Raw genomic sequence first — 144,179 nt, 5'->3', positions numbered from 1 at the left:
GAATTTTGTTTGGAGATGCAATACACCCGAGTTATCGGCACTCCTGGCTCGCGTGCTGGTGCCAGAAGATCTCCCATCTTCTTGCCACAGGATAGCATATACCATGCCTAGACAAGCAATGACGAAGATTGGGGTCGTGATGGGAAAATGTGACATGGTCAGCTCTTTCCAATCATCACTATACCAATGTTATAGCTGATATATTGTCCTGTGACCTGTAAAAGTGAATATGAACAAGCTGTTCAGTAGCAGCTAGTAATGGTACTGGAAAAGGATAAGAAAACTAGCATGGAGTGGTACAAACAAATATTCGATAACCGGGATTTTAGTGGAGCCCATGCCCGCGAATTTTGAGGACTCCTTGTTACTTTTTGACTTCGTATAAACGATGAATGTAGGGCCCGTTTGGTTTACAGCCTAAGGTTGCCACGCCTAACCTTAGTCATGCCACAACATCTTAGGCATGTGTTTGGTTTGTTGCCACACTTTTCTAGCAACATGGTCCACATGTCATAGGCTCAATTTTTTGCCAAATCTTGCCACACTTGTGGTGGCCATTTTGTTAGCCACACTTTGCCTAAGCTTAGTTGTGGCAAAGTTAGTCATGAACCAAACAGGCCTGTAATAATCTTGACCTGTTGAGCTGTTCATGAAGCTTGTGCAGTAAGTGCATGTTCCATCAAAATAGATAATCACCAGGTACGAGTAGTATTGATGTTTCGAAGCCATAGGGGCTTTGAAGAAACCACGAGGATTTTGGTCTGAGGCTTAAATCCCTCCATCCCAAAATAAGTGTCTCAACTTTGTACTAACTCTAGTACAAAGTTGTAGTAAAGTTGAGACACTTATTTTGGGACGGAGGGAGTATTAGACAGTCTCGGACCAAATGTTATTTTAGCTCGTGCGCTAGTTATTTGCTATATTATTGCATGGTATGCTGTATTTAACATTTTCACTACTAGTATATTCTCTCATACTTTATTTGCACGTAGGCAAGCTAAAGATGTAGTCAAGTCTATCAAGAAGCGGATTGGACACAAGAACTCAAAGATCCAGCTCCTTGCACTAACAGTAAGCATCATTTTGTGCACCCGTATCTTTATCTCCATGATAATGCAAAGTTCTGTACATCTTTCAGTATTACTTGCATATGAAGTGATTAGTGACTATATATTTGGTGCGTCATGTTATGGCTTGGTGGTAATTTCGGAATGATAAGTTGGCTAGAAGCTAAACTAGGATGAAACTAGCGTGATAAGCTACTGATTGCTTGTTCGAAAGTTGATGGTAGCCATAATAATGTGAAGCGGAGAATCTCATGTAATGATCAATGATTGACAGTTAGCCAGAGCCAAAAAGACATTGAAGAGGCTCCAGTCAGCACTTCAACATCATTGTATGGTAAATGATTCATGGTTGAATAGCATCTTAAAGATGGGTTGATGGTGAATACAAGTTTGTTTGGATTGCGAATATTAGGAGTGGTGTGACAGATTCACAAGAATTTATGAGGGAGAACATAATAGGCTATGTAACGTAGCCTTGTCACTTGTTAGTTTCCTTAACCTATGCTGAGCAGTATCTTGTATCTCTGTATCTGCTGTGCATAGTGCTAGTTGGAAGTCATACTTTGTGGTTTATTTGTTCTGTAATCTAATTTCAAGTAAGCTAAGCAAGCCTGTACTGAAGTACTTCATTTTATTTCCCCCTTTTTAGCTGCTGGAGACGCTGATTAAAAATTGTGGAGATTTTGTTCACATGCATGTTGCTGAGAGAGATATACTCCATGAAATGGTGAAGATTGTTAAGAAAAAGGTCTGCCTGCAAATTAGTGTTCTGTCTCACAATATAATATTAAGAACAAGATTTCAGTTTTGATTTCCCTTTTGTTTTGTAGCCTGATTATCATGTAAAAGAGAAGATACTCATTTTGATTGACACCTGGCAAGAAGCTTTTGGAGGTGCTCGTGCAAGATATCCACAATATTATGCGGCATATCAAGAACTGCTGGTATTATTCACTTTAAGTATGCTGACATTTGGTTCATCTTCCTTTACTAGATCAGATTAAATCAGTTGTACAATTTTTTTGAGCATTTCTTAAGCCAACATTCAGTGCTCTAGTGTACATCATACATTTGCTCTTTGATATATGAAACTTCCTTCAACTTATCATAATGTCGCACTCTGATATACCAGCGTGCTGGAGCCGTATTTCCTCAAAGGTCAGAGAGTTCTGTGCCAATCTATACTCCACCACAAACTCAACCTCTACAGAACTACCCTCCTCCTGCTTTACGTAATACTGATTATCGGCAAGAGGCACCCGAATCATCTTCAGTGCCAGAAGTATCTACACTAAGGTACATTATCTTCAAGAACCTAGTGACCATGCAGGCACGGATAAATGATGCTCAGAAACTAATGTGAACTATGTCCATTATCTTGTGCGCATTTAATTATGACAGAATTGATTGCTGACATACTGCTAATCCCTTGCCCATTAATATACTATGCAATTTGCCTCCAAAATTTATGTAATTGATATGATGACAGTATGTGTACATTATTATTTCCGATAAGATCATTTTCTAGAGAAGTGTTAAGGCATAACCTAACCAGAACCCTAAGATATTACTATGTATGTATTAATTTAAGATGAGGCACAAATATATGAGACCTTAAATACTGAAACGCTTCCTCTTTCCAGAGCTTGAATGTGTGCCTTTTACTGTACAGTAATTTTCTAGTTATATCCGCTATTTGGATCTGTAATTGCTTTTAGTTTCCTTTCCAATTCTGTAACCACAGTGTCATCATCACTATGGTTAGCAGTGTACTACTTTGAAGCCTTCAAGTTCCCTTTTATAATAATGTTTCAAATTTGCAAAACTTTTTCTCCAGTGTGACAGAAATTCAGAATGCAAGTGGCATCATGGATGTTCTCTCAGAGATGTTAAATGCTATCGATCCTGGTAACAGAGAGGTATTTCACTGCTCATTGCCTACTCACATGCTGTAACAATATGTGGTTCATAAAATGATCCAACGACCAGTTTTGTTGCGGAAAGTTAATGCAGGAAAAAATAACACCATCCTACATGGCTGTGTTGAATTTTCTTAAAGTTGGATATGTATACTGCCATGTTTCAGAGTCTAAAAATTCTTAACACCGGACTCTATAAACCATAGTATTTCTAGTTATATGATTTAGATGTCAGGTCAGTATATTGCTTAACTGTAAATCTGTAATGAACATGCAGGGTCTAAGGCAGGAGGTCATTGTGGACCTTGTGGACCAATGTCGTTCTTACAAGCAGAGAGTGGTTCAGCTCGTTAACACGACCTCGTAAGTTTCTTCTGTGGTGTCCGGCTATTTAAGCAGCATATGAATGGAATCGGGTAGTGGAAATGTAGGATATGCATTTTTCTGACCTAATTAATAGTTGTGATAACCCACTAACTGCCTCTGCTACCAAATTCATTTTGATGTCCTCTTGATAAAACTGAGGGAAAGAAGGACGCACAATGCTGTGAATACCTATGCCAAATGCTATCCAATTATACACCTTTGAAGTTTCTTGACAAAATTTCTGGAATCTCTCGAGTTCTCTATTCTTCTTTGCTACATAGAAGTTAGAACACCATGTACAAGGACCTTTGGCCAACTACTACTAACACACGCAGCTCAATATACAACACCACCACCCCTCAAGATGGGACTTCAAGGTTGTTCCCTCATAAATCCGCTCTTTGGTGAGAAAATATATATCACCGTCCAGTCATGAACTGGATTATTTGCAATATTCATCGTTGTTGTTGCCACACAAAAGCTTCAACTGCCATTTGGCCACCAGCCTGAACTCTGGTAGAAGACCCCTCATCCATAATATCTTGAAACACACTGGCATGACTCCATATTCTGCTCTGGAGGTAGATCAGGACACCACCAAGATAGTGAGTAACCTCGAACAAAGACACACAATACTGATGTTGATCTCCTATCTGGCCCAATCAGCATCAAAATAGCAAGCGATGTCCAGGTGATAATTTCTTCCTTCCCCTTTGAGTGATCCAAGCCCCACATACTCTTCTTCTCAAGGACTGCCAACTCTTCCAACATAGCCTGATACAACTAGGAATCTGCTTTGCTGTTCTCCAATCAGTTGGGACTACTATAGACTTAGTAAAGCGATGAAAGCTTTGTACTCTGGTGACAGTGATTCATATGACACATAGTCGGCTACATCATTCTCAAAGCCATATCTGGAACCCTAGCCACTGTCCTTGTACTGTGGCTCATCACTCTCGCCACACTGACCACTGCAAGCTCACTTCCCCAGGAACTCTTGCCAGCTGCTTATCCATGTGCAGCTGGCGTCAGCAGACAAATCACTGCCTGGAGTTTGGTTGACAAGGCTGCTGCATTCAACTGGAGTCACCGCTTTCCTATTGGACTCTCTTGGTCCTAACTTGTACCGTGGCGGCGAGACACATGCCTCCTCGGTTGGTTCAAGTGCCGCTGGCACAGTGAGCTCTGATACTCTTCTCCGCTACTACTAACACACAGTGCTCAATATACGCCAGTTTTGATGCAATAATTTAAATAAGCTTGCATTCACTCCCTAAGTACTCCTAAAACTGCTATTTATTCTAATTAATTCCTGAATATGTTATTGGTGTGTTCAGATCAGTAATATATAGAGAAATTGTGGTGGTAGTACCACCAATCCACCATTTGTCTAATTAAACAGAAATACACAACAGAAAGAAAATGTATTAGCTAGTTCAGCCCTGTAGGTAGTCATATTACTAGTTTACTATATACATCTTTTATGCGGGGATACTATATGCATACTTCAGTTATGTTCTAGTCCAAAATTTATGTCTGATACTGTATTACTGTGTTATGTTTGAGATACATCCATTTATGTACATGACTGTATTATTTGCTGAAAATTGGGCGACTGAACTCATGTTTGCTGGTTGCTTTTTCTGTAATTAGATTTCACAATGTGGCTTTGTATTACTGATTGAATTTCTGTAGAGTCTGTTGTGTTCGTATGAGTACGTATTATGATATGGTTCTCTTAACTATTTCCATGCATTAAATTGTCACAGCGATGAAGAGCTGCTAAGCCAGGGCCTTTCATTGAATGATGATTTGCAGCGTGTTCTAGCAAAACATGATGCAATTGCTGCAGGCATAGCTGTTCGGGTAGAAAAGCCAAAACCACCACAGGCCCCTGCGAATAGTTCCCCACCAGCAAAGCCAGAGGGGCCAAAAGAGCCAACTCAAAGGTTGTGTTATCTTATACCAAGCATCCTGTTTTAATCAACTCATGTTACTCTCTTGAAATGATGCATGCGTAATGCGGGTTCAGAACTCTCGAAACAGTATTGGAATAATTAAAATAGTAGAGTACTGCATTATGCTCTGACTGACTTCTTCATTATATATCATCTGAACTTGTCAGGTCTTCTGAAGCTGCCGGTAAGGTTTCTCCATTTGAGCAATTAGCACTTCCTGCTCCTCCATCATCCAGCACCTCAAAGCCCCCTGGAGAAGCATCTGTTGGCCCTAGTATTGACCTACTCAGTGGAGATGATTATTTCAAGCCAGAACCTGTGAATTCCCAAGCCCTTGTTCCTGTTGGCAATTCCCCTGCAGCTTCTGCTTCAGGCCACAATACCTTAGATCTTGTAGACATGTTTTCGCAAAGCGATGCTAGCAATAACAATCACAACCCTGTTATATCGTCCCCAATATTGAACTCAAATCCTAATCTCTCGGCACCACAAGCATATCCTGCTCCACAGCATCCTGTTCCACCACAGCTGTCTTCATTTTCCAATGGGTTGACTTCCAATACAATCCCAACTTATGGTCAAGGTTCTGACCTGAACTCAGCAAGTTCGTGGAATGGGCAGCTTGCTCAAGGAATGAATCAACCACAGCAGGCACCAAATTATGGTAAATAACACTATCTTCTATAGTTACAATATGACCTTCTAATATGTTATTTAGTACTCCCTCTGTCCCACAATATGTTATTACAACCAGTACGCGAGTATATCGGTTGTAATAACATCTTATATTATGGGATGGAGGGAGCAGTATATATGTTTGGTATCTACTCCATCCGTATCAAAATATAAGACATTTTTGACACCATGGCTGTAAAAAAACGTCTTATATTTTGATACAGAGGGAGTAGTTCTTACTAGATTTGTTTTGTAAATGCTATTTATGCACTACAAGATTTTTGAGAGAGTAGTGTAGACTCTTGTTTTTGTTTGTCCGCCGAATATTTCTGTAGCTTTGCCTCTGTTTACGGCATGTACAAGGTTGTCCTCAGCTGTAGGCACTTTGTGATTGACAGGTCAAGATGATCAAAGCAGCGACCTCCCACCACCACCCTGGGAAACTCAGCCTGCAGAAAGCGATCAGTTCCAAGGTGGTCAACCTGACAGGTTGGCAATGCCACCAGGACAATTTGGAGGCGTTCCACCCCAATCTGTTCAAGTTGGTCAGCCTGGGCAAGTTTCACTGTCGCAACCATTGCTGACTGGGCAACCAGGCGGGATGCAGTTTCCACCAGGATATGTGGAGCAGCCTGGGGCTCAACATCCGCAATCAATGCCAAACACGCAATATGGGGGCATGTATCCTTCAATGCAAGGCAACCAAGCAGGCGGCATGTATCCCCAACAGATGGCAGGAGATATCTACCAACAACAGATGTATGGTGGGCAGATGGCGGCCGGCTATGGCTACGGTCAGCAGCCTGGAGGCTACTATGTCCCAAATGCTGGTTATGGGTATCCCAGTGCGAACGAGCTTTCTCAGAGAATGAACGGACTTGCCATGCAAAACAACGGCTTGTATGGCACACCCGCGTCTTCTTCCCTTCAGCAAGCTAATAGGCCAGCAAGACCCGAAGATTCACTCTTTGGTGATCTGGTCAGCATTGCCAAAACAAAGCCCAGCAAAACTGCAGCTAATAAGGCTGGTGGCTTGTAAAGACGAATGGAATCCTTGTTAGTACCATTTCTGTCACAGCGATAGCTTCTGCTCATAGTACATAAGTTCTTTGGAAAGTCCCCCTATTGGGGAGTAGTAGGCGAGTTATAGATTTTGAAATTCATAGCAAGTGTGGTTCGGTATAGTTCTATTTTGTTTACTCGGAAGCAATTATATTTTGTTCACTTGTTGCAAGCGCAGAGTTCGGAAGCAATTATATTTTGTTCACTTGTTGCAAAAACGCAGAGTTCTCCTGAATCATCAGAAGTTCTTTTGTACATACAGTCGGCTTCTTTTGTGTACCTTCTTTTGGTCTTTGGCAGCATTTGTGGAGTAATTATTGTGTTTGTGATGCAAGATGAGTAGCTTACAGTTGTGGAATTATGCTAGCTGTGGGTACTTGGTAAGCTGGCCAAAAGGCCTTCAACTGTTAGTAGTTCAGTCTTCAGTACTAGTGCTCATTCTCTGACGATTGAGTTGCCCAGCCTAAAAAAAGGGCAACCTGGTGCATGTAGCTCCCTCTTGCGCAGGGTTCAGGGAAGGGTCCGACCACTTTGGGTCTATAGTACGCAGCCTTTTCCTACATTTCTGTAAGAGGCTGTTTCCAGGACTTGAACCCATGACCTCATGGTCACAAGGCTACCACTGCGCCAAGGCTCCCCTTCTTGAGTTGCCCAGCCTAGACATATATTAATGGGCTCATCCAATTTTGTATTACGTAACCGATTACAACAGAGGTTTGGCATTGGAGGAAAGCCCCAGAGAGCATTGGTTTATCATGGCTGGAACTTTACAAATTTGAGTGTAGATGTTCCTATGTTAAGTTTGGAGCCTTCGGCTTACGACATTTAAGTTATGATTTTTATTACAAAAACATGTGTTGACATTAGTTTCCCAGTCTCACATGTTTCGACACTCTGTTGTTCCTTGGGTTTACCAGTTAGCTCTGTTGAGCTGCCTTTTCCCTAAAAGAAGTTGCCACCAAACTTCCAAGTATTAAGCATTATGGTTGACTTTGCATTGAGGAAATTTGATGATGAAGCCACTTTATGCAGCAAGGTTCCATGAGTTAGGCATAAACTCAATATCATCAATTCTGTACACATGGGCTCAACTAGGGTAAATGCTTGGCTGCTCTAGGCGGAAGTACACGCAGGACAAGAATTTCTCAGGTTCAGGTCATCGCGGTGGGGTGGAGGATGCCCAAATTTGCTTTATTTATTCTTTTGTTCAGAAGCCGCAAATCAGATGATAACATTTGAAACAAGTGATCTCTAGTGGTGAAAGAAACCTTAGCAATGGTTGTCCCAGGCAGTGATCTGGGAAGGTGTATGATCACCACGTACTAACTGTAGCCATCTTATGACATTCATTAAATTTACTTGTCTAAGGTATATTTTCATTTCCGTCGCGAGAGCTGCGACTTGGTTGTGCGACCCTTGTTTGTATCAGGTTGTTAAACTGTACTCGTTTCAGAGCTGTTATATATATAAGTTGTAGTTTCTATCTTAGAGTTACGTTGTATTACCTGTTGTTCCACACACACACACACGTATGTTGCATGTATGGATGTAACATGCACGTTGTGTGCAGGGGCTTAAAATCTTTGTTGTGTTACCTGTTGTTCCACACACACATATGTATGTTACATGTAGGGATATAACATGCACGTGGTGTATAGAGGCTTCAAATCTTTGTTGTATTACCTGTTGTTCCACACACACGCGCGCGCACACACACATGTTGCATGTATGGATATAACATGCACCTTGTGTGTAGGGGCTTAAAATCTTTCTTGTGTTACCTGTTGTTCCACACACACTACATGTATGAATATAACATGCACGTTGTGTGTAGGGGCTTAAAATCTTTGATATGCATTGTTAGTGGAACGCCAGATTTGCATATCTCTAATCCCGAGCCCTGGCAAAGGGAGTGTTGGCTTCCTCCAGAGTGGGGTTGGGTCAATGCAACACAGATGGCACCGACTCGAAGACTAGAGGATGTGGTGTATGCGGGGCAGATCATCATGGCAGGTTCTAGGTTGGGACATGTTGATTTTTCCCGAACACCACAGACCTGGAACATGCATAGACAGTGCCACGGTGCTTAGCAAGCTCATTAACAAGTAAAGATACTTTATCCATCTTCAGACAATTAGTTGAGGAAGTTAAATGACTTCTTCAATTCTAAGATGGATTTTCTTCACTACTGGAGTATTAAACAAGCGAGTTCCGATGGCGTACATTACTCCAATGACGTTGTATCAATTAAAGCAGCATAATTAGCATTCCACAAAATAAACATGGTATCAATCAATCGAATCACCAATTAGCATTCCAAATAATAAACATGGTATCAACAATCAAATCACCGTAATTAGCATTCCAAAAAATAAACACCATATCAATCAATCAAAGCACTGTAATTAAAATGTTCTTGATCTGTAGGCTTTACTTCTAAAATTTCGAGGCAAGTATAAAAAGATATCTCAATTATGCATCATTGTTTTTCTCCCCTTCATTTTTAATACTTTTTTCTATATTGTGCACAACGCTAGCATCATGCACTTACCGATTTATATACCTTTGCGAGTAATACATTTTTGTTGTTTTCAGCTCATTTCTTAGTGACTCATGGCATTTGAATTTTGCATTTTTATGTTGTAGGAAACTTATGCATAAATCCGAACAATGATCAAGAGGAACATAAAGGGGATAGCTGAATAAATGAAGTGTTGATATGTTGATATTCACCGCCACTATTCACTACTACATTGCACGTACATAATTGGTAGTAGGGTTAAATAGGTGAGTTGAACAATGTTTGGCTAAGAAGAAGGGGTATATGGGACCGATCTTTCTAAAAGTCCCCCACCCCCCAAAAAACACCCACATCCATACACATTGCTGATTGTATTTCGAAAGCTGTAAGCTCCGAGTTAGCCCATGAACTTGAATAAAGATGCATAAAACTCAACTCATTTTTATTATTTCTGGTGTTCGTTGTACTGCCATGATTGAGAATGAATAGACTGGGAGTCTTCTCGCAAAAAAAAAAAGATACACAAAATTCAAGTCATTTTTGAAGAAAAAAAATCCAAGTTCTTGGATCAATTAAATTTTCATTGGTTCTCGGTTGGCTGTGGTTTCGTGTTAGTATTCATGCAGGGGAGCTTGCCGGAATATGTTCCGTTGAGATTCTTTTTACGCTACACTCGCGTTCTTTCTCTGAGTTGTGAATTCCTTTTATTTTTTCGAATATGCAGAAGTGTGCATATATCATACGGAGTAGTATAGTATTATAAGGAAGCGGGGAAGACACCCGTCAACCACCGAGTTGTGAATCCTCATGGACTCCCTGTCCGAGTAGTACACTGCGTTTAATCAACAATCTAGTCTGTTCTCTTAGTAATATTCTTCTGTAAATATACGACAGAAGAAAAACCATTTTCTTTACAATGGCAGATTAAAACCATTCAGCTGTGCATAAGGGCGAGCGCTTGCGATGTCCACGTCGGCAAGCTGTCCTGTTCAGTCGCGCGCACGCGTATTGGCCTCGTTCTCGGATACGGCCGCCCCCTCTCTGTCTCCTCACCTTTCATCTTCCTCTCCTCGCACACGCAACCTTTGCCTCCTCTCCTCTCCCTTTCCTCTTCCCCTTCTTCTCCTCGACACGAAAGCAAGCTTGGCGATTGGGATTCAAGCGCCAGCGCTCCAAATCCGGCGGAGGGGTGGCGCGCGCCGGCGGCGGCGATTTCGATTTGTGGTAGTCCTCACCGCTGGAGGCGGCTGCCCGATCCAGCCACCGGTGAACAAACTCCCGACCATCCCTCCTTGCCCGCGTCTCTAGCCCGTACTCGTTTTCGCCACCATCCTCGACGCGTCTGGCGTAGGAGGCTGGGGGTGGTCGTGGTGGCGGCACAGATCCGAGGAAGGAGCGAGTGGGAGGAGAAGGCAGCGGTGGAGGTTTTGATCTATCGACATGGGAGGCGGAGCGATCTGGACGAGATGACTGGTGCAGGTTTCCTCACCATGCTGCGACCAGCACCTACGCAGGTGATTGGTGTTGTTGTCCTTTTCGACAGCGGCAGCGGACGGCGCTGGGCGGCAAGCCCATCAGTGCCCGTGTGCCCCGACCGGTGCGGACTGCTTGCGTAGGGCCACAACAGCTGCTTGCTCAAGCCTGCGTGTGGACTGCCCGGTAAGCTCTATGAATCCACTCTGAATCTGTTTGTTCTTGCAATCTTGCTCCATCCAGTTTGGGGCTCGCTATGCAGGGTCGCGTCCAACCCACTGCCAGTGAAATTTATTCTTCTGAATTGATGTGTTGCAGTGATCGGCTGCCCCGCTGCCTAAAATATACGTGCCCTTAAGGCTTGGTGTCCATGGGGATAGAAAACTGAGTTGATTTCAAGTGGTACCTGAACGTCTACACAAGATTTGACTAAAACTTCCTCCTACTAGATTTCACAAGAGAGCCTTCTATTCTCCTTTTTAGAACTGAATATATTTGATGTGCCGTTCAATAGCAATGTAGATACACTGACTCTGCTTTTTCACTATCAAACAGTCCCAACAATAGGACTCTCTGCAAAATCAATTCTGGTGTCTTGTACTCTTGTTTAATTGTTTTATTTGATGCGAGGTAATATTTTATTTTAGTGTTTAGCATGTTTTGCCTTTTCATTTTTGTTTGACGAAAGATGTTTTTCTTTCTGAAGAAAATATTATTTCGTAAATAGAACAATAGTCACCATACAAGATCTTCCACCAAAACGAAATTTTTGTGTGTGCAGCTAAGATTGATTTCCAGCTCATCTCCATGGGTTCCCCGAGGTGAGGGCGATGCTGAGGAGAGATGGCGTCGAGGACGACATCCGAGGGCATCATCACGCTCATGGCTTCGCCGCCATCGTCATCGAGTTTTTTGGTACGCACGTGCTACCGTCTGATCACCCTTCCCCTCCACCACTCTCTTGTGTTTGATCGAGTGATTCGGTGGCAGGTTTCACAGCAAACAGGTGTGCGATGGGCCGGCAACCAGTGGCGCCATCTCTATCCCCGACACTAGATAATAGCGTGGCTAATGGCCTGCACGTGGTGCGCCTGTCTGTGCCCGTGCGCTCAGGCCGGTGCGGACTGCGACTACGCGTAGGGCCGCCGCAGCTGCTTGCTCAAGGCGGCGTGCGGACTGCCTGGTAAGCTCCATCAATCCACTCCGAATCTCCTTGTTTTGCAGTCTTGCTCTATCTAGGTTGGGGCCTTGTACAACACTGCTTCAAATATATGTGCCCTTAAGGCATAGTGTTCATGGGGATAAAAAAACTATGTTGGGTTTCAAGTGGTACCTGAACGTCTATACCTTGAATAAAGTTTCCCTTAAGATTCCACAAGAGAGTCTTCTATTCTCATTTTAGAACAGAATATATTTGATATATTGTTCAATACCAATGTGGACACATGGACAATGCTTTTTCACTATCAAACTATGGTGTAATCTTTATTTTGTTTCGTCCCACATGAATGAAACGGCTCGCTACTTATTTCCTTTGTTTATTACCACATGCATGTCACACCAACCATTCACCAAAAAAAAGCACACCAACCATTAGACATGTATTTCCATTACTAATAGTAAGATCCAAAAGAATAATATCTGCACTCAGTTATTCAGTGAATTGCTCTGCGATTAAATTGTGCCTCACCAACATTTCTATGAGTATACTATTTATACGCTCATACACAGAGTAATTGCTATTTATTTTTTAATTTATTACCACATTCCTGCTAACGAGTACCAACTTTCAAAAGCACAAATACATGAACTATTTGATTTCATTGTCGCTGAGTTGGAAAGATTTGTTGAGACGGAAGGAGATGATGTCCACTTGCCTGTGGGCAGGCATAGGGAACTGGGTTTCACCTTTCCTTTCGTACTACACCAAACCTTGATATCGTTAGGCACCCTCGTTAAGTGGAAAAAGGGATTTTGCATCAATGGAATGGTAAAAATCAAATGATCGCAGTACATACTTGGCTGACAGAATGATATACTAATAACAGTAAATTTAGGATTCTTTTAGTATCCAAAAAATGGTGGTTCTTATCCTTTCTTGTCACTTCACGTGTCATTGATTTATTCTCCCATTGTCCAGAGAAACACTGACTTTGTTATCCAATACCAGTGGTTATGCTCTTGGGTCAATATTCAGGATAATCACCATTTATTTAGCAACTACACCTACAATAATGTCATCCGGTGGAATCACGTGTTGTTGCTAATCAGGTCTTCTCCTTGCTTTCTTTTGCGGAAACTCTGTATTGACAACACTGCCTTACATTTGGCAGTCTGTGATTAGTGCCTATGTTAATCCATGAGCAATTTTCTAAGATCAGTCTTGCTGTTTTTTTTATGAAAACCATTGGGGGCATGTGAGATCTCTTGGAGCATTTTTTGTATCATTCTTACTGTGTGAGTATTTAATCTTCTGGTCTGTTGCTTTTTAATAGATGATGGACATTTAAGGCATGCTGAGATAATTTCTCTTTGTATTGTTCTAGCCCGTGAGTGTATCTAACGTTGTAGTTTATTGCTTCTAAGTTTTTGACTGGTTGTTTTGACGATGTCTTCGACCTATGTGTCCAGATTAAATTTCAGCCCCTCACAACGCAGTTAGTATTTGCAGGATCTAAGACGACACATATCACACTTCTGCCCGTCATGCTAATTTGGGTGCTTTTTTGGAGGTGTGGGATTGGGCAGTGGTGAGCTTGGCTCTCATATCATTTTTCTCGTCTACATTTATCTTGATGTATGCAAGAATTTTTTATCTTAGTGATATCAATCTATTACTATGTCCATGCAGTTATAGCTCTGTTATTTTCCTTATCTATGTGGTTTCTTTGTACTATTTCATAGGTGAGTTAACTATCTTGCTGAAAGGGCAGTAAGTCAGTGACAGTTTCTCGCAGTTTCCTTCTCTACATTAGGAGTTTCAGTTCTGCAATCGTTTCTCTCTGTTTTCATAAAGTTGTGTATTTTCTAAATATATGATTGCTGGTTTCAGCAATATATCATGTCTCTACCACAGCCCAGCATGCAAGGGCTTATCTATGTCTTTTATTTGTTGCATCATAAACATCATCTATGTTTAGTTGGCACATATTATGCTGGTACCTTCAACGACGTGGTATATCTCCTACCCCATCAGCTCTTTCCTATAAGGATCCCAAAACATGGATCAGTGGTATGCAGCTGAAGGAGTTACTCCCAGATCAGCTGTTGAAGGAAAACCATACATTATTGTTACGCATTTCACCTGTGTTCATGAATAGAAACTAAAATGTGCATATAATGTAGTCTTATAATTGTTTTCCTGCCATCTAGATTGTACCAAATATAGTAATAACCAAATATGCAATTTTGGGTAAGGTCTAAATGCTATTAGAAAATACTCCCTCTGTAAACTAATATAAGAGCGTTTAGATTACTAAAATAGTGACCTAAACGCTCTTATATTAGTTTACGGAGGGAGTAGAAATGGTATGATGCATACTATTTAAACTTATAAATGAAGTAGCAGATCTGCTTCATTTTCATTTATTTTCCTTCTCCAGTTCTGCCATTGTTCTGCACTTGTAGCCAGAAATTGATGATGTTACATGAAATAACCTTGAAATTTTTAGACTACCTGCTTCAATACAGAACTTCGGGTCAACGCTCGGATAGTTCTTTTATTTATGCAGGGAAAATTACAATGCATGTCAGTTTTTTTGTTGCCTGGAATTGTTTTGTTTTATGATGTGGATTTCTGTGTATTTTATCTCATCCAATATCAAACTCATATTGGTGAACATCTTATCTAAACTCGTCGTACTTCTCTTTCTTGCTTCAGGTTGGGAAGCAGTCAATGGGTGATTATCGAATGTGTCGGAACTTCCAAGCAAATTTCTCTCTGTGGCTAAAATAAATCTTATTTCCCCTCAAGTCACTAAACTGCAATGGGTAGTTGGTCGGTCGCTGTCAATTGAATGTGGGAATTGAAATGTCTTGCCGTTTTACAATTCTTGTTTTGCTTCACAATATTCTCTGTTAAATAGACCTGTTAGTATCTATGAAACTACTACGCTTGCTTTGCTTTATGAATGAACACTTGTCTCCTGCAGTTTTTACCGTGTCTTATATTCGAACCACTACGCTCATCTGGTCTGCCACTTTTTTCTTTTGCTGAATTATACATGTTGTCATGCAAAGACATTAACAAATATGAAAGTTTGATTAGTGCGCACAATTTTGCCTCTCAAGAGGCGCCACCTGGTGGCGCCCCAGCCACTAGTAATTTTGCAAGTAGCGGCGGCTGGACGGACCTCCCAAGCGATCTCCTTGGCCGCATCTTGCAACTCCTTGAGCTCCTCGAAGCTCTCGCTGCCGCAGCCGTTTGCACTTCATGGTGCTCAGCCGCAGCGGCCGCCGGCGTCCCTCGCGGCCTCACGCCGTGGCTCATTAGCTGGAAACCCGGCAACTGCCGGAGCAGCGAGTTTCGGAACCTCATCGGCACCCGCGAGACCCACAAGGTTAGCTTGCCCACCGGGCGGCGCAACCCCGAGTGGTGTGGAGCCTCGCATGGATGGCTCGTCGCATCGGACGAGCTCTCCAAGAGTGAATTGCAGAAAACATTGACACTTCAAACTGGTTTGCAGAAACCACATATACGAAATTATGCCAAAAAACATTAATTTTTTTCATAATTTTTTGCAAAAAACACTAGTTGCTCATTTGGACCGTTTTAAGTGCGTTTATGACAGGGGCCCGCATCCGTCGACACGTCGTTGGCGCACCGGTTCGAGCCGGGCGGGTCAAACACCCCGAAGCGGTGCAGGCCCACCCCCAGCCCTCACTCTCTCCTGCCCTTCTCCCTCTCTTTGCTCCCGCTCGTTCGCCGCCGCGGTCCCCTCCCACATCTCCGACCGCCGCGTCGCCATGGTGTCCTGGTCTGATGACGACAGCAGCAAGAACTCTCACAAGTACGCCGACTCAGCTTCAGACGAGGGCATCATCAAGGTGAGTTGCTAGAGCTCAAGCTAGGGTTAGGACTGCGATTTGGGGATTTTTCTGTTGAGCTTGATCTGAAGTTTTGTTGCCTTTCCTTTGCACCTCCAAATCCCTAAGACCATGGATAACTCCGATTTCGAGGGCACTAAACCTGATGCTTTGTGCAATGAACTCCCTGCCAGCAGAGAGGCGTGTTGCTTTCCAGGGCATCCATACTGGCAGGAGGTTCCTTGCTTGTGCTGTGAAGGTATGTGCCAAATTTATGCTAATTTGGTCACTGTTTAGTGCTGATTTTATAGTTAGCAGATCTGGTGTGCTAGTTGCTCAGTGAGGTCATTGTTTATATGTGAGCATGTGCAGAGTATTGTTAGCAGATCTGGCATGTTAGTTATGTTGCTAATTAGTTATGTATTTTCTGTGATAGTGGTGGGTTTGTGAGGTCATTGTTTATATGCCAGTATGTGCATAGGGTTGGGAGCACCGATTGAGACTTCTTACTTTATAGCATGTGGATTAGTGAGCACTGTAATTGTTTAACTCATTGTGTCATATAGCTAGCTCATACCTGTTTGTTTAACTCATTCTGTTACTTTATACCCGTTTGTTACTTTATAGCATGTGGATTAGTGGGCACTTTACACCATTTGTTACTTTATAGCATTGTGTTACTTTATACCTGTTTAACACTAATATTATAGGAGGGAAGAAACTGTGGGCTAGTTGAATGGGTTGATCCATTTTGGCCAGCTACAATGGAGAATGCATTGACCAAGTTGTGGGATAAGTATGAAGAGTGCAGGAGGAGCAAGATTGAGGACAATCTGGAAAGCTCATTTGCTGTTCACAATCTGACACAACAGAAGATCAAGTTGCAGGCAAGTTATGAGAGGTTGGTTGAAGATGTCAATGGTCTTTTGGATGCACAGGAGCAGAGGGCTCAGATGGAGTGAGGTAAGATGCAAAACAACCTTAAGAGAGCAAGCTGCAGGAGAAGTATGACATGCTCAAGAACCTGACAGTTGTTCAAGCCAATGTCATTAGGAACATGAAGTTGAAGCTTGCTGAAGAGAAGATTAAGTTGCAGGCCCACATTGATGAGCTTGAGAAGGTTGTGGAGCAGACCAAGCTAAAGCTGAATGGGATCAAGGCCATCTTAGATGAATGTGCAGTATAATGCAATATGCTGCTTATTAGTACCACCAGCATGGTTATGGGATGATGAGTACTATAATTATGGTTATGTAATGACTACTATTAGATGAATGATCTAGTAATATCTGAATTATGGTTATGTAATGTACCTATTCAGCATTAAGCAGTATCGTGTAATATGGTACTCATTAGTTATGATTATGTATGAATCTTCCAGTTATGCTGAATCTGATGATGTTGGTTGGTTTTGTCAATGCCGAGAGACCTTAGACTCACTTGCTAGTTTAGTCGACGCTGAGTGACCCTAGACTCACTTGGTTGGTTTTGTCGATGACGAGAGACCCTAGACTCACTTGGTTGGTTTTGTCGATGACGAGAGACCCTAGACTCACTTGCTAGTTTTGTCGACGCCGAGTGACCCTAGACTCACTTGGTTGGTTTTGTCGATGACGAGAGACCCTAGACTCACTTTGGTGGGTTTCTCGACGCCGATAGACCCTAGACTCACTTTGGTGGGTTTTTCGACGCAGAGTGACCCTAGACACACTTTGGTGGGTTTTTCGACACCGAGTGACCCTAGACTCACTTTGGTAGGTTTTTCGACGCCGAGTGACCCTAGACTCACTTTGGTGGTTTTTCGATGCCGAGTGACCCTAGACTCACTTTGGTGGGTTTTTCGACGCCGAGTGACCCTAGACTCACTTTGGTGGGTTTTTCGACGCCGATAGACCCTAGACCCATTTTGGTGGGTTTTTCGACGGCGAGTGACCCTAGACTCACTTTGGTGGGTTTTTCGACGCCGAGTGACCCTAGACCCACTTTGGTGGGTTTTTCCACGCCGAGTGACCCTAAACTCACTTTGGTGGGGTTTTCGACGCCGAGTGACCCTAGACTCACTTTGGTGGGTTTCTCGACGCCGAGTGACCCTAGATTCACTTTGGTGGGTTTTTCGACGCCGAGTGACCCTAGACTCACTTTGGTGGGTTTTTCGATGCCGAGTGACCCTAGACTCACTTTGATGGGTTTTTGACGCCGAGTGACCCTAGACTCACTTTGGTGGGTTTTTCGACGCCGAGTGACCCTAGAATCATAGTAAGCATCATCGTCACCAGAATCACCAGCATCATAGCCAACAAACTCAGCATCTAGTCTATCCAAAGGCAACATATAACATAAACATCCAAGACAACCAACATTGTCAGGTTCTCACATCCATCCAAGCCAACATTTAAGATAAACATCCAAGTTCTCACAACCAACAATGGTTCAAAGCCAACATAGGCATCATATGTTCTGAAAGCCAACAAAGGCATAATCTAGTTGAAAGCCAACAATGACATCGTAGGTTCTGAAAGCCAACAAAGGCATAATCTAGTTCACAGCCAACACAAAGCCATCACATGCCAACAAAGACAAAGGCATCTAGTTCCCAGAAGCATAGAAGTACTCTTTCAACTTGTATGAAGAAGTCCTTTTTCTTCCACTCTGTCTTGGAGCTTGAAAAGTTGACATGTTTCCTGCAGTAGAGGTAGAGGCTGTACCAGCATTGGTAGCTTTCTTCCTGGGAGACCTCCTTGGAGGAGCAGCAGGTGTAGTGGCAGCAGGTGTAGCTTTCTTCCTAGGAGACCTCCTTGGAGGAGCAACAGGTGTAGTGGCAGCAGGTGTAGGAGCAGCAGTTGATGGAGATGGCCTCTTCCTTGGTGGTGCAACAGCTGTAGGTGCAGTAGTAGATGAAGATGGCCTCTTCCTTGGTGGTGCAGCAGCTGTAGATGCATTTGTTGTTGAAGTAGAAGCCTGTGACCTGTTTGGCTGCATTTCAAAAACAGTTAAGGCTTGTGAGTTACAATGGAGACAAAATAAAGAGAATTGAGATGCTACTATAACCAACTTGATGCTGGTTCATTCTCATAGCAAGAGCTGGATTGAGGGGCTTGGAGCAAACATTGTATCTATGCCCTACAAGTTTGCAGTTGCTGCAAGTAATAAATGCCATCCTAGATGTATCTCTTGGTGCTGGCTTCTCAAATTGGGTTTTCCTCCTCTTTGTTTGTTGCTTCCCAACCTTGTCTTTGAATACCGGAGGCTCTATGTCCTGAGTTCTTGTCCTTGGCCACAGGTTTGGACTAGGCACAGGAAATATGATATGTGCAAATGCTTTTTTATACATTTCCTTTTTGAAGAAATCAGCAACAAAGTCCTTTGGCTGCAACTTAGCTTTCACTATTGCAGAAACTGCATGATGGCAAGGCATAGAAGTCATATCCCATTTCCTACATCCACATGTTCTGTCCAGCAAGTTCACTGAGTAGGTGTTTTCTCCACTAGTCACTTGGTAGATGTCAGGACCAGCCATCAAAGTCTGGCACCACCTTGAGTTGTACTTTGTCTCCTCTAACATTTCAGCATAGGTAGGGCAAATCTCCCAATTTGCTGTCTCTGTCTTTGTTCTATTCTTGTTAAATTTGACCATCAATTTTGTCCTAATTCCTTCTATCATGGTCACTATTGGCTTGCCTCTAACATCTAATATCATTTTATTAAACACCTCACTACTGTTGTTCACTACTAGGTCAGTTTTGCAATTAAAATCCATAGCATGCCTAGCCCAAGTATGAACAGGTATTTTGTGAAGCCATGTCCAAGCAGCCTTACACTCTCTTTTCAAAGCATTCATTGCATCAAGGTGTTCATTCTCAGTATAAGAGTAGCTAGCTGCATCCATGTGTTTCTTTAATTCATCACCTCTAAAACCGACAGTTTGGAAATTCTGATAGATATGTTTAAGGCAGAATCTTTGTGGACAATTGGGGAAAACATGGTTTATTGCATTTAAAAACCCCTGTTTGAAACAATGGGAAATAAAGCTAAGCATTGGTCCTATAAACAATGAAATAATGAAGCTATAGCAATGTGCATATGAAACCATGAAACCTAGTGCAATATTGTATGAGAAGAGAAGTTTACCTTCTGCCTATCAGAGATGATGGTATAATAACCAAACTTTCCACTTTCTCCACCAAGTGCATCTTTAAGCTGTGTTAAGAACCAGGTCCAGGTGTCTTTGTCCTCTTTGTCAACAACTCCAAATGCTATAGGGTAGATATTATTGTTCCCATCCCTTCCTGTTGCAGCAAGGATCTGTTGACCTATTGAGAGCTTGATAAAACAACCATCTTGTGACGTCCGGATAATTAGGCTACAGTGAACCTTTGCTAATGATGCCACGTCACCTCGATTACTATTGCTAATCTTGCGTTAGTTCGAAACCGATTCAAATTCAAATTCAAAATAAAGCAAACAATAAAAGTTTCAAACATTTAAAACTAAAGTGTTCAAAAATGTGGCAAATAATTCATAGTCAATATTGGTCGAGGAGCCAACTTTTTGCAAAAGTATTTAAGGGTCCTAAAATAAGTAAAACAATGGTAAAATAATTAATTAAATGCCTTTTTAAGAATTGTAAAAATGTAAACTATTTTGATTGTGTACCAAACACTTTGTGTCAGTAGGGTAAACTAAAGCATTAATTTAGGGACTAGGCTTATGTTTTATAAAACTAAAAATAAAACAGAAAATAAAAAATAAGAAAAGTAAAAGAAAACAAAACACAAAAAAAGGGAAAGAGGAGACCCCCCTGGCCAACTGGGCCGAACGGCCCAGCTGGCCGCCGAACCAACCGGCCCAGGCCGGCCCCCCTCACTCCCTTAACTCCCTGTACCCCGTGACCTAACCGAACCCCTCCCCCACGATCCCCACAATCCCCCCGTCTGGATCGGGATCGCGCCCCGGCACGCCCGGACCCCGCCGCCTCGTCACAGCGTCCTGTCGTCGGCGTCGCCTCCTCGTCTCCTCCCCACGCCAGACCTCCTCGACCTCCTCCCCGACGGCCTCCCCAAGCCACGCTGCGCCCCGTCGCCGCTCGTCGTCTTTGGTGCCACCTCGCCGACGCCGCCCCACCGCCTCTTCCTCGCCGGACCTCCCCGAGCCCCGCTGCCAGTCCCCTACACCGCTGGTGAGGCCATGGCCTCCTCTTCTCCTCCCTCCCCGTTGCACGCCGCCGACCCGCGTTGCCGCCGCTCGCCTCGCCGCCACGCGTACGCGCCCCGGCCGCTACCGTGGTCGCCCGCTGTGGCCAGCTCTTGCTGCTGCCGCGCGCTGGCCTCGCCCCGCTCCGGCGTCGTCCTTGCGCTGCCCCGCACCCGCCGTTCCCGCACGCGCCCTCGTCCACGCGCTGCCCGACCACCGCGCTCCGCAGCCGCTCTCGCGCCCGGCTGCACCACTGCGTGCGCGCGCACACCCGCAGCCGCACGCCACTGCGTAGCCCCCTGCATCCCGCTGCGCGTGCTCGCCCACCCGGCCGCGCCTCCAGCTGCGGCGCTCCCACCGCTGCACCGCCCCTGGCCTTCTCCCCGCTCACCCATGCGCCTCCTTGGCCTTGGCTCGCTGGCGCCGCTCGCCAAGCCCCGCGCCGCGGCTGGCCTGGGCAGGCGCCCGAACGGCCTCTGCCCTGTTAACCCGCGTCGTTAACCCGTTTTGGCCCAGTGCCAATGACACATGGGGCCCAGCCCCAGAACGTTAAAAAAAGGAATTAAAAAGTTAATAATTAATTAATTAACTAAATTAATTAACTTAATTAAACATAATTAGATTAACCTAATCACTAATTAACCTAATTAAATTATAGTTAGCTAAACAGTCCTTGACAGGTGGGACCTACCTGTCAGGTTGACCGGTCAACGGTCAGAGTTGACCGCTGACATCATGCTGACATCATGCTGGCATCATAATTGTATTTCCTAAATTAATTAATTATGTTAGTCCTAAAAATGATTTAAATTTTTAATAATTAATATAAAATAAACCGTAGCTCGGATGGAAAACTTTCTACATGAAAGTTGCTCAAAATGACGAGATGAATCCGGATACGCAGCCCGTTCATCCGCCACGCATCCCTAGCATAGAGAACACGGAACTGTCCCCCTTCGGAGCCTTTGTCCGAAAACGCAAAACACCAGGGATATTTTCCCGGATGTTTCCCCCCTTCACCGGTACCACCTCATATCGCGTTAGGGCACGCCCAACATCACGCTTTGTCATGTCATGCATCGTCATGCATTTGTTTGCATTATATTTATTGTTTCTTCCCCCTCTTCTCTCGCTAGACACCGAGACCGACGCTGCTGCTACCCAGTACGACTACGGTGTTGACGACCCCTCTCTCTTGCCAGAGTAACCAGGCAAGCCCCCCTTGATCACCAGATATCGCATATTCTTCTCTATACTGCTTGCATTAGAGTAGTGTAGCATGTTACTGCTTTCCGTTAATCCTATCCTGATGCATAGCCTGTCCTTGCTACTACTGTTGTTACCATTACCTGCTATCCTACTGCTTAGTATAGGATGCTAGTGTTCCATCAGTGGCCCTACACTCTTGTCCGTCTGACATGCTATACTACTGGGCCGTGATCACTTCGGGAGGTGATCACGGGCATATACTATATACTTTACACTGTTACATTACCTGTGGTACTATTCGGAGTTGGGGGCTGAAGGGGCAGGTGGCTCCATCCCGGTAGAGGTGGGCCTAGGTTCCCGATGGCCCCCGACTGTTACTTTGTGGCGGAGCGACAGGGCAGGTTGAGACCACCTAGGAGAGAGGTGGGCCTGGCCCTGGTCGGCGTTCGCGGATACTTAACACATTTAACAAGAGCTTGGTATTTGATCTGAGTCTGGCCACTGGCTTATGCGCACTAACCATCTATGCGGGGAAAGTTATGGGCACTCGACGTCATGGTATCAGCCGAAGCCTTTGTGACATCGGCGACTGAGCGGCGCGCGCCGGATTGGACTGGAACGCCTGCTAGGCTAGGTCTGCTTCCGGCCGCGTTCGCAACATGCAGGTGTGCAATGGGCGATGGGCCCAGACCCCTGCGCCATAGGATTTAGACCGGCGTGCTGACCTCTCTATTGTGCCTAGGTAGGACTGCGACGTGTTGATCTTCCGAGGTCAGGCATGACCCAGAAAAGTGTGTCCGGCCAAATGGGATCGAGCATATTGGGTTATGTGGTGCACCCCTGCAGGGAAGTTAATCTATTCGAATAGACGTGATCTTTGGTAACAGGACGACTTGGAGTTGTACCTTGACCTTATGACAATAGAACCGGATACTTAATAAAACACACCCTTCCAAGTGCCAGATACAACCGGTGGTCGCTCTCTCACAGGGCGACGAGGGGAGGATCATTGGTTAGGGTTATGCTACACGATGCTACTTGGTGAACTTACCATCTACTCTTTTCTCCTGCTGCAAGATGGAGGTTATCAGAAGCGTAGTCTTCGATAGGACTAGCTATCCCCCTCTTATTCCGGTATTCTGCAGTTCAGTCCACATATGATACCCTTAATCCATTTGATACCAATGCATACATATGTAGTGTAGCTCATTGCTTGCGAGTACTTTGGATGAGTACTCACGGTTGCTTTTCTCCCCCTTTCCCCTTTCCTATATCCGATTGCTGCGACCAGACGTTGGAGTTCAGGAGCCAGACGCCACCGTTGATGATGACTACTACTACTCAGGAGGTGCCTACTATTACGTGCAGCCCGCTGACGACGACCAGGAGTAGTTTAGGAGGATCCCAGGCAGGAGGCCTGCGCCTCTTTCGATCTGTATCCCAGTTTGTGCTAGCCGTCTTAAGGCAAACTTGTTTAACTTATGTCTGTACTCAGATTTTGTTGCTTCCGCTGACTCGTCTATGATCGAGCTCTTGTATTCGAGCCCTCGAGGCCCCTAGCTTGTAATATGATGCTTGTATGACTTATTTTATTTGTAGAGTTGTGTTGTGATATCTTCCCGTGAGTCCCTGATCTTGATCGTACACGTTTGCGTGTATGATTAGTGTACGGTCAAACTGGGGGCGTCACACATCTACCCCTGCAAAGCTGACAATTGTGAGAACATGGTGTATGTAATGTGAGCACATACACAATTCACAACTTAGTAAATGAAATGTACCTATGAATGGTCTGCATCCATTCAAAAACCCTTCTCTGCAAGCACTTAGACAGAAAAAGAGGCCATGAAACCTAGGGTTTTTGCTTGGGTGCTCTGGTACATGCCTAGTAGTAACAATACATCTAGAGCCCGGGTTTGTATCCAACACAGCCTGCAAATAATCTCTTATTCTAGTGTATTGTCCTCTCTAATCTCCTTGGACAACCTTCAATGCTTGCTTCCTAGCCCTGTAGGCCATATGGGTGGACATCTCTATTCCATATTTCTTCTTCAGTGTCTGCATTATTATGGTGACTGGTGTGCCAATATCAACTCTCATCATTGCCTCACACTGGTGTGCAACCCATTTTGCAGTGACCTTGGTGTTCTCTCCTACTGCTGGGCATGTGTGCACAAAATTTGCCTTCCTTATGCAAAAAGTAGTCTCATTTGCAACAACAGAAGCTGCAATAAAGAAAGGGCATTTTGCATTTGTGCACACAATTATGATGTTGTCATTGCAGTTTCTGTGGAACTCATAATTCCTATTCTGAGTTATGTGCAATGTCTGAATTGCTCTCCTAAACTGATACACATTGAGGAAACAAAGTTTTCTGCAAAAATGCTCCTCTGGTTCTCTCTCTCCTCACTGTACCAGATCCTTGGCAAAGATCTAACTGGTCTGCTCTTCCTTCCATTGGGCAGAATAAATTGTACTTCCTCAGCTCCATCATCATATTCCTGCTTCAAAACACCAAGATCTGGCTCCTCATCTGATGATGGTGCCTAAACATCCTCAAATCTCTGTTCCAAACTAGAATGTGACCTCTCTGTTGGCCCTTTTCTAGCTTTCTTCTTCTTTGTAGGCACCTCTTGCTGCTCCACCTGCTCATCTTGCTCCACCTTCTCCTCTTTCTCCACCTCCACATGTTGCCCTTCCTCATCTTCCTCATACACTTCATCCACATCAGTGTCTCCATCAAAATGAATGAGTGGATTCTCTCTTTGCTTCCTCATCTCATTAAGCCTCTGAAGATAGTCCTCATCTGCATCCAGATCTAAATCATCTTCAGTTAGAAGAATTGGTAGCTTCTGCTTAACCTTATTTACATGCTTAGCTGCAATCTTATGTTTCCTAAATTTGGCAATCTTTGTTGTCCTCTTCAACTCCATTAATGTCTCCAGTTCATCCTGATCTGCTGCATTGCATTGGTCCATGGCAGCATTTGTATCCACATCATGGTTTGTGCTATGCTGTGTAGTGTAGAACTGCAATGGCTCTGGCTGACTCTGTATTATACTTTTTGGTGGTGATCTTAAGAGAACACCAGAAGGATTTACTACATACACAGGGTTCTCTCCTATATGGCTCAAAGGAACCTGCTCCTCAACCAGATAGCCTGTGTTCAAATCTATAGGTCTTGGATCAGTGCCCCTAACCACTGTCAAGTTCACTACATGCTGATCATTGTTAGCAATATGGTCAAGCATTTCATCCACCTTATCATAATCACAAATTTCATCCATTCCTGTAATCCCCACACCAGGATCCCTCACAAAATACATGAAATCATTAAGCCCATATCCCTCTATCTCTATTAGGGCAACCAAATTATAATATGTTATGTCTGAAATGCAAACTGATCTCTCCAAGTTGTTTCTGTCATGGAAGTGCATTCTAACTTCCCAAACATCATCGTTAAAACTACACACAAATAAATAAAATAGTTTAATTAACAGAGCACTAAAACAGAGCACTAATGTACTGTTAAAAATGCATAATTCCTAAAACAGAGCACTAAAAACAGAGTAATCAACATTATGATTGCTACAATACAGTACAGTACACTCTGAAAACAACAAACACCTTCTGAAAACCACTGTCAAGTTCTGAAAACCAGTCAACTTCACTGTCAAACCAATGCAAACTGATCTCCAAGTACAGTACCCTGCTAACTACTGTGCTGACTACATCATCAACTAGCTACTCTGTTAACTACTCTGTCAACTAGCTACTCTGTTAACTACAAATCAACCACAACTAAATCACAATTAAGAGAGCACCAATTAACAATGCCAAAAAACCTAACCCTAACCCTAGAATCGATCTACAGGAAAAGGGAAGAGGGAAGAGGAAACTCACTAGATGCCGCCGAATGACGAGGCAATCCGGTGGCTCTCCGTCGGATTCTCCTTCACTGCCCTGGCCCAAGATCTTGCCGCCGCAAATTCGAGACAGTACTGGGGGTTGTGGCTGGGGCTGCTCGTATCCAACGGCCAGCTAGGGTTTGAGCTCCCGCATATATCTCCCATCGATGGACCATCGTCTCCAACACCAGCAGACCCGCCGCAGTCGCCGCCTGCGCCGCCAGCCGTTGCCATGACTGAGAGGAGAGAGTACGGGGGAGGAAAAGAGAGGGAAAGGACCGGGCGGGGAACGGCTCGAAGATTAAGCGGTCCGGCTCGAACCGGTGCGCCAACGGCGTCTAACGCCGTCTAACGGCATTGTCGTGTGAACAGTGCTGCCACATCGACGGATGCGGGCCCCCTGTCATAAACACACTTAAAACGGTCCAAACGAGCAACTAGTGTTTTTTGCAAAAAATTGTGAAAAAATAGTGTTTTTTGGCATAATTTCGTATATGTGTGGTTCCTGCAAACCTAGCATGAAGTGTCGATGTTTTTTGCAATTCACTCAGCTCTCCAACCTCGTGCTCTACCACCCCTTCACCTTCGCGATGATCCCTCTCCCGCCCATGACCGATCTGGAGTGAAGGGGGTCTACGACGCTGACGGAGGCGTCGTGGGCTATCGTTTTGGGAAATACCATCAGCATGAGCCTAGTCAGCCCGGTGCACGAGACCTTGGCACATGGTTCTACCAGAAGGTGGCGCTGTCATGCGATCCATCAGCTCATGGTGGTGACTACACCGCCGTAGCCATCCACTATGATGCCAACTGCTTCTCCTTCACAAGAGCAAGAAAGGGCCGCTGGAGACTCGCCGCGGCTCTCCCCGACGGGGGAGACGACCGGTATGCCGATTGCGTCCACCACGGCGGAAGATTCTACACGGTGACGCTGCGCGAAGTGGTCGAGGCGTGGGATCTTTGCGGTCCGGGCGAACCGAGGGGGGAGGCGATCATCGCCGACGGGGACAGGAGGCGTAGGAGGGTCCTCACCAGGTTCCTGGTCTCCACGCCCTGCGGCCGCCTCCTGCAGATACACGAACCCTTCGACGCACTCAACACCCGAGAGAGATCAAGATGGAGGTGCTCCAGGTCGACGTCGAAGAGCGCAGGCTGGTCGCCCTGAGCTCCTTGACGGCCCTGCGGGGGCACGCGGTGTTCGTCGGGTTGAACCACTCGGCATGCCTGCCCGTCGGGGAGTTTCCGGAGCTCAGGCCCAACTACGTCTACTTCAGCACGCCTCGGCTGAAACACCACGACAATTTCGGTCTTCGTGGCTGGAGTGGTGTGAGGGTTTACGACTTGGAAAGCCAGACCATAGTTGCCATGTTTCCGGTACGGTGGGAACGAGGACCGGGAACGGGGGGCGAGAGTCGGAGGCTGGAAAAAATAGGGTACAACAGGGGTATGCATCTCTAGAACGATTTTTCTAAAGCGGAAACGCGATCCATCAATTCGGGTACGATGAATCCGGTACGGTACCATGGAACGAGGAACGTGAATCTTTACTATAGTTGGGGAGCAACTGGCTGCATCGTCGATCCATGAAGACTAAAATAAATCATCTCCTTCCCAATGGAAAATTTATTAGCAGCCTTGGAGTAATTGGAGAGCAGAACGAGGAGTTATTTAGGGAAGTGGAAAAAACGGGGCAGAGAGTAAAACAAGGAGTTCGTGATTGATATGGCTGATCTTTTGCTTACTCGATCGATTCAAGAACCAAGATTGTCGAGTCGTTGAACCTGAATCGACGATCCGGCTGCAGAAACGCCGAATCCGTATTGAATCTTACTGAATCGACCTTCGTTCCCGAATCAGATTCCGGGTCAATGAATCCGGATCGAGGAACGACCCACTGTTCCCCGTTTCCGGCTACTACGAGCCAGACGTCTGAGCGTGCTTTCCCGGGCTTTGGACCGGACCATGCGGTGTTTTGGCCCTCTGAGCTTTGGTACATTCTGAATCTTTCAAGGATGAGATCACTGGATACGATGGATGGCTTTTGATTGAAACTGGAAGAAGCGGGCTCGCTGATCTGTGACATCAAGTTGAAAGTAGTGGACTTCGGCAAAGGAAGTTGGACTTCAGTTAGCTAGAAAATCAGTACCATCAGCATGTCTGTGCCCTTTTGAGTCTCTATATATACCAAATCTGAAGATTGAATGAAGTTGTCGTATGGCCTTTTCTTTCTCTTGTTTGCTCGAGCTCTTCTGCTCAAATCCACCAAATCTGAATATTATCTGTTGCTTGGTTGCGCTGACATGTACTTGGCTCATAGTTGTTATTAAACTGCTCGCCTCTGTTTTATAATGTAAGACGTTTTCTGACACTTACATTATGAGACAGAGGGAGTATTTGGCTTTGAAAATGTTATAGTTTTCAGTCTTCGGTATGAAATGAACTATGTGGTAATATTTTTTTCTTAAAAAAGGAGAATGACCCACGAGCTCTGCATCTGAGTGATGCATACGGCCACTTTATTAATTATTCTCACAAGACCTTACAAAGTTATACAACAGTAAGATTAAAGTCGCCGTCTAAGCAACAAACTGTCGCTACACCTATCCAGTTGATGAAGAGGGCGCAGATAGCCTGGGCCTAATATCAAACAGACATCGCAACCAAGCCTAACATCTAAGACCTGAGACCCCAACCTAGCCACTTGCCGGGTCTGGGGCACACACTGATTCGGCGTGCTTTCAGAGGCCGTCGCCGCCAGCTGCCACCGCTCTATCTTCAGAACTGTACTGATGCATCAACCTTGCTCGCTCTAGCTATCGTCGACGCCACCATGGCGCCCAACGACACCTCCTCCCTGCGCGCAAACAGCTGAGCACGTCGCGGTCGCCACTGATACACCTCAACGCCATGCTGCCAAGTACCACCAGCCAACACAGCTTGAAGTCTTTGGAAGATCTGTCGTGCGTAGCACCTGCCGACCATGCATGACAAAGCGTAGCACCTGTCGGTCAGGCATGACTTGACATCTCCACCGAAGCTCCGTCAAGACAAAGCCGCTCCACCTCCTGCCTCTGACTTCCAGCGCTGCTCCACAAACGATACCCCCAAGAGAGAAACGACACCGCAGTGCCGCCATCGTCCGATCTGGAAAACCAGATCCTAGGGTTTTCCCCCGAAGCAGCACGAGTGGGTCGACAATAGTTACAGAACGATGCCTTCATCAAGGTAACGGCGCAGAACGCCGCCATCGTCCACCATCGGCTCGATTTTCACCGACAACTATGTCTCCCCGACTCGCAGCCGGGACTAGATTACAAATCTCGAGATCCGATCATTCAGTCTCAGGTCGACCACCTCCGACGTAGGAGATGACCACCACCGCCATAGTCCTCGTGATGCGATGCAGACCCGGAGTGCTTCAGCGAGTCGTCGCCGAATCCGATGAGATGCAGCAGTTTGAGGACGTAACGGTAGCCGCCCGCCTAGACCCGAAGGTCCTAGATCGAGCCTGGGACGCGCCCCGGCCGCTGCTGCCGCCATCTCGTACTACTCCGCCGGCTGCAGCCAAACCCCCCGCCGCGCCCCGGCCGCCGCTGCCCGCCATCCTCGTCGAGAGGAAGATCCAAATCGGGCCGCCGCCGCCTCAGATCTCGGGACAACAGAGGAGGTCTGCCACCGCCGCGCCACGGGGCCTTCGCCCAGCGACGTTGCCGGCGGCGGCGAAGGGAGGAGGGTGCACGAGGAGTCGAGGGGAGGTCGGGATGTGGCCGCCCGGTACGACCCAGCGGCGGCCGCACGGGGTCGGGAGGAGTCGGGAGGAGAAGTCAACTCTTAAAATTGGAGGAGAATTTCACTTCCCCGGCCTCTGCACCGACTAAGGATGCATACGGCCATTTTAGTATGAGTACCAAAATAAACATGGTCCTCAGATTTTTTTTAAAATGAGTATCAAGATATTTTGAGATGAGTGGTTTCACCACATGCCAAACTTGATCCTCAATAAATTAGGAAAAACCCCTGTGCATTATCTGTCAATTCTAGAAATTAAACTCGGGTCGTTAGGCTGCACAACCGCATGCCCAACTACAACCACTGAGCCAAGGCTCTCTTTGCAAAAAATTACCGTAACTGTTTGTTTCTTTCTTGTAACTGTTTTTATATTATTTTATTGATAAAATTACCGTAAAACGACAGGGCTTAAAAAAGAAATGAACTGTGTGGTGAGGCACCATGATGCTCCTTTCTTCCTCCATATGCTCACTTGTTCGGTAAAAAATATATAAAGAAGAGAATCGACATAGCCATCACTGTCGTAGTTGTCATGCCATCCACACACGACCGCCATGAGAAAGATATGCCATGGTTCTTGTTTGGTAATGCTTTCATGTTTTTAGAATCCACTATACCGAATACAAATTGAACAGGCAACACCACTCTCCATCCAATCCGTCCTTAGGTAAGGCATAAGCCTGCTTGTTAATTGGCCTGAGCCATAAGGAATCAGGCAAAGGATGGCCATCTTCAGTTGTCCTATGGTCTCATGTTTTTCCTCTCTAGAATCTTGCAAGGACCCTTGAAAGGGGAGAGATGGTGCTCGGAGCACCCGGCCGGCGATGCGCGGCGGGACACCCGTGACAGAGTTTTTCTAAGTTTGTTTTGGTTTACAAAAAAGAGGTCAATACTCAATACCCCTTTGTCAAATGGACAATGCTCCATCCACAAACGAGGCTATAAAAAGTAACGTAAACTGCCTAACAATATTACTCCCCCCTCCTCCCCCTTGATTTTTAGGGGGTGGGCCCCTCAATCCCCCTATACCCATTCTAAAATGTCCACGTTGCACATTACGTAAGGTACGTAGATTAGTTTATGTAGGTGTAGCGTTGTCCTTGTCAAATATTAAAAAAAATGACTTGGTATTAGGGATACTATAGTTTTTGAAATCATGGTTTCTAAAAAAACCATACTATTCTCAAAGTTGTGAATCCTCATGGATTCCTTGATATCCATCATATATGAAGAGCGGGAGTATGTACTCTCAGAAATATACAACCATTTTCATATATATATATATATATAGGATCGCGCTATTCGTCATCCTGGGTGAGGAATAGTTATTCTTCACCCTCCTCTATTTTACCATCAATGCACCGTAATTTTACGTTCCGTAAGTTTTGTCTTATTTCCGACGCAAAAAGAGACCGTAAGAAAATATATAATCGTCGTAAAAAATATTTTATGTTATGTAAAATTACAAACGTAAAAACATAGTCTAAAATACACATAAACTGCAAAATTTCTTGTCTTATGACATATATTTTTATTTTCTTATGTCAAATTTTATGCAGTGAATCAATAGGAATGTAACTATTTGAATTCGAAACATAATTTAATTATGAAATGATCGTAAGATTACCTCGGGTGAAGAATAACTTATTCTGTACCCTGGGTGATGAATAGTAACACTATATATATATATATATATATATATATATATATATATATATATATATATATATATATATACGCGCTATTCGTCACCCTGGATGAGGAATAGTTATTCTTCATCCCTCTCTAGTTTGACGTCAATGCATTGTATTTTTAGGTTTCGTAAATTTTGTCTTATTTCATACGTAAAAAGAGAACGTAAGAAAATATATACTCCCCGTAAAAATATTTTATGTCACGTAAAATTACGAACATAAAAACATAGTGTAAAACATACATAAAATGCGATATTTCTGGTCTTATAACCTATTTTTTTTGTTTTCTTATACTATATTTTACGTAGTGAATCAATATGAATGTAACTATTTGTATTTCAAACGTAATTTATTTATGAAGCGATCGTAAAATTACTTCAGGTGAAAAATAACTTATTCTGCATCCTGGATGATAAATAGTAACACTATATACATAGTCTTTTCCTATAGTCTCTACTCCTAATATCTCAGTTGGTAGGTCGCGTTCCGGTTTAATTTTCGTCTCACCTCACCCGATCTTTTTTGGTACCTGCTCCCACCTCCCGCTCAGCCGTGATGAACCAAGAAAAACCCTCAGGGCCGAGTCCCACATCCGCCCCCACGCGCCTAACCTCCCTTCGCACCCATCTGACATGAACAAACCGGCGAAAATTAACCAGCGAAAAAAACCCGGCGAAAATTAACCAGCGAAAAAATCGCAAACCAATCCCCCGCACGTACGAGCGAGGTCTCGTGCCCTCGAGCGAGAAACAGATGCCCGAGTCTGTGCCCTCATTCGCCCGCCGCCGCTCTTCTTCCCTTCACCGCCGCTGCTCCATCCCTTCGCCGCCGCTAGTCTCCACTGATCCGGCCTCCACTGATCTGATGCATGTCCAGTTGAGGACCCTCCGCCGAACGCTTCCAGGATCCGGCGCCGATCCCTTTCAGGACCCGTCGCCGAAGACGTCCAGGATCCGGCGCCGATCCCTTTCAGGACCCGTCGCCGAAGACGTCCAGGATCCGGCGCCGATCCCTTTCAGGACCCGTCGCCGAAGACGTCCAGGATCCGGCTATCCCTTTCACCAGCCGCCGCCGGAGGCGTCCAGGATCCCGCGCCAGAGACACTCACGTCCAGGTATCACATTTCAAACAGCCATATCATGAACTGATAAGAAATTAGGTATAATATTACAGCCATCACATTTCATACACCCACCGCCAGTTCCATACTGCAAAGTAATACCAGTTCCATATGCATCACATCACACTGCACCTTCTATGTAGAATATGAAGATCTTGCAAGCTATCAGCCAACCAAAACTGCAAAGTAAAACAGCAGCACGTAAGGTTCAGAATAAGTAAAACAACTAATCTTTTTGCATTTTTCAACCATAACCAAAATAACAGATTGACCAAACATAATAAGTGAAGCAAATGTACAGAGAGAATAGCATGATTTCATGAAGCAATGGTTTAGCTATAGTGTCAACCAGGAAAGCAAATAGATGCACTATGCATTTTGGATCAATGAGACATTTGGAACCATGCGATGGCTGCACCTTCTATGTAGAAGCAATTAGGATAATCTGAAGATCTCGCAAGCTTCCAGCCTAGCAAAACATATCTCTGACAAAACTGCAAACCATAAGGTTCAGCACGTGCTGTTCAGAACAAGTTCACACGGAAACACAATAAACAAGACACTAATCTTTTACATTTTTCAACCATAACCGAATTATCAAACTGAGACAACAAAATAAGTGAAGCAAATGTACAGAGAGAATAGCAGGATTTTGTGAAAAGATGGTTTAGCTATAGTGTCAACCAGGAAAGTTTTTCGCCGAACAATAAGATGCACTATGCATTTTGGATCAATGGTTTATAATAAAGCAATTGCGCTTAGTTCAAGGTAGATCCAAAAAGATACACTAAACCAGAAAAGTAACCTGTTCCATGATAGTTAAAATGAAACCAGAAAAGTAACCTGTTCCATTATAGTTAAAATTAAAATTGGAGTATGCAAATTATATGGCTTTCACAGATCTGAAGAAAAGGTTTAGTTAAAATGAAGGGAGCAAAGGATTACCAGAATTATAATGGAAGATGGATGCATGATAAACATTTAAACAACAGTTTGTAGGCCAAAATAAGTAATAATCCAGTGAGTGCGTGCATTGATGACACATACAAAACATCTAATCTAAGGTTGATTGCGTTAATTACCTATATTTTTATTGGCTGCAAAAGTTACAACTTACTAATCTAAGGTTGTAATGCATGCAGTTTACTGCCTGTGCATTGTCGAAGACACAAACCAAGAACATCGTATGAAAAAGAGAGGACCAAACAAGTGAAACATTGCATTACAGATTTCAGAACTGCAGAAAACAAGATGAATTTGTTTATAATAGTCTCATCATCTTATGTCTGTGGGAGCATAGATGGAGCTATATGCCTTGACCAATTTCCTAATAACACAATTTTCCCGAGTATTATAGCATCACGGTTAACAAAAGTGATCTCTGCACTCGGCTCTAGAACAAACAGATTTCATAATAGGTGTTCTACTGAGCAAGGAAACTGATTTCAGAAACCAGAATTTCCATGTTGACAATATATGTGGTCAGGCATCAAAACAGTTTGAAAGTTAGTGCATTCTTTATCCTTAATCATACATGCCGACCGGTCTATTTTCTTGTTCCTAGATTTCCTAGCTAAATGTGTATAGTTCCTTTCTGTCAGCTAAACGTCAATATGTTGGATGATGTTGTGGAGAGGGCCACCGAGAGGGGGTTTGCATTTCCAAAGTCAAAGGTCGCCATCGCCTTGACCTGCCTGGACCTCCTGACCTTTCACAACGCTCAAACAGGAAACACATGTTGGAGGAGGAGACCACAGGCTAATTGTAAGCATCAACTATTTGTTAGCTATCAATCTTGTCCTTTGAGCATCTATATCTTATTCCCTAAACCATTATGCATGAGCTTTGCAGGATGATTTGGATCAGTGGATCAGAGGATGACATGAACAGGTATTTCCATTCGATCATACCCAAAATGATAACGTATACCCTCACTTAACATGCATGTGCTTGTGTGGAGTGCCTGCAAAATTAATAGCTCAAGTCTCTCAACATGCAGATGTGGAGAGGCTTCTCCTAGCGTCATTGCAACTGTGATGTGCATTTCCTTGCTTTCGGCTCTGATCAAGTTTGTAGCGTCTGGGAATGTGCATATGAAAATCCACACGTAATAGTATTGTAATGCGATTTGCCTGCTATATTTTTTCACATTGGTTTCTAAAGATGTTCAAGTTATCTCATATAATATATCGAATTATAATGGATAAGTTAAGTGTACATACTGATTTGAAGATCCTTTTGCTGTCATACACATATTACTGCAGGACCATAGCAGACCATTGCAATGCGGAAAATCAAATCTCAATACTCGGCACTCTTCTATGTGGATCAGTAAGTTGTTTATCTACTTTCACTTTTAAATTGCTTGTTGAACACACTTGATTCACTTTGTGCCTGTTATTTTAATCTTGCTAAGTGCATACAGAAAAAAATTCTACTTGCCCCTTGTCATGCACAAAATCAAATAAACATTGCAAATTACTTTACGCGAATCTGATCCTGTAGTTAAATATTATTTGGTCTAAGAAATGAGATGAAGTTTGTCCCTAGAATATATAATGGACTGAAAACAAAACCCAAAATGTGGCAATTCAAACACCCAAAATAAATTACTTGCATACCTTATTGAGATGATTTTTTTGAAGTTTATGCGTTTACCAGCTTGGTGAATGGATCACTTGAGCTCATGGTACTTGTCTCACTTCTCACTCCAACTGACTTCTTACTCCTGAAAGCAAACATAATTGAAGGTCAAATAGTATACACAGGAATAAACACATCATTCACCTACTTTATATTTCCTAGATTCAGTGTAGTACAAAGGTATAACCGAAAAAAGTAAATGTGCCGAGTCAAGAAAAAATGCAGATAAAGATAATAGTAAAAGACAGAGCTCGCCTAAGAAGTAAGACTGCTTATGAATGTGAGTTGTGACAGAAGAAAAGCAGGTAGGTATGCAAGGATGATTTATTACAGGTGAATAACCACATGATGAAGAATATATTTTAGTAGAGATGAAGAATGCCTACATCTGTAGTATCAATCCTTTATTTTATCCATTTTAGTAGGAATCTCTACTCCTAATGTCTCAGTTGGTAGTCTCCGCGGTTAATTTTTGTCCCACCTATCATGATTTTTTTTCGTCCCTCATCCCACCTCACTATTAGCCGCGTCAAACCAAAAAAACACGTCTCGATGCCCCCATGCAGTACAGGCCCGCACCTTCCGTCGCACCCATCTACAAGCGAAGGAAAAAGAACCTACGAAAATTAACCAACGAAAAAAAACATACAAAAATTAACCAGCGAAATAACCCTAAACCAATCGCACACACGACTCTCCTGCCCTCCACTCGCACGCCTGACTACGCCCGACTCACTGCCCTCGTTCGCAGCCGCCCTCCATCCCTTCGCTGCCGCCCTCGCACATCAAGATCCGCTTGAGGAGACGTCGCCGATCCGTTTAGAACCCACCGCCGATCACATTCAGGATGGAGGCGGCGATCCCCTTCTGGAGCCGCACGCCGATCCCCTGATCCGCCGCTGAACCCTTTGAGGTCACGTCCATGATCCGGCGACGATCCCCTTCAGGAACCCTGAGCCGGCGCTGATCCCCAGACAGCGAGGTATTATTTGAACACAGCTTACACATATATCATACAGCCATCGTATGTTCAAATATCCACATTATGACAAAGAGACATCTGTTAAGAACCTATATTTAATGCACCAGAATGGAAAGGGCGCACTCTATATATGCACTTTTGTTCGTTGCAAAGATTGTTCCTTGACTACATGTTTCACGTTCCAACAATGTATGTATGTCAATCAGTACCAAGTAGAACCATCGACAGCAAAATCACACCTTCCAGTAATGTGATGCATGTAGGTAGTACAATACCTTGCCAGGTTGGGAGAAGAAAACATCGTCAAATATTTGACCTGAAAGAATGTTTTGAATCAGTGTGATGCTTATCCAGAATCCACGACCACACACAAAAAAAGATACTTCCAAAGAAAGTTTTCACATGCAACGCACATCTTCATTTTCATATGCCTGAGTAAACCATGACAAACATGCACTAAAAGGTGGGCATATGGTTTGTATATTTTATCAGCACTATTTTTTCACTCGCTCTAAAAAGGTCAATATATATAGTAATTTCCTTTTCCCTTTTATTTCTTAAACTGCTAATAAGATCATGACTCATCAAGATTGATGCTTATTCATCTCATTTTCACTTGATCAATAAACGCAAAGCCCTGTTCATATCAGTACACTATCATGTATTTCATTATATGTAACCTCATCACGTGGTATCTCATCTAACTTGATCACATGGTTCCCAAAAAGCAAAGTTTTATTTCAGTTCAAAGTTTGAATTGAAGGAAATATGCCCTAGAGGCAATAATAAAGTTATTATTTATTTCCTTATATCATGATAAATGTTTATTATTCATGCTAGAATTGTATTAACCGGAAACATAATACATGTGTGAATACATAGACAAATAGAGTGTCACTAGTATGCCTCTACTTGACTAGCTCGTTAATCGAAGATGGTTATGTTTCCTAACCATGAACAAAAGAGTTGTTATTTGATTAACGGGATCACATCATTAGAAGAATGATGTGATTGACTTGACCCATTCCGTTAGCTTAGCACTCGATCGTTTAGTATGTTGCTATTGCTTTCTTCATGACTTATACATGTTCTTATGACTATGAGATTATGCAACTCCCGTTTGCTGGAGGAACACTTTGTGTGCTACCAAACGTCATAACATAACTGGGTGATTATAAAGGAGCTCTACAGGTGTCTCCAAAGGTATATGTTGGGTTGGCGTATTTCGAGATTAGGATTTGTCACTTCGATGGTCGGAGAGGTATCTCTGGGCCCTCTCGGTAATGCACATCACATAAGCCTTGCAAGCATTGCAACTGATGAATTAGTTGCGAGATGATGTATTACAGAACGAGTAAAGAGACTTGCCGGTAACGAGATTGAACTAGGTATTAAGATACCGACGATCGAATCTCGGGCAAGTAACATACCGATGACAAAGGGAACAACGTATGTTGTTATGCGGTCTGACCGATAAAGATCTTCGTAGAATATGTGGGAGCCAATATGAGCATCCAGGTTCCGCTATTGGTTATTGACCGGAGACGTGTCTCGGTCATGTCTACATTGTTCTCGAACCCGTAGGGTCCGCACGCTTAAGGTTTCGATGACAGTTATATTATGAGTTTATGAGTTTTGATGTACCGAAGGAGTTCGGAGTCCCGGATGAGATCGGGGACATGACGAGGAGTCTTGAAAATGGTCGAGACGTAAAAATCGATATATTGGACGACTATATTCGGACATCGGAAAGGTTCCGAGTGATTCGGGTATTTTCGGAGGTACCGGGGAGTTACGGGAATACGAGGAAGAAGCAATGGACCTTAATGGGCCTTAGTGGAAAGGACCAGGAGGTGGCGCGCGCCCCTCCCAAGCCCAGTCCGAATTGGACAAGGGGTTTGGGGCGCGCCCCCTCTCTCCCTTCCTTCCCCTCTTCCCCCCTTTCCGCCCTTCTCCTAGTTGGACTAGGAAAGGAGGAAACCTACTCCAACTAGGAGTAGGAATCCTACTCCCTGGCGCGCCCTGTAACACCCCGGATATGACTTTCCCAATATGTATTCCAACTCTTGCCGTTTCCGGCGTTAAGTTATTTTATTTTCTTGGGTTTGGGTCTTTGTATCCGTGTGTTGTTATCGTTGTCATGCATCTCATATCATGTCATCATGTGCATTGCATTTGCATACGTGTTCATCTCATGCATCCGAGCATTTTCCCCGTTGTCCGTTTTGCATTCCGGCGCTCCGTTCTCCTCCGGTGGCAATTCTACCTTTCTTTCGTGTGTGGGGATTAAACATTTCCGGATTGGACCGAGACATGCCAAGCGGCCTTGGTTTACTACCGGTAGACCGCATGTCAAGTTTCGTACCATTTGGACTTCGTTTGATGCTCCAACGGTTAACCGAGGGACCGAAAAGGCCTCGTGTGTGTTGCAGCCCAACACCCCTCCAAGTTGGCCCAAAACCCACCAAAACCCTCTCCATCATCTAGAGCGTTCGATCACGATCGCGTGGTCGAAAACCACACCTCATTTGGACTCTCCTAGCTCCCTCTATGCCTATTTAAAGACACCCCCGAAAAATCTCCTTCTCCTTCCCCCGAAACCCTAAAAATTGCCTCGCGCCGCGCCGGACATGTCCGTATCCGGCCGGACACTTCGCGCCGCCGCCCCGGTCCACTAGCTGCACGCCACGTGTCGCCTCGCCGCCGCCACCCGCCGCGGCCCGGAGAGCCCGCGTCCGGCCCCCGGCCCGTTGCCCTCCGCACCGCCCGCGCCTGCCCTTTCCCGCCCGAGCCGACAGGCTCCTTCGACGCCGGATCGCCGCGCCAGCCTCCCGTCTGATGAGCTCCGCCACCGGAGCCGCACCGCCGCCCTCGCGGAGCTCCACCACTGGAGCCGCACCGTCGCCGCCGCGCCTCCCCAGCCTCGTCGTCGGCCGCGCCCACACCGGCCCTTGCCTCCCCGTCTTGCTCCGGTGAGCTTCCTCCCTGCCGGCGAACAGTACTTTGGCGAGCCGCATCAGGAACCGTGCAGATCTCAGATCTAGATCCAAACTCGGGTTGACTTTCTCCCGAAACCCTAGTTCATATTGCCCTATTCATCATGCTATAACTTTGCATCCATAGCTCCGTTTTCGGCTTATAGCATATCAAATTGTTCATCTCAGAGAGCAAATCATTTCATTCCATTGCATCATTTCCATATGAGTTCATCTTGATGCCCGAAATGCTGTTAGAAGTGTGCTACTTGAGATAATTGTCAGATCTGCTGCTCCATTTAGATATTTGTCATTTTTGCTATGTTTATTGTGTGCATGATATGCCCATGAGCTCTACATGTGTTTTGTTAAGGGTCTTGCCATCTTTCCAGAGGTGCAACCCATGTATTTTTGTGATGTGTGTGGTGACTAGCACAAGCTTGCAAAGTGAGGCACTTGATAATGCTGATTTCAGGGACTTAGCATTTCCACTAAGTCCTTGATCTGTTTTATCTCATGATGCCATATGTTCATGTTGTTTCCTAGTGATCCGTGCCTCTTTTGAGGATGATCAGTAAGGATGTTTTGTTAATCTTGTAGTGCTCTATCCATCCATGTCTTTGTTTGTAATTATGGAGCAACCTAGCTTGAGTCAATCGAGCTCTACTTTTGCTACTTCGTGAATCTGGGCAGATTGTCTACTTGTTAGCAATTTTGCCGAGGATGTTGTAGTTGATCCGTGCATGCTATGCTATTGTTCTTGCCATGTCTAGCTTGAATTTTGTGTATTCTTGATGGGTGTATGCTTAGCTTGTCATGACTTGCTCCGTAGTGAGTGCATCGAGCTCGTAAACATGCCTACTTGATATCTGTTTCAGCATGCTCCAGTTTTCACTAAGTCTGTGATCTGATTATGTTTTTGCCATATTCACATGCTTGCAATTGTATTTTCTGATCCCTTTTGGCTCAAGGTCACTAAGGGACTTTTGTTAAGCTCTTTGAGTAGCTCCATGCCATGCTTTACTTTGCCATGTTCAGGTCCTGTAGCATGTAGTTTTGTTGCTCCGAAGAGTTCTATGTGATCTGAAATTCCAGACAAGTGTTAATTTCACTAAGTCTGAGATCTGTTTATCATATGCATTTTTGCCATGCTTGTTTGAACCTGTTAATGGATGAATTGGCCGTAGCTCAGTGCTAGACTTTTGTTAAGCATCTTGAATGCACCCCTGCCATGTATTTTGTTGCCATGTTTGGGTGTTGTAGCATGTTCATCTCATTGCATTTAATGTCTACTTGCTGTAAATCGCTGACCGGTGTCATATTTGAATCGCTTGCCATTTCCAAACCGTAGCTCCGATTCCGGCGTTCTTTATATCGTTTTCAAGCGATTTTATCTCATCTTTCCAGTGGTACACTTGGATTTTGAAATTGAGGCCAGATTCATGCATTCCTTGTCAAATCTTGCATATGCATCCCGCATCGCATCCCGCATAGCATACCATCCTTGCATCATATTGTTTGAGCTTTGCACGTGGTTGATTGTGTTCCGTTTGCTTGTTTGTCTTGTTTGGGTAGAGCCAGGAGACGAGTTCGCTAACGAGGAGCCCGTTGAGTTTGCTTTCGAGGATCCAGTCAACTCTGACAACTTTGCAGGCAAGATGATCATACCCTCGAAATCACTACTATCTTTGCTTTGCTAGATGCTCGCTCTTTTGCTATGCCAATGCTACGATGCCTACCACTTGCTTTCAAGCCTCCCAAATTGCCATGTCAAACCTCTAACCCACCATGTCCTAGCAAACCGTTGATTGGCTATGTTACCGCTTTGCTCAGCCCCTCTTATAGCGTTGCTAGTTCCAGGTGAAGATTGGAGACCGTTCCTTGTTGGAACATTATTTACTTGTTGGGATATCATTATATTATCTTGTTATCTTAATGCATCTATATACTTGGTAAAGGGTGGAAGGCTCGGCCTCTCGCCTAGTGTTTTGTTCCACTCTTGCCGCCTTAGTTTCCGTCATATCGGTGTTATGTTCCCGGATTTTGCGTTCCTTACGCGGTTGGGTTATAATGGGAACCCCTTGATAGTTCGCCTTGATTAAAGCTTTTCCAACAACGCCCAACCTTGGTTTTACCATTTGCCACCTAGCCTCTTTTCCCTTGGGTTTCCGGAGCCCGAGGGTCATCTTATTTTAAACCCCCCCGGGCCAGTGCTCCTCTGAGTGTTGGTCCACCTGTCAGCTGCCGGTGGCCACCAGGGGCAACTCTGGGCTGGCCTACCCGTACCTAAGACAATCTGAGTGTGCCCTGAGAAAGAGATATGTGCAGCTCCTATCGGGATTTGTCGGCACATTCGGGCGGTGTTGCTGGTCTTGTTTTAACCTGTCGAAGTGTCTTGAAGAACCAAGATACCGAGTCTGATCGGAACGTCTCGGGAGGAGGTCTATTCCTTCGTTGACCATGAGAGCTTGTCATGGGCTAAGTTGGGACTCCCCTGCAGGGATTTGAACTTTTGAAAGCCGTGCCCGCGGTTATGGGCAGATGGGAATTTGTTAATGTCCGATTGTAGATAACTTGAACCTTAACTTAATTAAAATGAATCAACGGTGTGAGTTACCGTGCTGGCCCCTTCTCGGCGGAGTCCGGGAAGTGGACACGTTGTTGGAGTAATGCTTGCCGCAGGATTGCCCTCTAGTTATGCGTTCACGCTTTGCCTTCTCTTCTCGCTCTCTTTTGCGAATAGGATAGCCACCATTCATGCTAGTCGCTTGCTGCAGCTCCACATATTTACCTTGCTTTCCTTTTAAGCTTAAATAGTCTTGATCGCGAGGGTGCGAGATTGCTGAGTCCCTGTGGCTCACAGATTACTATTAAACCAGATGCAGAGCCTGACGATTCCACTCCAGGTGACGCGCTCAAGTGGGAGTTCGACGAGGACTCTCAATGATACTATGTTTCCTTTCCTGATGATCAGTAGTGGTGCCCAGTTGGGGGTGATCGGGACCGTGTCGCATGTTGGGTTGTTCTTTTATTTTGGCGCCGTAGTCGGGCCATGAGTGTTTGGATGATGTAATGTTATTTATGTACTTGATTGACGTGGCGAGTGTAAGCCAACTATGTTATCTCCCCTTTTATTATCTATATTACATGGGATGTTGTGAAGATTGCCTAACTTGCGACATATGCCTTCAATGCGATTATGCCTCTAAGTCGTGCCTCGACACGTGGGAGATATAGTCGCATCGAGGGTGTTACAAGTTGGTAATCAGAGCCTTCCCCGACCTTAGGAGCCCCATTGCTTGATCGTTATTAGCGGCCGAGTTGTGTCTAGAAAAATGTTTTGAGTCATTTAGGAATTATATATCGGAGAGTTTAGGAATTCTTTTTACTTCCCAGTCTCCTCATCGCTCTGGTAAGGCATCCTGACGTAGAGTTTTGACTCTTCTCTTCTCAAATTTCACTAAAAAATTTTAGGATCACGCGGGTATCTTGGAATCGTTCCGATGGTTTTATGATGAGAACATTGTCTTGGTGCCTCCTGTCAGGGGTTTTGTGGAAGTGTCCCGGGGAGTTGAGCTCTGAGGTGTTGTCGTCATAATTTTATCGTTGCAGTTCTGGAATACCTGAGTTTAGTACGCCGACATCGAAAATCTCTTTTATGCAGTTCGTTGGTGAGATAACCTCGACGCCACCCAGTACTGGGGCGGGAGTTCGGGAGTATCGCCATAACTTGTATAACGGATGCTTTTCGAAGGTTGAGGTAGATGGTTTCCGAAGTTTTTCTCGGTTATGTGTTGAAGGATGGATACAGCTGGATGTAGGATTTGCTAGATTTGGGTGAGATATTATGCTTCCCCTGTATCCCCAACACCTGATTGCATAACCGGAAAGGTTCGGGAGTTTCATAGGTGGGAATTCTTGTAGCTCTAGTTCTTCTTCCACGGATATTTGGTTTGAGATTGGGATTTCTTACCGAGTATTCGTTCTTGATCCGTACCTTGTTGATTTATTTCTCTACCTAAATTCTAAGTGGCTTCTCAATTTATGGATATGTGACCATTTCAAGAGGAATGCATTCGTTCATTTTGTTCGGATGTGAAGACTATATGTTGCAATTTTCATTCCGTTGGATTCAGCTTCATTTATCTGTCTATGTGCTAACGGTGGTCAACCTCTTCAGGATGGCTCCCGCTAAGAGCACCAATCAGAATCAGAATCAAGATCCGCCACCACCTCCACCTCCTCCGGAGGCATGGCAAGCTGTGATGGCCGCAACCAATGCAAACACACAGTTGATCATGCAAATTCTTCAAGAGCGCAATCAAGGCAACCAAGGGAACCAAGGCAACAATCAGAATCACTTTGCTACACTCAACCAGTTCCTTGCTAACGGGCCAAAGACTTTCAGCAATTGTGTTGAGGCAACTGATGCTGACGATTGGCTCGTGGATCTGTGCAAGCATTTCGAGTGCAGTAACGTCAGGCCTGAGGACTTTGTCAAGTTCGCTTCCTTCCAACTCAAAGATCAAGCTGCAGAATGGTTCCAGCAGTACAAGGATTCCAGAGGTGGACGTGTGATTACCTGGGATGAATTCCGTCAAGATTTCAGAGCTCACCATATCCCTCAGAGCGTGGTTGAAAGCAAGCGTGAGGAATTCCGCAACCTGAAGCAAGGCTCTTTGTCTGTCTATGACTACAACAAGTTGTTTCAGAAGCTCGCCCGCTTTGCCAAGCAGGACGTCCCTGATGAGAAGAGCATGATATACCAGTTCACGGGTGGTCTCAGAGAAGAAATCCAGCTAGCTCTTGTTCTCTTTGAGCCCTTGAGGTACGATGAGTTCTACAACATGGCACTGAAGCAAGAGGCCGCTCAACTGAGGTGTGATGCTTCCAAGAAGCGAGTCAGAGATGCTACTCCTTCTTCCTCTACTCAAGTGGCCAAGCAGCAGAAGTATTGGCTTCTTCCTCCTCCGTTCCGTCAGCCGTATCAGCAGAAGAGCAAAGGTGGCAGTGGATCTTCCCACCCACCCAACCCAGGCTTTCAGAACAAGACTTCGTCTCAAGCTCCAAGATCGAGTGCTCCGTACCACCGTCCGCTTTTAGAGGTGACGTGCAACAAGTGCCAACAGAAGGGTCACTATGCCAACAAGTGTCTCAATCAGAGGCGCCTCCCTCCTCCTCCTGTGAGATCGGCAAGTACAGCTGTGGTCAAGCATAACCCCAAGCACGCTAAGGTCAACTTGATGAATGCAGCTCAGGTAGAGGACTCGCCAGATGTCATCATGGGTAACCTTCCTGTTAATGATATCCTTGCAAAAGTTCTTTTTGACACGGGTGCATCGCATTGTTTCATATCAAGACCGTTTTCATCTAAGCATGGTTTGGCTTTGCAAATTTTGCCTAGTCCATTAGCAGTTGTATCTCCCGGTAGGCGCATGCATGCTAACTCCATTGCTCCGGATGTTACTATCACCTTGGGTGACTACAAGTTTCTATCTTCTCCTACGGTTCTTGGGGACTCAGATATTGATCTTATTTTCGGGATGGATTGGCTTTCTAAGCACAAGGCTCAGCTTGATTGTGCTGCCAGGCAGATTCAATTGACTCATTCGTCTGAGGATGTAATTGTCTTTGCCGCTCGGGATAATACCATCCGTCTGTTTTCTCTCAATGAGAAGGGTGAACTGGATGCCATCTCGCAAATTCCAGTCGTTTGCGAATATCAAGGCATCTTTCCAGAAGAGCTTCCAGGAATGCCTCCGCACCGGCCAGTTGAATTCGTCATTGATCTTGAGCCCGGCACAGAACCTGTGTGCAAGCGTCCTTACAAGCTCGGACCTGAAGAGTTGAAGGAGCTGAAGAAGCAACTCGATATTCAAGAAAGAATGGGTCTCATCCGGCCTAGTTCTTCTCCTTGGGGTTGTGGTGTTCTTTTTGTGAAGAAGAAGGATGGAACGGACCGGCTTTGTGTTGATTACCGTCCATTGAACAAGAAGACCATCAAGAACAAATACCCACTTCCCAACATCAATGAGCTGTTCGAACAACTCAAAGGTGCTCAAGTATTCTCCAAGCTTGATCTCCGTATGGGTTATCATCAGATTCGAATCCGTGAGCAAGATATTCCCAAGACGGCTTTCAGGACAAGCTATGGTTCATATGAATACACTGTCATGTCTTTTGGCCTCGTCAACGCTCCTCCGACGTTCTCTCGCATGATGAACTTCATCTTCAACGCCTACACCAATGACTTCGTTTTGGTCTATCTCGACGACATTCTGGTTTTCTCGAAGAACAAGGAAGATCATGCCAAGCACTTGCGTTTGGTACTCGATAAGCTCAGGGAACACAAGTTCTACGCCAAGTTCTCCAAGTGCGAATTTTGGCTCGATGAGGTTCTTTATCTTGGTCATATCATCTCTGCCAAGGGCATTGCGGTGAATCCTGAGAAGGTGTCTGCAATTGTGAATTGGGAACCTCCTCAGAACGTGAAGCAACTCCGTAGCTTCCTCGGTCTCGCAAGCTATTGCCGAAGATTCGTTGAAAACTTTTCTAAGATCGCGAAGCCTCTCTCAAATCTTCTTCAGAAGCACGTCAAGTACGTTTGGTCTCCGGAGTGTGACATTGCTTTCAACACTTTGAAAGAGAAATTGATCACTGCTCCAGTTCTGACTCCGCCTGATGAATCCAAGCCGTACGAGGTCTTTTGTGATGCCTCTCTCCAAGGTCTTGGCGCAGTGTTGATGCAAGAGAAGAAAGTTGTTGCTTATACCTCTCGCCAGTTGAAGCCCAATGAGAAGAACTACCCCACTCATGATCTCGAGTTGGCGGCAGTTGTGCATGCTCTTTTGACTTGGAGACATCTCTTATTGGGAAGAAAAGTGGACATTTTCACTGATCACAAGAGTCTCAAGTACATCTTCACTCAGCCTAATCTCAACCTCAGGCAAACTCGATGGGTCGAAATGATTCAAGAGTATAATCCGAGTATCGAGTATACTCCAGGCAAGGCCAATGTGATTGCTGACGCATTGAGCAGAAAGGCTTATTGCAACAGTCTGATTCTCAAGCCTTATCAACCCGAGCTTTGTGAAGCTTTCCGCAAACTTAATCTGCAAGTTGTTCCTCAAGGTTTCCTCGCCAACCTTCAAGTCTCTCCTACCTTGGAAGACCAGATTCGCCAAGCCCAGCTTCTTGATGCTATGGTGAAAAAGGTGAAGATTGGGATTGCCAAGAGTCAACCCAAGTACAAGTGCTACCGCCTTGATGACAAGGACACTCTCTTCTTCGAGGATCGTATTGTTGTGCCCACAGGTGACCTTCGTAAAGTGATCATGAACGAGGCTCACAATTCTCTCCTCTCCATCCACCCTGGGAGTACGAAGATGTATCAGGACCTCAAGCAGGCTTATTGGTGGACTCGAATGAAGCGCGAGATTGCTCAGTTCGTGAATGAGTGTGATGTCTGCAGAAGAGTGAAGGCAGAACACCAAAGGCCAGCTGGTCTCCTCCAACCTCTTGCCATTCCAGAATGGAAGTTTGACCACATTGAGATGGACTTCGTGACTGGGTTTCCAAAGTCCAAGCGTGGCAATGATGCTATATTCGTTGTCATCGACAAACTCACTAAAGTGGCTCATTTTCTGCCTATCAAAGAGTCGATCACTGCAGCTCAATTGGCGGAACTCTATACCTCTCGAATTGTCTCTCTGCACGGTATTCCACAGGTGATCTCTTCAGACCGTGGCAGCATCTTTACCTCCAAGTTTTGGGATTCTTTTCAGAAGGCCATGGGCACCAACATCCGCTTCAGCACAGCTTTCCATCCTCAAACTAGCGGTCAAGTCGAGCGTGTCAACCAGATTCTTGAAGATATGCTCAGGGCTTGTGTGATCTCCTTCGGCATGAAGTGGGAGGATTGTCTTCCTTATGCTGAATTCTCCTACAACAACAGTTTTCAAGCAAGTTCGGGCAAGGCCCCATTTGAAATTCTGTATGGCAGGAAGTGTCGTACCCCTCTCAACTGGTCTGAAACCGGTGAACGTCAGCTTCTCGGAAATGACTTAATCACAGAGGCAGAGGAAATGTGCAAAGTCATTCGAGATAACCTCAAAGCAGCCCAATCCCGCCAGAAGAGCTACTATGATAGTAAGCACCGTGATTTGGCTTTCGAGATCGGAGATCATGTTTACCTCCGCGTCTCTCCTATGAAAGGTACTCGTCGCTTCGGTATCAAAGGGAAGCTTGCCCCTAGATACGTGGGACCTTTCAAGATTGTCAGCAAGAGAGGCGATCTCGCCTATCAACTCGAGCTTCCTTCAAACTTTGCAAATGTTCATGATGTGTTCCATGTCTCTCAGCTTCCGAAAGTGCTTCAAGACTCCTGACCGCACCGTCAACTTCGAGGACATTGAGCTCCAAGAAGATCTCTCTTATCGTGAGCACCCCAGTTGCTATTCTTGAGGAGACTGAACGCAAGACTCGCAACAAGTCAATCAAATTCCTCAAAGCCAAGTGGTTACACCATTCCAACCGTGAAGCTACCTGGGAACGCGAGGATCACCTCCGTTCTGAGTACCCGGCGTTCTTTCAGTCCTAGATCTCGGGACGAGATCCTTTCGTAGTGGTGGAGTGTTGTAACACCCCGGATATGACTTTCCCAATATGTATTCCAACTCTTGCCATTTCCGGCGTTAAGTTATTTTATTTTCTCGGGTTCGGGTCTTTGTCTCCGTGTGTTGTTATCGTTGTCATGCATCTCATATCATGTCATCATGTGCATTGCATTTGCATACGTGTTCATCTCATGCATCCGATCATTTTCCCCGTTGTCCGTTTTGCATTCCGGCGCTCCGTTCTCCTCTGGTGGTCAACTCTACCTTTCTTTCGTGTGTGGGGATTAAACATTTCCGGATTGGACCGAGACTTGCCAAGCGGCCTTGGTTTACTACCGGTAGACCGCATGTCAAGTTTCGTACCATTTGGACTTCGTTTGATGCTCCAACGGTTAACCGAGGGACCGAAAAGGCCTCATGTGTGCTGCAGCCCAACACCCCTCCAAGTTGGTCCAAAACCCACCAAAACCCTCTCCATCATCTAGAGCGTTCGATCACGATCGCGTGGCCGAAAACCACTCCTCATTTGGACTCTCCTAGCTCCCTCTATGCCTATTTAAAGACACCCCCGAAAAATCTCCTTCTCCTTCCCCCGAAACCCTAAAAATTGCCTCGCGCCGCGCCGGACATGTCCGTATCCGGCCGGACACTTCGCGCCACCGCCCCGGTCCACTAGCTGCACGCCACGTGTCGCCTCGCTGCCGCCACCCGCCGCGGCCCGGAGAGCCCGCGTCCGGCCCCCGGGCCCGTTGCCCTCCGCGCCGCCCGCGCCTGCCCTTCCTGCCCGAGCCGGCAGGCTCCTTCGACGCTGGATCGCCGCGCCGCCGCGCCAGCCTCCCGTCCGGTGAGCTCCGCCACCGGAGCTGCACCGCCGCCCTCGCGGAGCTCCGCCACCGGAGCCGCACCGCCGCCACCGCGCCTCCCCAGCCTCGTCGCCGGCCGCGCCCACACCGGCCCCCGCCTCCCCGTCGTGCTCCGGCGAGCTTCCTCCCCGCCGGCGAATAGTACTCCGGCGAGCCGCATCGGGAACCGTGCAGATCTCAGATCTAGATCCAAACTCGGGTTGACTTTCTCCCGAAACCCTAGTTCATGTTGCCCTGTTCATCGTGCTATAACTTTGCATCCGTAGCTCCGTTTTGGACTTATAGCATATCAAATTGTTCGTCTCAGAGAGTACATCATTTCATTCCATTGCATCATTTCCATTTGAGTTCATCTTGATGCCCGAAATGCTGTTAGAAGAGTGCTACTTGAGATAATTATCAGATCTGCTGCTCCAATTAGATATTTGTCATTTTTGCCATGTTTATTGTGTGCATGATATGCCCATAAGCTCTACATGTGTTTTGTTAAGGGTTTTGCCATCTTTCCAGAGGTGCAACCCATGTATTTTTGTGATGTGTGTGGTGACTAGCACAAGCTTGTAAAGTGAGGCACTTGGTAATGCTGATTTCAGGGACTTAGCAATTCCACTAAGTCCTTGATCTGTTTTTCTCATGATGCCATATGTTCATATTGTTTCCTAGTGATCCGGGCCTCTTTTGAGGATGATCAGTAAGGATGTTTTGTTAATATTGTAGTGCTCTATCCATCCATGTCTTTGTTTGTAATTATGGAGCAACCTAGATTGAGTCAATCGAGCTCTACTTTTGCTACTTCGTGAATCTGGGCAGATTGTCTACTTGTTAGCAATTTTGCCGGGGATGTGGAAGTTGATCCGTGCATGCTATGCTATTGTTCTTGACATGTCTAGCTTGAATTTTGTGTATTCTTGATTAGTGTATGCTTAGCTTGTCATGTCTTGCTCCGTGGTGAGTGCATCGAGCTCGTAAACATGCCTACTTGATATCTGTTTCAGCATGCTCTAGTTTTCACTAAGTCTGTGATCTAATTATGTTTTTGCCATATTCACATGCTTGCAATTGTATTTTCTGATCCCTTTTGGCTCAAGGTCACTAAGGGACTTTTGTTAAGCTCTTTGAGTAGCTCCGTGCCATGCTTTACTTTTCCATTTTCAGGTCCTGTAGCTTGTAGTTTTGTTGCTCCGAAGAGTGCTATCTGATCTGAAATTCCAGACAAGTGTTAATTTCACTAAGTCTGAGATCTGTTTATCATATGCATTTTTGCCATGCTTGTTTGAACCTGTTAATGGATGAATTGGCCATAGCTCAGTGCTAGACTTTTGTTAAGCATCTTGAATGCACCCCGGCCATGTATTTTGTTGTCATGTTTGTGTGCTGTAGCATGTTCATCTCATTGCATTTAGATGGTTACTTGCTGTAAATCGCAGATCGGTGTCATATTTGAATCGCTTGCCATTTCCAAACCGTAGCTCCGATTCCGACGTTCTTTATATCATTTTCAAGCGATTTCATCTCATCTTTCCAGTGGAATACTTAGATTTCGATGTTGAGGCCAGATTCATGCATTCCTTGTCAAATCTTGCATATGCATCCCGCATCGCATCCCGCATAGCATACCATCCTTGCATCATATTGTTTGAGCTTTGCACGTGGTTGATTGTGTTCCGTTTGCTTGTTTGTCTTGTTTGGGTAGAGCCGGGAGACGAGTTCGCTAACGAGGAGCCCGTTGAGTTTGCTTTCGAGGATCCAGTCAACTCTGATAACTTTGCAGGCAAGATGATCATACCCTCGAAATCACTACTATCTTTGCTTTGCTAGATGCTCGCTCTTTTGATATGCCAATGCTACGATGCCTACCACTTGCTTTCAAGACTCCCAATTGCCATGTCAAACCTCTAACCCACCATGTCCTAGCAAACCGTTAATTGGCTATGTTACCGCTCTGCTCAGCCCCTCTTATAGCGTTACTAGTTGCAGGTGAAGATTGGAGGCCATTCCTTGTTGGAACATTATTTACTTGTTGGGATATCATTATATTATCTTGTTATCTTAATGCATCTATATACTTGGTAAAGGGTGGAAGGCTCGGCCTCTCGCCTAGTGTTTTGTTCCAGTCTTGCCGCCTTAGTTTCCGTCATATCGGTGTTATGTTCCCGGATTTTGCGTTCCTTACGCGGTTGGGTTATAATGGGAACCCCTTGATAGTTCACCTTGATTAAAGCTTTTCCAGCAATGCCCAACCTTGGTTTTATCATTTGCCACCTAGCCTCTTTTCCCTTGGGTTTCCGGAGCCCGAGGGTCATCTTATTTTAAACCCCCCCCGGGCCAGTGCTCCTCTGAGTGTTGGTCCACCTGTCAGCTGCCGGTGGCCACCAGGGGCAACTCTGGGCTGGCCTACCCGTACCTAAGACAATCTGAGTGTGCCCTGAGAAAGCGATATGTGCAGCTCCTATCGGGATTTGTCGGCACATTCGGGCGGTGTTGCTGGTCTTGTTTTAACCTGTCGAAGTGTCTTGAAGAACCGAGATACCGAGTCTGATCGGAACGTCTCGGGAGGAGGTCTATTCCTTCGTTGACCATGAGAGCTTGTCATGGGCTAAGTTGGGACTCCCCTGCAGGGATTTGAACTTTCGAAAGCCGTGCCCGCGGTTATAGGCAGATGGGAATTTGTTAATGTCCAGTTATAGATAACTTGAACCTTAACTTAATTAAAATGAATCAACGGTGTGAGTTACCGTGATGGCCCCTTCTCGGCGGAGTCCGAGAAGTGAACACGGTGTTGGAGTAATGCTTGCCGCAAGAGTGCCCTCTAGTTATGCGTTCGCGCTTTGCCTTCTCTTCTCGCTTTCTTTTGCGAACAGGATAGCCACCATTCATGCTAGTCGCTTGCTGCAACTCCACATATTTACCTTGCTTTCCTTGTAAGCTTAAATAGTCTTGATCGTGAGGGTGCGAGATTGCTGAGTCCCTGTGGCTCACAGATTACTATTAAACCAGATGCAGGGCCTGACGATTCCGCTCCAGGTGACGCGCTTGAGCTCAAGTGGGAGTTCGACGAGGACTCTCAACGATACTATGTTTCCTTTCCTGATGATCAGTAGTGGTGCCCAGTTGGGGGTGATCGGGACCGTGTCGCATGTTGGGTTGTTCTTTTATTTTGGCGCCGTAGTTGGGCCATGAGCATTTGGATGATGTAATGTTATTTATGTACTTGATTGACGTGGCGAGTGTAAGCCAACTATGTTATCTCCCCTTTTATTATCTATATTACATGGGATGTTGTGAAGATTGCCTAACTTGCGACATATGCCTTCAATGCGATTATGCCTCTAAGTCGTGCCTCGACACGTGGGAGATATAGTCGCATCAAGGGTGTTACACGCCCCTCCTAGGGCCGGCCTCCTCCCCCTTGATCCTTTATATACGAGGGCAGGGGCACCCCATAGACACAGAAGTTGATCCACGTGATCGTTTTCTTAACCGTGTGCGGTGCCCCCTTCCACCATAATCCTTGATAATATTGTAGCGGTGCTTAGGCGAAGCCCTGCGATGGTAGAACATCAAGATCGTCACCACGCCGTCGTGCTGACGAACTCTTCCCCGACACTTTGCTGGATCGGAGTCCAGGGATCGCCATCGAGCTGAACGTGTGCTAGAACTCGGAGGTGTCGTAGTTTCGGTGCTTGATCGGTCGGGCCGTGAAGACATACGACTACATCAACCGCGTTGTGCTAAACGCTTCCGCTATCGGTCTACAAGGGTACGTAGATCACACTCTCCCCTCTCGTTGCTATGCATCACCATGATCTTGCGTGTGCGTAGGAAATTTTTGAAATTACTACGCTCCCCAACATGAATTTTGCAGGAAAGCCAAGCTTCTGGATATAAGAGCATAATGAAAGTAGAAAACATTTACAATTTCTGAACCTTTCACCTCTGATATGTATGAAAGGAAATAAAGCTAGGCAATACCTTTCTAGCTGCGAGTTTACATTGTTGTTCACTTTTTGCTCCAGTGCAAACCTGATAACACAGCAACGGTATACTTTGCATCAGTATGTAATTAGGAGGATAAGACCACTAAGACAATAACTCTCTGGTATAACTATCAAATTCACTTTCCTGTAAAATGTTAACAAAGGCCACTGAATCAGAACATTTTTGCAGGTTTCCATTAAGGTGAATGGAATCAACTGATACCCAAGGAATTTTAATTGAAGTATAGTATCAATCCAATCTCGACAAATCTTTGCTTAACTTTTCAATGGCTGAATAGAGGGACTTTCTACTGATTAAAAAGATTTAATTCTGACATGTAGATAATAAGAAAAATATGTAGTGAACCCCAAACACTTAGTGTCCATGGGGGTTTTGCATTGAATTTCAACACTCAGCTGACTACAACATGAATATCTACTCATATGCGCGTACAGTATCAGCTCCAACATCATTAGATAATCAAACTACAAAAGAACATATTCTGCATCAGATGTACAAGAACTTGGCCTTACCATTTTTCCTGAAGCAGATATCAATGTGGTAGTTTTTGGTTCTCTTATCCGCATGATAACTGTAGCAAACCGTTCTTCAAAATAGAATGTCAGCAAAGCAAAGCATAATATATATGCTTCTGAACAGATTTGCATGCATCAGAACAACAAAAGACAGAGCAAATGTCTAGATTTCACATATGTGCATTTCACATTGACAAGCCCATCTATTTTATGCCTAAAAAGAAGGCCAGGTGATCAATTTAAAAACGGCATTATCAGTTATGCCTACATTGTTCCATTTTCCTCACCTCAGACTGACAGTGAATAGGCACATGATGATCTTGCTTTAGTTACTACATGCATGTGGTTGTCGTTTACACCTGAACTTGATTGCCTAAAACCCAATAGGAAGTTCTGATTTATTGTCTTCTACTCCCCCCGTCACAAAATAAGTGTCTCAACTTTGTACTAACTTTAGTACAAAGTTGTACTAAGCTTGAGACACTTATTTTGGGATAGCGGGAGTATTATTTTAGTCGTTGTTTAGGTGAACTCGGCTTGCATTCTTGTTTACATTAATCTTGAGTTAAAGCCTTCTATTACAGGAGCATTGTATTTTGCTGGAGATTAATGCCCATATAGTCAAATGCCATGCCAGCTTTCAGGGTGTGATTTAAATTGAATCTAAAACAACCTTATCAGGGTTCCTATAGTACTCTGTTTGTTTTTAGAGGAAGTGATCTCAGAGGAGTGAAAAATGCATGTAGCAATGTTTCAGAACAAGGGTATGCATTGTCCAATGCTTAACTGGTTTCATTCACTAATATAGAAAAACGGTTGCATCTGTTCTCTCCCGACATATCTGGACAGAATCAATACTTACCCAAACATCTGATACCCAACCCCTCCATCAAACTAAAAACAATCCCCCACCCCCAAATGCCTTCGTTAAAAAGGAAATAGACAACATGCTATCCGCACCCCGCAATCACAGAAACAAAAAATCGCTACACCAGAGAGGCCTACGCACTCGCGTGTCTCCCTCCTCTCTCGCTCGCTCAACTCGATCCCCACACCACCGCCTCTGCCACCCACGTCTCTTGTCTCTCTCAAGACCCAGCACCGCTCCCCTCTCTCCGGCAATCGCCAACGCGCCCTCTTCACCCACGAGCATTCCTACCGATGCGACTACGACAGCAGCCACGCTGCCCCACCATGCAACACTTGCATTGGACAGGGCCGGCCTTGGGATCAATCAAAGTAAATTCTGTAGCCTCATACTTGGAGGAAACGGGTGAATATTCTGCAGGTGCTGTCGCAAGGGACAACAGAGGGCATCTTGTTATTTCTATCAGTCAGAATACGTCACCTAGCCGTAGTGTTGAGGAGGCCGAAGCAAAAGCAACCCTTATTTGGTTGCACGCACTCTCGAGGATCTACAGGAGCCCCGTGATTTTGGAACTTGACTGCCAAATTCGGATTAAGGAACTGATGACAGGGAAGCAGTCCCTCTCCCCCTGCTATGGACTACTAGGAGACATCAAGCAAGCACACACAAACTTCTCGGATCATAGTTGTTGGGGAACGTAGCAGAAATTCAAAATTTTCTTACGTATCACCAAGATCTATCTATGGAGAAACCAGCAACGAGGGGAAGGATAGTGCATATACATACCCTTGTAGATCGCTAAGCGGAAGCGTTCAAGTGAACGAGGTTGATGGAGTCGTACTCGTCTTGATCCAAATCACCGATGACCAAGTGCCGAACGCACGGCACCTCCGCGTTCAACACACGTACAGCCCGGTGACGTCTCCCATGCCTTGATCCAGCAAGGAGAGAGGGAGAGGTTGAGGAAGACTCCATCCAGCAGCAGTACAATGGCGTGGTGGTGGTGGAGGAGCGTGGCAATCCTGCAGGGCTTCGCCAAGCACCACGAGAGAGGAGAAGGACTTGGGAGAGGGGGAGGGCTGCACCAGAACATTGGTATGGCTGCCCTCCCACCCCCCACATATATATAGGGGCAAGGGAGAGGGGGGAGGCGCAGCCTTGGCCCTTCCTCCAAGGAAGGGTGCGGCTAGGAGGAGTCCCTCCTCCCCAAGGCACCTCGAAGGTGCCTTCCCCCTTTAGGACTCTTCCTTTCCTTATCCCTTGGCGCATGGGCCTCTTGGGGCTGGTTCCCTTGGCCCATATAGGCCAAGGCGCACCCCCTTACAGCCCATGTGCCCCCCGGGGCAGGTGGCCCCACCCGGTGGACCCCCGGGACCCTTCCGGTGGTCCCGGTACAATACCGGTGACCCCGAAACTTGTCCGGTGACCAAAACAAGACTTCCATATATAAATCTTTACCTCCGGACCATTCCGGAACTCCTCGTGACGTCTGGGATCTCATCCGAGACTCCGAACAACATTCGGTAACCACATACAAACTTCCTTTATAACCCTAGCGTCATCGAACCTTAAGTGTGTAGACCCTACGGGTTCGGGAGACATGCAGACATGACCGAGACGTTCTCCGGTCAATAACCAACAGCGGGATCTGGATACCCATGTTGGCTCCCACATGTTCCACGATGATCTCATCGGATGAACCACGATGTCAAGGACTTAATCAATCCCGTATACAATTCCCTTTGTCTATCGGTACGATACTTGCCCGAGATTCGATCGTCGGTATCCCGATACCTTGTTCAATCTCGTTACCGGCAAGTCTCTTTACTCGTTCCGTAACACATCATCCCGTGATCAACTCCTTGGTCACATTGTGCACATTATGATGATGTCCTATCGAGTGGGCCCAGAGATACCTCTCCGTCACACGGAGTGACAAATCCCAGTCTCGATTCGTGCCAACCCAACAGACACTTTCAGAGATACCCGTAGTGTACCTTTATAGCCACCCAGTTACGTTGTGACGTTTGGCACACCCAAAGCACTCCTACGGTATCCGGGAGTTGCACAATCTCATGGTCTAAGGAAATGATACTTGACATTAGAAAAGCTTTAGCATACGAACTACACGATCTAGTGCTATGCTTAGGATTGGGTCTTGTCCATCACATCATTCTCCTAATGATGTGATCCCGTTATCAACGACATCCAATGTCCATGGTCAGGAAACCGTAACCATCTATTGATCAACGAGCTAGTCAACTAGAGGCTTACTAGGGACATGGTGTTGTCTATGTATCCACACATGTATCTGAGTTTCCTATCAATACAATTCTAGCATGGATAATAAACGATTATCATGAACAAGGAAATATAATAATAATCAATTTATTATTGCCTCTAGGGCATATTTCCAACAGTCTCCCACTTGCACTAGAGTCAATAATCCAGTTCACATCGATATGTGATTAACACTCAAGGTCACATCCCCATGTGACTAACACCCAAAGAGTTTACTAGAGTCAATAATCTAGTTCACATTTACCATGTGATTAACACTCGATGAGTTCTGGGTTTGATCATGTTATGCTTGTGAGAGAGGTTATAGTCAACGGGTCTGAACCTTTCAGATCCGTGTGTGCTTTACAAATCTCTATGTCATCTCCTAGATGCAGCTACCACGTTCTATTTGGAGCTATTCCAAATAACTGTTCTACTATACGAATCTAGTTTACTACTCAGAATAATCTGGATTAGTGTCAAAGTTTGCATCGGCGTAACCCTTTACGACGAACTCTTTTACCACCTCCATAATCGAGAAAATTCCTTAGTCCACTAGTTACTAAGGATAACTTTGACCGTTGTCCTGTGATCCATTCTTGGATCACTCTTGTACCCCTTGACTGACTCATGGCAAGGCACACTTCAGGTGCGGTACACAGCATAGCATACTGTAGAGCCTACGTCTTAAGCATAGGGGACGACCTTCGTCCTTTCTCTCTATTCTGCCATGGTCGAGCTTTAAGTCTTAACTTCATACCTTACAACTCAGGCAAGAACTCCTTCTTTGACTGATCCATCTTGAACACCTTCAAGATCATGTCAAGGTATGTGCTCATTTGAAAGTTCCATTAAGCGTTTTGATCTATCCTTATAGATCTTGATGCTCAATGCTCAAGCAGCTTAATCCAGGCTTTCCATTGAAAACACTTTCCAAATAACCCTATATGCTTTCCAGAAATTCTACGTCATTTCTGAATGTCAACAACATATACTCATCAGAAATTCTATAGTGCTCCCACTCACTTCTTTGGAAATACAAGTTTCTCATAAACTTTGTATACACCAAAATCTTTGATCATCATCAAAGCATACATTCCAACTCCGAGATGCTTACTCCAGTCCTTAGAAGGATTGCTGGAGCTTTGCATACTTATTAGCATCTTTCAGGATTGACAAAACCTTCCGGTTGTATCACATACAACCTTTCCTCAAGAAAATCGTCGAGGAAACAATGTTTTGACATCCTATCTGCAAGATTTCATAAATAATGCAGTAATCGCTAATATAATTCCAACAGACTCTTAGCATCGCTACGAGTGAGAAAGTCTCACCGTAGTCAACTCCTTGAACTTGTCGGAAAACATCTTAACGACAAGTCGAGCTTTCTTAATGGTGATACTTACCATCATTGTCCGTCTTCCTTTTAAAATCCATATGTACCTAACAGCCTTACGACCATCAAGTAGTTCTTCCAAAGTCTACACTTTGTTTTCATATATGGATCCTCTCTCGGATTATATGGCCTCGAGCCATTTATCGGAATCCGGGCCCACCATCGCTTCTCCATGGCTCGTAGGTTCATTGTTGTCTAGCAACATGACTTCCAAGACAGGATTACGTACCACTCTGAAGTAGTACGCATCCTTGTCATCCTACGAGGTTTGGGAGTGACTTGATCCGAAGTCTCATGATCAATATCATAAGCTTCCACTTCAATTGGTGTAGGTGCCACAGGAACAACTCTTTGTGCCCTGCTATACACTAGTTGAAGTAACGGTTCAATAACCTCATCAAGTCTCCACCATCCTCCCACTCAATTCCTTCGAGAGAAACTTTTCCTCGAGAAAGGACCCGATTCTAGAAACAATCCCTTATTGCTTTCGAATCTGAGACAGGAGGTATACCCAACTGTTTTGGGTGTCCTATGAAGATGCATTTATCCGCTTTGGGTTCGAGCTTATCAGCCTGAAACTTTTTCACATAAGCGTCGCAGCCCCACACTTTTAAGAAATGACAGCTTAGGTTTCTCTAAACCATAGTTCATACGGTGTCATCTCATCGGAATTACGTGGTGCCCTATTTAAAGTGAATGTGGTTGTCTCTAATGCCTAACCCATGAACTATCGTGGTAATTCGATAAGAGACATCATGGTATGCATCATATCCAATAGGGTGCAGTTATGATGTACGGACACACCATCACACTATGGTGTTCCAGGCTGTATTAGTTGTGAAACGATTTCCACAATGTCTTAATTCTGTGCCAAACTCGTAATTCAGATATTCATCTCTATGATCATATCATAGATATTTTATCCTCTTGTCACGACGATCTTTCAACTTCACCCTGAAATTACTTGAACCTTTCAATAATTCAGACTCGTGATTCATCAAGTAAATATACTCAACATCTACTCAAATCATCTGTGAAGAACATAACGATATCCACTATACGCCTCAGCACTCATTGGACTGCACACATCAAAATGTATTTCTTCCAACAAGTTGCTTTCTAGTTCCATTTTACTGAAAACGAGGCTTTCAGTCATCTTGCCCATGTGGTATGATTTGCATGTCTCAAGTGATTCAAAAACAAGTGAGTCCAAACGGTCCATCTGCATGGAGTTTCTTCATGCGTATATACCAATAGACATGGTTCACATGTCTCAAACTTTTCAAAAACGAGCGAGCCCAAAGATCCATCAACATGGAGCTTCTTCATGCGTTTTATACCGATATGACTTACGTGGCAGTGCCACAAGTAGGTGGTACTATCATTACTATCTTTTGGCATGAACATGTGTATCACTACGATCGAGATTCAATAAACCATTCATTTTAGGTGTAAGACCATTGAAGGTATTATTCAAATAAACAGAGTAACTATTATTCTCTTTAAATGAATAACCGTATTGCGATAGTCATAATCCAATCATGTCTATGCTCAACGCGAACACCAAATAACAATTATTTAGGTTTAACACCAATCTCGATGGTAGAGGGAGCGTGCGATGCTTGATCATATCAACATTGGAAACACTTCCAACACATATCGTCAGCTCACCTTTAGCTAGTCTCCGTTCATTCCGTAGCTTTTATTTCGAGTTACTAACACTTAGCAACCGAACCGGTATCCAATACCCTGGTGCTACTAGGAGTACTAGTAAAGTACACATCAACACAATGTATATCCAATATACTTCTATCGACCTTGCCAGCCTTCTAATCTACCAAGTATCTAGGGTAATTCTGCTCCAGTGGCTGTTCCCCTTATTACAGAAGCACTTAGTCTCGGGTTTGGGTTCAACCTTGGGTTTCTTCACTAGAGCAGCAGCTGAATTGCCGTTTCATGAAGTATCCCTTCTTGCCCTTGCCCTTCTTGAAACTAGTGGTTTCACCAACCATCAACAATTGATGCTCCTTCTTGATTTCTACTTTTGTGGTGTCAAACATCGCGAATAACTCAAGGATCATCATATATGTCCCTGATACATTATAGTTCATCACGAAGCTCTAGCAGCTTGGTGGTAATGACTTCGGAGAAACATCATTATCTCATCTGGAAGATTAACTCCCACTCGATTCAAATGATTGTTGTACTCAGACAATCTGAGCACAAGCTCAACAATTGAGCTTTTCTCCTTAGTTTGTAGGCTAAGAAAATCGTCGGAGGTCTTATACCTCTTGACGTGGGCACGGGCCTGAAATCCCAATTTCAGCCCTCGAAACATCTCATATGTTTCGCGACGTTTCAAAACGTCTTCGGTGCCTCAACTCTAAACCGTTTAACTGAACTATCACGTAGTTATCAAAACGTGTATGTCAGATGTTCGCAACATCCACAGACGACGTTCGAGGTTCAGCACACTGAGCGGTGCATTAAGGACATAAGCCTTCTAAGAAGCAATGAGGACAATCCTCAGTTTACGGACCTAGTCCGCATAATTGCTACTATCAACTTTCAACTAATTTTTCTCTAGGAACATATCTAAACAGTAGAACTAAAGCGCGAGCTGCGACATAATTTGCAAAATCCTTTTTGACTATGTTCAGGATAATTAAGTTCATTTTATGAACTCCCACTCAGATAGACATCCCTCTAGTCATCTAAGTGATTACATGATCCGAGTCAACTAGGACGTGTCCGATCATCACGTGAGACGGACTAGTCAACGTTGGTGAACATCTTCATGTTGATCGTATCTTCTATACGACTCATGCTCGACCTTTCGGTCTTCTGTGTTCCGAGGCCATGTCTGTACACATGCTAGGCTCGTCAAGTCAACCTAAGTGTTTGCATGTGTAAATCTGTCTTACACCCGTTGTATGTGAACGTTGGAATCAAACACCCGATCATCACGTGGTGCTTTGAAACAACGAACTGTCGCAACGGTGCACAGTTAGGGGGAACACCTTCTTGAAATTTTAATGAGGGATCATCTTATTTACTACCGTTGTTCTAAGCAAACAAGATGCATAAACATGATAAACATCACATGCAATCAAATAGTGACATGATATGGCCAATATCATATTGCTCCTTTTGATCTCCATCTTCGGGGCTCCATGATCATCATCGTCACCGGCATGACACCATGATCTCCATCATCATGATCTCCATCATCGTGTCTTCTTGAAGTTGTCTCGTCAACTATTACTTCTACTACTACAGCTAACGGTTAGCAATAAAGTAAAGTAATTACATGACGTTTATGTTGACACGCAGGTCATAAATAAATTAAGACAACTCCTATGGCTCCTGCCGGTTGTCATACTCATCGACATGCAAGTCGTGATTCCTATTACAAGAACATGATCATCTCATACATCACATATATCATCCATCACATCCTTTGGCCATATCACATCACATAGCATACCCTGCAAAAACAAGTTAGACGTCCTCTAATTGTTGTTTGCATGTTTTACGTGGCTGCTATGGGTTTCTAGCAAGAACGTTTCTTATCTACGCAAAACCACAACGTGATATGCCAATTGCTATTTACCCTTCATAAGGACCCTTTTCATCGAATCCGACCCGACTAAAGCGGGAGAGACAGACACCCGCCAGCCACCTTATGCAACTAGTGCATGTTTGTCGGTGGAACCGGTCTCACGTAAGCATACGTGTAAGGTTGGTCCGGGCCGCTTCATCCCACAATACCGTCGAATCAAGATAAGACTAGTAATGGCAAGCATATTGAACAAAATCAACGCCCACAACTTCTTTGTGTTCTACTCGTGCATAGAATCTACGCATAGACCTAGCTCATGATGCCACTGTTGGGGAACGTTGCAGAAATTCAAAATTTTCTTACGTATCACCAAGATCTATCTATGGAGAAACCAGCAACGAGGGGAAGGAGAGTGCATCTACATACCCTTGTAGATCGCTAAGCGGAAGCGTTCAAGTGAACGGGGTTGATGGAGTCGTACTCGTCGTGATCCAAATCACCGATGACCAAGTGCCGAACGCACGGCACCTCCGCGTTCAACACACGTACAGCCCGGTGACGTCTCCCATGCCTTGATCCAGCAAGGAGAGAGGGAGAGGTTGAGGAAGACTCCATCCAGCAGCAGCACAACGGCGTGGTGGTGGAGGAGGAGCGTGGCAATCCTGCAGGGCTTCGCCAAGCACCACGGGAGAGGAGAAGGACTTGGGAGAGGGGGAGGGCTGCACCAGAACATTGGTATGGATGCCCTCCCACCCCCCACATATATATAGGGGCAAGGGAGAGGGGGGGAGGCGCAGCCTTGGCCCTTCCTCCAAGGAAGGGTGCGGCTAGGAGGAGTCCCTCCTCCCCAAGGCACCTCGAAGGTGCCTTCCCCCTTTAGGACTCTTCCTTTCCTTATCCCTTGGCGCATGGGCCTCTTGGGGCTGGTGCCCTTGGCCCATATAGGCCAAGGCGCACCCCCTTACAGCCCATGTGGCCCCCCGGGGCAGGTGGCCCCACCCGGTGGACCCCCGGGACCCTTCCCGTGGTCCCGGTACAATACCGGTGACCCCGAAACTTGTCCGGTGACCAAAACAGGACTTCCCATATATAAATCTTTACCTCTGGACCATTCCGGAACTCCTCATGACGTCCAGGATCTCATCCGGGACTCCGAACAACATTCGGTAACCACATACAAACTTCCTTTATAACCCTAGCGTCATCGAACCTTAAGTGTGTAGACCCTACGGGTTCGGGAGACATGCAGACATGACCGAGACGTTCTCCGGTCAATAACCAATAGCGGGATCTGGATACCCATGTTGGCTCCCACATGTTCCACGATGATCTCATCGGATGAACCACGATGTCAAGGACTTAATCAATCCCGTATACAATTCCCTTTGTCTATCGGTACGATACTTGCCCGAGATTCGATCGTCGGTATCCCGATACCTTGTTCAATCTCGTTACCGGCAAGTCTCTTTACTCGTTCCGTAACACATCATCCCGTGATCAACTCCTTGGTCACATTGTGCACATTATGATGATGTCCTACCGAGTGGGCCCAGAGATACCTCTCCGTCACACGGAGTGACAAATCCCAGTCTCGATTCGTGCCAACCCAACAGACACTTTCGGAGATACCCGTAGTGTACCTTTATAGCCACCCAGTTACGTTGTGACGTTTGGCACACCCAAAGCACTCCTACGGTATCCGGGAGTTGCACAATCTCATGGTCTAAGGAAATGATACTTGACATTAGAAAAGCTTTAGCATACGAACTACACGATCTAGTGCTATGCTTAGGATTGGGTCTTGTCCATCACATCATTCTCCTAATGATGTGATCCCGTTATCAACGACATCCAATGTCCATGGTCAGGAAACCGTAACCATCTATTGATCAACGAGCTAGTCAACTAGAGGCTTACTAGGGACATGGTGTTGTCTATGTATCCACACATGTATCTGAGTTTCCTATCAATACAATTCTAGCATGGATAATAAACGATTATCATGAACAAGGAAATATAATAATAATCAATTTATTATTGCCTCTAGGGCATATGTACAACAATAGTATCAGCGGTGTGGGGAGATTGTGCAATGCCCTTGCTGATGGGCTTGGAGCGTTGGCCAGGAATTCGGAAGACCGGGAGAGGATTGCTGACATACCAGACTGCCTCACCCGCTTATGATCTCTGAATTTGTGGTTTCAGTAGAGTAGCTTTACTACCCTGAATCTCAAAAAGAAAAAGGTTGTGCCTCTCCGTGGGATAATCATGGCAATTTCAAGGGGTAAAATTCAGGGGGAATTACCTGTAGGGGATGGAGCCAACGGCGGCCGCGTTGGACCCCGACCATCGAACGTGGAGACGGCGCCCCCGCTGGCCTCAAAGTTGTCGTTGCTGTCTGCTTCCTCGTCCTCGAAGAGCCTCCATGGCGCCGGACCCCGGCCACCCCTGCGTCAAGCCACCGGCAACCGAAGCCAACAAGACCTCGCGCCCCTGTCCCATGAGATGAGCCCCTCCTGTGGTCTTGCGCCGCCGTCGTCCCGCGAGTCACAGGCCACCTCGCCGGAGATGAGCACCGCCGCGGATCCGGCCAAAACGGGACCGAATTGAGCACCCACACCTGGATCAACGCGTCCCTGTGTCTGTCACCGTCGGATGCGCCGCTCCCAGCTCGTGGGAGCTCCAAACCCCGCGCTGCACCTCTCCTGCATCCCCAGCCTGCACTTATCCCCGTGCTCGAGGCCGCCGCCATTGGGCCGCTCCTCTTACTTGAGCGTCCGTCGCTATGGACCTATCGTCCTCCTCTAGCCGAGGCCATCGTGGGATCAGCCGTGACCTTCATCGTGCGGCAACCGCCGATGCATGCGACGGATGCGGTGGTCGGCGGGCAGAGTCGCGCGGTTGTGGCAGGAGCTTGTGGTCACGCGCAGCGGATGCGGCGGGGGAGGGGAGACCGGGAGAGGGGCGAGAGAGGTTGAGTGAGTGGAGAGGAGAGGAGAGAGTACTGGGGGAGATAAGGTTGCGTTCCATTCGGTGCCGAACGAAATAAACTTTTTTTTTGGAATTCCTAATTTTTAGGCTTAGATTGGGTGCTGGTTGGGCCGTGCTGGATAGCTAATTTGGGCTTTGGATCGGCAACGTTTGCTCTACGAAAATAGATAGATAAATAAAGTATATATACCTCAAAAAAATAAATAATGTATATATATTAAACATGGTTCATACAAATAAATATTTTATATACTTTTTAGATATATTGAGAGTATCACAAAAAATATTGAGAGAAGAAACCAAATATACTTGGTTTATGTTGGTTTGCTTGCATGTTTTTATCTTTTGTTGGACAATTTTCCATAGCCTATATAAATAATTTAAAATGATTTAGGAAATTTTAGATGAGTACTTATTTATATATGAACATTATTGTTGGTTGCTTTCCACGAGAGAAATGCAACATCTTTTTTAATAATATGAAAAAGCTGTTCTTTTTTACAAAATAAAACAGTTGTATTAGTTTCACTTTTATTATTATTATACATTATATATGTTTATATGATGCAGTATAAATAGCGTTTATATTTCATGAGAGATAGAAAGTGACGGATTCCGACATAGGCACTGATGTAACGATGACAAACCGGACTGAAACACCACGAGAGGAGGTGCATGTAGCTAATCATTCTTTCTATGTACGTTAAACATGATAATACAAAGTGTGTATTTTTTATATATATTTTTCTCAAATATAGGAGACATATATATGGACTTTGGAGATGCACAAAAAGAATCCATCGACAAGGGTTCCGAAGTGACGTCGTTGAAAGGGGCCGAAAATTCACGAGTTTTTTTACAACATAATGATGCGGAAACGGTGATATCTCATAACAAACCCAAAAAATGCCAATTTAAATGTTATTGCACAAGGTATTTTTCAATATTATTATCGATCTTTCCTTTGTCATATTACCTTTTGTATTCCACTAATTTGGATCATTTTTGTATCATGTCGACAATCTATGTTTATACCCCTAGAGATATTACAGTCATCGTATCAATCATGTCTGCCCCCAAGAAAACCAAGTTCGTGGGCATCGCAAGTGAAGTGGACTTCAATTATTAATTAATTACTAGATCGGAAGCGCGCCTTGGCGCGCGTTGCCTGGCTCAGCACAGTGACCCCAGTGTCTAAACCCTCAACATAACAAATCATTTAACCAAAAGAAATTAGAATAACCGCTTAGAATAAATGTGTTCAATATATATCACAAACACTACAAAGATCTATCAAGAGCAAGGTATAGTTTCTGCCCAAGATAACTGATTTTAGTATAGGGCATACAGATTAAATATGTACCAAAAGCGAACTATAGCTGTTGCCCAGGATAACCGCAATTTCACTACAGATCATAAGGGCAAAATTTGTACCAAAAGCTAGGCACAATGTTTGCCGAGGAAAACTGATTTGCATCAAATAGTACAAAACATAAAGACATAGATTCTATAAATATAGCCAGGCAATTCATACCAGCAAGTGTAAGAATAAGTGTTACAGGAGATGTTGTATCTGCTCATAAACACAATGAGATAACAGACAATTGGAAACGATGCTCTAGAAACATCAATATCTACGGTACTTTACAACTGATCATTATTGATAACTCTACTTCCTCTTTCCAAGTTCTGAGGCGAAGCTAATGCAATTAGTAGTGGACAATACTTGACAGGCTTCATCATCCTAATGATAATATGGAAGCTCTATAGATAATATTAGAATTAGCTCGTGAACTTAGCCACTATGCAAGCTGTACAAAATTCAGATAGATGGCATGTTGAGATTGAAAACAAACCAGTAACACTGTGCCTGTAGAGAATAAGTAGAAAAGATTGCACTTAACAACTGAGAGATCCAAATAAGTATGCAGCTAAATGAAGAAACTACCTGCAAGAAAAGATGATGTAGGTTAGGGCAACATATGATCCACTTGATACTTGAGCAGGAAAAGGATGGATACCTATGTACAACTGGAGTAACTTATCTCATATGATGCAACGGTAGTATTAAGAGAGGACTGTGTAATTTGCCTTCAGATTAACAACGTCTGGGGGTTATTTGGTTAACTAATTACAACCGCATGTCACTGAAATTACACTTTCTAAATCACAATGAATATAATAAATTAATAATCCACACCCATATAGATAAATATGCAATTTTACATTCCCATGATTTAGCTACCTTTGGATCCTCAGATAGGAAGTACAATGAAGTATAGCTGAGGTCTTCACAGCCAAACTAAGAAGTACAATGACATAATAGAAATACAAAGCACAATAGGAACCATTGATTTCTGCTATGTGATGATTAACGGATCATCACATGAACTGTTAGTATGATTAGTTGTCTTGTTTGTGGGGTGAGAGTAAAAAATCAGAACCATGATTATCTAAGAAATTCATATGTTTCTTCAAACCATAAAGAAATTCATATGTTTCTTCAAACCATAATTAAATTCATATGATTTTTCAAGAATCAAACACTATTCTTCAAGATTGTTCACCTAAGATCTAGGAGAAGTGTACTCTAAACTGAGGCAAATTCAGGTGCCTAATTCGAAATTGTACTTCAAACCATACAAAATACCATTAAAGCTTTCAGGACAGAGATCTTTGTAAATCACCTTTTACATAGCACTGGTCTAGCTCTCTAAGCAAGTACTACTCTATGGTTCTGTTGCTGCATATACATCTAAGGAACATGAATTAAAGCAGTTTATTTCTATAGCATGGATCCTTTCATTTGAAGTAGAGACGCACATGAATTTTAGCTATTGCACATGAGGATAGGCGTTGGGCTTGGGGACGCAAGGTAAGGAAATACCTCAGGTTGTAGTGGATATGCCGGGTTGCCGACATCGATTTCGTGGCCTGGCCACAGACTATCCCCACCATGATCCGGGTGACCACTGTGAGCACCATAGGTACCTAGATGACAAGAGAGGTGGAGGGCCGGCCTGAACAACATGCAACAATAAGAAAACAATTTACTACCTTTAGAATAAATTTAGAAAGAACCAAGAAGAATGAAAACCAGCAACAGTTGGCATTGCAAGGAAAGAAAATTCTGGTGATCATTTAAGAAACATGACACTCACATTTTAGTCAAATTCAACTTGGAAGAAGCTGAGAGCAATCGTTCCTAAAAGTGAAATGTCATACTCACTAAGATTTGAATTGCCCAATAGGATCTATATTTCAATGGAACCAACGACCCTAATAACATTTCTTAAAACAACAATTATAAATGAAAAGATATCATTTCTCTGAAATGACAATTTAGAACCAAGATCTCAAAGATGTACAGTTTGGCTACACATTAGACCTGACGCTCAGAACTATGCAAGGAAAGTACACACTAAAAAAACCAAGCATCATAGAGCTTGGAGAGAAACATATATTTCTATGCAATGGGCGAGTAGATAAGCAGAAACATGCAGTGTAGGACAACAAGCCTATGAAACAAATAAGTTGGCTCAACAATGACCTTGGCGACAAGAGGCTGCACTGGCCAGCATTCCTAGGAAAATGTTTCTGATAAGTAATAAGGAGCATGTACATGTGCCTTTTGCCTCAGTGTCTCTCCCTATCCTTACATAACTCTCATGATCATAAACAGATTGATATTGGACTTATTCAGCATGCTGACCAAACCTTAATAAACACTACATTAACACATCTCATGTTGTAGCAGAGGCATTAGCAAACACACAAGTACGACACCAACTACGACCAACGCATCATGTAAACAGTAACCTGCAGGACCACCACAACAGGAGAAGAAATCAGAAACTACCCTGAATCCATGGTCGACGACAACACTGCTCCTCCACTTCAGTGTGCTACAACCACTGCTGACCAAACCCCGCAACCTGGTCAATCTTGCACGATTGGCCATGGACAAGGAGGTCGTGGATGCTGCAACTGGCTCTTGTCTGATGCCCCACCTTCTCCAACTCCACCCTCACAAGAATTGAATGCTAGAAGAAATTGGTCAGTTCAAACTTGAGTCCCTCCAAAAATGGTTGCATGCTAAGATTATAGGATATCAGACCTTGAAAAAGCATGCCAACCACAAGCTTCACAGCAATATATAGACCTATAAAGGAGCTCAGGAGCCTGGAAATATAAGATGCTTTCATCATTATAGAACACATTGAGTAAGACAAGAAATCTATATATCTTCGATGTAGTTATTTTATCAAACCAAGTAACAAAGTAGCATTCCTGCTAAGTGCATGAAAACTAAGAGCCTGCTAAAAGTCATCCGTGTTTAGATTAGAAAATAGTTGCATCGAGATATCTTTTGGTGGGGTCACACAAGGAAAATATCAATACAAGACACAAAAACGGGTTAGAAAAACTCAGGTTACCTTCAATTGACCCAAGGAAACTACCATCAGAACAGTTCAACCGAACCACCATGATGAAGAACACTTATGTTATTGTTTTAATGATATAGTAATTGATTACTTTCTACTGACCTCCTATAAAGGCAATTAGCCACTTCTCCGATGGAAGTCAAAATAGTGCCTATGTTTTTCTTCAAATGTGGCCTAATATCACACGATAAATGCTTTAAGCGTGCTCAAACAATTAGATAAGGCAAAGCGCTACTGGAAATAACTAAAAACAAGAGGAAAATGAAATGCTAAGGAAAGGAAAAGTTCATTACCACACCCATCTGAAGGTTTGCAGCTTGAGTTCCAAGATACACAGATTGCATCAACCAACTCATCTTCAAGACAACAAACAGGACATATAGGGTTTACAATCTGTTCAAGAAAAAACCCTGCGATGAGCACCAGAGGAAGTGGAGAAGAGGCGGTAGCGATGACGCCAGGGACGCAGAGAATGGGTTGTACGTCTTCCCCCATCTGTGCTGCAGTCCATGGAGGAGCAGATACGCGAGCCGCAACCTCCGCTCCTCCTGATGATGCAGGCACACGAACTCGACCGGGGAGCAGCGGCCCGAGCGAGGCCGAGCCTCTCCTGGCGATGGAGGAGATGGAGGGAGGGGCGGCGAGACAGGAAGGACGGGGAGCACGGCGAGCGGCGGCGGCGTAGCAAGGAGCACGGCGAGCGGCGGCCTCTCCTGGCGATGGAGGAGAAGGAGGGAGGGGCGGCGAGACAGGAAGGGCGAGGAGCACAGCGAGCGGCGGCGGCGTGGCAAGGAGCACCGCGAGCGGCGGGCGCGAGAACTGGAACGGGGCGATGCGGCGGCTAGATTTGGGATAGGAGAGGCGCGTCGGGCTGTTTATACCTGTTGATGAAATTCCAATAATGCCTTTGGCGGGGCACCGGAATAACATGCGTTGGTAGCCCAGTTTTAATACTGTTTCGATCTACAGTGCTCGGTTTTGATCCGACGAATGGGATCAACCGGGGGCTTGATCCGACGGTCCAAAATGTATCAAGAACCAGATCCAACGACCAGGAAGCGCTAAAGTCTGAGGAGGCTGGGTTCCTCCCACTATGTATCTTATGCTATGTCTATGTTATATTGTATGACGTGTGAAATTTAACATGCATTGTTTTTATATAACTCTTGCAAAATATTTGCAGAGCCCGTGGCAACGCACGGGCATGGTACTAATAATAATATATTCCGCAGAAGCTAACTTTTTACAATGGCAGATCATTGTGCAAGTAGCAGTAGCGGTGGCTGGAGCGGCGGCTGGACGGACCTCCCAGGCGATCTCCTTGGCCGCATCTTGCAACTCCTTGAGCTTCCCGAAGCACTCGCTGCCGCAGCCGTCTGCACTTCATGGCGCTCAGCCGCAGCGGCCGCCGGCGTCCCTCGCGGCCGCACGCCATGGCTCATTAGCTCGAAACCGGGCAAGTGCCAGAGCAGCGAGTTCCGGAGCCTCCTCAGCACCCACGAGACCCACAAGGTTAGCTTGCCAGCCGGGCAGCGCCACCTCGAGTGGTGCGGAGCCTCGCATGGATGGCTCGTTGCGTCCGATGAACTCTCCAGCCTCGTGCTCTACCACCCCTTCAGCTTCGACATGATCCCTCTCCCGCCCATCCCCGATCTGGAGTGCGTCAAGGGGGTCTATGACAGCAATGGAAGCATTGTGGGCTATCGTTATGGAAAAGAGACGCCATGAATATGTGCCTAACCAGCCCGGGGCACAAGGGCTTGTCACATGGTTCTACCAGAAGGTGGTCTTGTCATGCGATCCGTCTCGCGGTGGTGACTGCACCGCCGTGGCCATTCACTACGACGCCGACTGGGTTTCCTTCACAAGAGCCAGAGAGGGCCGCTGGCGACTCGCCGCGGCTCCGGCTGACAGGAGCGACGACCGGTACGCCGATTGCGTCTACCACGACGGGAAATTCTACACGGTGACAGTGCATGGGGTGCTCGAGGCATGGCATCTCTGCGGTCCACAAGAACCGAGCAAAGAGGTGATCATCAATGGCGTCAAGAGATATAGGAGGATCCATACCAGGTTTCTGGTGTCTACGCCCTGCGCCGGCCTCTTGCAGATTCGGACTCTTGAACACGTCCGTCGTCCCGGAAAAATCAAGGTGGAGGTGCTTGAGGTCGATGTTGGAGAACGCAAACTGGTCAGCTTGTGCTCTTCAACGGCCTTGCGGGATCACGCGGTGTTTGTCGGGCTTAATCATTCGGCTTGTGTGCCTGTCAGGGAATTTCCGGAGCTCAGACCTAACTGTGTCTACTTCACCACACCTCGGCTGATACACCATGACAATTTTGGTCTTCCGGGCTGGAGAGGTGTGGGGATTTACGACATGGAAAATCAGGTGTTTGAGTATGTTTTCCTCAGCTTTGGACCGGACTATGGAGGATTTTGGCCCTCTGAACTCTGGTACATTCCGAATTGTTGAAAGATGAGATGGATGGTTTTTGCTTGAAGTTGGAAGAAGTTAACTCGCTGATACGTAATACAGTATGTGTGAGGGACGTTCGGACATGTCTGTCATGTTGGATCTGGTCCACTATGGTCAACCCCGACCACACATAGTGGACCGCATGCAGTCGGATCAGCGAGTCAACCCTAACCCCTACCGGGTCCAGCTAAGGAATGCTGGCTCTCCGCTTGTCCCGGGAAGAAATCTCAGTTCCGCAGTCGGAGTCGTTCCGGCGCAAATCCGTAGCGTTCGTGCAAAAGTCGCTTGGATCCGTAGAGCTTGAGGCACATGGCCGCGGCAAGCGGCGCAACCCTTTGGTGCCATCTCGTCCCCACAATGTCGGGCTCCGAGTCTGAGGTCAACGCCGACATGCATCATGGCCCAACTTCCCAGGACGAGCGGTGTGCCCGCCATGCGAGGAACAGGCTGCTACAAGCAGTGGCAACCCTAGAGGCCGAGGACGCGGAACGGAGTCGCACGCTGCCTTGGACAACAATGAGGAAGCCCTTTGTACCCGCCTCATCGAGAGGCAGCAAAGGAGGACGGCGCGCGCCCTCGCTTTGGAGCAAAGTTGGGCGGTTTGTGCAATGGCCAGACTGCTTCCGGAGAGAAGGAGGAGGACCGGAACGGATCAGACAACTCTGAGATTGAGCAGATCCGCCCCGATCCATTTTGAGTCTTTGATCGGTACTTCCGCAACGAAGACGACAAGGACAAGGGCAAGGGCAAGGGCAAGGGCAAGGGTGGGCGTGGATGAACTTGTTCCATTGTCATTTCATTTGTAGTTAAGAGAAGATTGTCAATTTTTGATAGTCCGATGGCAGTGTATGTTCAACCATGTGTGTAAGTTTAATGTTGCATGAGAAGTATGGATTTGACAATTTGGTTTGAGGGAGATGATCATGGAGGCGGATTTTTGAGGGGATGACTGATCACTGTACGTGGATGTGTCCGGCCTCGTCAAGGTATCAGGATTCGCCTAGTCCAATTGTATAGATGATCTAACCAAGCCATATTTTTTGTGCCATCTCATAAGCCGTAGGCCTACATGGATGTACCTAAAGATATCGGGATGGACTAGTTAGTGGGTAGACCCTTGCAAGGGGAATTTAGCGGGCGCATGCGGGGCCTTGTGATGCGTCCTATCGTCGCCACATGTCGCACACATTTTTTGGCGGGTTGGCTTTTACTTGGTTTTTTAAGATTTCATAAAAAAATGTACCATATTTTCCTCGAGTGAAGAGTGAAGCACACAGTATAATAGAGCATAGTTGTGCTTCACAGAAAAGCACAATTGTGCTTCGGCGTGAAGCACATTTGTGCTTCTCGAAAAGTTAAAAGCAAAGTTATGATTTCGCATGAAGCATATTTACGCTTCTTGGAAATGAAAAACACATATATGCTTCATGGTGAAGTACAACTCCACGTGAAACCCATCTGTGCTTTTCGAACAGTGAAAAAGTACATGTATTCTTCAAAAAAAAGTGAAAAGCATAGATGTGCTTTCGTTCTTTTGGGTTTTTGTTTCTCTTCCACTTTTTTTATTCCTGATTTTCTCGGTTTTTGGATCATTTTCCATTTTTTTATTTTTCCGGTGTTCCTTTTTTATGTCTTTTTCCTGGTTATTTTCGAAAAAAGTTCATCCAACACTATGTTAAACATGTGATCTAGTTTTGAAGGCTTGATGTAAGAAACACAACAATGAATAGTTCGTGATTTGAACACATGGTTCACGAGAAAAAACATTTTGAAAAAACGAATGAAAGAAAAGTATAAAACTCCCAGGTTACGACAAATACCATATATGCAGTGCACCAATTAACGAGAGGAGGTGGAAATGGCCTTTACAAGAGATACCCTCTAATTACTGATTTCAAATAATACATGAAAAAGAAAAGTTGCCAGGCGGGCTTTCTTGCGATTATCAGGGTCGGGCCGGCAAAATCCATGACCCGGTGCAAAACTCTAAAATGGGCCCTACCTCACTAGAAAAACTATATAAATATAACTATAATATAATGTAAAGCTGAAGGGACAAGGGCTCATGGGATCACCGACGGTCGACACAGTGAGGCAAAATTGACAAATTTGACCTATGGACGAAATCAAATCACAGAATGAATTGCCCATGAAACCATTTCACGCGGCTGACCTTTTTATATAACGCCCGACACAAAGGCGCCACACTACACTGTGCAACGCCTCACAGATAGGCGCTACATGTCTGGCCAGCGTTGCACCCGTGTGATCCGAAAATTACTAAGTCAGTGTGCAGCGCCTGAGAGCTAGGCGCCACACTATACAGTGTAGCGCCTAGCTTCTAGGCGTTGCACTAGTGGTTGCTTCATTTTGTAGTGCAACCACTAGTGCAGCGCCTGAGAGCTAGGCGCCACACTATACAGTGCAGCGTCTAGCTCTTAGGCTCTGCACAATGACTTAACAATTTTTAGGCAGTCTGGGGTGCAACGCTGGCCAGGCGTGTAGCGCCTATCTGCGAGGCGTTGCATAATGTAGTGTGGAGCCTTCGTGTCGGGCGTCACACAAAAAGGTCAGCCGCGTGAAATAGTTTCACGGGCAGTTCATTCTGTGATTTAATTTCGTCCACAGGTCAAATTTGTTAAATTTGCCGCACAGTGAGGCTTAAGAAATTGGAGATGGTGTGAACCTTCCCTGCCTTCCTGTCGGCTGCCTTTTGCTCCTGCCCTCCTTCTTTTTATAGATCTGATCTAATCATTGGCCCGCCGGACGAAGAAACGAAGACCTAGCCGCCGCATGAAGAAATGAAGGGAAGGGCCGAAGGGACAAGGGAGAAGAGACGCTTCTATGTCTAGGTCTCGATCGTTAATTTGTTTTTCCTCTTGATAGGCTACTATACGCGTACGCGTAGGCGCGCCAGGAGGCCCAGGGCAACGGTCATCAGAGGGAGCAATCAGCAGCACACCAAGAGGCCCATCTATCGCTATTAAGCCTAATAGAACTGCATAACAATTTTGAGGCCCCAAAAACCTAGGGGCACCAAGAGGCCCATCTATCGCTATTAAGCCTAATCAAACTGCATAACAATTTTGAGGCCCCAAAAACCTAGGGGCCCTGTGCGCCCGCACAGGTTGCACCCCCCTAGGACCGGGCCTGGCGATTATCGTAATAGACACAACATGGCCATGGATGAAGCACTAGGGCTCACAAAGATGATAGGCAGTATAGTAAGGATTTTAGCCCTTGATGATTGTGCATCATGGTAGGCCCATTGGCTTCACCCCCTGCACACAAGTCAAACATGGTTGCATGAACCCAAGAAAAATGGGGCCACTATTTAGCGGGTACCCTTTTGTGGGGAACCTAATGTATGCTTTTGGAATGCTCCAACTCGTGAGATGGTGCACCCATGCAACCATGTGTCGCACGTTGGCGCATCCTTGTGAATACATTTTTCTCACTCGTGTTTCGTTTTTAGGGTTTTTGGATATTTCTTGACACTTTCTAGGTTTTCATGTTATTTTTCTTTGCATGAAACAAATCGTGTGAAAAAGCACAACTGTGCTTAAGAGTCAAGAACAATCGTGTTTTTGGAAAGCATATTTGCGCGAGCACATGTGTGCTTCAGGGAAAATCATAACAGTGCTTCGGTGTGAAGCACATATGTGCTTTCCGAAATGTGAAAAGCACAGATATGTTTATCGAAAAGTGAAAAGTAGAGATGTGCTTTTCGGGAAGCACATCTGTGCTTCTCAAAAAGTGAAAAACATATGTGTGCTTCACGATGAAGCATAACCATGCTTCTGCGTGAATCACATATGTGCCTCCCAAAAAGTGAAAAGCTCCTCCATTTTTTTTCTGAAAAGCACAACCGTGCTTTTCTGGTTTTGTTATTTTATTTGTGAAGGAAATATGCCCTAGAGGCAATAATAAAATTGTTATTTATATTTCCTTATATCATGATAAATGTTTATTATTCATGCTAGAATTGTATTAACCGGAAACTTAGTACATGTGTGAACACATAGACAAACAGAGTGTCCCTAGTATGCCTCTACTTGACTAGCTCGTTAATCAAAGATGGTTAAGTTTCCTAGTCGTGAACATGTGTTGTCATTTGATGAACGGGATCACATCATTAGAGAATGATGTGATGGACAAGACCCATCCGTTAGCTTAGCATAATGATCGTTCAGTTTTATTGCTACTGCTTTCTTCATAACTTATATGTTCCTCTGACTATGAGATTATGCAACTCCCGAATACCGGAGGAACACCTTGTGTGCTATCAAACGTCACAACGTAACTGGATGATTATAAAGATGCTCTACAGGTGTCTTCGATGGTGTTTGTTGAGTTGGCATAGATCGAGATTAGGATTTGTCACTCCGTGTATCGAAGAGGTATCTTTGGGCCCTCTCGGTAATGCACATCACTCTAAGCCTTGCAAGCATTGTAACTAATGAGTTAGTTGCTGGATGATGCATTACATAACGAGTAAAGAGACTTGTCGGTAACGAGATTGAACTAGGTATTGAGATACCGATGATCGAATCTCGGGCAAGTAACATACCGATGACAATGGGAACAACGTATATCGTTATGCGGTTTGACCGATAAAGATCTTCATAGAGTATGTGGGAGCCAATATGAACATCCAGGTTCCGCTATTGGTTATTGACCGGAGACGTGTCTCGGTCATGTCTGCATAGTTCTCGAACACGTAGGGTCCGCACGCTTAATGTTTGGTGATGATCGGTATTATGAGTTTATGTGTTTTGATATACCGAAGGTAGTTTGGAGTCCCGGATTTGATCACGAACATGACAAGGAGTCTCGAAATGGTCGAGACATAAAAATTGGTATATTGGACGGCTATATTCGGACACCGGAAGTGTTCCGAGTGATTTCGGAGAAAACTGGAGTGTCAGAGGGTTACCAGAACCCCTTCGGGGAAAGTTGGGCCTTCATGGGCCATAGGGAAGAGGGGAGGCATGCCACAAGGGGCAGCCGCGCCCCCTCCCTATAGGGAGTCCGAATTGGACTAGGGAGGGCCCCCCTTTCCTTCTCCTCTTCCTCTCCCTTTCCTTCCTTCCCCTTCTCCTCCTAGTAGGACTAGGAAAGGAGGAATCCTACTCCTACTAGGAGGAGGATTCCTCCTCCCTTGGCGCGCCACTAGGGACGGTTGGCCTCCCCCATTGCTTCTTTATATACGGGGGCAGGGGGCACCCTAGAACACACAAGTTGATTGTTTTCAGCCGTGTGCGGTGCCCCCCTCCACCATAATCCACCTCGGTCATATCGTATCGGTGTTTAGGCGAAGCCCTATTCCGGTAGCATTATCATCACCGTCATCACGTCGTCGTGCTGACGAAGCTCTCCCTCGACACTCTGCTGGATCGTGAGTTCGTGGGACGTCACCGAGCTGAACGTGTACAGATCGCGGAGGTGCCATACTTTCGGTACTAGGATCGGTCGATTGTGAAGACGTACGACTACATCAATTGTGTTGTCATAACGCTTCCGCTTACTGTCTACGAGGGTACGTAGACGAAACTCTCCTCTCTCGTTGCTATGCATCACCATGATCTTGCGTGTGCGTAGGAAATTTTTTAAATTACTGCGTTCCCCAACAATTTGATTTTCGTATTTTTTGGTTTCCCTGTTTCTATTTTTGTGTTCTGGTTTATTATCTATTTACGCTTTAAAAAAATCAGTTTTCAGTTTTTCAAGTTCATCCGAATCTATTAACATGATATCTAGTTTTGAATATCATGACTCGAGAACCAAACGATGAAAATGGTTTATGATTTGGATGCACGGTTGAAGAGATAAAATGTTTTTAGAAAGTGAATCTATGAAAAAAAACCTGCAGAACTTCGAGGTCATGACAAGTGTCACGCATACAATACACCACTTGTCACCACTAGAGAAGGTGATGATGACCTTTACAAAGGGTATCCCTTAACTAGTGATTTCACTAGACCATGATGGCGCGCATTGCCGCGCCCTGTTCGCGTTTGATGACATGATCTAATTGTGTACAAATATAGATACAGTAAGAATGTAGTACATGATTAGTACCATTATGCAGGGTTGAAATATGATTATTATAAAAGTCACATGGGTTTGTATCTATTGTCCGAAATTGATGGGAAGTTTTACTGCTTCTGATTTGTTGGTTGAAAAAAATGAAGTACAATTTGCATGCGTATGTGTGTATCCAAGTATGTAGCACAATTTCTATCTGGAGGTGAAAATGACCCGGTGTGAGCAGTTAGAAAAAGGTCTACACACCCGCTCAAGAACATAGAAGCACGTGTTGTTGCCCTCATCTATTTAAGACATGCAAAATATTTGAAAAGATATAAATGGCACAAGTATCTCTAAATAATATATTTTACCTAAGAAGTAATACAAATTCATATGAGTCTTCTACCATTGACCTCAGTAAAGTGGTTGTTCAAAGACCTTGGTGAACGACAACAGTAAAAACAGAAAATAAGTCATCTCCAGCATAATAAGCTGAAGTCAAAACTCAATTATTTGCTCGTGTTTGGTATCAAGGATTACTTGTGCCAATGCAATGCGGCTATAGATTCATTCTGAATTTTTATTGATCAAGATGTAGTACAACACTCGTTGTCTCTTGATTGACTGTTTCCTCTTTGGTATCTTTGGAGCATCGAACATGCATTTTCTGTACATTGGCTACATGTTAACTCTTCGGCACCATAATAAAACTTTAGCAAGATAGTTCTTAAATTTACCAAAGGGAGCAGTACAAAATTTTCAATTCAAACTTAAGAAAAAAATCTAAGATAGGTCCAGTAAGGCAGTTCTTCGATTTCAGTGCAAAATTTTAGTGGAAGCCTAAGGGAAAAAAATCTAACATACTATCAAAAGTGACACATAGGAAAAGCACTATTCGAGTACTATCGAAAAGCACTATTTGACAATATTTTAAGTGTGATCGGTGCTTTATCCTCTTTGTTGCGAGGCCGGGGGTTGGATTTTGCAATCCACCTGCATCAACTTCCCATGGAGGCATGGAGCGGCATGAAACTCGCCTGGAGGTGTCCATGCGTAGCCCCTGATCCTGACACGGCCTACAGACCTAGAGAAAACAAAGCAGAATGGATCAAAACCAATCAGATTGTGGAGACAGATCGAGGCCGGGAGTAGCACTTTGAGAAGCTGCAACATTTTTCGGCCTGATGCCAAATCCAATTCCAATAGAGCAATTCGCATCATTGAGCTCGATAGTTCCTTTAACAAGAGCGACAAGTTAGATGGCTAAGTAATACGACGACAGTGACAAAACATCATCGATGAAAGAGGAGGGCATGGGTCAGCCGCAAAATCAACCCTAGTAGGCAAGAGATAACCGAAGTCCAGATGAAAGAAACGAAACAAAAGGAAGTAGCAATACGCACCTCCACAGTGCGCCAACGAAATCAGGCTTGCAGAGCACAGCGGCCCATCAGCTAATCAGCGGCTTATGTGGTCAAAATCGGCCCAGTTCATGTGACGGCTCCCAGGTCGTTCTTCGGAGCAGCAGCCCAAAAATGTTGGGCTGGACGAATCAGCGGGATAAGTTGGCAATTTGGGACGTACAACGGTACATTCTAACGGCTGCGAACAGCAAAGCGATGTGGTTTGTCTCAAAAAAAAACAAAGCGCTGTGGTGGCTCGGTGGTGGCTCCGTTGTACTGTTTAGTAATAGGAAAATTGGGCAGTATCCAAGAATCCAAGAATTGAGGAATTCAAATCAACCTTAACCTTAGTTTTCTTTTAGGAAAACTTAACCTCTTCGAGATTAGAGAGAAGGGAAGAGGAGGCGAGACGCTTTTCGCTGGCCGGGGAAACAAACCGCGTCGGCCTGGGGATTTGGCCCAAAGCCGGCCGACAGCGGCCCAACTGAAGAAGGCCTAACCGGGTCTTGCCTCGGAAGGAAAGTCACAGTGCTCTTGCGAAGCGTAGACACCGGCGTTTCCATCCTCCCGATCGCCGCCGATGGAAACTGCCGCCGCTGGCTCGCGCCGCCCGCCGGCCCTCCGCCTCCTCTGCCCTAAGAAGTCCGTTCTCTCCTCCCCCTTCCCATCCCTCCTCTGGCTCGTCGGCTCCCCTCGCTTCCTCCAGCCCGTCACCGTCGCTGCCGCCCTCCGCTGCCTCCGCTTCCTGTCTGACGACGGCCCGTTCTCCCCCGATCTTCCCCACGAAGCAGGCAAGTCTCTCACACCCACCCCGCTAACTTCGAGTCCTGGATCCCCAGCAGCTAGTCCCACTCATGGTCTTCCTCGCCTGACAATCTCTGCTGTTCGTGCAGACGAAATCCGTGGATTACTCGTGAGGGGGTTCGACATCGTGGGGGGCCTGTTCGTCGGGAGCGCGAATTTCGAGTCAGATGCCGGCAGAGCGCTGGAACTGGCCGGGGAGCTGAGGGAGCGGCTGTTCGGCGAAAGGGCGAGCCATGGCATGGTTGGTGGCTGCGTGGATGCGTCCACCGGGGACATTCGGTTTCTTGTTTCGGAGAGTGGCGGGTCAGAAGTTGTGGAAGGGCAGGAGGTGCTGTGGGGGGATGAGCCGGGGAGGTCGCTGCTGGAGAAGGGCTGCCTTCTGCGCTGCGAGCTGCAGCTGCAGCTGCCACTCTATCTTCCTTCGGATGAGACGATGTCTGGTAAGTGCCCCCTTCTCTTCCTCAGCTGTAAATGTCAAATTACCGTCCTTCTGAATTTTCATTATCCAAGTCTTTAGCTTAACTTTGCATGTGTCGAGTGTGAAGCCATATATCTGAAGTATGCAATGCTTTCGTGTTGTAAAATTGTTGTTCATTAGTGCTTATTATGCTTTGGTTTCACATGGTTGAGTGCTGAAAAGTTAACTTTTCCGTACTTAAATATCATGCTAGTATTATCTCCAGTTCCATGATTTTCTTGGATACTGGTAAAATGCCAGGATTGTTGCATTTTTATTTTATAATTTGGAACTGCGAAATAAACAACTAAGGGTTGATATGTAAGATGCAATTCCTTTCTTCTCAGGTATCATATGGATAATTTTGAGTATATGTACCCTTTGGTAATTTGGTCACCCAGCAACTCATTTGTTTTTACTTCTTGGGTTGCATTTGTTAGGATAATGCTCTGACATTTATACTTGAATAGCTGCATAATAATAGTTATTTTCCATGCAATTCTTCAATTTGTAAACAAAACCATTGTTTATATACCAAATTGTTTGTGATTTCTTGGGCCTGGCGAATGTGCACTTGCAGACAAAATGATGCGAACATATGTAGAGAGATTTTTTAAGGCATAACAATCATGTTTGCAGCACTTCTCCCAATTTTTATTGAAATTGTATTTTCTTATAAAGCAAAAAGGAAATTGTAGCAGGAGCTATAAATCGTTCTCTACTGAATGGAAGGCATAATTCTTTACTATCTCTTACCTTTTGTAGGCATTGAAGCGAGGTTTTCTTCACTCATTGAATCTACAGCTGCTAACCTCAGAAGTCCTCATGTTTCTTACCTAGTTGAAGGCCCGACTGCAACATTTGACGAATCACACCATTCAGTTATCTTACATGGCAATAATTTGAATTCTGTTTCCCAACTACCCATCAACACAAACACAAACAAGTGCAGTGCCAAAATTGTATCCTGTTCAGAATTCTTACCGACAAAGAGGCATGACCTCTCCTCAATAAGGGAGGTACGCTGCACTAAACTAAACTTGCTATACTTGTTTTGTAGTTCTAATGACCAATGTCAATTGTGAGACATTGTCATCTTCGGTCACTTACCTCTCTTGCTTCTGTTATTCAGTCATGAAATTCAGTATACCCACCGTAAAAAAAATTCAGTATACCTATCTTTAATATAAAATATTTTGGGAATCACATATTTCATGAAAATCTGTTTTCAGTTTTATGGATGACTTGTTTGGAAATATAAACTTTATGAAGGTTGAAGGACTATATGGAAAGTCGTAAGGCATCTGCCGAATGGAGATGCCTTTAATTACTGAATTTGTATAGTGTGACGATGTTGATTTATATTTCTATATCATGTGACAATCTTTAATCGCAATTCTCTGAATGTCTTATTTGCTAGAATGCAGATGCAATTCAGATAACTGTCCTATCCAATCAATCATTGAACATCTCAAAGGCTGGCTCCCCTGCCCCTATGTTAAAGTACTTTCCAGGTAACTATTTTCTTATAAAAATATTCTGCTTCTTGAAAAATAAAACTTGCACCTTTTGCTCCCTTTTTTATAGTGAACCGCGGAATGGCCGTAGGATAGCAATGCCTTTCGATGATCTATAAACCGGTGGCTTCACTACCGTTTTTATGGCTTCGTAGCAATGTACATGCATTGTGCTAGTATAGTATATTCACAGTATATGAGTATATTTAGAATGACAAAGTAATATATATATAGTATCGCACCATAGCATATGAAACATGGGTTTAAGTACACCTTACACCCGGTAGTGGAAAGTATTTTCCCTAAATGTAGTATGTAATACTCCCTCTGTTCCTTTATATAAGGTGTATTTGTTTTTTTTTTCAAAGTCAAAACGAGTGCATGTTTGACCGAGTTTTTAGAAAAATACACCAATATCCACAATAGGAAATTTATATATCATTTGATCCATCATGAAAGTAGTTTCATATTTTATCTATTATAGGTATTACAGATGTTATTTTATTCTATAATCTTGATCAAACATTGAAATGGTTGACTTGCACAGAAACCAATACACCTTATATTCTGGAATGGAGGGAGTATATGAGACGTCGGTCACTACACCTTACATCTTCAACATGGTCGTGGATCTGTTATACAACCACCCCTTGAGTTATAGAATACCTATTCTACAACCACCATCCTGTGAAAATAGCCTGACCCCTGAACCTCCACTGCCCACCGCACCATCCTCCTGCGCCACCCCTTTGCTTCCTCCCGTGTGCCGCCGATCTACTACTGTACCACTCTTCCCAATCCTCTCGCATGCTGCTGGTACACTTCCTCGCCGCCCTTCTCCATCCACCCGTGCTCACCTCCTTGCTGCCGCACCGCCCCTCCCCTTTCTTGGTGCCCCCGCCAGCCTCCCCCCCGCGCCGCCCTGGCTCCCGTTGCCACACCACTTCCCCAATCGCCCCTCCCCTGCTCGCAACCCTGCAGTCTGGTCGCTGTCCTGAGCTCCAGCCCCGGCATCATCTTCCAGCATCGCGATCGCCAGGTGAGAGGTCGCGCACCACCGTGAACTATCATCCTCTGTCGCCGCCCCTCCTCTAGCTCCTCCAGCACGCTGGCTCCCGCCCCCATCTCCTGCCGCAGTTTTCTGCTTCTACGGACAGAAGACCATTCGGTGAGGACAGCAAACAATTCACTATGTTAAGCGAAAAAAGAAGTCCACTGCAAACTGGTGCAGTTCGCGATATAAAATACTCCCTCCCTCCCATAATGTAAGACGTTTTTTTAACACTAGTGTAGTGTCAAAAAACGTCTTACATTATGGGACGGAGGGAGTAGAAGTTTGCTCTTCAGACCACAGTGGTTCACTATGTGAACTGCAGCAGCCTGCTGTATCAAAATAGAAAACAGAAGTTCACTTTGTCCATGCAGAAAGTTTACTTTTTGTTGGGAAGTCCATTTTTTCAGTCGGCAAGTCCATTTTTCGGTCTGGGGATGGTACACACATTGCCTGGCATTTCACATATTCACTCTAGGAAGTTCACTCTGCCATGTACAAGTATTCTATAACAGGTCGCAGAACAGATGGAGTACATTTCTTCCCCCCTTCATTTTTGAATCACTTTTCGCTTTCCTCACTGAAAGTATTTTCATATTTTATATCAGCACCAGCACCAGCACCAGCTAGCCTGAGAGTAATCGACCTGAAGCTAGATATATTATGCTACAGTTCTATGGATCTTCCTGTAGCCGTTGCTGTATCTGAGCTAGTTATTCCGGGATTAGCTGATCAGCTAAGCATTATGAAGAAGGCTATCGTCTCAGAGCTCTTAACTCAACAGCCTAAGGTATGTGATTCATAAGTCCTCTGATTGCCATGATGTCATCACTAAATCGATTAGTATATGCACATGGAAGGGCAACGGATACCTACCGTTTTACTACATACTACAAATGAACAACATGAAATGTTGGAGGTGCCACTTCAGCATGCTGCCAAGATATTGCCATAGGGATGTGTAAGGTCACCAACTCTAACTCTAATAGATTATTTGATTTGAACGCTTTTAAAAACCTAATAATTCAGATAAAAGTAAAAAAGGGCTAGTTAGGTCCAAAATCTCAAGATATGATATGAAAAATGGCAGCATGTTATGGAGTTGCAAAGGTTCTTTACAACATACTGAAAGCTATATCAAAACTACAAGTGGGGCTTTTAGAAACTTAGAATCAAGAGGTAATAGTAATCTTAGAAAAAGAGGTTGTAAATATGAATTCTCTGGTCACATCCCAATTCTGCAAGGTGACAGCTGCTTAAATGTTGTCTTCTTGCCCTTGTTACTGAGAAAAGGAATCAAAACTTGAGCATCGATGCTTGAATAGGCCCTGGTTGGACTCTTGTGAGTTTTGGGGCATGTATGCATCTGTAAGAGTGTAGTAAGATTGAGCTCCAGATGGATGCTTGGTGGTGTGGCAAATGCTCCTTATTCTAAGGCCTTTTTATCAGCCATTGTGCCCTTAACTTTACTAGGTTCTAGATTATTATTAGTTCATTTCTGAACTGAATATTATTGTGTGCTAATATTTAGTAGTAGGTTGGCTGATGCACCAAGCACATAGCAGCCTCGACTCATAGAGATCATCTTGTTAGGCAGAGAACACTTCAGTTTAGGATGCTAAGGGTAGGGTTTGTTAGGATGCAGAGGTTCTATTCCAAGGGTATAGTCAGTTCTCCCTGTTAAAGGGCACCATGTATGTACCTTGTTGCGAATGAGCAGTGGAATATGATTAGGCCCTGCCAGTAGGTAGATGAGGCCAAGTGTCCTTTACGGCTTTACCCAACTTTCAAATGTCAATCCACACAATTATATTAGGTGCTATCAAGTTTTCACAATTATGTCGTGAAGAAATGTACAACATATGTGTCCTGTTGCCACACTTGCCAATCTAGTGAAAAGCAGCATGAAATTTGCAATTCACTACTTCTAATGCAATCGAAAAAGTTAAGAAAAAACAATCAACTACTCCCTCCGTTCCATAATTCTTGTCGTGGTTTTAGTTCGAGTAACATGTGAAGGGGAGCCTTGGCGCAGCGGTAAAGCTGTTGCCTTGTGAACATGAGGCCACGGGTTCGAGTCCTGGAAGCAGCCTCTTGCAGAATTGTAGGGAAAGGCTGCATACTATAGAGTATAGACCCAAAGTGGTCGGACCCTTCCCCGGACCCTGCGCAAGCAGGAGCTACGTGCACCAGGCTGCCCTTTAGGGAGTAACATATAGCTCCGTGGATAGGGTAGTTTTCTTGTTCTGATATTTTATTGTTGTAATTTCCATACAATAACATAATATATTTGCGTCATTAGCCATGATTTTCTTGCTATTTAATATATATCTGATTGCGTGCAAAACGTTATGGAATTTTTGTCCCTAACATCGTTTCTTTAATTTGTTGAAGCTTTGTCCGTACCATTTTATTCCTCCTGGGTTGCTTATTCCTCTAACAGCTATATACGACACAAGATACGGGGAGATTGAGGAAAAGCAGAGTATGAAATTTTTCTGATGCTTTGATGTATTTTGTAATTCTTGTTTTAACTTAGCATGACAGTGTACTTGGGTGTATTATTAAAGTTTGCATCATAAATTTGTAGGTGAACTGAGAAGAAATCTGCACTTCAGGCTTGGTCTGCCCTTGGATCGTCCTTTATTACGGACTTCTAATGCACTAACTTTTGGTGCCATGGAAAGGCGAGATAGAAGCTCATCTAAAAGTGGTATCAGTTATATTTTGTATTCTTCTTAGTTGCTCTGTTCCTTGTCTTCCAGTTAGAAAATATTTTCCTGACACCCACTGTGATCTATCATTGAGACCAGGTTCCTCATTGCTTCGAGATGTCCACAAAGAAATTCCATCTAGTGGTGGTTAGTAGTTACATAAGTTCTTACTTTGAGAGCATTAACAAATTTGCTGAATTTGTAAGGGGATAATGGTTTTTAATTTCATGTTTATTGCAGTATCTGGAGGAATCATGTCATTGATTGAGGGTTCATATGAGTATTACCATTACCTACATGATGGTATCGATGACAATGTAATGTTTGTTTTTGTACTTCAGGATCTCTTTCTATTAGTTCTTACCTCTCTTCTCGACAGTTTGTTTCATATATACTCCCTCCGTTCCGAATTACTTGTCTTAGATTTGTCTAGATACGGAGGTATCTAGCACTAAAATGAGTCTAGATACATCCGTATCTAGACAAATCCAAGACAAGTAATTCGGAACGGAGGGAGTATGTGTTCTATTGCCTGATGTCTACATATGTTAAAAAATACCTAGGGTTTATTTGAGTATCTTGTTCAGTTCTTAGACAGCAGGTATAGTCCTTTACCTTCATAACAGATTATAGATTCCCACCCCATGGCTGGATGTTGGTTTCTGCATTTCTTTCGTCAGTGCTGTGAAGTCCTCTCCCAGTAAGATGATAGACAATCACACCTGTCCATTTGATGGAATTAGATGTGACACATAAGGCTACTGCACAAGCAACGAGTATATTTTGCTTAGTTCGAATACATCTTATTTACCAAAAAAAAACAGAACAATATACTAGAAAAAAGATTATCTGTTTTACATATAAAATGCAGCTGTACAGAGGTTTGAAATTCAAATATCTGGTTTGAAATATACAAATATTTATCATGGTGTTATCAAATTCTTTGAAAATAGTACTCTTAGAGTAACTCCACTAGTGCATGTCACTTGTTCTAAAATCGTGCCACACAGGATTTCATGTGATCTGGAAGTGGTAGAGGAAAGGAGGAAGAGCCCTGTCTCCCATGCCAGCTCACCAACATATATGTTATCCTGGTTTTAGTAACAAGCTTAATGGAGAGGTTCTTATCATGGATGTGGCTGAACAATGAACATCATCCCCACATACTGACGAGCTTAGTAACAACCTATTGGAGGTTTTCTTAGTGTCATGCCTTGGGTTACTGTTATATACTCCCTCCGTCCCATAATATAAGAATGTTTTTTACACTAGTGTAGTGTCAAAAACACTCTTATATTATGGGACGGAGGGAGTATATTTTTTCTATATATCTGCCACGTGCCCCCCCTTTCCAACTGTTGCTTTCCAAACTGTATACAACACGACTTGCAATCTTCTCAAACCAACCTATTGTGTACCTTATCTGACTGCGGTAGCACCTATCCTGATGACTGCTATTTTTTTTACCAGACAATTCTAATTGATATTCGTTTTCTTTGAAATTAATGCTTCACATATACCTGTTTTTGTCTTTAAATTTGTAACCGAAATAATAAATCATCATACTTTAGTTTTAAAACATTTGTCAGAGAATTTCCTGTTATAGGCTTTATTATATGCTTGGTGCCCCTTTCTTCAGCTGAGGAGGACATAGAGAATGGTATTTCATGAGTTGCATTTGGAAAGCTTCTACCTGAAATTGCTCTGCTAGTTCCACTTCCATGTTTTGGTTTTGTTAATAATTCTGTAGTAACATAGGTGTCTTGCCCATTCATGTAGAGCTATGACGAATTATTGAAGAGCACATTGTAGTTGGCATTTGCTTTAAGCCTTGCAACTGCATTGTTAGAATTCGGAAAATAGGTCAAAAGTTGCTTGCTGTAGCACTAAATCAAGTGTTGGTATTACAGGGTGGACTTTTTTTAATTATTATTTGTGCCATGTACTTCTGCATTATACCAGTTGGTGTGAAATGATTAGTGCTAAAATTTCTGATTTGGATATTTTTCAGGCTAAAAGATTTGCCTTTCCAAACATGTAATTGCTCTTTTGTGTTGATCAATAAATTGAATTGACACGAGTCTTTTGCCTTCTACTATAATAGCAATGCCTGGGGACTATGTTGTGTTTTACTCGGGTACATTTAGGTAGCATTGTGCATACTGCATGCCTGGAACAGAATGTGATGAGAACAATAGATGAGGAAAATAAAATAAAATCATATGTCAAATCTGTTTGGCTACTTCTAGATACTTCTATTGTAGTCTAGTATTTATTTTCTTTTCTCAACCTTAGCTACTGTTTTCTTCTAGCTATGAGTAGCTATGAGTAGAATGGTGGATCTTAAGTAATGTTTTCTGGAGTGTTCTAGCCATAAGTAGAAGTGAGACATGAAGGATTCCCAAAGTCCTATAAATATACAGGTCCTCGCCTCTAATTTGTAACCAGACTATGTATCCACTACCTGTAATAAAACTTGTTGTTCTTATCTAAGATCTTGACTAGATCTTGTGCTCTAGGAGTTTTGGATTGAACTCCTGCTGCCATATCAACACATTGATGTTGTTCCTTCAACACTTGTGTTGTACACATTGTAGCAGCAAGGTGGAGTTGCTCCTCCACAACTTTATGCTGCTTCAGAATGCTACCTATTTTTGGTGTACCTCAATCATATGGTTCAGGATGATTTTAAGTCTCTGAGTTTCTGTTGTGGCCAGTGGTGACAAGTCTTTGTTATCCTCCTTTTTCAGGGATGGGGATGTGCTTACCGTTCTCTACAAACAATCATGTCTTGGTACAGGCTACAACAGTATTCGTCTATAAATGTTCCTTCACACAGGTTTGACAGACTAGATGTTATCATGCCTATTTTTTCTACAATTGTTTAATAGTAACCTCTTTCTACAATGGTACAGCAGAAATTAAGATGCCAGGCTGATTAATATATTTGCTCCAACTTTCTAATCAGGGAGATCCAGCAAGTTCTTGTTGAAATTGGTGATAAGGATCCATCATTTATTGGATCTCGGGAATGGATTGGAGCGATAGAATTAAGCTTTGTGCTTGACAAACTTCTTGGTGTGAGTTTATATTTCTTTTGTGTTTGATGAATAATTGTGCATGTTTGATGATGGTTTTCTTTTCTAAGAATGGCAACGGTTAGTTAGCAACCTACCGGCATCCTACTCCCAAACCCAAGCACCAGCATCTTAACATAAGCATCATCAACCACATGGTCTCACAATGTTCATTGTTCGAAATACATTTTCGTGAATTGCTGGAGGACATCAATGCAGGACTGTAGGTTGTATAAGTTCTAATATCACTCAAGGTGCATTGCACATATGCCTTTACTAGTGTGTTCCAAACTTGTCAAAAATCAACAACAAATGATGGTATTTCCAAAATCCATCATAACTGAATCATGAGTTTGTTGCCTATCTTAAAATATGCATGGAAGGAGGTGCTTTGTTGATGATCCTTATTTTGGTTCAGATTGCTGAAACCATATTCTGGTTTAGACTCATATTTTGTTGCTTTATTGATTAGCAAAAGATTGATTTGAGCCCTCTAACCCTGTAAGACTGTAATTGTTCAGTTGTAACCTCAAAACGATTACAAAGTTGATTTGATCATCTCTACAAGTTAAATAACCTATTGTCTATTGACCCTGAAGCTTGTTTGCAGTGTTGCGTGTAAACCTAGAAACAGTTTGAATTATAACTCAAGCTTTTGAACATTTTTCGTTTGTTACATGTTCTTGTGGTCCATTTTATTCTGTGAATTCAGATGTTGTGTCTGATCCACAGAAAATATTTTTGGGAGAAACTGAATTTCTGAGTAGGTCATTTTTTTTTCTTCCAAATATGTACCTTTAAGTCTTCCAGGTTTGTTGGTCGTAATCGTACTCGGTGCACGAACCAGTGGATAGCACTGGAAATGCCCTTGCCTTAGGATGTGAACGACCTTGAGTTGGAATTCTTGTGCATTTGTTCTATTCGATTGGAATAAAATAGTTAAAGCATCAAAATGTCCTTTCACAAGGACTGGGACTTGACCCCAATATCTCTTGCACACAGGACTACACCAGTATATAGCAATTTTTAGGAATACACCAGTTTGTAGTTGATGTGCTTTTGTATTATCATTACTTGTGTTAATCTGAGAGGAGATAGTTAATTCAGTACACTCATGTTTCTTATTCCTGTATTGAGTTTTGAGTATATGTTATTGTTTTGGCTTAACAGAATTCGGTCATGCAGGCTAGTTGCAAGATAATTAACGTGAGATCTGGTGATGAGCTTCCTGAGAAATGCAGAGAACTTGCGATACATTTTGAAACCCAGGGAACTCCTGTAATGATTGGTACGTACTTATGTTTGATGCCATTATTTACAGCTGCAATAAGTTATTAAGTACTCCCTCCGTTCGGAATTACTTGTCTCGAAAATGGATGTATCTAGAACTAAAATACATCTAGATACATCCATTTCTGTGACAAGTAATTCCGAACGGAGGGAGTATTATAAATAAACCCTTGAAACCTATTTTCATGGATGCTATCTTCCTGAGGACTTTGGATCAATTAACCTCACTCTGTCTGGTGCATAAAGCATTTCAGATTCATCCTGACATTTCATACCTACTGCATACCTTGAGTTCTTTTTTAAACTTGGTGCATATCTTGAGTTGGTTTGTGTCTGCTCCCAAAAGTCATCTTCTGTTGTGCTATCTTCATGAGACTATCAGTCGCTGTCTTCTATTTCCATGCGCCAGCTCTTTTTTTTCAACTGAAAACTGCAGGGGAGGTCGCTGTCTCTATTTCCATGCGCCAGCTCATTTGATAGAACATGTTATGTTTGTTACATAGAAAATGTTACAAACGAAAAATGTAACTTGTTACAAACGTCATGGGAGATAGAACATTAGTTACATGTTCATGTTACATGAAAATAGAACATGTTACATTTTTCGTTTGTACCATTTTGATAGAGGTCGCTGTCTTCTATTTCCATGCACCAGCTCTTTTTTTAACTGAGTAACAATCTGCCTGAACTCATGTAACAAGTCAAAGGCTTGGGGCGATAAAAGGCAGATGAAAGAGGTCAAAAAGCTCCTGGGAGTTGAGAACCTCACTGAAAGAAATAAGATGGTTGGTGGCAAAGGAGTGTATTCTTTGAAATTTGAAGTCCATGAGAGGAGAGTGCCAAGAATCACTCCAAAACCTTGTGCATAACACGCATAGTGTATACAAGTAATAGTGTATACAAGTACTAAATGTATGGAGTGTTATCATAAGTCATGGTTGCTTCAATGTTCATTTTCAACTTGTGGCAATGTTTGTGCTGATTGACTAACAATAGCTGTGTTCCAAACGTGTGGTCATCTTGATGACAATCACTGTTTTCTCATCTATTTCAGCCACCTACATTTTCTGGACCATCCATGCATAACACTTCCTGATAAGCAAGAAATGGCAATAAGATTAATAAAAATGGTGGCAGACACAGAGAGATTAATCGAGTTGGATAATTCATGCAAATTGGCTACATTTGGATGCATAAATAAACCTATTCTTATACTGATCCTTTAAATATTGTTGGTAATGAATGCAGGTGGTGGAGTTTTGGCTTATACCCTTCTGGGAGTTGATTACAACGAAGCCAGCGGTGATTGTGCTTTTCTCATCCTTGATCCACACTACACTGGTAGTGATGACCTCAAGAAGATTGTTAATGGTGGGTGGTGCGCGTGGAAGAAGTCTGTCGACAGCAAGGGTCGGAGCTTCTTCTTGAAGGACAAGTTCTACAACCTCCTTCTGCCCCAAAGGCCCAATATGGTGTGAGAACCGGATAATTTTAGATCAAGCATTCGCATAGTGACTGGGTTGTGACTTACATTACAACAATAGGCGTTGGCCGAGTCCATAGATATTGTATTTCCAGCATGAATAGATTTTCAGCAATATCGTTATTGAGGCTGCATGTATCTCTTATTGATGCATTCGCATGTGTATGTAGCACAAATTTGATTTATTTTTTTATAACTTCACCATTATGGCGGGTGAAGAACACTCTTGTTTTGTGTCAGGCTTTTTCTTGTAAGTGTTTTCTCCCTTAATGCAATGATGATACATGGCTCTCATGCCTCTTTTACATAAACAAGCGCGAGACGAGCCCACCGTCATTGGCTAGGAAAAACAACAGTAGGGTGAAACAGATTTAGCTGTGAGATGAAGATCCAATGGCCCAAACGAGCCAGAGCACTGGATCGGACGGCTCGGAACAGATGGGGGAGCTCAAGGAGACCGACTTGGCCAGGAACCTTATTGGTTTAGATAAGCTCCTTGCTCCAATAGCAATTTCTCAGTACCCGATGGTCATTGACTAACTAGACTTATCTCAGAACAAGTACGAGCCTCTGCCAGTGCCGAATGCGAGTTCTGACTTTTTCCTCGGAGCCCCACTCGTCAAGGACCAGAGACCAGCCAGATGTAGGGACCTGTCCAGCTCATGTTTCTTGGGGTTGCCACCGGGAATTTCCTCCGAGTTTGCACCGGCAGACCGGAAGCACAGAGCTCATGCTTATGTGGCTGACACTGGGAACTTCCCCGTTTTTCACTGGCGTGTGGCAATATACCATCACTTCAAAGTACAGGCATCTCCCCCTTTATATACTTATATAACCAGAGAAGTACGCCAGAACGGGGAGGTTGACATTTTGGTTGAGAGCTGACTGAACCGAATGCAGTTTGACCTTCTTAGAATAAAATGCTAATCTCCACTGCACCGGGAGCTGAAAACCAGTGCTATAAGGCTAAGCATTGGCACTGCTCACTCTGCACAACGTTTAGCTCCGAGGATGATGGACACAGCTGCAAGAGCAAGGATCACCTCGTGGTGTTCTTTGCTCCTCTTCCTCGGTCTGAGTTTTGCTCAGAATGCCGCAGAGGGCGAAGCGGGCACGCTCGACGTTGGCGTGATCCTGAATATGAGGTCCTTGCTGGGCAAGATGTCGCGTACCAGCATCTTGATGGCCATGGAGGATTTCTATGCTGTCCACCACAGCGACCACGCGACCAGGCTGGTTCTCCACGTCAGGGACTCCAATGGTGGTGGCAATATCCAAGCTGCATCAGCAGGTACGTTCATTATGATTTTACACTGAATATATAACAAAGAAGTATATGAAACAGCTGTAATATTTGGGTCTGTTATGATGAGGTGAAATCAAATCTATGCAAATATTGGCTCATAGTAATAATATACTGTATAACAGGAACACATTGGGGGTTAGAGTAAAGAAAACAAGTACGGGTCTAAGTTTCCTTGTTCTTTAGTGGTAGTATTTCTCTTCTGCATTTATCATTGTGACTGCCAATGCAAGTCTTAAAAAGTTTGGGGTTTTTTACATCCATAAAGGAGTCCTGTAAAATGAAAAATTGGAGATCTATACAAGGATCTTTATGCTAGCTGCTCAATCCCTAAAGTCACCGGTACCCTAAGAAATTATCATATAACGCAGGTCAATACATTCTAGTTACAGGATTGACGGTTGAGTAGCATTTCTACCTGCACTAGATATGCTGCCACTGTAATCTACACAAATGATTTAATATTTACTCCCTCCGTCCCATAATGTAAGACGTTTTTTGACACTACTGTAAGACGTTTTTTGACACTGCACTAGAGTCAAAAAAACGTCTTACATTGTGGGACGGAGGGAGTAATATTTATCTTAACTGGATTAATTGCACCGATTTTGCACTGAATATAACTAACAAGTATATGGAATAAGTGGAAGATATGGGTCTGCGTGACGACGTGAAATCAAATCTATGCAAATATTGGCTCATAGTATAACTGGAACACTTTGGGGTTAGAGTAAAGAAAACAAGTACTGGATCTAAGTTTCCTTGTTCTTTAGTATTTCTCTTTTGCATTTATCATTGCGTAATGCCAATGCAAGTGTTAAGCCATTCTGGGTTTTTAAATGCATATGAAAGGAGTCCCCAAAAATTACAAATTGCAGATCTATACAAGGATTTCATGCCGCTCAATCCCTAAATTCACCGGCACCCTAAGAAATGATAATATAACCCAGGTCAATACATTAGCATTTCTACTTGCACTCGACATGTTGCTACTGTAATCTACAAAAATGCTTTCATAATTAATATTTCTCTTAATTTCATTGATTGCACAGCTATTGATCTGCTGGAGAATCACCATGTCCAAGCTATCATTGGTCCAGAAAAATCCGCGGAGGCCACTTTCGTGTCTGATATTGGGAATAACAGTCAAGTCCCGGTTATCTCCTTACAGCAACGAACCCCGCCCTTTCATCTGCCAATGTGCCGTATTTTTTGCGCGCAACATTAAGCGATGCTGCTCAAGTGAATAGTATTGCTGCTCTCATCAAAGCATTTGGCTGGAGGGAAGTTGTGCCCATATACGAAGATACGGACTATGGTAGAGGCATCATACCGTACCTGGTGGATGCACTCCAAGAGTTCGGAGCTTCTATGCCGTATCGCAGTGTGATATCTCAGTCAGCAAGCAGTGACCAAGTTGAGCAAGAACTATACAAGCTAATGACAATGCAGACAAGGGTCTACATTGTGCATATGTTACCAACCACCGGCTCCATCCTCTTCAAAAAGGCCAAGGAGATCGGAATGATGACTGAAGCCTATGTGTGGATTTTGACGGATGGGATCGCAAATATCGTCAACTCGCTAAGCCCTTCAGTTCTTGACGCAATGGATGGTGCATTGGGTGTGAGGTTCCATGTACCTAGATCAAAGGCACTCAATGATTTCACTGCAAGATGGAACAAGAGGTACAAACAGGAGTACCCAGACGACTCACTGTCGCAACTAAGCATTTACGGCCTCTGGGGTTATGATGCTGTTTGGGCCCTGGCACTAGCAGCAGCAAAGGTTCGCATGACCAGACCCACATTTCAGAAGCAGCAAAAATACAGAAAGAACTCAACCTTTGTTGGAACTTTGGGTGTTTCTACAGTTGGTCCAAAACTCTTGGATGCGATCTTACAATGCAAGTTCAGAGGCTTGAGTGGTGATTTTGACCTCAGAAACAGACAGCTCCAGTTTTCCACATTCCAGATAATTAATGTGGTTAGAAGAGAATCAAAAGAAATAGGTTACTGGACAGCAAAGCAAGGAATATTCAGGAACCTGAATCAAGATGTGTCAGCACACACCTATTTACACCCTATGCCTGATCTCAACCCAGTGGTCTGGCCAGGACAAACACATATAGTGCCTAAAGGATGGCAAATTCCTACCAACGGGAAGAAGCTCCGAGTAGGTGTACGGACAAGTGGATATTCTGAGTTTATGAAGGTGGAGAGGGATCCTGTCACCAATGCGATAACGGCAACAGGATATGCGATAGATGTATTTGAAGAGGCGATAAAGAAACTACCATATGCAGTCCCTTATGAATATGTATCATTTGATGCACTCGGAGTAAATTATAGGAGCTATAATGATTTTGTCTACCAAGTTCCTCTTGGGGTAAGAATTTTTTTTCTCACTGTCTTACTAAGTTGAAGAAATTGTATATGCTTGATTTTTTTAAGGTGATAGTTTTTTTTATCCGCATGTGCATTTGTTCCCATTGGTACAACTTGATAATGTTTTAGCAAAAAAAAACAATGGTTTGAAAACCCTCCTTTGTTTACTCCAAACAACTTTCTCCACCAAATACTCCTACTAGATGTGATTGGTACTACTATGGTAGAATTGCTTCATGTAACTGAAGCCATTATCTGGTAGTATGGTTTTCCACAATACCTCATATAGCAATGAGTAGTATACGTCATTGATTAAAAGTAACTTGGCTTTGTACTCACACATCAGTAAACAACATGCTTGCAGGTGTATGATGCAGCAATTGGGGATATAACCATCCGGCACAACAGAACATCTTACGCCGACTTTACACTACCTTATACTGAATCTGGGATAGCAATGATTGTGCCAGTCAAAGACAACACGAATAAGAACACATGGATTTTCTTGAAGCCATTAACTGGTGACTTGTGGTTTGCAAGCATCGCATTTCTTATCTACACAGGAATTGTCATCTGGCTATTGGAGCGACGAATAAGAAATGCAGAATTGACTGGTTCATTCTTCCGCCAGCTTGGGATAGCAATATATTTCTCCTTCTTTGCAGACAGTGAGTGGTGATATCAGATTTATCATTTCCAAACAAAAGTATTGCATTTTTATATGACAGACTATCCAACCAGATTTTAAAAATATTGCGTTTGCCATATATGATAGATTATAACTAGATGTTTCACAAAATTGTGAATTAATAACTGATTCTTACTCCCTCCGTCCCAAAATGTAAGACCATTTTTGACACTACTGCAGCTAAGAATATATATTTCTTATATACCAGTTCCTGCTCACTTTCAATAGTATATAATTCAAGTTTATTTTCTTCTCCTAAATACTCCCTCCGTCCCAAAATGTAAGACCATTTCTGCAGTATTTTACCATAAATTTTATCTCAGAATTGTTTATTTTTGGCATAGTATATAAATGAAAAAATATACTGTCATGCTAAGAGTAATCCAGTATTCATGTTTTGTTTGAAGTTGCTGATAGATGGCTTGTTCATCATTTTGTAGGGGAAAGGATAGAAAGTATTTTGTCTAGATTGGTTGTTGTTGTATGGGTCTTTGTGCTTCTCGTAATTACATCAAGTTATACCGCCAATTTGTCATCGATGCTGACAGTGCAGAAGCTTCAACCCACAGAAACAGATGTTCATGAACTCCTTAAAAGAGGAGAGTATATGGGGTACCGTACTAGTTCTTACGTTAGGGAACTACTAGAACAACTTGGTTTTGAGAGAAGCAAGATCAGGGCGTACAATAATCCAGATGATTTTGCTGATGCGCTCAATAAAGGGAGCAAAAATGGTGGAATCGCTGCCGCCATACATGAAGTACCATACATCAAATTATTCCTCGCTAAGCACTGCAAAGGTTACACGATGGTTGGACCGATTTACAAGTCTGAAGGTTTTGGCTTTGTAAGTTACCTATACAAAATACACTTTGCACATTATATAACCTCTCTCAACTGTTAAGGACAGACATCTAGGAATCATAAACTAGAAAGCTGCTCTCAATCTGTTTTAAATAGATACCAACCTCTCGACGTTTTTCTATAGAATACGGCTAGTCCCATGGAATTAGAACAACTGTCATGAACAGCCATCACTATAGGCACTTGTTTTATGAATCATGAAATATTGTTAAAACTATATGCATGCAAAAAGTTAGCATTTATTTATCTTGAACATATTTTATTTTTATGTTTATGAAGAATTATGAAATATTCATTTCATTTATCAAATGAACAGCCATCACTTAACCAGTTAGTACTGTATATTTGAAATTTTGAATATGTCATGCTTCTGCATAGGCGTTCCCCAAGCGATCCCCTCTGGTCGACGACTTCTCAAGGGCGATCCTCAAGATAACAGAGGGAGATGCTATCATTCAGATAGAAAAGAAGTGGATTGGAGATGAGCATGCCTGTAAGAACGACGAAACCATTATCAGCCCGAGCAGCCTAAACTTCAAAAGCTTTTCAGGGCTCTTTCTAGTCACAGGAGTTGCTTCAACTTCTGCCCTTCTGGTAACACTGGTGATGTTTCTCTACAAGAACAAGCACAAGATGGGGATCAAAATAGGCCGTGATCAGGTTCAGCGGGGACATGGAAAAACGCGCCGAAGGATTCAAGAAAGCGCAACAGATTCCGACATACTGCGCCGAATGATTCAGTTGACTACACCTGCCAGCAAGAGATAGAAATATCCACAGAGCACACAAGCTCATGTTCAGAGGTCCAAACAAGCTCAGATTCTGAACCTCAGGGGACAAGCAACAGTTTGTAGCACACAAGCCACTCACACCCTATACTCGAGATGTCTAACATCATGCTGCTATGGCAAGTATTCATACAAAATTTGGTGCAAAAAAACAACCGTACATGTTGTGTACAAAGAAGGGAAGAAAATCTGGTGCAGCATGAAATAAGTACTAGCATGCCATTCAAACCATAACAGCTTGGTTTTTCGTGCAGGACACGTATATGGTCGTATTTTTGCACCAAAATTTGGAAGGATACTTGCTATAGCATGATGTTCATGCATGCTTCTTCTTAAAAAAAACATGCCGCTTCTTAAGCGGAGAAAACGCATCTCGAGTTTAGGATGCGCAGTGGACCCTTTGTGGAAATAGGCAATTTTTATGCTATAAGCCAGCGTAATTCAGGTTCTCATGTTGCCGGATACACGTTCACGCCGACATGTCAATGCAACAGCAATCGAACAGAAGCTTATTGCAGGGGGAAAAAATCGTTCAGTATTCTAGTGTAGATAACTTAATTTGCGAAACAGCTTCATCATCTACTGTTATCTGGATAACTCCAATATCACTAGCAGAGAAACAGGTACAAGAACAAACTTGTCGAAGGCATGTGGTAATCACTGGTTCCACATATTAGTAAGAGTGGAGGAGCGAGCTCACCGCCAACTCCAAACGTTACGAGTAAAATAATAAGAAAAGAATATGAAAATCATTAGTATCAATCAAATTAATTACACAATCACAAGGGACACCTCTATCTTTGCCTACTTTTACACCTCGGGACTGACCGATGCTACAGCGGCGGGCCGGTTGCCGGAAACCGGCAACAGAGACTATAACTATCCACATATACACATGAATAGGGTGGCTTTGTTATTACAGATTTCGTGGGTGAACCTACTACTTTAACAGTCACGCTGACTCTGGCCTTCTAATCAACAGTTCTATGCGGAGGGGTCGCCTGCTCTCGGATTCTCGGGGTCGCCAGGGGCTTTTGGCCTTTCCACAGCTTCTGGTGGAAAGGAACTCGCACCGGGACCGGTGGTTGCTCCGTGGTTTCTTTGAGCGTCCAGCTCCATAGCGGGCTCGGACGATGCGTTGGCTTCTGTCATCCCGGCTGAGTTATTGGCTGCAAGTACATGTGAGGCAACAGAAGAAAACGTTAGGGATTACAGTGAAGTTTGTTAGCATGGAAAGCACCATTTCTTAGTGTATCTGATCTGGGCTGAAACATCATGCTGGACAAGAATGGGATGCTAAATATTTTGTTCACAGTCGATATGAACTACTCGACTAGTATTAATATGGAAGGGTAGAAAGATCTTAGCAGAATTATTCTCACCATTTATCTTCCCGCGTGTGATAAGCAGCCGGAGGTAGTCACGGAACCCTGTCAACACCGTCTTTTCTTGCAGAGCGCTTAGCTCTGGAGTGTCCTGATCATGAAATGCTGATGGAAATGAAGTTCTATAATCTGATCCAAACGTGGTGCCCTGCTCGTCACACAATAGTGCCTGTGTTCCTGGAGAGGCAGGTCTATAGTCTTCTTGGGTGTTATTGCAAGGTGATTCGAGATCACCAGCAGTCCGCTGATCTATATGGGTTGCAACATCAGGTTGACTAACACCACCATTCTGAACTTCACGGTTTTTCATCTTATCATTGTTTAGGTCAGCATTTGTGTAAATTCCCCTCTCTACTTCCATCTCGACTTTATTATCTGCAAATGTGAATGACACTTTAGCTCAAAATAAATCTGGATCGACAGCGCTGCCGCCTGCATTAGGTGCTTAAACAAAAATGTTATTTCTTTCAAATTTGCAACAAAATGATCATTCAAACTAGATATATCTTCGATGAAGCAAAGTTATTCTTCTACATGCAGGCATTTATTTAATGAGAAACCAGAAAACAGGCAGCCAAACTGATGCAAATGATATCTCAGAAGTTCTGATAATAATATTTACACTCTTGTTTTATTAATTATAACAACTATGCAAGCATCTGAAATACTATATCTGTGTCCAATTAACATGTTAGTTTAGGAGCCAGGTTTGGTTATAAAAAAATCAAGATTTGTAACTTAACAAACGAAAAGATGTTCTGTTCCTGGACACGAAGGTAGTTTTATCTTTTCACCAAGAATAATTGAATAGTTCGCCTAATTCGAGTGCTCGCTAACGGAATTTATGAAAATAACCAAGTCAAATGAAAAGGATAAAAGAAGTTACCAGCTATTGTCAGGAATGTTTCTGTTGCCTTTCTGCATACAATCACCAAATGATTTGCAAGATCATTAACATCCGTAGGATGGATAGTGTTTGCTAGCGGAGACCTATAAAAGTGCATATTTATTAATAAGCAATGCACGAAAGAGGCATCAATGTACAACTGCATTGACATCTGTTCTTTCGTAACCGATAATTTTACAAGGCACTACCTACTTTCATAAGCTATAGAACGGGCAGTAAAAGAATAACTTCAACTATTGACAAGTAAAATTATCTTGCTTGGTCTAATGAAAACAATATTTTAGTGAAAGACATATACATTGTTGATATTAATTTGGGTAGGAGCTTAGTTGGATCAGTTTTGTTCCAAGGTGTTATTCATTTATTTCTTTTTGCAAGGAGGTTATCCAGTATTCAAATTAACCAGTCCAGAATTTTTTACTTACCTATAGACCATTTTAGATCTACTCTGATAACCAATACAGCCTTCAAGTCCACTAGAAGAAGCAACTTGTGAAGCATCCAAGTGGTTAGCCTAGAACACATGAAACAATTACCAGCCATCAAAATTTATAGATGAAGTTAGATAAAAATCAGTAACAGTGATCAAGTGGATGTACACCCAACTGGATTTTGACACAAGAGCAGGCAGAAATAAAAGGATACTACCAACGAAATAGATGTGTTACACGAGATCAGAATTTAATATGTCAGATTATTTGAAGTTGCAGAACCAGTCAACCAGCTAATCTTGAAATTACCTCTGGACCAAGGGGGTCTTCTGGGTGTCTTTTTCTGCGTACAGGTGAATATTTATACCCAGAGGATCCAATGGCACCATTCAGAGTGACGTTAGCTGCTTGCTGAATGTTATTTTTATCAGATGCATTATCCCCTTGAATTATAGCCTGTAGCTCCTCACTTCCTTCGAAGTTCTTGCAATCCATACATTTACAATTCTTGGAACAAAGGATATTTGCTTGAAAGCATTCACAGTACTTCTTGAGACACCCTGATTTTTTGCAGTGACAACCTTTATTATGTTTTGGAACTGAAGGTGCTCCAGCATCCTGATGGCAGCGAAGATTAGTTAAGTGCACGAAAAAGAATCACAAGAAAATATTTTATTTTATTTAAATGCAGTAAACTTAATTATTATTTAGTAATAAGACAATTAAATAAATAATGCAAAAGGAGAGGCAGGTCAGACTAAAATATGGAACATAAGATAGTCAATTTAACTAGATGGGCAGGACAAAAGGGATTCCGGTTCAGGCATCAACATATAATGCAAAAATTAATGTGAGCTATTAGCGTTGCCATCTGAAAGGAAGCAATCATGAAAGCGGGGTCGATGAAGCGGAACTGATAATGTTGGCTTCGGTAATGAAAAAATTGGTAGAGTATAAATGTATAATGCCCCAATACCCAAGGTTTTACCCGCAAGGTTCGTCCACGGAAAGTGACTCATGGCCTAAGATTAAGCCAAAAGGCATAAATGAACATGTCCCTGTTACTGACTGTTGCAATGAAATCTGCTTACTGGTCGCCTACACACCTTCGGGCACGGGAATGATCATCAAACAGACCGTTGCTTGGTACTAGGAATAAACCGTCTGGCACAGATGTGCCAAACAAGGATGAAGTGGAGCCAGTTTTCAAAATGATAATGATGTATTGAGTTGAGTGATAAAACAGTGAGATAATCCTTGGATTTGAATTATAACCCAAGAATAGTATTCCTTCTTCTGGCCTCCAGTCTCTGTACTTTCTCTATAAATAAATTTTGTTCTGCAGCCTCTTTTTATCGGATTGGCAAAAACAAATCATGTGCAGCAACTAAAAACAACCGAATACATCTTTACATAAAACTTGAGAAATTAGTTTCTGCACTTGGTTAATAGTTGGCAGAGATTGGATGTTCTATATGTATAACCAAAAACATTACACGCTAATTGGAAATATATGATCTTTAAGATACAGATAGTCCACTAGAGTTTCTGCATGAATACCACGTAATTCAGAAGCCTACTGTGACACATTTCATACAAACTACTCCCTCCGTTCGGAATTACTTGTCGCAGAAATGGATGTATCTAGATGTATTTTAGTTCTAGATACATCAATTTCCGAGACAAGTAATTCCGAACGGAGGGAGTAACTGTTAATGCCGAATAGTCTTCAAATAGTCATGCATGCTTACAGCCTTCAAACTAACTGTCCTTGGCATTGATTCTAGGATTCCTTCGAACTTACAGCCTTACAGCATGCTTAATAGGCTTGACACAAGCATATCTTATGTGTCCAAATTCAATTATCCATTTTATATAACCTCACTTCTACTGTTGTATGATGCATTTAAACCATTCTACAAGGAGAAAGAATGTACCTTTCGAACACTAAGAGCACTTGGAACGTTTTCAATCTTAGGTTGAAAAGCCTTTGGATTCCGTAGCTTAGTACTGTTAATAGCCTCCTGCCTAGCATGTTCATTCTCAACTTTATTTCCACATTGTTTACAATTGCAGCCGTCGCAATAAAGTCCTGCTGCAAAACACTCACAGTACCTAATAAATAAATATCATGTTAGTGATTGCACCTTCTATTCAAAAGATATTAAATTTGATAATAAATGAGTTCATTTATAAATTGGATGGGATTAGTCAACTAACCATATAGAACAAGAAACCTTAAATTTTATATGAATGTGTTTAAACAATAAAACTGCCAAAGTGGTAATTTGGTATAAACTTGAGAATGCAACATTACCATTGACCCCCCAAAATAAAACAAGATCATGAAAGCTGAACCTACGAATTTGTTTTCAAAACAAACTGATCTTACTAGTTAAGCTCAATGTATTTTATGCTTCATATTTTTGCCAATGACTACAAACATCACTTTGGACCAAAAGGAAACACAAAGCTTCTACACACATCACAATGTGATATGCTACCTACAAATTCTCCATTAATGAGGAAAAGGCAAATGGAGGAAACTATGTTACTGTAATTGATCATCTTATTCCTATCTAGTTGATATCTTAAAAGGTACAGGAGGTTTCCTTTTTTTTCAAATGACACCACACAGTTTAGTTAATCACTAACACAACACTAACTTTCCATGCATGACAATAGAATGTTATAGTAATGCATTTGCAAAGGTTCACTTAAACTGAATATTTCTATTACTTGATGTGCATTGTAAAAACAAATACTCATGTGCTAGAGAACTCACAGCTTTAGACAGTGTGAGTTTTTGCAATTGCACTGCTTCTTTCTCTTTGGTGGAGTAACACTCTTAATTTCGACCAATGGCTTTCTGAAAAATACAAGTAAAAAACAGATCATCAGTAACAAACTTTTTATAGATGCAGTATTGTGCTTGCATTTGTTATATCTGACCGAAGAAGCAATAAGTGACTCATGAGTTACAAGCAACAAAGTGGTTCCACAAGTAACCAATAACATCATGGAATTTGTTTCCCTTAAGAACGGAGAACGGAGTTGGTTCTACTATAACAGTGAGATTTTCAGCAGACTCTTTCCATCAGCACTTCTAGGTACAAGACCCATTAAGGCCAAAAAAAGAAGAAGCAAGCAAAGCATGGCATCATGGTGAATGATATATAGCCAACGTTCTTCTCAATGCATACCACTTCAAGTAGCATCTTTGTACTTAAATTCAAACCCTAAAAGTCAGATAGCAAATTCAGTAACCACAGCCTTGTCACTAGCTACTGTGTCCAATATACTACAGGTCAGTGCAAACTAGCATCACGTCCACAAGCATATCAAATCCCCAACTACAAAATTTCTCTAACCTCAAAAAAAAAATTCCTTCCTGGCTCCGTAAGAGCAATTTTTGCTTGAAAATCATACTGGTAAAATAAAATTCAAAACGCCTGAATCGAGCCAAGTTCTTCATGCCACCACGTGAGCAAAGAACAGAGGCAGATTTCAAATTGTGAAAGCAAAACAGTAATTGCTTACATAGGCGTGAAGGAGAGTGGCCACGACCTGGCCGAGTGCATCATAGGGGCCACTGGCCTCGGCTGCGGCGGATGCGGCGGCGCAGCTGCAGGGGGCGCCGGAGGCTGGGCGTTGTGCTGCTGCTCCGGCTCCATCGCGAATCAAAGAAATTCCCACCCGTTTAGGTCAGGGAAACGGATTCCCCGGGCGGGCTCCCCGATTGAGGCGCCCAAACAGCCCCAGGGGACCACGGAACCGAGCCCTCGCGCGCTGGCCCGCGGAATTGGCAGGGTTTGGATCAAGAAGCCAAGAACCCGAGTTCTTGGGCGACTCCGGACTCAACAGCGGAGGAGGAAGCCGGCGAAATGAAGGGCGCCAAGAGGAGGGATCAAATCCAGGGAGCTGAATCCGGGAGGGGCGCGAGGAGGATTTGGAGGAGAGGAATTCGTGCCGCGGGCGGATTCGGGAGGGGGAGGAGGGGGAGGGTGGTGTGGGGAGGAAGAGCTGATGGGCAACGCACGCAGGAGGAGGTCTGTTTGGTCTCTCCCAAGTTTTTGAATCTCATGTGTTATATTCCGACTTACTTTCCTTTTTCTTTCGTGCCGATGCTGCTTATTTATTGTTTTTTACTATACCACCGGGTTTTATTTCGGCCTTTATTTTGTTTATTTATTATCTACAGGTATGAATTGTCAGCTGTAAATTTATTTTTCTTCCTTTTTCAACTTACTTATGCATTTGAGCGGTAGAAGTTCTTTATTCAAGAGATAAAGGATATACGCTTAGTTTTGATATTGCCCTAAAGTTTTCCGCTGAAACTTTCAAATTTCGTTATAGTATGGATCTTGGCCATTGATTTTCTGTCCCATGGATAATCGGATAGATGCTACTCAAAATAAATAAATATTATTAGATCCTTGGTAAGAATAGATAAATTTAGTTTTTATTAATAACGTCGAACAGATCTCAACTTCACTATGTCTTCCAAAGACGAACAACAAATTTCACGCTTCATTTTTTGCCGTTATGCATCATTGTTCGCCTTTTCTCCACACCTACCTAATTCGGTGGGTTAATGTACTTTACCGAGGGTAAAAAACTAATAACGCCCTGAAATATTGTTTTGTCTATGGCCGTCTTTTCAATAATATTGTTTGGCTGGAACATTTTTATACAAAAATGGCCACCAAAGCATGCAACAATTGGTTAGCCAAACAACAAAAATAACAAAAGATAGATTATCATAATCCAACATATTGCTAACCCTAAAAAAATCCAATGTATTGCTAAAAGGAGCTCTCGGGCAGTGCTTATTACTATTAGTTTTCTTTTCTTCCTTTTATGTCCTTCTTTATTGTTTCTGTTCAGGTAATTCCATGGTTTTTCTATGGCATTCCCAAATATTTCATACATATCCCTCTAAAAATCGCAATACATTCAGTCGGTATGTATAGTAGACTCGGGCAAAATATAGTAACTTTAGTCGAAAGATACGGTAGACTCAATCCAAAAATCTAATCTTAATTAGGTTATATCACAAAATCTTGAGCTCGATTCGTTCCACATCAAAAAAGTACCATTGTTGTAACCGCTAAGATACTAAAACATTAATGCTTTCATAGGAAACTTTTAAGACTCTTTCGTTCATCTGCCTTGACAAATATTCATATGTCAACGGTAGGTCAACTCGACAGGCTGTTCGCACACGAACACGTCACCGTGTACCTCCAACACCGAGGATGATGCACCGCAGCTCACGTCGAAGGAGACCCTGCCGGAAGCGCGGTACGCAAGCAATCCGGAAGCGAGGGACCCCGTCAGGGCGCGCGGCGGCTATGGGCTGCCCTAGGTCGACCTGATCACCCCTAGGGCCTCGAGGTTCACCGCTCTGCAATGAAGAAGAATGAACGAAGAACGAGGAAGAAGAAGAACAAGGGAGAAGATAAAAGATAAAAAGTGGTAGATGATTTGATCGATTGTGTGTTGTTCAATCGGCCGTCACCCCTTAGGTATATAAGAGGTGCCTGGACTTCCCGTGCAAGGAAAAGGCTTGGATTCACATTCAAAACCCTAGTTAAATTCGGATTGGTTTTGTTCGAACTTTCCAAAACTGTTCGGTTTAAATTGGCTGGACCTTGCGGGTAATTTTTGAGGTGGTAAACGACTTTCGATGGAAACGAGCCCAAAAGCAATCTTGGCCGTTTCGACGAGACGAACAACTTTCATGTTGAATGTTTTTTGATCAGAAGTCATCTTAAAGGACAAATCGCTCGTGCAAAACAGGCTATTATTCGCGCTACCCATCATACACGGTGTCTGGTGGGGCGCGCCAGTTTTGGCTCGTGATAGGGCTGTATTCAGATGGCTGTAACTTTTGCATATGAATTCAGATTGGAATGATTTGTATATCAAAATCGATCATTTCGACGAGGCGAAGACAGTTCATGTAGAAAGATTTTTCATACGAGGCCATCTTGGAGGCTTAATTGGCCGAATAATACTCTGAATACAAAATCTGAGTACTTCGAGTATAGTTTCGGCCCTCGAGATGAGATCGGATAGCGATGGCCCAAACTTAGAAGATGTTCATGTCGATAATACGGAAATCTTTCATGTAACCACTTCTCCATTTGAGGTCATTTTAATTAAGTTCTTTACCATGCCAAAATTGGGTGTCAACACATGCCTTCCTGTTTTTCGACAAAACTTTTGTGCCGAAAAATAACTTGCACGGAGTTTGTTCTAAGCACGATGTCAACACTCCATCGGCCATTTGTATGTGCTTAGGACGATAAATATATATATCGGCCATTTTATTTCTAGGACCATAATTGTGTATCGGCCATTTAAATTAGCAACAAAAGTGAAGCTAATCGAACGTATGATGATTTAGTAATACCTTTTCATGATGTAAGAAATTATATTGCATCCATGGATCAAAATAAGTTCATGGAGGGTAACCAGTCATACCTTAGAATGAACTCCATGTCACCGGCATAGTTGGAGAATGTGGATAATGTGTGCACCGAAGATGTTGAAACCTTTGGCTTGGTCGTTCATAATTTTCACTCTTTTCCTTCTTTACCTTTGTCGCACTTCTTGCAATGGAACATTGCACATCACTCTCGTTTTGATTATTTCCTTTGGGAACCCATGCCATGTTTCTCTTTTTGAGCTCGTGTGCACTAAGTTTTTGTAATTTCTTCTTTTGCCAATACGATAAGCCGAGTGAGCACCCCGACTGTGATTTTGTTTGAAGTAATGACAATTCTTGTTTTACCTTGTGCACTTTCAATTTCTTTTCTTCAGATTTGGCACTTTGATTCTTGACAATTGATTGCTTCATCTCATTGCCTTTAGTAGCCAATGTTAACACTTTAATTGACTCTTTATCATTTAAGATCAAATCTGAATTGGCACTCTTGCGACCATCTTTTTTAACTCGATATACTTGTTTGATCACCTCTTTCTTCTTTCTTGAGCTCCGGACCGATTCTTTCTTATTGAAACGGTCTTGAACATATGACAGCTCACTGAACGTTGATCTTCTTGAAGCTGCATAATAATGGTGAGATGGTCTAAAATATGATGGAGAATGTGCTATTGTATCATACCTATCCCATGATGAATATCGATCTACATGAGCATAGGGAGGCATCCACGGCATTGGCATTGGCGACCCAAAATAAGGATATAAACACGTTGCATTAAAATTCTCTTCTTGCCAATATTGATCCTTGGATTTGCGCCTAGGGGGTGATCTTGATGCTTTTGCATTACTCGGTCGATGAGCACCATTCTCTTCACTTTTCTTTCGATATTTATCTAATAACTGTGCAAAAGTGACCTTGGATTTCTTGTGCTTGTGCTTATTGCGGCATTTATCTCCTTTTGTTTTGCTTGCATCGATCTTTGGATTGCTTTGTTGCCCTCCAGTCCTTGGCGTCTTCATTGTATCTTCGATAGAACTCATTCCTTCAAGAATATTTTCGTTGTGCTCTTGAACAATTTCTTTACTTGAAAGCTTGATCCCATCACCTGTAGTTTTTACCTTCTCATCTTTAAAGGAATCGTCTTGAAGCAGTCGATTCAAAAACATTTTTCCACTAGGACCAATCGGAATAGACTGCTCATCCCTTGGTGTTTCAACAAATTTTAATCGTCCTTTATCAATGGCCGATTTAACTATTCGACGAAACATGTTGCAATCCTCAAAATTATGCTTGGACGAATCATGCAACTTGCAATACATTCTCCCTTGGATTGATGTCTTCGTATGGTGATTAAGAACTCTAATGTAATTATTTTTCAGCAACAAATCAAATATTTGATCACCCATGCTTGAATTGAAGGTATACTTCTTGTTTTCCAGCCAATCTTGGTGTGCAAACGGCTTTGTAGTTAAGCAAATGAATGGTTCAAATTTGGAATATCCCCATTCGGCTATGAATTGTGTTTTGCATCCTATCTCCAATGTATTTGGATAAGATATTATATTAGCATCGGATTTCTCAAAAGAACTTGACCTTGGCTTTAAATTTCTGAAATGAAAATAGTTAGAATACACATGTCTCAATTGAGACCAAGTGCAAGCCAAGTATGAAACAAGCAAAGCTACCCAATTATATATGCAATTTTGATAAAGCAATGGGGAAAACTTTGGCTGCAATAATAGGTCACTATCGGTCTTTATAAATGGCACAATAGGTTGACTGATATGCTCTATAATAGTTTTATTGCTAACAAGTAAATTTCCCTTCTTCATTGGTCTTTCAGAATTACTTATGAGAATTTTTCTTATAGAAGCATCAACAATAAAGTTGCGACCAAATTGGAAGATAGGTAAATCACTTGCTAGACATACCTCTTCAAACACGTTGGGAGAGCATGATGGTTGTGTTACTTGAACGATATATTGTTCCTCTTTAATAGCTCCCCAACACCTTGTCGTCCTGTTTTTCTAGAAAAGATTCGGCATACTTGATTCGGTCTTTTCAATAGCCAAATTAACTTTGTTATCCGAATCACCACCTTTTTTGACAATTCTATCCACACCCAATGCTTCTCTTTTTGGCATAATCTAGCTTGAATCGCAGTAGAATTAATAGGCCTTCCCTCTTTTATTAATTCATGTAGAACAACATTGCATTCGTCTCAAAAAGACGTAAGATTTTTCTTAATGACCCAATCTGGATAGAATTGCCCCCCGACACTTTTAGACTCTTTCGGTAATGAGATGTCACCGAAATTTTGTAATTGTGTTGGGGGGACATGATATGCCATGGTAGTAGGTGAAGGCATTTGTGCTCCTGTAGAAGTTTCACTTATTCGGCCATGACCATGAAGGTGCGGAGCCGAATTATGGACATCAACAGTTGCATATGGTGCCAGAAAATTAGTAGCATGAGGTGTAGCATATGATGTTTGAGGGTAATTGGCCGAATAACTAGTAGTAGCATGGCCAATTCCCCTATCCACCGGCACGTTTGGATTAACATACTGCAAGTTATTTGCCGATGAATAAAAAGTTGAAACACTTTGTTGCATCCTATTGGAAGTTCCTACATGGGGTGTCTCAACTTGATTAACCGAACTCATCATCTTGTTCATCGGCATATAGATTTGTGGGGTTGCCGATGCATGGGAGTTGGGATACATATGTTGCATGTTGCTAAAAGTATATGAAGTTGAAGCATGAAGATTATTCTGAATCGGCTGTTGCGCATAATTAGATGCATAATTGATAAAACTAGGGCTAGCCGACACATTATGCTCATTAAGCGATCTAGCAATGATGTCTACTACACAACCTTCTTCTTGTAGATGTTGTTGGGCCTCCAAGTGTAGAGGTTTGTAGGACAGTAGCAAACTTCCCTCAAGTGGATGACCTAAGGTTTATCAATCCGTAGGAGGCGTAGGATGAAGATGGTCTCTCTCAAGCAATCCTGCAACCAAATAACAAAGAGTCTCTTGTGTCTCGAACACACCCAATACAAATGGTAAATTGTATAGGTGCACTAGTTCGACAAAGAGATGGTGATACAAGTGGTATATGGATAGTAGATATGGGTATTTGTAATCTGAAATATAAAAACAGCAAGATAACTAATGATAAAAGTGAGTGTAAACGGTATTGCAATGTGTTGAAACAAGGCCTAGGGTTCATACTTTCACTAGTGCAAGTTCTCTCAACAATAATAACATAATTGGATCATATAACTATCCCTCAACATGCAACAAAGAGTCACTCCAAAGTTACTAATAGCGGAGAACAAACGAAGAGATTATGGTAGGGTACGAAACCACCTCAAAGTTATCCTTTCTGATCGATCTATTCAAGAGTCCGTAGTAAAATAACATGAAGCTATTCTTTCCATTCAATCTATCATAGAGTTCGTACTAGAATAACACCTTAAGACACAAATCAACCAAAACCCTAATGTCACCTAGATACTCCAATGTCACCTCAAGTATCCATGGGTATGATTATACGATATGCATCACACAATCTCAGATTCATCTATTCAAACCAACACAAAGTACTTCAAAGAGTGCCCCAAAGTTTCTACCGGAGAGTCAAGACAAAAACGTGTGCCAACCCCTATGCATAGGTTCATGGGCGGAACTCGCAAGTTGATCACCAAAACATATATCAAGTGGATCAATAGAATACCCCATTGTCATCACAGGTATCCCACGCAAGACATACATCAAGTGTTCTCAAATCCTTAAAGACTCAATCCGATAAGATAACTTTAAAGGGAAAACTCAATCCATTACAAGAGAGTAGAGGGGGAGAAACATCATAAGATCCAACTATAATAGCAAAGCTCGCGATACATCAAGATCGTACCACCTCAAGAACATGAGAGAGAGAGATCAAACACATAGCTACTGGTACATACCCTCAGCCCCGAGGGAGAACTACTCCCTCCTCGTCATGGAGAGCACCGGGGTGATGAAGATGGCCAGCAGAGAGGGATTGCCCCCTCCGGCAGGGTGCCGGAACGGGTCTAGATTGGTTTTCGGTGGCTACGGAGGCTTTTGGCGGCGGAACTCCCGATCTATTGTGCTCCTCAAAGTTTTTAGGGTATATGGGTATATATAGGAGGAAGAAGTACGTCGGTGGATCTCCGGGCTGTCCACGAGGTAGGGGGGCGCGCCCCCCACCCTCGTGGGCAGCCCGGGACTCTCCTGGTCTAACTCCGATACTCCGTGGGCTTCTTCTGGTCCAAAAATAAGTTCCGTGAAGTTTCCGGTCAATTGGACTCCGTTTGACTTTCCTTTTCTGCGATACTCTAAAACAAGGGAAAAAACAGAAACTGGCACTGGGCTATGGGTTAATAGGTTAGTCCCAAAAATAATATAGAAGTGTTTAATAAAGCCCATAAACATCCGAAACAGATAATATAATAGCATGGAACAATCAAAAATTATAGATACGTTGGAGACGTATCAGCATCCCCAAGCTTAATTCCTGCTCGTCCTCGAGTGGGTAAATGATAAAAAAAGAATTTTTGATGTGGAATGCTACCTAACATATTTATCCATGTAGTTCTCTTTATTGTGGCAAGAATATTCAGATCCATAAGATTCAAGACAAAAGTTTAATATTGACATAAAAATAATAATACTTCAAGCATACTAACAAAGCAATCATGTCTTCTCAAAATAACATGGCCAAAGAAAGCTATCCCTACAAAATCATATAGTCTGTCTATGCTCCATCTTCACCACACAAAATATTTAAATCATGCACAACCCCGATGACAAGCCAAGCAATTGTTTCATACTTTTGATGTTCTCAAACTTTTTCAATCTTCACGCAATACATGAGCGTGAGCCATGGACATATCACTATAGGTGGAATAGAATGGTGGTTGTGGAGAAGACAAAAAGGAGAAGATAGTCTCACATCAACTAGGCGTATCAACGGGCTATGGAGATGCCCATCAATAGATATCAATGTGAGTGAGTAGGGATTGCCATGCAACAGATGCATTAGAGCTATAAATGTATGAAAGATCAACAAAAGAAACTAGTGGGTGTGCATCCAACTTGCTTGCTCACGAAGACCTAGGGCATTTTGAGGAAGCCCATCATTGGAATATACAAGCCAAGTTCTATAATGAAAGATTCCCACTAGTATATGAAAGTGACAACATAGGAGACTCTTTATCATGAAGATCATGGTGCTACTTTGAAGCACAAGTGTGGAAAAAGGATAGTAGCATTGTCCCTTTTATTTTTTATTTTTTATTTGACCTTTTTTGGCCTTTTTTGGGACAATGCTCTATTAATGATGATCATCACACTTCTATTTATTTACAACTCAATGATTACAACTCGATACTAGAACAAAGTATGACTCTATTTGAATGCCTCCGGCGGTGTACCAGGATAGCAATGATGCATGAGTGACATGTATGAAAGAATTATGAACAGTGGCTTTGCCACAAATATAATGTCAACTACATGATCATGCAAAGCAATATGACAATGATGAAACGTGTCATAATAAACGGAACGGTGGAAAGTTGCATGGCAATATATCTCGGAATGGTTATGGAAATGCCATAATAGGTAGGTATGGTGGCTGTTTTGAGGAAGGTATATGGTGGGTTTAAGGTACCGGCGAAAGTTGCGCGGTACTGGAGAGGCTAGCAATGGTGGAAGGGTGAGAGTGCGTATAATCCATGGACTCAACATTAGTCATAAAGAACTCACATACTTATTGCAAAAATCTATTAGTTATCGAAACAAAGTACTACGCGCATGCTCCTAGGTGGATAGATTGGTAGGACAAGACCATCGCTCGTCCCCGACCGCCACTCATAAGGAGACAATCAATAAATAAATCATGCTCCGACTTCATCACATAACGGTTCACCATACGTGCATGCTACGAGAATCACAAACTTCAACACAAGTATTTCTCAAATTCACAACTACTCAACTAGCACGACTCTAATATCACCATCTCCATATCTCAAAACAATTATCAAGTATCAAACTTCTCATAGTATTCAATGCACTTTATATGATAGTTTTTATTGTATCCCTCTTGGATGCCCATCATATTAGGACTAAATTCATAACCAAAGCAAACTACCATGCTGTTTAGGACTCTCAAAATAAAATAAGTGAAGCACGAGAGTTTATCTATTTCTTCAAAATAAAACCACCACCGTGCTCTAAAAAGATATAAGTGAAGCATTAGAGCAAATGACAAACTACTCCGAAAGATATAAGTGAAGATCAATGAGTAGTCAAATAATTATGCAACTATGTGAAGACTCTCTAACATTTAATAATTTCAGATCTTGGTATTTTATTCAATCAGCAAGCAAACCTAAATAAAATAAAATGACGCTCCAAGCAAAACACATATCATGTGGTAAATAAAAATATAGCTCCAAGTAAAGTTACCGATGAACGAAGACGAAAGAGGGGATGCCTTCCAGGGCATCCCCAAGCTTAGGCTTTTTGTTGTCCTTGAATATTACATTGGGGTGACTTGGGCATCCCCAAGCTTAGCCTCTTGCCACTCCTTGTTCCATAATCCATCAAAACTTAACCCAAAACTTGAAAACTTCACAACGCAAAACTAAAAATAGAAAATCTCGTGAGCTCCGTTAGAGAAAGAAAACAAAACACCACTTCAAGGTACAGTAATGAACTAATTCTTTATTTATATTGGTGTTAAACCTAATGTATTCCAACTTCTCTATGGTTTATAAACTCTTTTAATAGCCATAGATTCATCAAAATAAGCAAACAACACACGAAAAACAGAATCTGTCAAAAACAGAACAGTCTGTAGTAATCTGTAGCTAACGCAAACTTCTGGAACCCAAAAAATTCTAAAATAAATTGCTGTACGTGAGGAATTTACCTATTAATCATATTCAAAAAGAATTAACTAAATAGCACTCTCCAATAAAAAATGGCAGCAATTCTCGTGAGCGCTAAAGTTTCTGTTTTTTTACAGCAAGATCAACAAGACTTTCCCCAAGTCTTCCCAACGGTTCTACTTGGCACAAACACTAATTAAAACATAAAAACTCAATCATAACAGAGGCTAGATAAATTATTTATTACTAAACAGTAGCAAAAAGCATGGAACAAAAATAAAATTGGGTTGCCTCCCAACAAGCTCTATCATTTAACGCCCCTAGCTAGGCATGATGATTTCAATGATGCTCACATAAAAGATAAGAATTGTAACATAAAGAGGGCATCATGAAGAATATGACTAGCACATTTAAGCCTAGACCACTTCCTATGCATAGGGATTTTGTGAGCAAACAACTTATAGGAACAATAATCAACTAGCATAGGAAGACAAAACAAACATAACTTCAAAACCTTAAGCACATAGAAAGGAAACTTGATATAATTGCAGTTCCTACAAGCATATGTTCCTCCCTCATAGTAATTTTCAGTAGCATCATGAATGAATTCTACAATATAACCGGCACCTAAAGCATTCTTTTCATGATCTACAAGCATAGAAATTTTATTACTCTCCACACAAGCAAAATTCTTCTCATGAATAATAGTGGGAGCAAACTCAACAAAATAATTATCATGTGAGGCATAATCCAATTGAAAACTAAAATCATGATGGCAAGTTTCATGGATATTATTATGAATATTCTTTATAGCATACATGTCATCACAATAATCATCATAGATAGCAACTTTGTTCTCATAATCAATTGGAACCTCTTCCATAATAGTGGATCCATTACTAAATAAAGTTATGACCTCTCCGAAACCACTTTCATCAACATAATCATCATAAATAGGAGGCATGCTTTCATCATAATAAATTTGCTCATCAAAACTTGGGGGACAAAAAATACCATCTTCATCAAACATAGCTTCCCCAAGCTTGTGGCTTTGCATATCATTAGCATCATGGATATTCAAGGAATTCATACTAACAACATTGCAATCATGCTCATCATTCAAATATTTAGTGCCAAACATTCTAATGCATTCTTCTTCTAACACTTTGGCACAATTTTCCTTTCCATCATACTCATGAAAGATATTAAAAATATGAAGCGTATGAGGCAAACTTAATTCCATTTTTTTGTAATTTTCTTTTATAATATAAACTAGTGATAAAACAAGAAACTAAAAGACTCGATTGCAAGATCTAAAGATATACCTTCAAGCGCTAACCTCCCTGGCAACGGCGCCAGAAAAGAGCTTGATGTCTACTACACAACCTTCTTCTTGTAGACGTTGTTGGGCCTCCAAGTGCAGAGGTTTGTAGGACAGTAGCAAATTTCCCTCAAGTGGGTGACCTAAGGTTTATCAATCCGTAGGAGGCGTAGGATGAAGATGGTCTCCCTCAAGCAACCCTGCAACCAAATAACAAAGAGTCTCTTGTGTCCCCAACACACCCAATACAATGGCAAATTGTATAGGTGCACTAGTTCGGCGAAGAGATGGTGATACAAGTGGTATATGGATAGTAGATATGGGTATTTGTAATATGAAAATATAAAAACAGCAAGGTAACTAATGATAAAAGTGAGCGTAAGCGGTATTGTGATGTGTTGAAACAAGGCCTAGGGTTCATACTTTCACTAGTGCAAGTTCTCTCAACAATAATAACATAATTGGATCATATAACTATCCCTCAACATGCAACAAAGAGTCACTCCAAAGTTACTAATAGCGGAGAACAAATGAAGATATTATGGTAGGGTACGAAACCACCTCAAAGTTATCCTTTCTGAACGATCTATTCAAGAGTCCGTAGTAAAATAACATGAAGCTATTCTTTCCGTTCAATCTATCATAGGGTTCGTACTAGAGTAACACCTTAAGACACATATCAACCAAAACCCTAATGTCACCTAGATACTCCAATGTCACCTCAAGTATCCGTGGGTATGATTATACGATATGCATCACACAATCTTAGATTCATCTATTCAAACCAACACAAAGTACTTCAAAGAGTGCCCAAAAGTTTCTACCGGAGAGTCAAGACAAAAATGTGTGCCAACCCCTATGCATAGGTTCATGGGCGGAATCCGCAAGTTGATCACCAAAACATACATCAAGTGGATCAATAGAATACCCCATTGTCACCACAGGTATCCCACACAAGACATACATCAAGTGTTCTCAAATCCTTAAAGACTCAATCCGATAAGATAACTTCAAAGGGAAAACTCAATCCATTACAAGAGAGTAGAGGGGGAGAAACATCATAAGATCCAACTATAATAGCAAAGCTCGCGATACATTAAGATCGTACCACCTCAAGAACATGAGAGAGAGAAAGATCAAACACATAGCTACTGGTACATACCCTCAGCCCCGAGGGAGAACTACTCCCTCCTCATCATGGAGAGCTCCGGGATGATGAAGATGGCCACTGGAGAGGGATTGCCCCCTCCGGCAGGGTGCCAAAACGGGTCTAGGTTGGTTTTCGGTGGCTACGGAGGCTTCTGGCGATGGAACTCCCGATCTATTGTGCTCCTCGAAGTTTTTAGGGTATATGGGTATATATAGGAGGAAGAAGTACGTCGGTGGATGATGATGTCCTGGACTAGAGGGTACTCACCACGTCGTCTCCCGATCTGTTAGATTGGGCCGAGGACCCCCATGGCCGTATACTCATGGGCCAGTTCGGACAGTTGCCGCATACATGGAAGATTCCGCAAGACTTGGTGATCAAGAAAAGGATCCTCCCCACCGGCGTATTCGGCTAGGACTCTTGTTATCCCAGGCCTCTGGTGCATTATATAAACCGAGGCCAGGCTAGTCGATAGATCATATACAATAATCATACCATAGGCTAGTTTCTAGGGTTTTAGCCTCTACGATCTCATGGTAGATCAACTCTTGTAATACTCATATCATCAATATCAATCAAGCTAGACGTAGGGTATTACCTCCATCAAGAGGGCCCGAACCTGGGTAAACATCGCGTCCCCTGCCTCCTGTTACCATCGATCCTAGACGCACAGTTCGGGACCCCCTACCCGAGATCCGCCGGTTTTGACACCGACATTGGTTCTTTCATTGAGAGTTCCGTTGTGTGATCGGCAAAAGGATCAATGGCTCGCCCGCAGGTCAACTGTGATGCCAGCTCGACTAGTCACCTTGGCTCAACCGAGGACCATGCTCCATCTCCGATCGTCATGTTCGGATGGGGGCCTTCTTCAACATCAACTCCGATCTCTATCATGATCATAGAGGAGTCATCCATGGAGCTCGAGGGCTCAACGTCAACATTGCCCTCGGGCGGCTGTGCTGTTTTTATGGACATCGAACTTGTATTCGCCGTCACCACCTCCTCGAGCGTCGGTTTGACGATTGCTTCGGTGGAATAGCGCGGGATTACGTCTACAACAGCCATGCAAAATTTCGTCGAGTTCCGATGGAGGAATCTCCGACAATCTACGATATATTGTAGCCCTGTCAAATCTGGATGGGAATCTGGACGAGTTTAGGGCGTGGCCTCCATAGCCCAGCTCAGAGGTCCTTTGGAAGATCCAACCGTTCATATACTGCGTAATTCCCATATCTACCACCGCTCCAAATTTCAGCTCGATTCGACGGTTCAAACTCCGGGAACCTTCCGATGAGTGGACCAATTTTCGGATCTGTTTTCTGCGCGAATATGGATCCGACCCGAATTCATGTTTCTTTATGAACGTGATATTGGACAACCTTTTTAGAGGAATTCTCTTCTAGGGTATTGTTCGTTGTTTTTAAACATGTGCCCGTAAATTTTTAAGCATCGCCTAAGGTCATCTTCATCATTATGCTGGTGTCAAACCAGTCCGGCAATATTGCTCCAAGGCTGCCGACCTGCGCTAGACACATCGTCACTTTGTTGAGCCGAGCTCAACTTCTTCGGATCATCATCTCGGCAAGCCGAACAAGAGTCTGGCATCGTGAAGGATAGATCATCACCAACATCGCCGCCCCATGGATTACACGGAGCGGGTATACCGGCGGCGCCACACGGTCACTTCATCAAGCCGGCATCGACCACGTCATGACTTGCGTCGGCAGGGCCGCACTATTGCTTCTTCAAGCTGGTGTCCATCACGCCGACCTACTTCGACTCATCGGCTGACATCGAAGCTTCGACATCTCGGCTGGACCGGGGGCTTCACCATCTCTTCATCAACCTACTCCGGAGACTTCGGCGTCACTAGCCGACCAACTCCATCATGCTAGCTGGACCGAGGGCTTTGCCTCGACGAGGCAACCTTTGCCAGCATCACCATACCGTCGCTTTATCGCCCATCAGGCAATGGGTGTGCGGATTGAGTCCCAATTTTCGGAATCACCCTTCTTCGGATTGCTACAACAAATAAACCAGGTGCTATTAATCCTAGTATTTTTTTGCTTGTTTGGGTTCATTTTTCCCAAGGAATTATTACTCTGGTTTGTCCATCATACGTACGCAGGTCTATCAAATGGTGGCCGCATTAACGACGATCGCATGGTGGTTCGGTCAGTTTCCGTACATAGTCCGGCGAACGCCGCATCCGGAACTCGGACCGACCTGTGAATTCAGGCTTCGCCACGCCTTTACCGCATCACGCTGACGCCCTGCATTGACTTTGGCGCCATGCCATATTTATTTTATTACTCACTTTGCATAAATTATTTATTATGCAACGATTTTTTTATTATTATTATTACTATTATCTCTAGTTTGCACTATTTTTTGTGCATAGGAAAATGATCCAGCCGGACTATATCCTTTGGCGTCACCTCGGCTAGACGGGGGGCTTCGTCAGCACTTCATTACCCCATGCCGGGGACTTCGGCATCACTCTGCCGGCCTACATTGACCGTGCTATGTCACCACTTCGGAGTGCCGAGCTCTTTGCTCCGCCACCTCGGGACCGGCTTGGGGGATGGAACCTTGTCCCGCACCAAGCTCGGACCGCGTCGTCAATACCGAACACATTAACCAGCTAAGTTGCCTTCATGCTCCAAGTTTTAAATTTTTAACTTGTGTTCGGTTCGACCAAGCATTATACCTTTTTGGAAAAAAGTTGCTTGTAAAAAATTTCCTTGTCCAAACTTTGTTTGTGACGCGCAAATTCAAATACCCTATTTATTTGGGGGCTTCCTTTATGAAGCTTTTCCTCTTGCATATGATTATACTTGTACGACTTCATTCCTTGTTTGTGTATTACGCCACAATATGCACCATATTGACTTAAGAAATTTGCAAGCTGGGTTGCCTGGCTCCTGTGCTTACCCCTACGTTCCCGATTGTTCGGCTAGGGAGTAAAGGGAGCACCTCTGCGATTGTCACGACCGGGTCCTCCGAGCTCTGACCTCAGACTGGGTGAACCTGAAAGCTAGCGCTCTTATTGTTTTCAATCATGGTTGGCACACAATGAAACTCATGAGTACAAAAAATCTATTGCACAAGTCTCATAGTAATAATGAGCACCGAAGAAAGGTATCGGTGGGGGTACTATTTTCTTCAAAGATGCTTATTACACTTCGTCTGTAATATAGCATAAGTTCCCTGAGCGCGCTTTCTCTGTTACAGCCTTATGGCCCGGTTGCCTGGTTATCAGAAACACTGTCGATATTCTTGACAGGTGGAGTACATAACACTTTTCGGTCCTTGACCGAAGAGGGAGAAGCCGACGGTCGGTTAAGACGCGTTTAAAGTTCTGGTGAACAAAGATATGATATTAGTACTTCGGTACATACAATCACTATACATAAAATTCTTTTACCCAAGTCACTTGGGGGCTCTTAAATTTATATGAGCCGTTTTATAATAAGTGTTCTTCTTCTTAGTTGTTGCAAAGTTTTTATTACTATTATTATTCATCACTCCTTTTTTCGACACGAGTGTGTGGTCACTAGCCGAGGAGCCTAATTTCTCTCGCAAAGCTGCTAGAGTTTAGTTTGCTAAACTGGCCTAATGAGAAGCACTCCGCCTTCGGGATAGGAGGTTGAAGCCGTAGGCTGACCCGCTTGAAGTCTTGAGATAGGATGTGTCATGTTAAAGCACGACAGAAGCACTTTTTTTTTCTAAAACCAATTTTCGGATTGGCACCGAACACTTGATCTTGTTTGGATGTCATGTTTTTACTGACATTTTTTTGGTTTTCCAAGCTTTTGGCACTTTTAAACTATTTGTGTGTTTTCAACACAAGTCTCATAGTGCAACGCCGGACACCTTTAGAGATTCGGCAAAAAATTCTCGGATATTGCTATATATGCATCAGTTTCGAATTGTGTCTTCGGTCAATAGTTGGGTTGCCCGGCTCCTGCACTTGCTTCCTACGTTCCGCTTTGTTCGGCTAGGCGTGCAAAGGGAGAACCACTGTGATTGTGCTTCCAGATCACATGGTTAAGCACTGCAGTGGAGAAAGCCGAAAACTAACTATCACAATAAGCGTAAACTGGTCAGCGATCCGATGACTGTGTTAAATGACGGGCCATTCATAACAATGGCCGAAGTGTTTACGGCTTGACCTCGACTGTCGCCGAACACTACCGGGGGCTATTAACTAGCCTCCCAAACTAAATCCTCGATATTTTGCTCTTACATTAGAGCTGAGGTTTCATGACCATGCTTAGCATGACAACCCAAAGAAAGGAACCGATAGCGGGACTATTTTCTTTGGAAGACATTTCTTATGTTAAATAGTGATATAACATATCTCTCTGCGTACCTTTGTCTATAAAACCGTATGGTCAGTTTGCCTTGTTTGTCGTAAATCTTTGCCCTTATAAAGGCTTTATAAAGTAAGACAAACACTCCTCGACTACTGGCCGAGGAGGTTGAAGCCGATGGTCGGTCAACAAAGTTTTGTACAATGCGGATCCGAGCATTAATGACGTAAAGTACTTGGATACATAGAGTCATTACACATAATTTGTGATTTTACTATATCGATCCTTAATTCGGCCACCCGTGCCCGCATTAAGGCTTGGGGTCTACTGGGCTTCGAGCTTATTATTTACAAATATTAAAGGGGCACATCGATCCCCTGATCTGGTGTTGCCACCCGACCAGTGTCTCGGGGGCTACTGCATTGCCTGTCCAATGCAGAAAATTTTAAGTGCAATACAGATTATGATCCTCAGGTTGGTCGACCGCACCCAACCTGAGTCTCGAGGACTGAGCATGCCGCTTTTTGTATCCCTAAGTATTCTGCCGAGCTAGGACTTGATCCTCAGGCCGATTTTGCAAATCAAACTAAGTCTCAGCGGCTACTGGGATTAGTGGTCTTACATCATCCTTCAAGTGCATCTCGGGTTTTAAACCGATACACACGTTGAGGGTTACTGGCTATATATCTCGGCAGAGAATAAATTGCACCAATCAAAATAATTGACAAAAAATTGGCCCACAGTCGGGGTGGTGCACCACCTCGGAAGCAGTCCGGCATAAAGCTCGGGTGCTAGTGGCTGGCTCCATAGAGGGTATTTCCAGCATTAAGCTCGGCTAAACTCCTTCAACCTTTTTGGACTAAGATGATCTATGACATCTTGGATATAGTCTGGTGTTGGAGCTTGGACACAGTCCGGCGTTGGAGCTCGGATACATTTCGGCGTTGGAGCTCGGAAGCAGTCCGGCATTGGTGCTCGACTGCAAAAGATACCTCGAATGCAGTTCAGTGTTAGAGCTCGGACGCAAGAGGACACTGCCTCCCGGGAACAACTTCAAACCCGAGGTGTGGCATAAAAATAACAAGGCATTGATAAAGGCCAGAAACTTAAAGGGGCTCCTCGGATACCCGACGTGCAGACTCGTCGAATGCATTTCGGCGATCCTCAAGATCGAAGATGAGAAGATTTGTTGAACCAGTTTTCAAGACCGACAACCGAAGATGAAGAACAGTTCAGAAGAATCGAGGAGCATCCCTAACTTGAAGACCGGTTCAGGGGGCTACTGACAGTGTCCTGGACTAGGGGGTACTCACCATGTCGTCTCCCGATCTGTTAGATTGGGCCAAGGACCCCCATGGCCGTATACTCATGGGCCAGTTCGGACAGCTGCTGCATACATGGAAGATTCCACAAGACTTGGTGATCAAGAAAAGGACTCCTCCCCACCGGCGTATTCGGCTAGGACTCTTGTTATCCCAGGCCTCTGGTGCATTATATAAACCGAGGCCAGGCTAGTCGATAGATCATATACAACAATCATACCATAGGCTAGCTTCTAGGGCTTTAGCCTCTACGATCTCGTGGTAGATCAACTCTTGTAATACTCATATCATCAATATCAATCAAGCAGGACGTAGGGTATTACCTCCATCAAGAGGGCCCGAACCTGGGTAAACATCGCGTCCCTTGCCTCCTGTTACCATCGATCCTAAACGCACAGCTCGGGACCCCCTACCCGAGATCCGCCAGTTTTGACACCGACAGTGGATCTCCGGGCTGTCCACGAGGCAGGGGGGCGCGCCCAGGGGGGTGGGCGCGCCCCCCACCCTCGTGGGCAGCCCGGGACTCTCCTGGTCTAACTCTGATACTCCGTGGGCTTTTTCTGGTCCAAAAATAAGTTCCGTGAAGTTTCAGGTCAATTGGACTCCGTTTGATTTTCCTTTTCTGCGATACTCTAAAACAAGGAAAAACAGAAATTGGCACTAGGCTCTGGGTTAATAGGTTAGTCCCAAAAATAATATAAAAGTGTTTAATAAAGCCCATAAACATCCAAAACAGATAATATAATAGCATGGAACAATAAAAAATTATAGATACGTTGGAGACGTATCAAGCAACAACATATGCATTATTTGCATCTACATAAGTGAATTGGGTATTCATATTACCTTTGTAGATTGCAAACCCTAGATGATGATCTCTTCGTAGCAAGAATGAATTGGAGACCGTTCAAAGCTTCGTCCCCAGCGGAGTCGCCAAAAAGTGTGTTCGCACACGAACATGTCACCGTGTACCTCCAACGCCGAGGGTGATGCACCGCAGCTCGCGTCGAAGGAGACCCGGCCGGAAGCACGGTACGCAAGCAATCCGGCGGGCGCTTTTGTCGAAACGAAACCCCACACACCCGGGAGGGAGCCAGTCAGGGCGCGCGGCGGCTATGGGCTGCCCTAGGTCGACCTGATCGCCCCTAGGGCCTCGAGGTTCACCGCTCTGCAATGAAGAAGAACAAACGAAGAACGAGGAAGAAGAAGAACAAGGGAGAAGATAAAAGATAAAAAGTGGTAGATGATTTGATCGATTGTGTGTTGTTCAATCGGCCGTCACCCCTTAGGTATACTATAAGAACGCCCGCGCGTTGCAACGGGGCCACATTAACTTTAAGAGTTCAATATTAATTATGTTAATATTACATTTAATATTCTCATACATATCAAGTGACATTGGCGACCTTTTTTACCATCAAATTCTCACACACACACACTCTCTCCCTCCCTCTTCCTCACACTCTCTCCCCCTCTCCCTCTCTCTCTCTCTCTCTAACACACACACATATCCATCTTATTGGGTACGGGACCATAATCCATCTATTTCACACGCACACGTGCTAGTGCATAACAATATGGATTATGTGTATTATATTTGCCACCACAATTGAGGGAATTAATTTCATGTAATCGGCCAGCCACAACTCTATGACAAACAATACATCTAAATTCTCAGCGTTATTTTTATGTAACATTGGCGAGAGGTAAACGACGGTGATTGTTTCCTTTGTTTGGAGATTGATTACCATCCGTGAGTTAAGCTGGGTACTAAAAAAGAATCTGATTGTGATACATGAATTGATTGTTGCCTTGTATGTTTGGTTTTGGTATTTGAAGATTGATTACCATCCGTTAGTTGGGTTACCAAAGAATAAATCAATCACCATATGTAGAAAAAGGAACTACATTGCACATGCTTACACCTCATCTACTCGTGAGAATATATAGAATTGGAGCAAACAAAATAAGTGCAGACGAGAGATAAAACATCAATGAGGATCCCTAATGTCTTGACTAATATGTTGCCCTCCAACTTGAGAAGCACCTACAAGGAAGGGCTAACATACAGAATCACGAGCCACTCCAATTTATGACTCACACAACTTCATCTTCAACCTTTTAATGATGCGTGAACCTCAATGTACCATGTGGTACTGTTGGAGGCCATGATGACCTGGTGCACCTGTGACTCACCAATGTCCCATCATGCGCAACGCCTCCTGGAACGCCTTTGGCATCGCATGATAGAAGGTAGGAACGCGCTAAGAGCAACTGAGGCAAAACAACAAACAAGTGGCACCCCTCTTGTAAATGTGTAACATTAATATCTTTTATTAATTAAATGTAGTAGAAGCCTCTCCTGTCATTTCCTCCTAAAAACAAAAGAATGGCGCAATTGAATGGTGGTATCACACAATCCAACTCTTCACGCCAGCGAACTACTTAATCTGTCTGGCCCTATTCTTATTCAAAAGGTTGTGCAACTAGGACCGGTTACTCCTACAATTTTGCTGTCGAGACACGACTTATGTGATGCAGTAAAGCACATGAAAGAGATGACGTAGCTGACGAGATCTTGGCGATTATATGTAACATAATCAAGCGGTGCTAGCTCAACTTTAGTGCCAATCAACATAGCCTATTTAGCCGATATATTACTGTTAAATACCGTAGCATTGCAGAGCTTATTGCATCCTTGTACACACGATCAATATCTAGTTATCTACGGACAAGAAAACATATGTATCTAGACCAGCGGGAACAAAGACAAAAGCCATGTTAAACTTGTCACCCGGCGCACATGCACTTGCATACCAGCTCCTACGCATGCACAAAGAAAAAACTGAAGCACACTGATGAAGTAACTCAGGAACTATGTTCCTGTCTCAAATACAAATAAAACTGACGGCCAAAGATGAACTGGTTAAGCATTCCCAAAACTTACATGTTCTGAACTCCTTAGAACATAACTCCAACTATCAATCTCATAAATTTGAAGTTAATATCTCTCAATCGTAAAAATAACATGCATCGGGTTGTCAAATGATTTTCGGATGCATCCACTATCAATCTCACGAAATGCAAGTTAATATCTTGCCAAAAGCAGGCGTTTCATAATGTTAGCAAATAAAGTTTTCAGAACACTGTATATACAACCACAAAATCATAAGAGAATGAGCGTATACAATCTACAATGTAATGTAGCAATTTAGAGGTTGGGTACTTACTTCAGTAATAAAACAGGTTCAAGGTAGTAACAAGGATTCTTCTAATGCATTAATAAACAAATGTTCTGCACTAAAGACAAGATAAACATTTCCCAAAGTGCATCAGAGCATCACATAACATTACTGGCAAGATAAATGCACGACGATACACCCGACTCATTTAATTAATATAATTAAATTATCAGTAATTAGTCACCAAACTACTCGGATGAACTGGAACAGACCCAACATATATCATCCTAGACAAACGTAGTATCAACCATTTACCTTGGTACTTTAGGGACCGACAGGAGGATGCATGTAGAAGCGCTTCTTGCCTACGAATCCACAGTCAGATAGTGAAAATGGAAACCATTCCCATCACCAACTGATAAAGAAAGCACGTAAGAAAATTGATATCGGGCCAACTTGGATCTTCGATGATTGTCCCCCGGTATGCAGAATTTAGGAGGGTGGGTGCAGGGAGTGGCCTTGTGGATGATGGATGGAGGCGCGGAGGGATGTGGTCGCCAGAAGGTCGAAAGCGGAGAGGGTCAGGCACGTTAGGTGGAGCCGGTGGTGCGCGACAACCGGAGGCGGCCCAATCGTGGGCGGCAAACCGACGATAGCCTCGGCCCATCTCTCGACGCGGTGAAGATAGAGAGGGCGGCGCTGTCGGTGCTCGAGGCCGCCGCTCGGCACCATCTACATCAAGGGGAAAGAGAGGCGAGGAAGCGATATGGTGATGCGGGGCTAGGGATTGCGGAGGAGGGTGGGGGTGTGCGATTTGAATGGATGGTTCTACCCACCGTATTCTTGTACGTGGCGGTGGAGATGGCAGCGTCCAGCCATGCAGGCGAGGCATGGGTCGAGACGGGCACACGGCGAGGTGCAGTAGCAGAGGCGGGGGCATTTTTTTGCTACTTATATGCAGGGTGTGGGATTGATCGTTCATGTTCTCTTTTCCTTTTTAACGGGAGATGGATGCGATTTGTTTACAATGCTTTAAAATTTATGTGTTAGTTTTCTTAATAAAGAAATGCACTAATGTAGGGATCGATTGATTCGGGTAAGGAAAGATAGATTCATGATCTTTTGTATGTTAGGAAATTACTGGTTTGCAAGGAAAGAGTGGAGAGAAAAAGAACCAATGCGACCACGTACAGATTCCATAATAAATTAATTAGGTCCATAACGGGATTTGTTTTCAATGCGTTAAGATTTACGTGTTAGTTTTCTTAATAAAGAGATGCACTGATGTAGGGAGCGATTGATTCGGGTAAGGAAAGATAGATTCGTGATCTTTTGTATGTTAGGAAATTACTGGTTTGCAAGGAAAGAGTGGAGAGAAAAAGAACCAGTACGAGGGGGTGGTGGGAGGTGGGACGAAGAAACACCAGACGAAATTGGGAGGTGGGAGGGGGCGAGTAAAAAACCGACGAAAAAACCAACGAAATTGGGAGGTGGGAGGGAGGACGAGAAAAAACCAGGGGAGGTGGGATGAAAATAAACCCGGAACGAAGACTACCAACTGAGACATTAGGAGTAGAGATAAGAGGCGGCTGGACTTCCCATGCAAGGAAAAGGCTTGGATTCACGTCCAAAACCCTAGTCAAATTCGGATTGGTTTTATCCGAACTTTCCAAAACTGTTCGGTTTAAACTGGCTGGACCTTGCGGGTAATTTTTGAGGTGGTAAACGACCTTCAATGGAAACGAGCCCAAAAGCAATCTTGACCGTTTCAACAATACGAACAACTTTCATGTTGAATGTTTTTTGATCAGAAGTCATCTTAAGGGAAAAATCACTCGTGCAAAACAGGCTATTATTCGCGCTACCCATCGAACAGGGTGTCTGGTAGGGCGCGCCAGTTTTGGCTTGTGATAGGGCTGTATTCATATGGCTGTAAATTTTGCATATAAACTTGGATTGGGACGATTTGTATATCAAAATCGACCATTTCGACGAGGCGAAGACAATTCATGTAGAAAGATTTTTCATACGAGGCCATCTTGGAGGCTTAATTGGCCGAATAATACTCTGAATACAAAATCTGAGTACTTCGAGTATAGTTTCGGCCCTCGAGATGAGATCGGATAGCGATGGCCCAAACATAGAAGATGTTCATGTCGATAATACGGAAATCTTTCATGTAGACTACTTCTTCATTTGAGGTCATCTTAATTAAGTTCTTGACCATGCTAAAATTGGGTGTCAACACAGGCATAGATAATAAAGCCCAGAGTATAAAGTAGAAAAGGTAGCAAACATATAACCATGCAGAAACAACCTATGGTTGGATGGTTAGGAGGACAGTGATATCCCCAACCCGTCAGAGTTGAAGTCCTAGACTTGACACCGGTGCTTGCATTTTCCTGGATTTATTCGAGCCTTCCGGCGATGTGGGCTCGACGAGAGGTAATGTTCCCGTCGACTACGAAGGTGTGTGTGGTGACTTCGTCAATCTCAAGATGATGTGTCGGCTCAGTCTCTTGGAGGTGCTCATAGGTGCAGGGTCTGCGTGCGTGCGTTCATAGGGTGGGGTATATGCATATGTATGAGCGTTTGCGTTTGTACCATATTAGATGGTGACATGAAGATGATTCTTGAGCAAATCTTGAACGTACCATAGGGATCACCTCTTAATAGTGCGGGATCTTAACTCAAGATTTATATAAAAGAGTCTATGCTTCTTCTCTTGTTATCATCTTCTTGAGTCATATCTCATTTGATGTGTCTGATCCCTACACAATGATGCCAAGGAGACTAATATCATGTGTATACACTTAGCAAACACAACTAGTCCCCTATATGTATTTTGTCATCAACATTAAAATATGATTAGGGCATGATTGAACTTTCACCTACCACAATGGCTCAAATAGCACATTCTCATATCGAAAGGGGTCTGAATAGCAGTTAACTGACCATATCGACAGTTAACTGATCGATATTTGGAACAATGAAAAATATAATGTTGTATTTTTTAAGCCGAGGCAAAGGTTGTGTCCTTTCATTGATTATAAGAACAAAATAGAAATGTTTGGTTAATTAGGTAAAAAAACTAGGTGAAACATGTTACAAATGCCCACAAATATGGTCATGGAAGATGACTGCATAGGGAAGCACTAGCCAGCCCAGCCACCCACACGAAGCCCACAGACACCACCAAGAATAAAGGCCACCGTCGATTTCTATAAAGATCATTGTCATCACTCCTTCTTGAGTCATCGACTCTGAGTTCATCTATGACTGTCACCCAAAAAACTCTCGCCGCAACATTGGAACCCATGTTGGCTCATGCCAAACAAATCAGCCACCCACACCGACAACGAGATAGTTCCAGTTCTAGTGACAAACACTATAGGAGGAAAACAATGAGCATGGGACAATCAGGCCCCTACCGATAGGAATGTAAATGGTATAAATCATTTTCAATCTAAATTTGCATCCGATTTTAAGGATATGATATGCACTTGCATGAATCCGACAGATATGGATGTGGATACGGATAATGGTAAACCGGATTTGCGGATTATCAGTACTTTTTACAAATTTTTTGTTTTTGCCACTCTATATTTTGCCAATTTTCCTTATGCCACTCTATATTTTGACATTTCAGTTTTGCCACTCTTAGTTTTTGACAATTATCGCAATTGCCATTCCCGTGGCAAAAGCAACATTTTAGAGTTGCAATTGTGATACATTTCAAAAGCTTAGAGTGGCAAAAATGAAATAAAATTATTTTGTTTTTGCCACAAAATGGCAATTGTGATAATTTTCAAAAGCTAAGAGCGGCAAAAGTGAAATGTCAAAATCTAGAGTAGCATAAGGAAAATTGGCAAAATCTAGAGTGGCAAAAGCAAAATTTTCCCTTATCAAATAGGATTATCTGATAAATTTAACTATATCGGCAAGCCCAATACCCAATTAAACTAATTAGAATCACCTCATATAAATATAGTATAACCCTAACCCTAGTAGCATGGTAGCAATACTGTGCAATCAATATTGGTACTTTGTGTGTAATGCTATCATTTTGGGCTCTAGGTGTACAACTATCATCACTTTATCGGTATTGCTTATTGTTGTCATATTGATTTGATTTATGACTTTAAGTGATTGGCCACTCTCTAGTGTTATGTGCTTGGATAAAAAATCATGTTAATACTATTTGCATAGAAGAAATAAAAAGCATGTATCTTCGCACATATGATTTGACATTTTCGTGTGCTTTTTATCTGAGTTCGCTCTGCTTACGCTAAGAATCCATAATTCTATATAATCTGCATTCGAATCCACATCCGGTCATTATCAGCTCCGCTTCGAATCTGATAGAAAAACATGGTGAAGGTCCCAAAGGATGTGGGAAAAGCACTATCTAAGCCGATCTGATTTGTTTACATCCCTACCTACCGACCACCCATTTCTTGTCATCATCACCACTAAGGCTCATCCTCAGTAGCTCTGACTCCACGAGGATACAGGGAGGCATAGGAACACCTTAGACATGCTCAGAGAAACCGCCTACAAAAGCATAGCCATGACACGACTTCGCTTGCCACCACCATCATTTCCAAGCAAGAAGCCACTCCACTAATTTAGGGGTACCGCCAACCATCTACCGTCACTGGTCCCTAAATATGATCCGAATAGGCAAAGCCTCAAGGAGGGAATATGACCTCAACCATTGCTAATGTCTAATCGGGTAAATACTTGAATCTAGGTCTCCCATGGAGTAACTTAGGAGGGGAAACGAGAACTACACCATGTGATGCCTTCAACAAGGTAACGACACCCTCAAGTGCCGCCATGAGCATCTCATACTGCCTTCAAAACTAGCTTTTGCCAGTGGTCCTACAAGCCCCAAGCCTTGACCAGCTAGTCCACCTAAACCTCCACCGCGGTCGTCCACCCCATCAACAAACAAGCCTACCAAGGCCGCTGGCCCTGGAGCCAACTGAAAGTGCATTTATCTCTAAATGATATTTTTGTGTGATGAAAATATGGTTAGTGGAACTAATGAAGATTGTTAAAAGATTATCTCAGATCACTAGTTCATTAAAGGATTATTATGGAGATGGTTGAACCTTACTTTCAAAAAGAATAAAGGCATGGTTTTTTGATGACTCGAAGCTTTTGTTTTGGTTTATTTGAGTCCTAGGGCAATCACACTATTAAGAGGGTTTGAGGCGCTCGAAGGAAAGTGTGGGAACACAACAAACTCATACACCAGTCTCCCCATCACTATATCAGGAAATACCACCAAACTCATTCCACATGTGCCATGTGTCATCCTACCCGTGCCCACGGGGTTTGAGGACCATGCCCACGGGGTTCAAGGTTAATCCTCTAGACATCTCGTGTGCATGCCCCCCTGGCACCCCGTGTCCATGGGGTCAAGTGCAAACTCTCCGGACACCCCATGCCCAAGGGGTCTGGGGAATTTCTCTAAGGTGACCACATGCGGATGAGGCCAACTTAGCTAGTGCGCACGAGGACTACTGGAAAGCAACGAGTAGAATTGTTGAGGTGTTATAAATAGTACCTCTTTCCTCATCCTACTTTCAGTCCCCCCAAACACTCCAATACTTTGATATTTGAGAGAGCAAGAGTCGATGTACACTTCCACCAAACTAGCTCATGCTCCCCTCTTGACTTCTTCATCAAACTTGTTACTCTTGGAGTTTGGGCTCCTAGGTGGTTAGAGGCTATCTGGATGCTTCCTTGCTTATGGTGTGCACCAGAGAAGTTTGCAAATGTATGGTTGTCACCTTAAACCAACCTCGAGTGATTCAAGGCTTATCTGTTGGGGGTGACTCGAAGGGAGAATACGGTGAGCCACTTTGTGGCATTCCAGAGCTTTGGCTTTGGTACCAATCCAATGGAGATTAGCACTCAGTTTGAACTTCAGGATAAAATCGGCCTCCCCGACTCACTTCTGGTTAATCATTTATTTCTACATTATTGGCTTTGTATGCTTGTGGACTTTCTAATTATATTGTTGTCTAGAGTACTTTGCTTTGAGCTTGCTTGCCATATAGGTTATTATGTTCACCTAGTTGCATATCTAGATAACGTACTTTATCTGCAATTCCCTAAAATTGGAAGAGAACGTAAATTTTGTAAAATTGTATTCAACCCCCCCCCCCCACTAGTCTACATACGGGTCCTTTACATTGGTATCAGAGCTACAAATCTTTATTAGGGTTTAACTACCTACACAGAATATGGTCGATACTTGGGATCAGGATTTGGGACACCAATCTGCCGGTGGCGCAACTACGTCACTGCAGGACCGAAAGTATGTCTAGAGGGCGGGTGATTAGACTACTTGACCAAATAATACCCAACCTTTTCCCAATTTTAGTTGTAGGAAGATTTTAGCAATTATGACAAGTCAAGCAACACCCTACACATGAAATTCTAAGAGTATATATAGCAGCGGAAAGACATTGCACATGTAAGTAAAGGAGGGGTTTGGAGAAAGCAAATGCAATGGGGACATGGTGATTTTTGGCGTGGTTTGGATAGGTGATGCTATTGTATGTCTACGTTGATGGAGACTTCAACCCACGAAGGGTAACGGCTGCGCGAGTCCATGGAGAGCTCCACCCATGAAGGGTCCATGAAGAAGCAACCTTGTCTATCCCACCACGACCATCGTACACGAAGGACTTGCCTCACTCGAGTAGATCTTCATGAAGTAGGCAATGTCCTTGCCCTTACAAACTTCTTGGTTAAACTTCACATCATGTCGGAGGCTCCCAAGCGACACCTAACCAATCTAGGAGACACAACTCTCCAAAAGGTAATGGATAGTGTGTTGATGATGAACTCCTTGCTCTTGTGCTTCAAATGATAGTCTTCCCAACAGTCAGCTCTCTCTCACAGATTTGGCTATGGTGGAAGAAGGATTTGAGTGGAAAGCAACTTGGGGAAGGCTAGAAATCAAGGTTCAAATGGTGGGAATGGAATCTCTTGATCTCAACACATGAGTAGGTAGTTCTCTCTCAAAAAATGAGTAGCAGAAGTGTAGCCACGTTCTGATGGCTCTCTTACTTAGTAAGATGGGTGGAGGGGTATATATAGCCTCCACACAAAATCCAACCGTTACACACTTTTAACCCAACTTAGTGGCACCGATCAGAAATCTCGGTGGCACCGACCTGTGTAAAAGATATGAACATTGGAGGTCTCGGTGGGACCGACTGGAAACAACTCGGAGCGACTGATGTGCAATGGTAGGGCAAAACCTCGCTTCGGTGGTACTGATTGCATCATATCGGTGAGATTGAAATAAGTGCAATAAGTAACAGAAGGTTGGGAAGCCATCTCCGTGACACCAATCACAGAACTCGGTAGGACCGAAATATTTGCAATGGGTTCTAGAGAGTTGGCAAGGCCATCTCGGCGAGACCGAGATCCATATAGGTGGATCCAATTTGTTAGGGTTTGGTTGTGGCAGTGTCCAGATGAACTCGGTGGGTCCGAATAGGGAAGTTTCGGTGGGGCCGAGTTGGAATGTAGGGTTTTGTACAGATTTGGATAGAGAAAATGGTTGAGGGTTTTAGAGCAATATCACTAAGCACTTGAGCAAAAAGATCATTATCAAAACCTCGTCCCCCTTTAATAGTATTGACTTTCCTATGGACTCAATGTGATCTTGGATCACTTAACCAAAAATGTAGAGTCTTGAGATTTTGCTAATCCATGTCCTTAGAATTTTGAGGGGTCCACAATCACTAGTCCTTGCCATGGCAATCATTGAACATCCTAAAATCTTTAACTTGAATGGATATTAGTTCAATGAGATATATATGTCATTATGAATTACCAAAACCACCCGGGGATTAGTTGCACTTTCAATCTCCCCCTTGTTGGTAATTGATGATAAAGTATAGATCAAAGCTTCGACAAATTATTAAATGAATGAAATACATCGTTGCTTTGAGAAGTATGTGATAAGCAAGAGCTCCCCCTACATTTGTGCATTATTAAAAAACTATGTTTGAATGCAAATGCACAATCGATTTGGATCATGGGTAACTCTTCCATGTCACATAAAACGTGGTGGAGCGCACAAAATGATATGATTGAACAGTAAGCACACATCACCAAAATACAAGTGAATGATCATACAAGGATAATGATAATGATAAGCATTGGGCATAACATGAAGCATAGTATGATCAAACACACACAAACATAGTATCTCATAAGCATAGCGAGCAAAGTAGCACAAACCAAATAGTAACAAAAACTCAAGAAACGAGCAAAAGCAAGACACACACACACACACTCTCTCTTTATCTTTCTCTCTCTCTCTCTCTCTCTCTCTCTTTCTTTCTTTCTCTCTCTCTCTTAGCCTAATGATCTATACAAATCCCCCTTTGGCAACAAGTACTAAAAAGCTCGAATAGGTATAGAGCTATGCGTCTCTCTAGGCATGATCCTCGGCAACTCCTGGTGGCGATCTCTGGCTGGCAGCTCCGGTGTGCATAGGTGGCATCAAGAGAAGTGCATATGCGAAAGCTTCGGCTGATGTCTGCTGAGCTGGTGGAGTAGAAATTGGTGGTGGCACTGATGAAGCAGCAGCTGGGGCTAAAACTGAAGTCCTTGTGTCTACAACATGTACAACAGTAGATCTGGATGCCCTAGGCACTGTCTGGAATCTGTCAGTGTAGGTCTGTCATCTCCACTGTCCTCTGCAACAAGTCTAGCTGCATGAACGTCATCCCTAAGCTTCTCCACTATGGTCTGAACCACTGTGATCTTCACATCAAGATCATATATCCTTGCCTCTACTACCCGCTCTAAGCTCTCCTAGTTCTTGGTGAGGTTGGCCAGACTTCGCTCAATCCTCAGGGTTGCTTCTAGCAGATAAGTCATTTGATCGTTCTTTGTCTTGAGGTTGGCAATGGGAGCATTGGGAGAAGATGCTTCCTGGGTTGCTTTAGCTGCAGTAGCTGCCTGGATCTTCTCCTATGTCTCAGCAGAAGTATGGTGAGAAGGATCCATCACCACTACATTATCCTCGAACTCTGGCAACAATGGGAGATGCTCATGATCAAGAAGATATGTGCTTGTTCCTACCTTGGAGTTGATGAGCAACTGAATGTGCAGAGCAAAACCACATGATCTCTTTTGGTCGGCTGCGGTTCTCTTGATAGTTTCAACTATTAAGCTCATCACCTTGAACTTCTGAGGTGTGTCAAAGAGATGCAGAAGGTTGATGGAGTGGCCACAAATGATCTTATCATCTCTAGATTTGGGTAACAAGGTGTGCCTCAAAATAGTATTAATGGTGGCCAAACCAGATAGCAAGAGTTTCACGGATCCCAACTTGTGTGTCTCAAGATCTTTCTGAGGAATGAGCTTGTACATGTTCTTCATGGAATTGTGGTCCATCTTGGGCTTTGCATATACATCAATGCCTCTCTCATCTTCTTCAGGAGCACCAAGAAGAGCAGCTCACTCAGAGATGGTTGACTGGTATCTCACTCCCTCAGTCATCCACACAATCCTCTCATCTGGATAGAAATGAGCAGTAGAATAGAATTGCATGATCATCTCATGATTCCACTTGGTAAGCTTTTTCCCAACAAAAGCATCAACACCAACAAGCTTGAAGCTCTCATAACATGGGGGGAGTTGTCTTCATTCTCATCAATGTACTCCCAATCCACCCATTTCATGTCACTGACAATTAGTTTCTTGCCTAGCAGCATTGTCTCATAAAGGTCTTGTTGCTCACTGGTGTGAAAGCGATAGTCACAAGCAGTCCTCCTTATGATAGCATAGGGATCAGGTAATGTTCATTGACGCAGACCTTTATCTTTCCTCTCCATTGTGTTCTCAGCAATAGGATGTGCATTGCCATGATCTGGAATCTTAGATCTCAACCTTCTGAGCACTAGTGGCTCATCACCAACAATAGCTTCAGGCACTGGGTCCTTTTTCTTCTCACTAGTAGAGACATTTCTTGTTGTTCTCTTGGGTACCGGAGCTTTGAGTTTGGACTAGGAGGTGGAAACAGTCTTCATTGCATCTGCCATAAGTTTCTGAGACTTGGCAAGAGGTGGATTAGCTGCTGGTTCCCCCTTCCTCTTCATCTGCTGGATCTTCATACATAGTGGGTCTTCCGCCAACCACAGAACAATTCTCTTCCTCTCCTTCCTCTTCTTGCTTGCAGCTTCAGCCTTTGAGCCAGTTGGCTCCACAAGTGTGAGAGTGAAATTCTTGGGTGTTGTGGCTTCTGAAGCTTTGTCTGCCTTGGAGAGAGGGACTTTCCTTACCATAGTTCTCTCCTTGGCACTAGAAGATGGTCTTGAGCTAGCAGCTGTTCCATATTATTTTGCAAGTACTACCTTTTTCTTCTTTGAAGTAGCTTCACTTGCAACAAAGTCCCCATTCTCATCATTTGAGGTTATTTTCTTCCCTGCCCTTGTAGAAGCTTTGGGCAATTCCGGAGAACTCCTTTCTCCCTCATAATAGCTTCCTTCAGGACTAGAGCCTGCACCGAGATCAGCATTTTCTTATGAGGCATTCTAACTGTCACTGGCTTCAGACATCTTGCAAAACTGACCCTGTGAATAGTTGGGTATGGGTAGAGTAGATGAGTCATCACAAAAAGCAGATAGTTTTGAAGAAAGTTGAGTTCAAATCTTAGTTTCAAGCTTGCATAGAAGGCATTTCGGATCAGCCGAGTTGATCATCTCGGTGATACTGAAGCACTTAACAGGAACATGGCACAAAGTTTTGGTCAGACCGATATGTGGCTCGGTGTCTTCGATATGCCAGGGTTTACTGAAACTTTACTTCCGGTCTCACCGATTAGTCCAACTTGGTGGCACCGATATGTACTAGTGCAATGGCCTGGGCAAAATTGGTGACTCCGAAAATCTCAAATGGGTCAGTCCGAGATGCATTCGGCGGAAACTTAAACCTAATTTTTTTGCTTGAAACTAATCTATGGAATTTGCAGTGTATAGGAAGATTTCAATCCGTGGCAAGAATAATGGCAATCCATCCATGCATTGAATCAGAATTTAGAACATGCAGGGGGTCGAATCTCACCCTAACTTGGTGGAGATCCTCTACGGCGGCAACGGCGGGCAAGGTTCCCGTTGACGGTGATAGAATCCAGCGGCGAGGGCGCATGAGACAAAGGCGATGATCCGGAGACTGATACGTCTCCAATGTATCTATAATTTATGAAGTATTCATGCTGTTATTTTATCATTCTTGGGTGTTTTACAATCATTTTATAGCAACTTTATATCTTTTTTTGGGACTAACCTATTGACCTAGTGCCCAGTCCCACTTGCTGTTTTTTGCTTGTTTTTACATCACAGGAAATCAATATCAAACTGAGTCCAAACGCAATGAAACTTTATGGAGATTTTTTTGGACCAGAAGGAACCAATGGGCCAAAGCTGCACCTGGGGGGTGCCCCGAGGGGGCACAACCCACCAGGGCGCGCTAGGGCCCCCTGGCGCACCCAGGTGGGTTGTGACCACCTCGGTGGCCTCCCGCACCCAGTCTTTCCACTATAAATTCCCAAATATTCTAAAACCCTTCGGGGTTAACCTATATCAGAGTTCCACCGCCGCAGGGCTCCGTAGCCACTGAAAACCAATCTAGACCCGTTCCGACACCCTGCCGGAGGGGGGAATCATCTCCGGTGGCCATCTTCATCATCCCGGTGGCCACCATGATGAGGAGGCAGTAGTCCACCCTCGGGGCTGAGGGTTTGTACCAGTAGCTATGTGATTAATCTCTCTCTCTCTCATGATCTATATCATGGGCTTTGTTAATATAGTCAGATCATATGATATTTTTCCCCTCTATACTCTTATTGTGATGAATTGAATCTATACCCTTTGATGTTTTTTCATGTCGGTATTGAATGTTCAGATTTGAGAACACATGATGTATGTATTGTGGTATGAATACTTGAGGTGACATTGGGGTATCTTATTGATTCACTTGATATATGTTATGACACTCAACTTGCGGATTCCCGCGGTGATATTGGGGTAATCTTTGCATAGGGGTGATGCACATTTTTATTATCTTCTCTCCGATACAAACTTTGGGGTCCCTTGTAGTTCTTTGTGTGGATTGAGTATTATGAATATGAATTTGCTTTGGTGTTATTCTAGTACAAACTCTAGGATAGATCGAATAGAAAAAATAGCTTTGCGTTATTTTAATACCAACTCTTGAATAGATCGAACGGAAAGAATAGCTTTGAGGTGGTTTCATACCCTACAAACAATTTCTATCTTTTGTTCTCCTCTATTAGGAACTCGGGAGTGATTCTTTGTTGCACTTTGAGGGATAATCATATGATCCAACGATGTTAGCACTGTTGGGAGATTGCACTAGTGAAAGTACGGACCCTAGGCCTTGTTTTTAAGCATTGAAATACCTTTTTTGTGCCCGTTTACTATTTGCTACCTTGCTGTTTTTATTTATTCAGATTATAAAAATATATTTCTACCATCCGTATTACACTTTTATCACCATCTCTTCGCCGAACTAGTGCACCTATACAATTTTCCATTGTATTTGTTGCGTTGGGGACACAAGGGATTTCTTGTATTTGGTTGCAGAGTCGTTTGAGAGAGACCATCTTCATCCTACACCTATCACGGATTCATAAACCTTAGGTCATGCACTTGAGGGAAAATTGCTACTGTCCTACAAAACTCTGTGCTTGGAGGCCCAACACGTGTCTACAAGAATAAAGTTACGTAGTAGACATCAAGCTCTTTTCTGGCGCCGTTGCCGGGGAGGTGAGTGCTTGAAGGTATATCTTTAGATATTGCAATTGAATCTTTTAGTTTCTTGTTTTATCACTAGTTTGGTTTATAAAAAGAAAACTACAAAAATAATAGAATTTAGGTTGCATCATACTATTGATCATCTTTATAATATCTTTCTTGAAATTGATGGTTCGGAAAATTGTGCTCAATTGTTAGAAGAAGAAGTCAATAAAATGTTTGGCACAAAATATTTGAATGATGAGCATGATTGGAATGTTTAGTGTGAATTCTTTGAATATCCAAAATGCTAATGATGATTGCACAAGTCATGACAAAAATGTTTCTTATAAGCATGTCACTTTTTGCGGAGTGAATTGGGAGTGCCTTTGCACACCAAAAAGAGAAGATATATTTTGTAAGAAGCATAAATATTTAGAAATTAAAAGGTTGCAAGAGAGGCTAGATGATTGTGCTGAAAGATGTAATTTTTTTCGCCATCCTTGTGAACTTTGCAATGAACGTGGTCATTTAAATCTCCAATGCAAATTGTTTCATGATAAAATCGTGTCCAAAAATTGTGATAACTTGATTACCCTTGAGCATCATAAAGAGCTTAGTATTCTTTTGGGGTATGAAGAAATGAAACGTATAACTAAGGGTATTCCAAAATTTAATCTTGAGAGATTTCTTGACTTTGATCTAGAGGAAATTTATATGTTTTGTATGGTAAATTGCATTGAGAATCCTTATATTGCCAACTATCTAAAGACAAGAAAACAAATAGAATATGAAGAGAGTACTAATGAAAGGGAAAATATTTCCAAATACCCTCCTAGTGTTTATTATGAGGAATCAGGTAATGAGGAGGAGCATCCTATCCAATCAATCTCTTCAACAAGAAGCTTGAAAGAATTAATTAAACCCACACATGGTGTGGTGAATAAGAAGAAAAGAAGAAAGAATAGAGGTTAAAAGGTATCTCTCCCAAATAATGTTGCTCCCATCACCATTGTGCCTCATGAAAGTAAATCAAATATGTTGATGGAGGATGATGATATGGATGATGATTTTTTATGCCTATTGCTTGTTGTGACGATTATGATTGGGGAGATAACGATACTTCTTACAATCTTGGAAATATTTTTGGCACCAACTTGAGAAATTATGATGATAGCAATTGTTATACCGTTGGTGCTATTCATATTATTAATGGTGAGAGTGATTATGTTTATGATATGCCAAGCCACAAGCTTGGGGATGCTATGTTTGATGAGTATGAAATGTTTGCAGATTTATTTGCTGGAAATAATGCTTGTCCTAAGCTTGGGGATGCTTTGCTTAATGAATATGATCCTTTGATTCCTACTACTTTCGATAAGAAAATTTATTATGATGATAGCATGCCTCCTATTTATGATGATTAAATTGATGAAAGTGGATTTGGAGAGGTCATGACTTTATTTAGTGAGACATCCACTAATTTGGAAGAGGTTTCAATTGATTATGACAATGAAGTTGCTATCTATGATGATTATGTTGGGGAACGTAGTAATTTAAAAAATTTCCTACGCACACACAGGATCATGGTGATGCATAGCAACGAGAGGGGAGAGTGTATCCACGTACCCTCGTAGACCGAAAGCAGAAGCGTTAGCACAACACGGTTGATGTAGTCGTACGTCTTCATGATCCGACCGATCAAGTACCAAACGCACGGCACCTCTGAGTTCTGCACACGTTCAACTTGATGACGTCCCTCGAACTCCGATCCAGCGGAGCTTTCAGGGAGAGTTCCGTCAGCATGACGGCGTGGTGACGATGTTGATGTTCTACCATCGCAGGGCTTCGCCTAAGCACCGCTATGATATTATCGAGGTGGACTATGGTGGAGAGGGGCACCGCACACGGCTAAAAGATCCAAGAGATCAATTGTTGTGTCTATGGGGTGCCCCCTGGCCACGTATATAAAGGAGTGGAGGAGGGGGAGAGGGCCGGCCCCTATGGTGCGCCCTGGAGGAGTCCTACTCCCACCGGGAGTAGGATTCCTCCCCTTCCAAGTAGTAGGAGTAGGAGACAAGGAAGGGGAAGATGGAAGAGAAGGAAGGAGGGGGCACCGCCCCTCCCCCTAGTCCAATTTGGACTAGTCATTGGGGGGGGGGGCACGGCCTGCCTCTCTCTCTCCCCTAAAGCCCAATAAGGCCCATATACTTCTTCCCCCGTATTCCCGTAACTCCCCGGTACTCCGAAAAATATCGGAACCACTCGGAACCTTTCCGATGTCCGAATATAGTCGTCCAATATATCGATCTTTACATCTCGACCATTTCGGGACTCCTCGTCATGTCCCCGATCTCATCCGGAACTCCAAACTACCTTCGGTACATCAAAACACATAAACTCATAATACAAATCGTCACCGAACGTTAAGCGTGCGGACCCTAAGGGTTCGAGAACTATGTAGACATGACCGAGACACGTCTCCGGCCAATAACCAATAGCGGAACCTGGATGCTCATATTGGCTCCCACAAATTCTACAAAGATCTTTATCGGTCAAACCGCATAACCATATACGTTGTTCCCTTTGTCATCGGTATGTTACTTGCCCGAGATTTGATCGTCGGTATCTCAATACCTAGTTCAATCTCGTTACCGGCAAGTCTCTTTACTCGTTCCATAATACATCATCCCGCAACTAACTCATTAGTTACAATGCTTGCAAGGCTTATAGTGATGTGCATTACCGAGTGGGCCCAAAGATACCTCTCCGACAATTGGAGTGACAAATTCTAATCTTGAAATACGCCAACCCAACAAGTACCTTCGAAGACACCTGTAGAGCACCTTTATAATCACCCAGTTACGTTGTGACGTTTGGTAGCACACAAAGTGTTCCTCCGGTAAACGGGAGTTGCATAATCTCATAGTCATAGGAACATGTATAAGTCATGAAGAAAGCAATAGCAACATACTAAACGATCAAGTGCTAAGCTAACGGAATGGGTCAAGTCAATCACATCATTCTCCTAATGATGTGATCCCATTAATCAAATGACAACTCATGTCTATGGTTAGGAAACATAACCATCTTTGATCAACGAGCTAGTCAAGTAGAGGCATACTAGTGACATTCTGTTTGTCTATGTATTCACGCATGTACCATGTTTCCAGTTAATACAATTCTAGCATGAATAATAAACATTTATCATGAAATAAGGAAATAAATAATAACTTTATTATTGCCTCTAGGGCATATTTCCTTCAGTCTCCCACTTGCACTAGAGTCAATAATCTAGTTCACATCGCCATGTGATTTAACATCAATAATTCACATCACCATGTGATTAACACCCATAGTTCACATCGTCATGTGACCAACACCCAAAGGGTTTACTAGAGTCAATAATCTAGTTCACATCGCTATGTGATTAACACCCAAATAGTACTAAGGTGTGATCATGTTTTGCTTGTGAGAGAAGTTTAGTCTATGGGTCTGCCACATTCAAATCCGTATGTATTTTGCAAATTTCTATGTCAAAAATGCTCTACATGGAGCTACTCTAGGTAATTGCTCCCACTTTCAATATGTATCTAGATCGAGACTTAGAGTCATCTAGATCGGTGTCAAAAGCTTGTATAGACGTAACTCTTTATGACGAACTCTTTTATCACGTCCATAACCGAGAAATATTTCCTTAGTCATCTAAGGATAATTTTGACCGCTGTCCAGTGATCTACTCCTAGATCACTATCGTACTCCTTTGCCAAACTCAGGGCAGGGTATACAATAGGTCTGGTACATAACATGCCATACTTTATAGAACCTATGGCTGAGGCATAGGGAATGACTTTTTATTCTCTTTCTATTTTCTGTCGTGGTCGGGTTTTGAGTCTTTACTCAACTTCACACCTTGCAACACAGGCAAGAACTCCTTCTTTGACTGTTCCATTTTGAACTACTTCAAAATCTTGTCAGGGTATGTACTCATTGAAAAAACTTATCAAGTGTTTTGATCTATCTCTATAGATCTTGATGCTTAATGTGTAAGCAGCTTCATCGAGGTCTTTCTTTAAAAACTCTTTTCAAACACTCATTTATGCTTTCCAGAAAATTCTACATTATTTCCGAAAAAATATGTCATTCACATATACTTATCAGAAATGATGTAGTGCTCCCACTCACTTTCTTGTAAATACAGGCTTCACCGCAAGTCTGTATAAAACCATATGCTTTGATCAACTCATCAAAGTGTATATTCCAATTCTGAGATGCTTGCACCAGTCCATAGATGGATCACTGGAGCTTGCTCACTTTGTTAGCACCTTTAGGATTGACAAAACCTTATTGCTGTATCATATACAACTCTTCTTTAAGAAATCCATTAAGGAATGCAGTTTTGACATCCATTTGCCAGATTTCATAAAATGCGGCAACTGCTAACATGACTCGGACAGACTTTTAAGCATCGATACGAGTGAGAAAATCTCATTGTAGTCAACACCTTGAACTCGTCGAAAACATTTTGCAACAATTCGAGCTTTGTAGATAGTAACACTACTATCAGCGTCCGTCTCCCTCTTGAAGATCCATTTATTTTCTATGGCTTGCCAATCATTGGGCAAGTCAACCAAAGTCCACACTTTGTTCTCATACATGGATCTCATCTCAGATTTCATGGCCTCAAGCCATTTCACGGAATCTGGGCCATCATCGCTTCCTCATAGTTTGTAGGTTCGTCATGGTCTAGTAACATGACTTCCAGAAAGGATTTCCGTACCACTCTGGTGTGGACCATACTCTGGTTGTCCTACGAGGTTCGGTACTAACTTGATCTGAAGTTTCATGATCATCATCATTAGCTTCCTCACTAATTGGTGTAGAGATCACTAGAACTAATTTTTGTGACGAACTACTTTCCAATTTGGGAGAAGGTACAATTACCGTATCAAGTTCTACATTCCTCCCACTCACTTCTTTCGAGAGAAACTCCTTCTCTAGAAAGGATCCATTCTCAGCAACAAATATCTTGCCTTCGGATCTGTGATAGAAGGTGTACCCAACAGTTACTTTTGGGTATCCTATGAAGACGCTCTTCTCCGACTTGGGTTTGAGCTTATCAAGATGAAACTTTTTCACATAAGCATCGCAACCCCAAACTTTAAGAAATAACAGCTTAGGTTTCTTGCTAAACCACAGTTCATACAGTGTTATCTCAACGGATTTAGATGGTGCCCTTTTTAATGTGAATGGAGCTGTCTCTAATGCATAACCCCAAAACGATAGTGGTAAATCGGTAAGAGACATCATAGATTGCACTATATCCAATAAAGTACGGTTATGATGTTCGGAGACACCATTATGCTGTGGTGTTCCAGGTGGCATGAATTTGTGAAACTATTTCACATTGTTTTAATTGAAGACCAAACTCGTAACTCAAATATTCGTCTCCGCGATCAGATCGTAGAAACTTTATTATCTTGTCACGATGATTTTCCACTTCACTATAAAATTCTTTAAACTTTTCAAATGTTTCAGACTTATGTTTCATCAAGTAGATATACCCATATCTTCTCAAATCATCTATGAAGTTCAGAAAATAACGATACCCGCCACGAGCCTCAACACTCATCGAACTGCATACATTAGTATGTATTATTTCCAACAAGTTTGTTGCTCACTCCATTGTTCCGGAGAATGGAGTCTTAGTCATCTTGCCCATGAGGCATGGTTCACAAGCATCAACTGATTCATAATCAAGTGATTCCAAAAGCCCATCGGCATGGAGTTTCTTCATGCACTTTACACTGATATGACCTAAACGGCAGTGCCACAAATAAGTTGCACTATCATTATTAACTTTGCATCTTTTGGCTTTAATATTATGAATATGTGTATTACTATGATCGAGATCTAACAAACCAATTTCATTGGGTGTATAACCATAGAAGGTTTTATTCATGTAAATAGAACAACAATTATTCTCTAACTTAAATGAATAATAGTATTGTAATAAACATGGTCAAATCATATTCATGCTCAACGCAAACACCAAATAACATTTATTTAGGTTCAACACTAATCTCGACAGTATAGGGAGTGTGCGATGATGATCATATCATTCTTGGAACCACTTCCAACACACATCGTCACTTCACCCTTTAACTAGTCTCTATTCATTCTGCAACTGTCGTTCTAAGTTACTACTCTTAGCAACTGAACTAGTATCAAATACCGACGGGTTGCTATAAACACTAGTTAAGTACACATCAATAACATCTATATCCAATATACCTTTGTTCACTTTGCCATCCTTATCCGCCAAATACTTGGGGCAGTTCTGCTTCTAGTGACCAGTCCCTTTGCAGTAGAAGCACTTAGTCTCAGGCTTAGGTCTAGACTTAGGCTTCTTCACTTGAGCAGCAACTTGCTTGCCGTTTTTCTTGAAGTTCCCCTTTCTTCCCTTTGCCCTTTTCTTGAAACTAGTGGTCTTGTCAACCATCAACACTTGATATTTTTCTTGATTTCTACCTTCATTGATTTCAGCATCACG

General features: G+C 43.3%; 4 protein-coding genes, 1 long non-coding RNA gene and 1 pseudogene across 12 annotated transcripts in view; 4 read left to right on the top strand and 2 right to left on the bottom strand.

Annotated features, from left to right (window-relative positions):
• The window catches only part of LOC123147854 (TOM1-like protein 9), an 8,024-nt gene extending 720 nt beyond the window's left edge, over positions 1 to 7,304 (top strand). Inside the window, exons 2-10 of the mRNA XM_044567169.1 lie at positions 993 to 1,071; positions 1,717 to 1,815; positions 1,898 to 2,011; positions 2,200 to 2,363; positions 2,905 to 2,986; positions 3,264 to 3,349; positions 5,122 to 5,301; positions 5,478 to 5,974; positions 6,384 to 7,304. Coding sequence (XP_044423104.1) covers positions 993 to 1,071; positions 1,717 to 1,815; positions 1,898 to 2,011; positions 2,200 to 2,363; positions 2,905 to 2,986; positions 3,264 to 3,349; positions 5,122 to 5,301; positions 5,478 to 5,974; positions 6,384 to 7,024 — 1,942 coding nt within the window. The 3' untranslated portion in view covers positions 7,025 to 7,304. The remainder of the gene's footprint in view (positions 1 to 992; positions 1,072 to 1,716; positions 1,816 to 1,897; positions 2,012 to 2,199; positions 2,364 to 2,904; positions 2,987 to 3,263; positions 3,350 to 5,121; positions 5,302 to 5,477; positions 5,975 to 6,383) is intronic.
• Positions 7,305 to 10,539: 3,235 nt separating this feature from the next.
• On the top strand, positions 10,540 to 17,286 carry LOC123147853 (uncharacterized). Of its 7 annotated transcripts, none has more exons than XR_006473488.1 (8): positions 10,542 to 11,227; positions 11,360 to 11,443; positions 11,823 to 11,956; positions 12,032 to 12,224; positions 13,713 to 13,791; positions 14,922 to 16,087; positions 16,196 to 16,325; positions 16,777 to 17,237. XR_006473488.1 is itself a non-coding variant. In XM_044567166.1 (4 exons), exons 2-4 carry the CDS (start codon positions 15,825 to 15,827, stop codon positions 17,026 to 17,028), a joined length of 645 nt encoding a protein of 214 aa, XP_044423101.1. In that variant the 5' UTR covers positions 12,231 to 13,791; positions 14,922 to 15,824; the 3' UTR covers positions 17,029 to 17,286. The 7 variants fall into 7 exon arrangements, 2 of the variants coding, with proteins under 2 accessions (XP_044423101.1, XP_044423102.1); XR_006473486.1 differs by having other exon boundaries at positions 10,543 to 11,227; positions 11,360 to 11,671; positions 16,777 to 17,232; XR_006473487.1 differs by having other exon boundaries at positions 10,540 to 11,443; positions 16,777 to 17,236.
• Positions 17,287 to 32,864: 15,578 nt separating this feature from the next.
• Positions 32,865 to 64,650, bottom strand: LOC123147851 (uncharacterized). Its single transcript, XR_006473483.1, has 6 exons — positions 63,980 to 64,650; positions 53,566 to 53,624; positions 53,027 to 53,077; positions 36,877 to 36,917; positions 35,598 to 35,704; positions 32,865 to 33,155 (listed from the first exon to the last, which is right to left on the bottom strand). It is a non-coding gene; the product is annotated as an uncharacterized lncRNA (long non-coding RNA).
• Positions 64,651 to 79,510: 14,860 nt separating this feature from the next.
• On the top strand, positions 79,511 to 91,639 carry LOC123147850 (probable Ufm1-specific protease). Of its 2 annotated transcripts, none has more exons than XM_044567165.1 (13): positions 79,511 to 79,810; positions 79,913 to 80,263; positions 81,046 to 81,299; positions 81,701 to 81,794; positions 83,463 to 83,638; positions 85,243 to 85,333; positions 85,439 to 85,561; positions 85,662 to 85,709; positions 85,803 to 85,879; positions 88,313 to 88,401; positions 88,531 to 88,642; positions 89,825 to 89,927; positions 91,178 to 91,639. In XM_044567165.1, the coding sequence occupies exons 1-13, from the start codon at positions 79,600 to 79,602 to the stop codon at positions 91,405 to 91,407; spliced, it is 1,959 nt and encodes a 652-aa protein (XP_044423100.1). In that variant the 5' UTR covers positions 79,511 to 79,599; the 3' UTR covers positions 91,408 to 91,639. The 2 variants fall into 2 exon arrangements, with proteins under 2 accessions (XP_044423100.1, XP_044423099.1); XM_044567164.1 differs by having other exon boundaries at positions 83,457 to 83,638.
• Positions 91,640 to 92,573: 934 nt separating this feature from the next.
• On the top strand, positions 92,574 to 97,508 carry LOC123153433 (glutamate receptor 2.7-like; annotated as a pseudogene).
• Positions 97,509 to 98,058: 550 nt separating this feature from the next.
• Positions 98,059 to 104,181, bottom strand: LOC123147849 (protein tesmin/TSO1-like CXC 5). Its single transcript, XM_044567163.1, has 8 exons — positions 103,706 to 104,181; positions 102,951 to 103,034; positions 102,103 to 102,280; positions 100,475 to 100,783; positions 100,160 to 100,248; positions 99,714 to 99,817; positions 98,825 to 99,202; positions 98,059 to 98,611 (listed from the first exon to the last, which is right to left on the bottom strand). Exons 1-8 carry the CDS (start codon positions 103,837 to 103,839, stop codon positions 98,427 to 98,429), a joined length of 1,461 nt encoding a protein of 486 aa, XP_044423098.1. The 5' UTR covers positions 103,840 to 104,181; the 3' UTR covers positions 98,059 to 98,426.
• Positions 104,182 to 144,179: the final 39,998 nt, after the last annotated feature.

The sequence above is a fragment of the Triticum aestivum genome, chromosome 7A, assembly GCF_018294505.1.
Source record: "Triticum aestivum cultivar Chinese Spring chromosome 7A, IWGSC CS RefSeq v2.1, whole genome shotgun sequence".
Classification (NCBI taxonomy): Eukaryota; Viridiplantae; Streptophyta; class Magnoliopsida; order Poales; family Poaceae; genus Triticum; species Triticum aestivum.
This window is presented reverse-complemented; position numbering and strand designations above follow the sequence as displayed.

What these genes read in the sequence shown, in the direction of transcription:
- LOC123147850 (XM_044567164.1), top strand. Translation starts at nt 79,600, where the DNA reads ATGGAAACTGCCGCCGCTGGCTCGCGCCGCCCGCCGGCCCTCCGCCTC. An exon ending in CGATCTTCCCCACGAAGCAG is followed by an intron (nt 79,811 to 79,912) that starts GCAAGTCTCTCA and finishes CTGTTCGTGCAG; the next exon opens with ACGAAATCCGTGGATTACTC. An exon ending in TAGAAGCTCATCTAAAAGTG is followed by an intron (nt 85,562 to 85,661) that starts GTATCAGTTATA and finishes CATTGAGACCAG; the next exon opens with GTTCCTCATTGCTTCGAGAT.
- LOC123147849 (XM_044567163.1), bottom strand. Translation starts at nt 103,839, where the DNA reads ATGGAGCCGGAGCAGCAGCACAACGCCCAGCCTCCGGCGCCCCCTGCA. An exon ending in AGATCTAAAATGGTCTATAG is followed by an intron (nt 99,818 to 100,159) that starts GTAAGTAAAAAA and finishes GCACTTTTATAG; the next exon opens with GTCTCCGCTAGCAAACACTA. An exon ending in CACACGCGGGAAGATAAATG is followed by an intron (nt 98,612 to 98,824) that starts GTGAGAATAATT and finishes ATGTACTTGCAG; the next exon opens with CCAATAACTCAGCCGGGATG.
- LOC123147853 (XM_044567166.1), top strand. Translation starts at nt 15,825, where the DNA reads ATGACAGGGGCCCGCATCCGTCGACACGTCGTTGGCGCACCGGTTCGA. An exon ending in CAGACGAGGGCATCATCAAG is followed by an intron (nt 16,088 to 16,195) that starts GTGAGTTGCTAG and finishes CAAATCCCTAAG; the next exon opens with ACCATGGATAACTCCGATTT. An exon ending in TCCTTGCTTGTGCTGTGAAG is followed by an intron (nt 16,326 to 16,776) that starts GTATGTGCCAAA and finishes CTAATATTATAG; the next exon opens with GAGGGAAGAAACTGTGGGCT.